The sequence below is a fragment of the Rhinolophus sinicus genome, linkage group LG14 (assembly GCF_036562045.2).
Source record: "Rhinolophus sinicus isolate RSC01 linkage group LG14, ASM3656204v1, whole genome shotgun sequence".
In the NCBI taxonomy this organism is placed as follows: domain Eukaryota; kingdom Metazoa; phylum Chordata; class Mammalia; order Chiroptera; family Rhinolophidae; genus Rhinolophus; species Rhinolophus sinicus.
The window spans coordinates 10,247,806-10,391,984 of NC_133763.1; positions in this window are offsets into that span (position 1 = coordinate 10,247,806).

Sequence of the window (144,179 nt, forward strand, 5' to 3'; positions counted from 1 at the left end):
CCAGGAAACCAAACAGGTATCGGCAGGTTTTGATGCGTATACACCATCGCTTCTTAACATTTCACCTTATTGTGCCAGATGACATCGATTCCTTGGTTGATTTTTCCTATATATACAGAGGGTGCCAAAAAAAATGTATACATATTTTAGGAAAGAAAAAATGGTATTAAAATTACGCTGATGGTGACCACTTTGAGCACCTCTTGTCATTGCAGAAGTGAAACGTGACTAGTATTCATCTTCTGTTCTTGGGGTATATTGAGTATTACAATGTTAATATAGCTTTTCCCTTTTTTAAAATGCATATACATGTTTTTGGCACCCTGTGTACATAGTCCAAAGTTCTGATTCTCAGAAGGCAATGCTTTTCTGCAACTCCACAGCCACCTCTGGGCTCATGCCCTTACAATGGTACCAATGATAGTCATATGATAAGCCTCCTCCCCGAGGGTGAGGGAGCGTTTTTAACTATGTCACTGCGTCAGCAGCACTAGAGTACTTCAATGGGTATCGACAACTACACATTTGTATAGTAGGAGCGAAGGAAAACAGAGTATCTGGGTTACAGGTGCAGACTGATCAGATCACTAATTGATTGATTTCACAGGATCCCCAACAGCAGATGTCCCTAAATATGGTGATGAAGAGATATCCACAGCAGCAACCACATAAGGAAGCTCAAGCTCTTCACAAACCATCCGCCCTTGGCTAGTAACACCTGTCTTTACCACACTCTGCTCAGAGAAATCAGAGCAAGGACGCAGTTATCATGCTTCCTAGAGCACATTCAGGAGATGGTCACATGAGCACTCTGGCTGGAAACCATGTCTGGAGCTTAAAATTAGCTATGATATTGGAAAGATCACAGGGAACTTTGCACATGCCTGGATATTGGGTCAAAAAAAAAAAAAAACACCAAAAAAAAAAAAAAAAAAAGGCAGACACCTCCTTACCTGTAAGAATGAACCAAAGGGCTATGGTTAAGAAGCCCTACACATTATATTAGGTTGGTGCAAAAGTAATTGCTGTTTAAAAGGTTAAAAATAATTGCAAAAACTGCAATTACTTAAGCACCAACCTAATAGAACTACTCTAGAAGACAAACCTGTCAATCCTGAGAAGTGCTTCAAAACAACTAGACTTAAAGGACCCTGAAATAGATAATCATATTGACCAAGAAGATTCTTCCTTTGTTTGTGGCTTTCTTTCTTTCTTTTTGGTTTGGAACCTCTGAAGGCACGCGTCTCTACATCTGATCTCCAGTTAGATTCATCATTCCCATTAAAGCTTGTACATTCTTCTACGTAGCACATGACAGAACTATAGTTTGTAGTGAAGCTGACAATTAGAATGCAAACCCATGAAGGCAAGGACATCCTGTTTGCCAGCATAGCCCCACGGCCCAATTGCCTGCTCAGAGTTGGGCTCTCAACAGAAATGTGTCAAAGGAGTATGTGCATGTAATGGACACTGGCTACTTACCATGCGTTGGGAACGTGCTAAGTGCAGAAGTCATCAGAGCCCTGCTTGCTGAATCAATGACTAGCGACATCTACAGACTTGATTAAAAAGCTGAAAACTCCGAGACAAACAAGAGCTCATTCTGGATGCCCATTTTCCCTTCTCCCCCTCCCAAGTCACAATTTCCTACCACAGAGTTTTGCCAATTCAGTGGAGGTCACGAGGACCCAGGTGGTGTGAAGGGCAGAGAGCAGTGGGTAAGGTGTGAGGTTGCTGTGTGAGGTTGCACAGGAGAGTTGCTTTCAGGCTACTACTGAACGGGCACCAGGTCACATTAACACTTTCTTTACTGCCATCAAGTGTTGGCTTTTTAGCCTGCCTCCACTCCTCCCCCCTCCCAGGATCCATCACAGCCCCAAAGCAAAGAGTATAGTACAGGAACAGGGAAGCTCACCTGTGTTCAGGGCCTACTGGGTGGGCACAAAACATATCTTCCCAGAGACTGAACCTGGTTGGGTAGAAGGTGGCTGTCTCCTAAGGAGGTGTGGTTTGGAGACTGCCTGCATCCTCTGTGGTGGTGTTAAAAACAAATGTTCAGGCTCCCTCCGAGGCCTACAGAACGAGACTACTGAGAAAATGCATCAATCTGCATTTTTCATAATGCTCTCATTTGTGCATACACTCACGTTTGAGTCTCACAGTCTCTACTGGTTTTGTATAGGACCAGCCCAGAGAAGTTTCTCTAGCAATAAGGGGCTGTGTTATAGAGGGTCTGCACGTCCCTTTTTGTGTGTGTTACTTTGGGCTGAGAAACATAACTCTCTGCAAAAGCCTGGAAGGAAATAAGAAGCTGGGGAGTGAGGGTGAAGGGAAGGGGGGTAGGGTATTTTCACCCAGCAATTAAACAGTGAAAAGAAGCACAAGCCAATAGAAGGGAAAAGGTCAGGCCGTGTAATTAAAATATATCTAGCACTTCATGACTTAGGCTTCTGGTAGTTCCCCAGCACTTTTCAGTTTAAATCCTGTACTAATGATTTCAGTACGACCGATCATCTTAGCCCTCGTCGAGGCCCCCAAATTAAAACTCTGACAATATCCAGCTCTCACCAGGCCACGGAGAATTGGGCACTCCCATATACCTTCAGGGGGAATCAAAATGGCAGCAGCCTTTTTTGAGAGGAGTTTGCTAAGAATTATCAAGGAAAAATGCACTTTCCCATTGACTCAGTAATTTCACTAAGACTTAACCCTGCAGACATACTATATCTGCCAATCCATGCCAATATTACATGTACCACCAAAATAAGGATCTCTGCTAAGAAACTCTTCACCGATACGGTGCCAGATGGAGACTAGACTTTGGATGCTGAGCACACAATGGAATATGTACAGATGCTGTATTATAACACCTGAAACTTATGTTCTTAACGGATGTTACCCCAATGAATTTAATTTTTTTTACTTCTTTTTTTCTTTTTTTCAAGAAATTTAACTTTAAAAAAAGAAACTGTTGCATTCACCTAACTTACTTGATTTTTGTTTTTTATAAAGATAATGTGCTGATAACATTAAATAACAACTTATCTTACTAATATAAAGTTATCTGATACCCCTAGCATCGAGAAGGCAATGAGCACTTCTTGAGTCCCTACTGTGTGCCAAGCACTGTGTTGGTGCTTTCGTGTAACCTCTTCAACAAGCCTGCAACTGGAATATGATTTTCCCCATTTTTCAGATCAGAATATTGAGGCTCAGAGGTTATGTAACTGGGCCAGGGTCATGGCTGACAAGTGCAGAATCCAACTCCAAGATTCTCCCTCAAAACCAGTTCTCTTTAAAACTATACCACCAGGAAAAGGAACGTCCGAGACTATTAACACTTCTAGAAACATCAGCACTGTCGAGTTTCTGAATACATTTACCTTGCTTCAACATCACACTTTTAAAAATCAAGAAAGAACAGGAACCATTATGTTGACAGGTTATGTATGGCAGGAGGAGGCATTTCAAGGAAAAATCACTTGCAATATTTTAAGCCCATTTTAATGACTTGAAGCAGAGGAAAAACATTCACGATGATATTTCTAGCCTCTTTCAGCTGCTTTCCTCTTGGCTCACAAAACTTCCACCGCTGTCTTACAGCAGTGGAAGAATTATTTTCATCCCACAGAGGACTTGAAAGTTTCTAATAGCTCTGTTCAGTGCTTGAGTAAATAGAAATAATTCCACTACTTCTTTAAAACTCTGTCCCTCATATGTATTCTAAAGGATGCTGGGGGATGTGTAGAAATGTGTGGCTGAGTTCAGATTCACTGCCTGGGGTTCCAAGGCTCCACGCCAAGTTTTCACCTATATGGAATCATTCAGCAGGCTTAACCACTCTGCCTCTACCCGAAGGAAAACACTAACATGATTTAACTGCAGTTAAGAATTCCAGTAGGTACTTACTAAATGTGGCATAATCTTTTCCATGCGTGGAGAGAAGGAAATCATTCTGTTAATCTACGCCTCACTCCAAACAATCACATTGCAGAGCTTCGTCCTCCATAAAAGTTGGAATTCAATGAACTTTAAATTTATTTGGTATAAAAGGTGTAATTATGGGAACTACAGCGAATTCATGGATACAAGAGCTTAGAGAAAAGGCTTACATGGTTAAAATACATCAAAAATACTCAATGGTTTTCTTTGATAAATCATTTTCACACTTTGCTCATAACTTCTCTTTCACTTCATAATTGAAGATAATTTCAATGACATGATATGGGTGAAGGGAAATAAATTAGTAATGTAGAGAAAAGGGCGAAATTCACTCTGCAGATGATAGGAGAGTGAACCTTCTAGAGAAGAGAGCTACATGAAAGGGGATAGGGTCTGGGAGAGAGTGTTTCTGGCCAGACCTGTGGGACTGCAGGCAGTGTGGTTATACCCGTTTGTAGTTTCTCTGTGATCTCTTGCCAAACGCAGATAACTTAGCAACGGTAAGAATAAAGGAATGATTTACCTTATAGCTGATGTGGCAGGAAAATCACTTTACAGTACTTTTCTTACAGGCAATAGGATAGTAAAGACAACAGCCCAGAGTCTGCAATGGAAAGGTAGCACCCTTTACAATGAAAAACTAGTTTAGAGAACTTCTAAGGAGCTAAGAGCACAAATTTGAAATGAAGAAAATCAAGGCTAAGAAACCAGGTCCGTGTCAAAATGTGTTAATGTAGAAATTCACAGGCAAATGTTTCAGATAAAAAGACAAACTTAATTGTCGCCACTGTTACCAGAGTGGCTTAGCACATTGTGACTTCAAAGAGAGCTGTGTGTTTCTATAGCATCAGCCTTTCAAACTGGGGTGGGGGTGGGGCAACAGGTGGCTGCCATCAATTTGACTGCCTCTTTGGGAGGATGGTGTAAGCCATGTTGTAAGCTAAAGAGTAAACCATATGAGTAGTTTTAAGGAGGTGTTTAATGCTCAAGGTCGTTAGATGGATGTTGTACTGTAGAAATGGGTTTAAATATAAATGGCCCTAGTGATGGAAAGTGCTTCAAATGTAGCTGTGGATAGACAAAACTGAAGAGTTTACTGTGAGACCTCCCCCCCTCCCCCCATAGACCCATGTTCTGCAATGGGGACGGACAGAAGAAAGGACAAATGGAAAAATTCTTGTTGGGATTTTAGGCGTTGACTCTCTTCCATGACGTGTTTTTCTAACTGGGACACTGAGATACTGTTTATGACAGATGAGGGATATGCAGAGCCGCCAACCTCTCTACAAAAGCCAATCCTTGCTCCCCTTCTTCCCTTCCAGTAAAAGCCCGTTTTTTCAGGGTTGCAATGTGTTCAGTGATGAAGAATGAAAGAAACTGCTGCACTTCCCAGCCTCCTTTGTGGTTAGGGGTGGTCACGAGCTAGAGTGCAGGACGTGATATATAAGCAGAAGGGACAGGACAGGCCTTCCGAAACTCTGTAAAGGTTACTGATGCAACTGGGACGTGTTCCCTTTGACCTTTGACCTTTGACCTTTTGCTTCTTCCCCTGATATGTGCACAGGTTGGCTTGGGCTCCAGATACTATTTTGGGAGTATGAGGACAAGAGATACACCCTGAAGAGGGCAAAGTAGGACCCCAGGTCCTTGATTCATCATGACATCGCCATGCCTGTCCGGAACTACCTACCTCCATTCTGCCTTTACATGCGATAAACATAACCTGCAATTTATTTAAGCCCCTGGGGTTTCTGAGGGGGAGAGGGCGGGGTAGGGGATCCCTATTTCTCACAGCAAATGTAACTCCTCACTTGCACGGAGTACAGGGTACCTCTCTGATAATTCCTTTACCATTCCTACTGCTAGAGATCCACTCCTTTGGTTTCCCAAGTTCACATGTTTAAAATGTAAAATTCCGTGGCAGGATCATGTTAAATAGAGTATCTAGAAGTAAATACTACATGTGATCCCTTTTCTCCCAAAGCTAACCATTTATCCAATGGAAGGAAATGAGAATATTAATTTTCAGAGCACTGTGTCGCTCATTCCCTGGTGAGCACAGGTAGAGGTGAGGTGTCATGCGGGAGGCAAGCACGTGGCTTACCACCACTCAGAAAGTTCTACCAATATCAAAAAGTCACACAATGTCTTAGGGAAATCAAGTAATTAGGAATCTAAATCTTTCTACTATTTCTACCTTTCTTATAATCACATCCAGAAAAAAATTGAAATTATATATATATTTTTTAAATCTGTGGATACACAAACCTGAAGAGTTCACTGTTAGAGCTGCCAACCCCGTAAAACCGTGCTCTATAACAGGGATAGAGAGGAGAAAAGACAAATAGACAAAATTCTTGTTGGGGTTTTAGGAGTATTTTAAAGCTTCAAGTATTTTCGTGAAAACGTTGTATAAAATGAGAAATTAAAGGGAAAACAGAAGTGATTATAATGTGATTAAATAATTTTCTTTTAATTCCCTAAGAATCCATTCGGAGGATGGAATGTATCTCTAGAAAGAAGGAAGACAGAGGCAGTTCCAATTCATGGCTCCAGGTATCTCAGAGGGTCTGTGGATTCAAAATGAGATTACTCTCCTCTGGCTGAATCTCCTCTACGTAGTTACTATAGCCAACAACAGGTGTAGGAAGACTTTTCAATTCAAAATAGACCAAGATGAAGAGGGAAAGACGTGCTGGGTGGAAAAGCAGCACACTCACCGCCTGGCTCCTCCTCTTCCCAGCCCCACCATTTTTAAAAGCCCTTTATCAGCCTTGACACCAAAAAGCTCATGTAACTCTTTAATGGGAATCATGATGGTGAGACGCAGCGGCTCTTTCTTGGCCCAGCATGGACTGTGCTCAGTGTTTGACATGAATAAACTATTTTGGCCCCCACAACAACAAGGGAACCTAACTCTCCCCACTCTGAGACCTAGAGAGTAAGTGGACAGTTATAGTGACAGGTGGAGATTTTCCAAGCAGCGCGTCAGCCTCCAGAACCCACGCTCCATATCCGTCCATCCTACAACCACTTCATGCCCACGGTGTTTCTTATGGATGCGATTTCTATTTCAAAGTGTGGAACAAAAGGGGGAAAAAGGAAGGGAAGCAAACAGTACCAAACAGCTATGGGGAGCAGTGATTGACATGCAGGTGAGAGGGAGAGTGACTTTGAAGCAAGTTTGGCACATACCCTGAGCCTGAATTCCCGACCTCTGATTAATTGAGGGTGGAGGTGGTGGGGGCACGCCGATGGCCCAATGATTCACTTCCCAGGAAGACACAAATTCCTTGAGAGAATGGCTTGCAAGAAATTGAAAACAAACCAAACACCAGTTACTCTGAAAGAAACATGCTCCAGAATTTCCAGAAAAGCCTCCTGGTTGGGGGCCGAGGTGTGTAGAGTTTGTATTCTAAATACACAGTTTTACTTTAGGCTTTGTTAGCTTGATAAACCTAAGATTGCTAAAGATGAGTCCATGACCAGTTTTTTATAAGATTGAGAGAAATCATATTGTATTATAAGTATCATAATCATATATCTTATAAGAGAAACAGTAATTATCCATGTCAAAAATACAGTCTTTTTTTTTTACTGCTACTGTTGTTGTTGTATAAATAACTTGGGGCCAGCAGGAGAGTTTTGAGGGGCCTAATGGTGTTTCCACTGGGAAGGAGCAAGCCCGTGCTGCCTTGGAAGACACATAAAAACATATAATGCTGTGTGAGAAAGGATTCTGCCCCAAACGACCTCAGCCAAAGTAGCCTCTGGCGCAGAGTTGGGACAAAGGCCACTAAGACGAGATGTTGAGGTGGACACTGATCTCACAGCGCCCCAGAGAACACACCAGCTAGACAAAGAGAAAGGGGGCTCCCCCAGACCCTGGCAGGGACCCAGGCCCAGGAGGCCAGTGACTCCACTGTGGGGATTCAGACCAGCCAGCCGTGATGGTTGGTGTCATCGCCCGGGGCAGGCTGCTGTGAACATTAGGGAAGTGAGTGTTGGTTACACGCTAGATTTTAAAGATGATTTCCTGATTTCTGTACCAGAGGATTTTTTTTTCTTTTTTTCCACATGACTTTTTTGTCCTGACGGTCAAACTTTCCATCAGCTTCTATCCGAGAAACCACAAATGAGACTTACATATTTGGGTTTGGAGTTGCTCGTGTGGGCAAAACCCAGCACTTGTACAAGCAAAAGTGTACGCAAGGAATGCGTCCTCGTCCCACTTAGCTGTGGAAAAACCCAGCCCACGCCGTCAGCATCCTCACCGCGGTTGACATGCTGGCAGGGAAGGGGCAGGTTCTGTCACCCGGGCCACCAGCCAAGAGCAGGTGTCGTTTCCTTCAAAAGCCTCCGAGTGCATTCTGTGGCCAGAATCGGGCCCTCCCGCAAAGTCTTGCAGGCAACAGGGGTATTTCTCAAACTTCAGGTTTGTGGGCAGGAGCTACAAACTGGGCTACACTGACCCCAGCACAAGTGGGCTGCTAAAAATCACGAAAACCACGATGTGATATCATAGGAAAAAGAAGACTCCAACTGCCCCAAAGTACTTTTCTCTCCAAGAGGAAATAATCCTGTGCAAGGAAACCTTTCCGCTGTGTGTTGGCCTGACGTTATCCTTCTTCTATATCCCTATGCTAATTATCTTGTTGTCAATTAAAAACTAGGCTGCTTTCAACATCTGTAGACAATCTGTGAAACACTTATGATTCACGGACCTCAATTTTTAAAGCCAATTTCAAGACGATACTCCCTGCAATTTTGCTTGCTCCGTGGGACCACGGGAGTTTCTCCACAAAAATCCTTGATTGGTTTCCAGAACTTATCTCATGATTTCTGACATCTCTGGGAAGTGGTGTCCTTCTAACGGGATCTCAGTGAACTGTTAGATCAGCCTGTTCAGTCCAATTCCCAAGCCAGGAAAGAGCTCTTAGCGACTTTCAGTCTCTGTCTGGAGCCTTTGAAACGTATATTTTAAAGGTAAAGACAAATATTTCTCTAGCGAAAGAAGAATTTCTATATTGTCAAAGGACGCTTTTTTTTCCCTGCATGTGAACATTTTTCTAGAAGTAAAAGAACCCAAGCTTACCACAAGTGTATCTTTAGAAAGATGGATTCACTGTAATTACACATGACATAAAACGCATTAGGCAACTGTGTGTGAAAGTAGAGAGAGGATTCTCAGCTGGGTGACTCACTGAATTGCATGATGAAGGTTACACAGTTCCAAATAGGTAGTAAGCACTCTGCAGAGAACAAAACAAAAGAACAGAATTCTATTGTCGTATTAACTGGGTGAACCTCAGATCTGTGAGAGAAATGGGGGCTTTTCAAAAACAATGGCAAAACTGCTGTTTCAGTTACGTTCACTTATGTCAAAGTGGCTTGTAGCCCTTTTTGAAAGAAGAATGTTCTCAAAGGCTTTTAGCCTACTTCCTCGTCATTAGAAACGATTTATTATGCCCTGAAACTTCAGGATTCCCACGCAAGACGATGACATCTATTGTAGCCCTCTTTCCCAATCAGCATTTAAACAGATGCATGCATGTATACATGCACATGCATGGGCATACACATATGTATATATGAATATGTACATGTGTGATACATGCACTCTCATAAACATGCTTGTATATATACAGAGGTACCATTTTCCACTCTGAGGAAAGATCTCTCTTCTGTCACAGGATAAATAAAAAATTGTCAGGGCTATAATCATAGATAGGACAGACCTTTTCTCACATAGATCCACTCTTATTTTGGGTTAAAGGAGAGTCATTTGTATTGTTAGGAAAATGGCTCTCCTTCCAAAATTCTTACGGATTTTGATGTACTGTCAGGTATTTTCTCATGGGCCATTTTCTCATCCTTATCGCAGAGCCTATACTTGTGTTGTCTTTTAAACCAGTGGTTCTCAACAGCAGTGATTTTGTCTCCCCCCCCCCCCCCAGGACATGTGGCAATGTATGCAGACATTTTTAGTTGTCACAATCGGTGGGGGAGGGAGCGCTGCTGGCATCTAGTGGGTGGAGACCAGGGAATGCCGCTAAACATCCTACAATGCACAGAACAGCTTCCTGCATTTAAAAAGGATCAGGCCCAACATCTCAGCACTGAGGTCGAAAAATTCTGTTTACACTAAAATAACCCCTCTCATTCAACATTACCGCTGTCCTTCCATCTTTCAAAACCGAGCTAACTCTAATTACCTAGAAGACGCCCCTCAGTTATCAACCAAAATATATTGGCATGCTGACAACTATTCACCCTTCAATGTTGGCCTCACGCACAGCATAGCCATCTAATTCTGCAAATATGCCTGTCTTCTGTAAGATGCAACATCATTTAAATCTAGTTAATGTGTCTACTGGGAAATGGTATATGATAAAACTATAGGACAAAAAAAAGAATATGTGTACTAGTTTCCTAGGGCTGTCACAATGAGTTACTATTAACTAGGTGGCTTAAAGCAACAAAAATGTGTTCTGTTAAAGTTCTGGTATCAGCAGGGCCGTGCTCCATCTGAAGTCACTAGGGGCCAATGCTTCCTGACTCTTCCTGCTTCTGATGGCTCCAGAAGGTCTCTGGCCTGTGGCTGCATCACTCCAATCTCTGGCTTTGTCATCACATGGCCGTCTGCCCTTCTTTGTCTCCTCTTCTGTCTCTGATAAGACACTTGTCATTGGAAGTAGGGCCCATCGGATAATCCAGGATGATCTCATCGCAAAATCAATTACATCTGCAAAAACCATATTCCTAAATAAAGTCACATTCACAGGTTCCAGGTAGACATATCTTTTAAGAGGCCATCTTTCAACCCACTGTAGTGTGTGTGAGAGTGTGTGTGTGTGTGTGTGTGTGTGTGTGTGTGTAAGGCCAGGCTAAAATAAGCAAAACACTTTATCAAAGCGTAAGTAAGGTATAGCCTACTTTTTCTTGGATTAATAGTCTCACTACCCTTCTGACTGTTGAATTCAAAAATCCATCATCTCTACCTACAAACTGTTTAAAATAAAGACCAGGTACCAGAAAACATTCTGGCTAGATGAACTTCAGAGAGAAATTAGCAGGCCTACTTCCGTGTAAATAGTGTGTTAGTCAAGACAGGAAAGGTTTTAAAGGTCCCTTCCACAGTCCTTCTAGATAGTTCTCAAGTGTTTCATTGTTTTATCGGAGGAAGGCAAAAAAGATCATGGAGCTCAAACAAACCTCTAAGAACAGGAAAACAAAAATCTTGAAAAATAGTTCTGTTAAAATATCTTAATTTTAGAAATTAGGAAACTAAGATCCCAAAGGTTTTTATCTTTCATGACTTGCCCAAGGCCACACAGAGAGATGACTGAGTCAAGATTAGAAGCTCAATACCATTATTCTAGATCAATGCTCCTTCTCCACATGCTACATTACGTCTCACCTGCTTTCCTCCTCCTACAAAGTAAACCCGTTCTCCTGAAAGGAGGCAACCATACGTAGAATGCATTCCTTTCTTACACCCTATATTAGCACAGGCAGCCACAACAAAATATGATAGACTGTCTCAAACAACAGAAATGTCTTTTTTCACCGTTCTGGAAGCTGGAAGACTGAGATCAGGGCGCCAGTGTGGTTGGGTTCTCATGCAAGCCCTATTCCTGTCTTGCAGGGCACCATCTGGCTGTGTCCTCACATGGCTTTTCCTCGGTGTGTGCACAGAGAGAGAGAGAGAAAGCGATCTCGGTTACTCTTCTTCTAAGGCCACCAATCCTATGGGATTAGGACCCCACCCTTACAAACTTATTTCACCTTAATTATCTTCTCAAAGCCCTATCTCCAAATATAGTCACAATGGGCGTTAGGGCTTCAACACATGAATTTGGGAGAGGACATAATTCAATCCATAACATATCCCCTATCATCTTACATCAATAAAGCATATTATACTTTTCAAATATTATATATGTATGTATGTATGTATGTGTATGCATACATACATACGTACATCATTGAACCCCTATAATTTCGTGATTTTTCTCCATTAACAAATAGAGGTACTGAAGCTCAGAGAAAATTGCCTGGCCCAGGTCATACAGCAAGTGAGGTGCAAGCTGGAACTCAACACATGCCTTTTATTCAGATTCTGGAGCTCTTTCCCAGTGTCTAAGGTGACCTTTCATACTGGTCACCTTTTAATAGCTTTTCTTATAAAGAATCCACAGACACTGTGAAAACACATAGCTCCTAACGAGGTCCATAGAGAGGACCATTTATTAAAGTCTAACATCGTAATTCTTATACTTGACCATCTAACACATTAGTGACCCAAACCCCACAGAATGGAAACAGTTTAATATGTCGTCTGTTCTCATGTGCCCCAGGAGCATAGCTTAAGAGGGGATTCAGCTGTTCTCACAGTAAGCCATCAAGTCCTATAAAAAAAATCATAAAGGAATAAATGATTATTCACGGTGCCAAAAGCACATGTATTCTGAACAAGAAAACATTATGTTAAAGAATGTGAGAGGAAAAACTGACACAGATTCATTCAATGAGCTTTTCAGCTTTTCAAGGAAACCTCTACGATGGAACACAAGAAATGTCTTATTCCCTAATGTGGTATCAAGGTTTTACCAAAAATAAAGAGCCAGAGTATTATCAGTTAACAATGATATAAATTTCTAGACAATTCTGGGTGTCAATTCTAAAACATAACATGTACAATATTTTCACTGTTACATTAAGTTTAAAAACATACCACTGGTGTTCATTAGTCAGAATTATTCATTTTTATAGTTTGCAATGACACTAGTGCTATTTTTGAAGAAGAATTATTTTACAGATACACACAGAAGTAAACATCTAGGAATGGAATGACATAGGTCTAGAACTAACTTTCAAATACTTCAAAAAATGAAGCAAATACATATTAAATCTCAGTCACAGGTGTGTGGTAGTTCATTACACGCTTCTCCATACTTTTATCTCTAAAGATACTGTGTCTAAAGGTATATCTAAAAATTCATAATAAAAATAATAGGATATGTTATGAAGTTACCAAACCTTGGAAGTAAAATATCAAGAGTGCATTATTCAATAGGATATGACTACTAAGCAGTACATGAGTGGCCCATTTAAGGAGAAACAGAGAAAAGACATGCACATATCTGCTTACAGAAAAACATGTCATTTTTTTTTCCCATTTCTGCTGCTAGCATACAGGGAACAGTAGACTTGGAGCAACTGTAACTCTCCTTATTTTTAGAATTGGAAAAGAAAATAAGAATGCCACATTGAGTAGGATGGTCAGTTTGATTTTTTGACATACAAAAGCTACATAATTTATGTATACAACTTGATGATTTTGGAATTCCACTTCTACCCATGAAACTATCAGCACAATCTATTCCATAAACCTAGCCACCTCCCCCCAAAATGTTCTTCCCACCCTCAAATTTATGATTATTTTGTGATAAGAGCACAACCTAAGATCTACCCTCTCAGCAGATATTTAAGTATATAACACCACATTGTTATACAAGGTGCTATGCTGGGCAGTAGGCAGTCTGATTTTAACAGCCAGCATTATGCATCTTGTGATAAGTGAAAAGATGGATCTTCAGGAGAATTTAGTCCACATGCAACCGACACTGAAGGCAGAATTTGTGTAAAAAGCACATGAGACCATGCACGCATTCTCTTTTAAGCTTCAATTTGAAAGACTTTCTGAAAGGTTAGGAGCCTTCCCCCTGAGGGTATTCAAAAAGCCAGTAGTTTTTTTGTCACTTGCTCTGAAATTTTTTTTTCCCCAAGATGAAATACAGGAAGCCAATTCAGAGTAGCTAGTAAATTCAGTCATTTTAAGGGCCCCATGCTTCCCCCTTTCCTTCCCCTCATGCACAATTCTTGCCCCTACCCAGAAGTACAGCGGCCAAATAGAGGACAAATATGACCTTGGGTTTAAGTGGAGTCTCTAGCCTACCTGAGGGACTTTAATTCAAATAAAGCTTCCCATTCTGCCTCTCACGTGAATGGTGTGAGTGTGCGTCAGAGCAGGAGGTAAATATGCCAAGAAAACAAATCAGGTCACATACTTGGTTTTTCTTCACTCCAGTCTCTTTGGAGAATACCATCTTGCCTCTGGAAGCTATTAGTCACTATCATCTCCCAGTGTGCAGATATCACAACAAATTCATTATTTTATTTGACAAATAACTCTGCAATTGACCTCACAAGATTAGAGAGAATTTGGAAACATGGTGGGTTAGCAAAGATGCTAAACCAAGTTACAGGAAAGAAGACTAAATCTCACCTCACAGGAGGCAGACAAATGAGGTGTGCAGAAGGGCAAAGACACATCTGTAAGCGCTCTCACAAATTAGCCCTGTGAGTTTTGAGGAATCAATGCTATACCTCAAATAGAGAGTGACTGGAGACAAAGAAGCAGTGTGATCAACTGACCATCTCACGATTTTAGGAAAAGTTGAAATTGTATACAGAATCTTTTTCTAGCAACAAAGAAATAATTGTTTCTTTCAAAACAAAAAAATTCACCACTAATCCCATCCCCAGGAAATGGTGCAGTACTAGCGCCTTGATCCAGACTTCCAGATGCTCAGAGAGGTTTTCCCTGACAAATCTAACTAAAAAATGACCCAATCCATCACTATCTTCCCCAATGTGGAAACTGTGGGTGGCAAAGGTCAGAAAACCCAAATCAGACTGGCTTAAGCAGGAAGGGATATTAATCCAGAGGCTCAAACGATGTGTCTCTCTGCCTCTCAGATCTGCTGCCCTTCATGATGGCTTCATTTGCAAGCATCCTGTGATGAAAAGATGGCCACCAGTAGCAAGAAATTATATCCTCCCAGATTTCAGTCCCTGAGGAAATAAGCTTTTCTTCCTACCAGTTGCTTGTGCAAAAAGACCAGGGACTGGTTCCAGTTGGATTGTGTGGTCATCCCTGAACTAATTACTTTGGCCAGGGGAACACAATAAACTCAGGAAGACGAAATTCCTGGAAATGGGGAAGGGAGGAAGAAGGCATTTTTGGTCTCGAAGGGGGCGTACTCATGCAGTGCTGCTTATGCTGCAGTGTCACAGGCTATGAGTAGAAAAGTTCTTTCAACTTGTACTCAGACTCCATAAATATACCAGGCCTTTCTCAGAATTGTCACCCTGCCTTCCCAACTAATGGTCAAGCTTTGTGACTGAGGAGTATCTTGCTTGGTTCCTTCTTCCCTCAGGCCACTGGTTCTCCTGGGTGACTTATTGGTCCCTTGGGGTTTGGACAGCTGGCATCTAAATCCAGTTGACGTTTAGGCTAGAATCTCCCACTCTGCGCTCTCTCTCTCTCTCTCTCTCTCTCTCTCTCTCTCTCTCTCTCTCCTGTTTAGAACTAAACTCTTCCTCTTTAGCATTCTCCAATGTGATGTCAATTCAGAGGGCTTTTTTGAAAGACGGCATTTGGTTGGCTTTCAGATCATTGTTTTACATGTGCAGTGGGGGACAACAAACTGAAGGAAGGTAAATTTGGTTCTCCCTGGAATATACATAATGACATAAGAGAGCACATGGTACTGGGAACTGAGGGTGAGACTGGAACTTCACTCTGTCCTCTGACTGCCTCCTCTGGGTGCCAGCTCTGGGGAAAGGTAGGAGTCAACCAGTTTCTAAAGCAATGTTTGAAGGCCTGCATGTCATAATGGCCACTGTGATGGCAGGGTCACTTCTGTCTCTATGGAGATAAAAATGGAGGAATCAAGGAAGGCAGTTATGTATGAAGAGCACAGACTCTAAAGTCAGTTTGCTTGGGTTTCACTCCACAACTCTGCAACTTACTAGTTATGAGGTGCGACAATTAAGTTCACGAACTCATCCTACAAAAAGTGCTCCATACCTCATTGCTAAATATCACTACGGATACCTTCGAAGTACTCCCCGTGGGAAGGTACGCACCAACCCCAGTGCCTAGTCCACCTTCAAAGCAATTTTGAACTCTTTTTCTGGAATGGCCATCAGAGCTGTTGTCGTATTAACCTTGATGGCCTGAATGTCATCAAAATGTCTTCCTTTCAATATTTCTTTATCTTTGGGTAAAGAAAGAAGCCATTGGGGGCCAGATCAGGTGAGTAGGGAGGGTGTTCCAATACAGTTATTTGTTTACTGGCTAAAAACTCCCTCACAGACAGTGCCGTGTGAGCTGGTACATTGTCGTGATGCAAGAGCCATGAAATGTTGGTGAAAAGTTCAGGTTGTGTTTTTCATGCAGCCTTTTCAACACTTCCAAATAATAAACTTGGTTAACAGTTAGTACAAATTCATAATGAATAATTCCTCTGATATCAAAAAAGTTTAACCACATCGTCACAACAAGTTCTCGAACTTGTCAGACCTCGTTTGTAACCTTGGATGAGATCACTGTAAATGAATGCAACCTTTGCCTCTCTGTGCTTTATTTTCCTTGTATATAAAAAGGAGGTATATTCAAACTACCTACCTCGTGGGATGGTGAGGATTGAACAGGATAACACATACCGAGGACTTATCATAATGCCTGATGCATGAGCCCGCCGCAAATGTCCACTGCTATGATGAGTGTCTCTAGACTTTGGGGGCAAAAAACTAGCGTTTTCTGAAGAAATCTTGCAGCCACATGTAACAAGTCATGGAAAGGATGGTTTAAATACTCTCCATGGCCCCAGCTATCCTAGTTTTTTCCAAGACGTATTTGAAGGATGATACAATTCCCCCCTTCAGAGGTAGAGACACTGGAAACCTGAATCATTTCATAAGACAACAAAGCATAGAGGAGGCAAGGACTGTCTCAAAATAATGGGATGAGCCTAACCCAGAGAAATCTTCAACTTATTAGCTGAACAAGTTTCCCAAGTTTTCATCTAGGGAGAGAACTCCCAAAGGAAATTTGGGGCACTCTCTTCCTGAAGCACGTTTAAAATTCAAGCAGACTAAACAATGGAGACCAGAGGGAACAGTTCTCCCCTTGCCAGGTAAAACGGTCCGAGGGCTACACTGGGGTTTTCCAGCTCTAATTTCTGTGATAAGTGATCCCAGTTACCTGGGCTGCTGGGCTGGGGGGTTGGAGGCAGAGTGAGCTGGTTGTTCACACGGACTTTCAGTTCGAATATGAGCGAGTTCAATCAGTTCCTCGGTAAGGCCCTCCTTTCAAGACTCTGGAAACATCTCAAGGGAGAAAATAACACTAAGAAACACTGAAATCGTTTCTCTTCTCTGCAGGCGTTTGTCACAGCGCCAGTTCCTAAGTGCACAAACTTTTGGCAGCCCAAATCACTTTGATATACTTTTCCCAGGGTTTAAAAAGAAAAGATAAACAAAGAACTTGTGACTTCAGGGGGAGCAAAGGTAGCCGGGAGTTTATGAGGTAGCTCATCTTCCTTACATGTCTGGCAAAGGGGAAGGGAGTGTCAGTGCAAAGAAATCACCTTGTTAGTGGTTTCTGAGACTGCAGGTTTGGTGCCTGAGGGCATTTCCTGAGCTGGCTCACAGCAGTTTGGGGCTCTTTTCCACAGGTAAAGCAGAGCGCAGTTTCTGTATGCAAAGGTTGACAAGCCAAGGTTGTTTGGTTTGGCGTTTGTTTGTTTGTTCGTTTGTTCTTTTTTTTTTTTTTTTTAATTAGTTTCAGGTGCACAAGACAAAGCAAAACTTAAGGATTACTCACTTAACACTGGTGCTCAAAAGGTATATGGATTTTCTTTAACAATATTTCTCCACAAATTAAATGAAACAGGAAAGTCAAAAATCGATTTATTTTTTTTTAGATCAAGAACAAACAGGATATATCTAATTAAACATTTTTATTATCTGGGCCCTTAACAACTTGGGTGGTTAGTTTCTTTTTTGTAGCATAAGAGTTTGTATAACCACATTAAAATGCAAAGACAGTTTTTAAACACACACACTGGCTACTTTTTGATAGCATCCTTCTCCGGATATTTGTCAAACATTTGAGATGTAAGAAATAAAAGTTCACCTTCGGCTTTTAATGGAATTGGATCAGGGCCAAGAAAATATGTCTAGAACGAATGCAGGGTCTTCCCCGATGACGTTGTGCCAATGACATCATAACTGGAGCTGAGAGGAGGAAACCTCACAGGTTGTTGTACTTGCTGATTCCATAGTCAACCTAAGTACTCTCTTTGCACTCTCTGCCAATTAATGAAGGAGAATGTTGCCTCGCCTAACAGGATCGTGGTGATACGTGTCTCTGTAGATAGAAGGTGGAAGAAAGAGAGGCTTGACTTCCTTGCTCTTCTAGCCCCTCGCGGTAGATGAGCAGCTTGAAGAGTGATGCCAGCTGGCCCAGAGTGACCTTCTTTGACTGCATCTTGAAAATCCTGAAAAGGTCCACTGCAGCCCACGGTAGGTCCAGCTCTGCAATGTTTTCTCTGTTTGTTTGTTTGTTTGTTTGTTATTGTTGTTTTCTGTCAACCCAGGGCAATCAGCTTCTAGAGACTGCCATGAGAGTGATTCAAAACACCAATTTATTAATTCACAAAGATAAACATAATTCCCAAAGGCACAGTGGCTCTTGAGTGTGATAAGATCATTCTTTCCTTTAGAGGAAATGTTACATGGGAATCGAAATTACATCTAAAAGGCAGCTTGGTGAGTGCAGTATCAACTCAACACTAATGGGGAGAACCATCCAGGGGTGATAACCGGTGGTATCCAACTCCATTTCCAGGAATAGTTCTCGAAAAGGACAGATGGGACCATCTTTTGGTCACTGCTGACATTCTGATACATTAGCCTCTCAATCTTTCTTTAGAAATGACCACCACCCCTAAATGTTAAGGCAATAATCCCTTTGAACACGCAATCTATATGTATTAAGTAGATTCTTTCTCTGACAAAACAGAATATAACAAAACACCTTGATGACTTTGACAGGACTCAGGGGGTAAGTCCACCTGAATCTGTAAGACACCCTGCTTTTCCTATATGAGCATTTGGAAACACAATAGCTTCCGGGGCAACACACAAGTTAGATTCCAATCAGAGGGGTTACCTATGCAGGTCAGCAGATGATGAGTTCGTCCGTAATGGTTTCTCTTCTTCTCTTCACCTTGAAAAGTGATGTTTTCTCACATTGCTTCCAGCTCTGGCACTGTATTCTGGGGATCCTGACTGCTGTATCAGAGTGGTACCCCATGATATCAGCCAAGTGGCAGAGGCAAGATAGTCTGTAGCCACCAATGCTTCTTGTGCTCACGGAATATCTTTCCCATTGAAATAACTTTGGTTCAACTATAAAATGAAGGGGCTGCTAGAAGATTGTCCATGTCCAGCAAAGTAGAAGAGGCGTTCTAGCCTAGCATCTACTCAAGGAGTGGTATAAAAGGAGTTAAAACCGTTAGTCAACATATTGAGAATCATAAATAAGATTCTCATTTAAGGAATAATTCATAAAAGTCACATGTGTAACTGTGGAAATCCTTTCACTTCCCTCACAGTCTTTCCCAGTGTCTGAAAGACACTAGAGGATTCTAACAAATACGAAATTATTTTTCTTTTTTCCCTGAGTGAATAAATTTGTTCATGGGCAATTTTTTTCTTTTCAATAATAATGATACCAACAACTAATATTTATTGATCCCTGAATGTTTCCCCCAGATATTGTACCAGAAATAAAAATAAATCATCACATTATAACTCAAATCTTCCTTTTATAACTCAAGCTATAATTAATCATTAGGATGAGAAAGTTGGGCAAGTTGCTTAACTTCTGTATGCCTCAAGCTCACATAGATTGTAAGTGACAGGGCTATCGCTTAAGCCCAGGGAATCTGACCACAGAGCTTGCCTTCTTAGCTACTAAGCAATGAGCCTCATCAAAATTTCAAACTATAAGCACTTGCAAAATCTGGTCTAACCCATTGTATCCATTACTATATTAACTTGATTATGACACTGAAGCTGTCTCTTATTCTTTTTTCCTTCATGAGAAATCAGGCGACTGTAAAATTAGAATATCCTCCTGTTCTATTTGTCAGAGAATGACTTTATTATCATCTCAGCCAATACTGAAATCCCCATTTGAGAAAAAAAATCCCCACCACCCACATTACCTTCATTGTTAATATTTATAACATGTGGTGAAAGGGCTTAGAACTCAACTTCATTGTTCCAACAAAAATTCACAATCTTCCAAATTGGCTAATGGGTCCTGCTTCTAACAGAGCTACACCTCAAATATAGGCCTCTGGCCAATATGTCTGACAAAGTGAGTCTCAAATTTTGAAAGTTATCAGAGCATCTTTTGGCAGGTTAGAGAAAGTTCCAAGTGTCAAATGGCCTCCTAGAACTGTGTCTCCAAAAAGTATAATTCCTTCACATTTGTATATAAAAATTTAACCAGATGTTCCTTATGAGGAAAAACAGCCAATTTAACTAAGCAAGGACCTATTTATACTCTACTATGAAAATTACCAAGTTTAAGATAATTCAGAGGAACTCAATTTACTTTTAGAACTATTTAGCAGTAATTCTCCAACATTAGTACTTAACTTTCTGAAGATGGACCCCCAAACTTTATTTTTTTGGTTTAAAAAGTATGGAAGTCTTTTCTTTCCACCTTTTTAATTTTTCTACGATGTTTCATGACACTGAAAATGCATCAATGTCACAGGGGATTAATCATTGTCCAATCACCGCATTACTGTAGGAACTAGTGTAATCAGTTAGAATCCTTTTCTGATCTTATTTCTCTTAGTATCTCAAAGGAAAACATCAAAGAGGGTTCTGTTTCAGGCATAAAGGTCCCCTTCATTTTCCCATTAATCTCTTGGTGCCTAGATGCCCAGGAAACATGGACTTTCTTCTTCCCTCCAATTTCCAAAATCACACACAAGAGAACTGAGCTTTTCTGAAACATAATCTCATAAGACAATCCTATCTTGATACCTTCTTGCTCAGTGTTTATTTATTCCCTCTTGTCTCCCATTTTCCCATCTTATTAATTTGTGTTTATCTTCATATTTTTAATCAATGACCCTATACTTCAAATATCTTCCATCCATTTCAACTTTAATCCTGGAGGGATTTTAGAACAGACAGAAAGGGAGTACATGTAACTATTTCCCAGAAGTAATTCCAAGATATTGGGCTAACAAATGTGATACCAAACATTTACCTAATTAGTACATTAGAGATTAAAATCTATTCTCCTCTAGATTGCCTATCTTTGTTTCTTAAATATTTCCTATTTGTTAGACAGGGATGTTGTTAAGATTATCATTGAAGTCTAAAGCAGAAAAATCTTTCTTCTTCTACTCGTATTATTTAAAGAATAAAAAACAAGTCAAATACTTTACTCACCCAAATAAAACATGAATTCCTGTTGAGGAAAACCTGATTGATGCAATTATAACAATTTGTCTAGTCAGTCTCTTTGTAGGCCAAGTATTTCAACTTTAGCAACACTGATAGAGCGTTCTTAATTTAGATTATTGGCAACCTCCCCATCAAAAAAATAAGGACTCTAAGCAGAATGACTTAACTCTTCATTTCAAGTGAACAAAAAAGTATAAGGATATGGGTGCTGATGTCACCAATTATAACAATGAACTATTTCCTAAAATCCCCATGGGACATTCCAAATCCAAAGCATCAACCACAACGGCATCAGTAATTAGTAATGAAAATGTCACCTTGATACAGATACCAGAGCCTTTGTCTTTGGGTACTGACAGGCCCGTGGTCCTCTTCACTACCATCACCAATAGAATTTGAAGAAGAAGAAGAAGAAGAAGAAGAAGAAGAAGAAGAAGAAGAAGAAGAAGAAGAAGAAGAAGAAGGGAAGGAGGAAGAGGAGGAAGAGGAAGAAGAGGAGGAGGAGGAGGGGGAAAGAAGTCTGTGGGAGGAAAATAATAACAGCAGGAACATGAAAAAAAAAAAAAAGAATATGAGGAGAATGAAGTTCTCACAAAGTAGGTGAAGGTAAAGGCCAAACTATTCGATTGAAATTGTAATTGGGATCCCATTTTTTTACCTTCAGACTGATATGGACCGAGAAATACGTTGACCCTTTTTTCAGTTATTGATCATTGTGTAACAAACCACCCTGGTACTTAGTGGCATAAAATACCAACTGTTTTGTTAGTTCTTGTGATTCTGTGGGTTGACTGGGCTCAGTTGGGTGGTTCTTCCGCTCTATGGGATGCTGACTGGGCTGCAATTATCTGGGGCTCGACTGGGCTGCAATGCCCAAGATGGTTCACTCTCATGGCCAATAGTTGGTATTGGTTCTTGGCCAGCCGTTAGCTAAGACTATTGAACAAAATGCTTGAATGCAGCCTCTCCAGGTGATCTAGGCTACTTGCCAGCATGGCAGTTGGGTTTCAAGAGGGAGCAACCCCAGAGCTAGTGTTATAAAGAGAGGAGAAGTATAAGCAGCCAGTCCTTTCACAGGGGTGGTCATCTTTTCTCTGCATATGCTCTCCTTTGATTTCAGGAGAGGGTAAAACAGCCGACCGAGAACTGGGTCATTACCACAAACAACGGGATGGGACGAGGCCGGTGCAGGTGAGGCAAGGGGATCAACCAGAAACCCGCTGGCTATGGCTGCTCCCCGGGCTTCCTGCATCGGCCTTACACTCTGTGTTTCAGAATCTGTCCGAACTCCTGCATGTAGCATACCTTCTCCATTTCTCTACGTTGCACTGCTGAAAGGGAAACACCTCTGTCTGGTCAGGAAACCACAAATCCTTTTTATCTGTTTCATTTTGTGCTTGATGTTTTATACTCCCCAGCGGCAGGGCCAGAGGAAATGGACATGTGCGGCCCTCGGAAGAATCACTGACTCCACATCAGATTCACCTGGGGGAGGGTTTTTGTACATCCCTGCCTGTACTCCAGATCTAGTGAATCAGTGTCTCTGGCACACACACACACACACACACACACACACACACACACACACACACTCTCCAAGTGACTCAGATAGTGACCATTTTGTTGGGAACCACTTGTACAATGGTTGCTGTTTAAAAGTTAATTTGGTGTTTTAAAATTCTTTGGCAGAAGCCTAATATATACGTAGAAAACTAATACATATTTAAAGTAATTTTCCTTAAGACAAATCGAGTCATTCAATTTCCCTGGTCCTCCCTATGCCCTTCTGATTAAAATGAACTATAACCCATTCCAAAGGTGTTACTTTGCCACAGTCTACTTTCAGTACCATTGGACTAGTGGTAACAGACCCCCAAGTCACAGGCGAAGCAGGCGGTGTGCCGCTGAGATGGGTCTGCCAATGCCAGGGTGTGGTCGGACTGTGTACTCTGCAGAGCCCTGGGCTGCTTGGGGCACTTACCCAGGACGTAATCACCATGCAGTGGGGCCGGTCCCAGCATGAGAATGCTGCTAACAGCATCCCATTGCGCCGTCTATGGAATCCTCACTCACATGGCTGCTGAACCCAGGCTCAGTGCCTGTGGACTGGCCAGGCAGCCATGAAGCAGGCAGGCACCCAGCCAGCACTGTGTGTGTCAGAAGAAAGGAGGCAGAGGCCCAGGAGAGAAAGACAAACCCCCTTCCCTAAAGACTGTCTGGCAAGCCTAGCTGAACGGAACTACCTGGCATAACGAAGGTTGAGCTGTCTCCAGAATCCTGCCTTCTAAGGGCCCCTGAGATCACAGCCTTTCTGTGCCCCGCTTTGCTCTGGAGCAATGTCATCTTTGAGTCTTTGATTCCTCCTGGGGAGGCTGAGAGGATCGGTGGGACACTGCCTATAAAATCCAGTGCGGGCAGCTGCTCAGAGAGCATATGATAAGGTGTATCCTTAAGACCCATGCAGAGCAGAACAACTGATGAATTTTAAAGCCTTGCTCCAACTTACATGAAGGTTTTGAAGGAACACACATAAGCTAGCCTAACTCTACATGCCCAAGTCTAAACAGCAAGCGAACTCTTAATGCTGACAAATCCGTTAAAACAAAACAAAACACCCCAATCATGTCTGATAATCGGAGCCTGCACTTACTGGCCAATCTATGTTTTCTCTGACAGAAAGGCAGTTGCCAGCAAGGTTTCTTCCCCAGGCTGACAGCCGTTTCTATAAAGCCATGTGTTTTTTTCAGAGCAGCCTACAGTGACATAGCAACCCAGACATATGGTGTCATTATTCAGCCTACACAAATTTGACACTTAAGTGAATTTATTATATTTTGCTTTGCTCCTGGTGCCTGAAAGGCTTTGCCACTGTCTCTTCATAGAGCTTGTCACAGATGTTGATGTATTTTCCTCCTCCATGGCCAGGTTTTACTGTGGAAACTGATACAACTTCACGATAGAATTTCTAGATGAATTATTCACGCATTGCATGCTTTCTGCACACAGGGGCTTGGAAGAAATCCATACTATTCAATAAATGGTCTCTCTAATCCTCTTTAACAGAGCATTCTCTCCTAGTTTAAACTGTTTCTATTATCGCCTTTGTAATCATAATGTTTTGGATAAAGTATTTCATAGTTGATAGCTTGGTTAGAACATTCACAATATGTCACATTAATGTGCAACAAAATTGCCCAGGCACTGACGTGAAACTGATGCATTCTAGCAACAATCAGGCATATGGGCCAAATTCTCATCAGTTCAACTTCTACTCACTTTAAACACACACACACACACACACACACACACACACAACTGAAACGCTTTAGTCAATTTTACTTTCGATGATTTATAGAGCAAATCCTGAAATATCTCAATATTTGTTATTTTAGACAGAATAGGCCACTCCTAATGCTAATACCATCTGTAGAGATGAGTTTTTAATTGAAAAGAATTTTCAACTTGATGGAAAAGAGTCAGATGAACTCATCACTGGCCTTTGAGAAAAGATTAATGAAACAAAAACATATCAAGCTTCTTTAATACCTGGAGAAGCCATAAGGATAATTCAAGCGACATTATAGGCTATGGTATATGGGAGTGAATAACCTTAACATGACACAGTAAGCCCGTTGAAGAATTAAGAGCTATAATTACAGTTTTTAAAGTATACTGACCTGTTGACCTTTAAGATTTAAGACTTTGCCTCAGGGTCATTTCTTGACCTAGTTTTCGTTTTGTTTTATTTTGCTTCATTGTTTTGTTTTGTTTTTTTATTATTCCCAATTGAAATAATTTTTCAACATTATTCTATAAAATCCCAAGTGGTTGAAAAGTTGTTCCTTATCTTTGTCTTATTTTTTAATTGAATTAAATGCTTGGAAAGTACATGTTCTGAAATTTAAAAATCTCGTCTTTTAGAATTTGCTTTCCATTCAAAGAACGTTGACATCCTGAATTGTTCCTAGAACAGATGGCAAAAGAATTGCACAAAAGCACAAAGGAAGATGAAATTCTAGCTAATGATTATTATTATTTGAGCAAATGCAGGCTAAGTGCAGTAGATTTCATTTACCAAGCTTTGAGGTCCATCCATGCATAACTTTCTCATTTGTTGTCTATGGCACCACACTTTTCCCAGCCTCTCAAAACCTCCACGTGAGTCATATTTGGCTGCAACTAGTCACATTCCCATATCCACCCCCCAAGTTCTAACAGCTCTTTCTTTCTTTGAAATATGTCTTCTCTTCAAACCTATTAGTTTTTCTCTACCTACTCCAAGCCCCCACTGTCTTTTTCCAAATAACCATGAACTCTCTCCCATCTCATCTTCAAGCCTCCAGAAATTTCCCTCATTTGCATCTGCCCTGTACATCATCACCGGGATAATCTTCCTCATACATTATTTTATTTGATCACCTCCTGCTTAAGAATCCATAATAGTTTTCTACTACTTAGTGAATATTTTTACTACATATATATTACATTATATATATATATACATATATATACACACATATGTATGTGTATATGTGTGTGTGTATATAGATATATAGATATAGATATAGATATAGATATAGATAGATATAGATATAGATATAGATATAGATATAGATATAGATATAGATATAGATATAGATATAGATATAGATATAGATATAGATATAGATATAGATATAGATGTGTGTGTGTGTGTGTGTGTATGTTATGACTGGGCCATATATATTATGAATGTGCTAGGCTTGTTCTAAGCACTTAAAAATATCGAATCATTTAATCCTCACAACAACCCTGGGAAGTAAGAACTATTACTTTCCCCCTTTTAATAGATGAGACCACTAAGATGCAGAGAGGATAAATAATTTGCCCAAGGTCACAGAGCCAGAGAGTGATGGTGTCATGATTCAAACCCAGCCTGTGCATTTAACAAATACACTATGCTGTCTTGCCCAATGATAACAAGCAGCCACAAAATGCTTTGTATTCCTTAAACAGCTTTCATTTCTCATTTAACCCAACCCTTCAGTCAGATGCTGTTCACCCCTAAATTGATCTAATCGGGTCTCTCCTTAATAAAAGGACCCCCCATTTCAGTACAGTGCTCCCCTCATGTGTACATATTTCCACCTCTTGCTACTTTGCCTGCGATGATTTTCTTGCAGGGGCTCCTTCCCTTTTTTCTCTCCTTGAAATATATATATCAAATAATATACATTGTAAATATTTATCATTGTGACATATAAACTTCTCCAAGATGTAACTCGGTTCTCAAAGGAAACTTTCTTTCTTTCTTTCTCTTTCTTTCCTTCCTTCCTTCCTTTCTTTCTCTCATTATTAGTTTCAGGTGTACAAAATGATGTGACATTTGTACCCTCCAAGGAGGCTTTCTGAGCTCACAGGAATCTCTTCTTCGTCACCCTCTCTCAGTGTATGCGTACACACAACCCAATGTGCTTACACTTTCTTTCAAGAACTTCCTCAAACTTCCCTTCTTCTCTGAAGCCTCCCCTGGATCTCACAGGCAGAACCTGTAGTTGTGTCAACATTGTTCTCACGAAAACTCAGGTCGCTGGCTCATCCCCGATCACCCCACGTGTCGACCTCCCCTAACACACACCAGCAGATTATGAGCTCGTCAAAGGCAGTGCTACAAAACCTCTGTCTATATCATAGCATCGTGGGGGGTCAAGGTGTGCTTTTTAATACATTAATATGCAGTACCAGTTTGCTTTCTACTTAATGTACACACACATGCGTGTATTTATTTTCTAACAGTATTGCAAATCCAATAAAGATCCAGATCTTCCTTCCACTTTCCTTGCATTTCTCATCAAATCAAGTACAGGGCTATAACATCAACCTTCACTAACTGCTTGCTGTATGAATGGGTGAGTTACTAAAATTACCCCAGGAAATGAAGACCTTTGGCTTGAATTTCCAAGTGTTAAACATGGCACCACTCAAAAACATATAGTCAACCACACATTAAAAAGTACTAAGAATAACTCAATATTTCTTGTATGGAACAGTTGCATTTTCTTCTGAGAATCCATATGTTAAAGTCTCTCTCTCTGTATTTCCCACAAGAGCACTTAAATCCAGAACTCACAGAGTACCTGGCTTCCAACCAAGTACATTAGTTATTTTGGAATTGCAGAATTAATAGTTCTTCTCCCACTTGCAGATCTACCTCAAATAAAATTGTATTTCATTTGGATTAAGAGTTATAACTCATAAACTCAGCTACAGCAAGCTGCAGCAACACAGATCTTTAGCTCTTTTCCCATCGCCATGCTTCAGAAAAATACTAGCAAATATGATGATTGGTATAAATGAAGAAGAAAAATCCATTCTCTCACTGCAGAGAATGTGGATACAGAAATACACATTTCACTTCTACTAAAAACCAAAATTGTGTGGCAATAGCGTGAGTATAGGCCAAAGGCCAGAACCACGTACAAAGTCAGGAAAGTACTTTGGCCATTCAGAGGTAATGTCCAGGTACGTGAAAACAGAGATGTGATCATAGAGTGATCAAATGTGTCATAACAGTTAAAAACAGAACCAAACACTGGACCCATTCGAAAATATTTTAAATATGTCTAGAAATGAATAGGTACATTTCTATTATCTTAAAAATGAAAAAAACGAGAGGAGGAACCAACATTTCAAGGACTCGGAGGCTCAGCCTTAAGCAAAGTGGCACAACAACAAATGGAAAACTACAGATGCTGAGACCAGCATGCTGGACAGGAGGGGGAAAGAGAAGACATGCACATTTCAAGTAGTCTTATCAGTTAAGTTAGGAATAAAAATGAAAAGACAAATAGCAACAGTCCTTTCACATAGTAGCTATAGATGAGACGCAACTAAATAATGTCACGTTCATACAACACAGAGAGAACTTCATTTTTTTTTCAGTTACTCCAGACACACAAGAGTGTGAGAGTCTCCCAATGCCTCCTACAATGGCAAGAGTCAGTAGAAACGGGCATATGTAATATTCCAGTAATGTGGGCATACTGAAGGCCTGGATTTAATTTCTATGGTTCCCACTTTATAAGCGCTGTCATATTTTATTTAAATCAAAGCTAACGAACAGCTCTTAGTGATTTCAAATTAGTACAAAGCTGGTCTGGGCATTTAACAATACTTATTTCATATGCAAATGAGTATATTTCCACAGAGGAATGAATTGTCATTTAAAAAGGACTCTGAAGACCGGTCATTCACACACATGTTTATTGAGCACCTATTATGCAGCGGAGGAAGTGATGTGGGTGCAGAGAAAAATGGGGTCCTTGTCTTCAAGGCGCTCGCAGGCCCATGGGGAAAACAGACGAACCAAATCAATTCTAAAATAACACAAGAAGTGCCTCAAATTCCGTCTGTACAGAACACAGGAAGACTACATCTAACCCAAAGTGAGAAGCCTGGAAGGGCTTCCTGGAAAAGTTGACATTTGGTCCAGGCCTTGCAAGACGAGATGATGATGTCATTTCTTACAAGGCCACTTTGGAGGTCAAATGAAATGGATGCAGAGGAGGTGGTTTTAGAACATAAGCCTTAGCAGGAACTAAGGTCCGGGTTAGTTTAAGTCTGTATTTCAATACAAAAACAATCTTACAGTTGTCTACTCTGCTTACAGTTGTCTACACTGGGGCACTGCAGAAAGCGCAAACACAGAATAAGTGATGGTGTTTGCTTTGGGGGAGTCTACAGTTTAATTAGACAGTAAAATTATACACGTGACAGCTACATAAAGAGATAGATAGGGCAGTGTTTGGGTCTGTGCTAGGATCTCTAGCTTTTCCAAACCATCAATTACTTTCTATTCTTACCCAGTCTTCTTTCCCACAACTTTTCCTGTCCATGATGTGTTTGCACAAGAGACGATACCCATGTATAATTCTTATAAAGTTTTGCCATTTGTTTGTATATAGATAAATATTATCACCAATAAAAAACAGTGATTATCCTGATCGATGGACATAGCAAGAAACCAAACTTGGGTTCACATTTCTCCAGATTTAGGGTAAATCCTGTGCAGTCTCGCTTCATAAAGAAGCAAACCTCAGTAAGAGGCCATGTTCTTTCTCAAGACCAAGAAGTCGTAACTTTTACACAAAGTTAGATTGGAGGCTGAAGCAAGGGAATAAACCACAACTTGAAGCTTTGCCAAATTGGAGAATTAGATGTATGATTTCTTTACGTGGCTGTTCCTCCACTGACTCAAATTTGCTATATGTGAGAAAACACCATTGTACACTCCACCACTTAATCAGGCAATGTCACTAAAAAGTAAACCGCTAATGCTTAACCTCTTTTTCCCCTACCCACAACGGGATGCAGGATTTGCTCTAAGACAACACTTTACAGGTCATTCGTTGCAGGAAGAGAGGCATCTGGACCTGAATTAAGATCCTAACACTCCTTGCGGTCCACTTCAGCAATTTGTGTAACTCCTGTGAACCTCAGTTTTGCCATCTATCAGATGGGCCTGAAGATATCTACTGACTCATTAAAGGGAGTTGCAGATTAGAGGGTAGGGAAGACACACATCCACACTGGGGGTGGCGTAAGTCTCTGATTCGAAAAGTGCTCTTTGTAGAAGTGAGGTAGCCACGCAGAGCAGAAATGCATGCACAGAAGGGACATGGCTGCCTGAAATATCATCCGTACCAAGCAGGGCCTCCCTCGACAGCTTTGAGAATCTCGGCTGTTCCTGCACCCCCACCCTTTCAGACTTGGGCTCATGTCAGCCTTTCGGGAGAAACTACACTAACAGTCTGTACACTTCCATTTAAGGGAATGTTGATAGAGCCCTAGCACTTAATGGCCATTCCATAAGTAGTGACAGTGATGGTCTTTATTACCAAAACACGACTTCTTGGATTTTATGTTCAGAAATTATAAAACAGAGGATCCCCTTTCCCAGAAGCTACATGTGCTGGGAGGGGTACAAGTCACAAAACACTGTCCCTTCTTCAGTTTCACACTCTCCCTTTCCCCCAGTTTGATTTCCCACCTACCAGTCTGGGAGTCCCTGCTGGGCTCACAGTCCAGACTCCCCCCAGTTCTCACATGGCATCCTTCCTAGGACAACTGCCCCCACTCCTGGGATGAGTGACACCTCCTACTTCTCTGACTGGTTTCACATTGAGACTTCTCCACCGGGATCTGACACAATTCCCAAGAAAAATACCTAAGAGCGCACAGAAGACAAACAAGAGCCACACACACAAAAGCTGCCCCCCGCCCCCACCCCCTTGAACCCCCCACCCCCGTTCATATAGGCCTTTGTTCCTCTACCTCTTCCCTACTTTAGGATGAGTCACTGCTTCTCAGGAGACTTCTTGGACTTTTTTCAAATAGTTCCCAGACAAGCGCATGACAAACCTTTCAGATGTGCTGGGATCTCAGAGCGTATGTAGCTAGGGTTCACGCTGAGGCCCTTGCTGTAGTCATAAGCTAAAGATTTATAACTTACGGTTTCTTGATAAATTACTTTAATATGGAACACAGTGTTTGGGAATGGAAGAGTATTTTGTTTTCCTAAAACTCTATTTATTCCTTCTCTCCACATCTAGAAAGTACACACACACCTAAATTGGGCCATCTTCTGCTTTCATCCTCACCAAAATTGAAATGGATGACATTGACCTAAGCCCTTTGTCTCAGAAATTCCATTATTCGATAAATGTGCTCCAGCCTAGAGAATTTTTGCTTACATTCCTCCATGAACAAAGCTTCCCATTGATTAGTTGATAAAATATGCTGGTTGTATTTATTTGTGTGAATAACATAATCCACGGAGGAAAGTTATTAATACTTGCCAATTTATTTGAGTTATTAACCTTAAGGATAAATTTTGACAATGCATTACATTATTCTTTATATGACCGTGGAACTTTCATACTTCAAAAGGTTGTTGGCGAGACATAAGAAACGAGGTCAGAATCTTGCAATGGTGAGAAACTCTATTTCAATATTTTTGCAAAGTCTAATAAAAAATTTTATTTCTAAATTAGTAATTTAAAGTGTAAGTAATGTTACACTGTATTTCCCTGTGTACACAAAGCACAAAAGAGAGAAGCACTCATAAAAGTATTTAAGAATATGCTTCAACAATTTCAGTTGGTTTCAAGGAGTGTGTTCATTAATCATTACTTCGCTCGGGTAATTTATTTTTCATGCTGCTCCAGCAAATTCTCCAGTTGTCTTTAATCTTTCCCAGCATCTTCCACAATTGCTCAAACTGGTCCCTATCTCTGAGGCTGTTTGGTTTCTCTTCCCATCAGACACAAAGTAGCACAGCAACTGAGTGATCTCAACAGCTGAAAAGAACTACCTGGCCAGAGCACAATATCAGGCAAAATTAGAAATAACTCTCCAAAACAATGGAGAAATTCTCTTTTGAGAGATTTAACATGCTTGCTGTAAGCTTAAGTATACTTGGAACAGATAGAAATCTATATATATGGCGTGTGTGTGTGAGAAAGATTTCAAATAAACGACCCAAGGGGCATAAGACATATTCTGCTATAGCTTTAACAATATTTTCCAATTTGACTCATTCCCAGTGAGTTTTGCCATGAATTTTAATGAATGTTTTCAACTCACATTTTGCAGCTTTTCTTTTCACACATAGCTAATAGCCCTGGAATCAGATAGTTAAATTTTGTTTAACTTTAAGTCAGTTTTTAAGTAATTATATCTTTCAGGTCTACTAGAGTGCATTTTACTGTCAAAGGATATAATTTAAGTAAAGGCCAACACTGTTTATAAATTTTATCTTTTTATATACCATTGTATATTAAAGAAAAGAATCAAAGATGCTTTTGGCATCTCATAATTAGATGCTTTATTGCGAGACATTGATACTGAGAAACAAGGAAAAATGATTATCCAAGAGAGGGAAAAGCTATGAAAAGAGCTTACGTAATAGCTAAATTGAATTGTCAAAAGAAGCAAAAGGTCTTAAGTTTATACATGCACATATAAGTGACCTAAAGTGAATAGCAATTCTTTGCTGAAACTGTAAGTCTTCATGTTTTGAAGATGAAATAACACACCTTTCCTTGATATCTGGTTCTCTGGAATATTGAAAATGCCCAGCACTCCTGATCCATATTTCAGGCACCACTTTTCTTAACACACAAGGGTTTTTGCAAGTCTGGCCAAGACTTAAGGTCTTCTAGTCTTGTGTAAAGACCTTGTAGACAGGTGTGACTATTTTACGGTATTCGTTCCAAAGTCTGATTACAAAGAAGGACCTGTCATTTCTCCTACTTTTCACCCAGAATTGGACATTTTCAAACGTAGCTCTCCAGACCACCTTTCAAAGTGTGGGGTGGCTGGTACCAGTACGTCTTAGATTCTCCAGTTTCCTTTGACCAGAAGAGAAACAAGACATGCTTTGCCTTCTTCTGCACTATTACCTGGGACCTGCGCCTGACCTTCCATTCAAACGCAGTGTCAGGGCACTGGGAGACCATGAATTGGTGCAGGATCCCAGTCTGACTGCTTTCTCTCTGATCCTGAGCTCCATACACCATGAAGCCACCCATCTCTCAAGAGTGCCAATATTTGGAGCCTCAAAGATGGGTTTTCTGCACCAATGGCTGCTCTGAAGCAGGTAGAAATGTTGGGGCGGGAGGAGGCGGGGTGCAGAGAAACTTTGTCAAAGTTGCTTCTTAGTCCAACAAATGGTTTGGTTGAGTTCAGCCCTCAACATAAAAGGAAAAGAAGCCTGTTTAATCAGCAGAGTGACCAAGGAAGGAAGCAGTGGCATAACTATAATTGCCTTGAATGGGGCCCCCAGGAGCCCCATTTGTCATATCCCCCCACCACAAAGAACCTGGAATTGAGACTTGATCCCCAAATGAAGCTATCCATACAGTCACTGCACTGTGTGGGTAAACGGTGAATTTGTTAAATGCACACATTTAAAATATACTAAAAGCTTTTTGTAACCCTGTTTGGATGTTTAATATGCTAGAAGTAAAAAAAAATAAACAGCACTTACTACCTGCCAAGAACCATTCTAAGCACTTTTGTGTATTAAATCATTTCCTCTCTACAGCCATCCTGAGGTAGGAACTATTATTATCCCCATTTCACAGATGAGTAAACTGAAGCACAGAGAAGTTAAGTAACTCATCCAAGGTCACACAGCTAGTAAGGGGTAGCAACCAGTTTCTAACTTGAACTGTCTGGCTCTAGAGCCCATGCTCTAAACCCCTATATCTCTTCTGTCTCCCATGGAAATGACTCTGAGAGGCCCTAACAATGACCTGTTGTCTGACGCTTTACCCTGGCCCCAAGGCAAGGTATTCTTATGGTCCCTCATTGGATGTGGCTGTGGTCCATGTGATGTTAATGACCCCACCGAACCATGATGTCATTATCACTGGGTCCTATTTCTGGATTCTAGAGTAAGCTGGTCTCAAAGTATCATCTGAGCAAGCAAGATGGCAGCACACACAGCAGTCACAGCTTGACTCTGAGGTTCCATTCTCTCTCCCTGAGTCCCTCTCTGCCCGTGTCACTCCACACTGTGACGTGAGATGTAGGCAGGTAATCCTCACGGGCTTATTTTCTCCTCAGACCCAGAGACGTCAGAGTATAATCAGCATTTGTCAATTGTTTTATCTTATTTAGAGAGAGACAGTACAGTAAAATACAGGGAATTAAAAATATGCTTGATCGATATTGTTTAAAAAGGAAAAGAGGCCTGTTTAATCACCGTGGTGACCAAGGAAGGAAGCCGTGGCATAACCATCAGGGTTTTGTATTATCTAACTTATCTCTGATTTATCATGTTTTAAGCTAAAACACTGTCTCAGCCTGACCATACTCTTTTACGTCTTCTTTCCCGAGGTGTGAAATTTGTAACTTATTCTTTAGAAAACTCCCCAGACATAGGCTGACACTTGGTCTCCTTTTTCCTCATTTCCTCCAGGCAAAATAATTACAAACAGAACTTGAAGAAATTTTGTTCGCATCAGGAACTTGGTCTTTCTTTGGGGATCAGCTTATTCAGAGGCCATTCCCTTGGAGGAAAGCTAGCGGTTCTCCTGAGACCAGCCCCTCCAAACTTTTTCCTTTACGGACTCTGACATTGTCATTGAATATAGTTTTGGACCACCATGTAAGCGAGTCATTTTAAACAGTTTTTAACATATCCTGTGACTGATGAGGAGTCAAACTTCATATATCAAGCAACATTAAAATTATAGCTATTTCCAGTTGACATGTATCAGGAGATTTTTCTATGTTCATACCCTTTGACCAAGTAATTCCACTTTGGGGACTGTATCATAGGGAAATAACCTGAAATAACAGAAAAAAACCTTCTGCACAAAGACAGTAACTCAACTACCTAAACGTCCTCCAAATACGGGAATGGCTAATAAACTGTCCGCTTCAAGGAGTATTCCATACCCGTGAAATATAGTCACGAAAATTTTATAACATGAAATATTTTTCTCATGTTATATATATATATATATATATTAAATGGAAAGGTAAGACAAAAAATATATATACACGTTAATCACTCTTCTGTAAAAATCAGGAACTCTGCAGAGAAAAAAAAATATAATAATAATGGAACAAAACACACCAACACTTGACAGAGAAAGGGATTTAGAGCCTACTCTTAGAACTGGCAGGACTCAACCAAAATGGAAAATAATAAGAGCACACTAGTCCCAGGCCACGGGCTTTACAAAAGCCTGTGGCCTTTCACGCTCATATAGAAGGTGGGTCTCAATAAATACTTGTTAAACTGATGAATAAGGAGCACATAGGCATTTGTCGTTGCCTATATGTTGCAGTATATGACATCGTTAATATGGAACCACGTTGACCAAAACAACCAGCAATTTCATACGGTTCAACCAAATCGAGTTGAGGAGCCTCTACCACTCGCTGCCCAAGATCAGGACGAAACACTCTGTATCTCCCAGCATCACTCCCTCCTTCTCTGTCCCTCTCTGTCCCTTCTTTCCGCCCCATGATGGTCAAATAACCAGCCTGAAGAAAAGCCAAGTAGACATTTGACACAATATTGCAAAGACACAAACCATTTTAAAGATCAGTCGCTAAAGACTTTTTCTCCATGTGGCAGTCATCATGGAGACGTACTTCAGCACTTAAGCAGGAGAAACTCACGATTTTTACACACTCTTTGTACATCTTCTTGGGATAATAGACTAGATAATAATAAGTCTTGTTTCCTACACTTAACCACCTAAAGAGAAAATTACCCCCCAAAATTTAAAAGGTAAGTGGATTTTTCTATTAGAATCAGTCAGTGATTCCTCTTCAATCTCCTGAGCTCACTCATGTGGTCTTCCGATTTATTTCCTTTCATATCAGTAAAATGGGAAATACTGAATGGAAGTGTCCTAGTTTGCAAAGGAAGCACTTTTATTTCTATCCCTTTCCCTCGTCACAATCCCCTTCCCCATCCGAGGCAATTAACAGACAATAAACACCATCGGTGACCTGAGGGTGACAGGGTGGTGACCAGTCATCTTAAGGAGGCTTGAAAGCAATTCGGAACAGTCAAGGGGTATTTCCAGTATCTCAGGCAGCTCCTCGGCAACACGTTTTGCTGACAAACATTTTTTTGGCAAATAATCTACGTTTTCACTTATCTTTTTCCTTTTTTAGTTCCTTGACTACAACGAATAAATATATAGCTGTGTCTAATCATCTTTGTAAAATCCACACTTCCATCTCAGCACTTGATGGAGCGACAGCTTGTTCAAATTAGCACCCAAAAAAGGGGTACTTGTCTCATTCACTTTGTAAAATAAGAAGGGTGCTAGGACACTTATTCATTCAATTAATAGAAGTTTCTCTCAGTTTGGTTAAGATTCTACAATGAAAAGAACGTAACAAATATAGAAGATGATTAAAGAAATCAGTTGATTATGATTCACGGTGAGGTCTCAGCAATAAGGTTACAGTACATTCTGTCCTGCTTGTTACTGAGTTGACAAAAGTTAAGTGGTAAGTTGTTCTGATCTGATAGCATTTTGTTAGGGGAGCTCAGAGAAAAAACAAAAAAGTTTCAAAAGTAATTCACTTCCAGGAAAAAGCAGATAGGTATATAATCTGGACTTTTAAATACATACTTGCTTTCAGTACTTATGTAAGCAAGACAATCTGAAATCTTTTTTTGTGAAAATAAATAAATCTAACTTTTATCAGCATTCAATGTACATCTACATGTTCCTCATGTGCAAAGACAGATGTGAGCTTTAATTCAGTTTATCCATATAAGGAGTCAAATTGAGCTTCCAATCTATCCAGGAACTTACTTCATTTGTTTGTTATTTATTCCAGTGACTTTGTTTGAATTTAATACTCAAGACAAAATGAAAAGTAAATAAAGCACATTAAGATGATTGCAATCATCTAAAGATTAGTCACTGTATAGTCACCTTATGTTCCAACTCCAAACGTCTCAACTTCATAACTCATCTTATAGCAAAGGAATTCTCATATCTTGCCCATTGTTTTCTTTGAGACCTCATTCAAACTTAATGTGAGGCATTTTCTGAATTAGCAGTTAGGTATCTATACTTTTTATCATTAATTTAGTAATAACATAAATAATAAATAAAACACAAGCAATACATAAAATTTAGTCATGTGTGACTTATAAAGTCACAGGGAAGTTGTTGGAACTAGGAGACGTGGTTTCTGAGAGCTACTTTCATGCTCCACCACGGTGAATCTCTAGCCTGCCAGATAGATAAAATGAAAGCATTTTGTTAGATGATTATTAAGTTTGCTTCTGCTTTTTCCTGTAGTCCCTTAACCTCTTTGGACTCCTGTTCCCTAATCAGTACAGTAGAAATTATAACAAAACCAAACGAATTCTAAGTTGACTTCCAATAATATTATTATAAGTACATTTTCATTCATGGGTATGTTGAGGCTTAGAGAGAGCTACAAGCTCCAAAGGATAGGACACAGTGTCAGAGGTTAAGAATAGACTCAGAAAGTCACCTTCTGGAATTGACACTAAAATACGGTGAAACAGATATGATTTATCATCTATCTAGTAACTCATGTTATGAGGTGGTTTTCAAATGTGGTGTTCCCTTGGTTATCTGTACTACAGCTAATGTAAAGAAAGATGTAATCGCACCGGATAGTTTCAGAAAATTACAAATCAGCATAAAGTTGAACTATCTGGTGGCTAGAAAAATCCAGAATTACTATGTTTACAGTACTATCCAAGGAAGACGATGCCCCAATTTTGAAAGCCAGTGACAAATGTTTAGAAAGGTAAATTTGGATTCCACTAACACTTGTTGATACCAGTGTACCATCAATTGTGATTGGATCTTTCATGTGTTAACTGACTTGGTCCTCACAAAACCCTATGAGATAATATTATCCCAATGTTACAGAAGAGGTGCAACTCCAGGGATTGTCCCCAGTTACCTGCCTAGAATGTAACCCCTTTGTTCTCTGATCCCCCAAATTCCAAAATGTTTTTCCATTCTATTATGTTTACTCTTCAGTGAATGGGGGGGAAAATAACAAGTTTTTCTAATTACCCTAGACATGGAAAAAAGTTATTGACTGCCCTTTGTTATAAGTTTATGCTTCTAAACAACTTAATTTTTTCTTCAGTGTTGAAACAATTGCAAATGACACTCCCACATACATACCTATATTTTTCAAACTTCTGCCTTTATGGTTTTATATTATTTTGTCCATACAGATTACATGATTTGAAAGGTTTTTGATGACCAAACAAGTGATGTAAGTAATGTGTGCTTGGTTATAAAATCTAAGTTTTACCCAAAGAAGCAAAATCAGCAAGTGCTCACAGTAATATGAAATTTAAAAAATCACTAATATGGCTATGATGCTAATAAGCAATTAAGTTAAATAAGGATTTAGACACTTAATCACTACTACTGCTATTGGGCCTTACCACACTATGTCTTGTCAAGTGATGGATGTGATGTGTTGTTCAGTTCAGAAACCATTTGGTATGTGGCTGTGCCAAAAGGATATGCTATAGAAGAAACTGTGCCTTAAAATTCCTGTCTTCACATCACAATGCCTGAACAACACAAGATAATTTATAAGTTTGTCCAAAGAACATGAAACTCATTCTGCTTGTTAACTTCTTGCCTTAATTCAAGAACACGTAAGATCAGCTAGGTTTGCAGAAATATTTGACACAACTTCTGGACCTCCTTTTACTATTTTGTTAGACTCCTAGATGCCAAGTAGAGAACCACTGGGCTAGCAAACCTATTGTTTTAAAGTTAATATATTGGTATTCTGTTCAAAAGGCATCATTCTGGTTTATAAATCAGTCATGTGCATTTAATTAGCATATTGGTTCTTCAAGATAGACGTTGATGGTTTAACTTTGAGAGGGTCTCTCTGGATGATTCTTTGTGGGCAATAATAGCAACTGAATGTTTCAATATCTCCATATCAAAACCATTTACCATATTTTATGGCTCAGCAATTTCACTTTCAAGAATTTAAGTGGTAAGTGGAAGCACTGAGACTAATGAAAAGCTATTTAGTTGCCACACAATGAGGAATCGTTTAAAACATAGTTCTCTGTTCAACAAACAGTTGGGGGCTACTAAGTGGTAGTTGAGAAAGAAGGCGTGTTGAACAAGACAGGGTCACTACATTCATGGAGTTGGAAAGATGTATGTTCCAGTGACTATTGTTCCATCACAAACGCCTCCAAAATATATGGCTAAACATAGCAAGCATTTTATTCTGCTTCCAGATTCTGTGGCTCAGGAATTTGGAACAGGCATGCAAGAATGGTTTGTCTCTTCTCCACAATGTCTAGGACCTCACCTGAGAAGACTTGAAAGCTGGAGGTGGCTCGACAACAGGAAGCTGGAATCACCTGCAGGATCCTTCCATCACGGGTCTGGGTGGGGATGATACAAACACTAGGACGGTCAACCAAAACACCTCCATGTAGCTTCTCCATGCAACATGGCTTCCTCCCAACATGGCGGCCTCAGAGTCATCCAACCTCTTACATGTCATCTCAGGACGACAAGCGTGAGTATCCCAGCAAGTAGCATCACTTTTTATGACCAATTGGAAGTCCCACTGTAACCTATGGGTCAAAGCAGTCATGGGCCTACTCGCTTTTAAGGAAAGAAGATGAGACTCTCCTCTTGATGTGGGGAGTAGCAGCTCACAGTGTGAGAGGGGAAGTATCGTCATCTTTGGAAAACACAAGCTGCTGCAGTGCAGTCGTGTTAGGAGTGGTATTTCTATATGTAGTGTTTTCCAAACTGACCAGATCAGAAGACTCGTCTGACATACTTGTTAAAAACACAGATTTGGGTGGTGAACACACAATGTGATGCCTAGATTTTGTATTACAGTATTGCACACCTGAAACCTATGTGACTTTACTAACAATTTTCACCCCAATAAACTTTAATTTAAAAAAAAAATACAGATTTGAGACCTGACCCTAGACCTCCTGGCTCAGAATCTTCAGGGAAGGGGCCTGGTGAATTGTGTTTTTAGCAAACACTTGCCAAGTAAAGTCACGAATCACTACTACGTGTATCATATTTGAGTTCTCTCCACTCTTTTGCTTTTCTTTTCCCGTCTCTTTGCTGCAGCTGTCAGAAACCACTCAAATAAAAGAAACCACTCAACCGTATAACTAGTGATGTTATGTAATAAGGAAGCACTTGCCTCTTAAAGGCTGGTAAACATTTGATTTTAAAGGATTCCTGGCAGCCCTAAAATACAATTTAGCATCTTAGAGTTGTAGTGACTTCAGCTGTGTATTCAGATGAGCCAGGATACCTGCAAGTGTTGTCATTTTTGGAAAATACAATGTAGCAGTGAGAATAGACTGCACTAGGCAGATATTAGTAACCTGTACAGGTCAAAGGAAGCAAATATTTATTATGTATTTATTACATTAAAAAAAACTTTAAGCAGACCCAATATCCAGTTATGATGAAAAAACTCAATTAGAAATGTGAATTAGTTGTGTACTTTCCAAACATTTTATAATATCTATTTTTATCTTGAAACATAAAAATCTATAACATTTTACTCAGATTGGGAGGGGAAATTGTGAGACTGACTCAACTGCCACTCAAGGATATCATTTATCTTAAAATTGTCTTATTTGGAACAAACATTTGTACATCCGTCACTAAATAGCCTCAATTCAAAATAATTTTAATACCATCTAATATAGGAGGCTTTACTACATGCCAAGTGCTGGGAATGGCCTCATTCAGTTTTCACAACACTCTGAGGAGCTGTCCTCACTGTTTCACAAATGAGGACACTGGGCTCAGACTAGTTCAGTCATTTACCCAAAGTTTCACATCTAAAACATGTCAGAGCTGGAATTTGAACCAAGTACAGCATTAAATCACTAAATGATGTTATACTGACCTTTATACTAGTGAAAGCCATGCATTCATTATGTTCTGCACATGCACTTATCAAATATTTAATGGCATGGAATTTAAGGTCAAAATATATTTTACTCAAGTAGGTAGCTATTGTACGTATGGACAGGGAGTGAGCATCATTATTAAAACCCACTATATAAACAACGTTATTTAAAAATTGCACAGAAGATCAACTGCATAGGAACATGGAATATATAGTAAGTGTTTGTCTGAAAGGCACCAGCAAATTTTACACAAGTGATTTAATTCAACGAACAGTTATTGTACAACCAGTATATATAGTATTTAGTCCCCATTTTTTAGAATATACAATTTAGTTTGGAAGGGCAAGACACACACAAATACCCATATAACTAGAATAAGAGAAGAATTTATTCCTCTTTATTTAGCGAACACCATCAAAGGGAAGAAACTGCTATTTTATCGAGAAAGTAGGTAAAGCCTTAATATTAGCCCATGACTATAACATTCTTCATTAAATTACAGAAACTGGGATTTCAGCCAGAGAGGGTCAAGATTTTACCTATAAGGTTATTCTAAAGCATGAGCCTCAAAAACCTTTTTAAAAAATGATATAATGAGGCTTCAATATATTTAGAATCCAAACTCATTAAAACATCACTTAAGAATCATTAAAATATCTGCTTTAGTTCTCTTCCCCTCCACCTCTTTACAAAAGGTTTCGATACCGAAAAATCCTTCTTTGTTTCTACTACGCATTTCCATGTGGTTCCCCATGGAAATGCGTAGTAGATTTTCAAGTAGACTGATAATTCTATCATCAAATTGCCAACCATGGAAAAATGAAGCACCAGCTTAGTCTGGGGCCTGACCAACCAAACGCTGCAGGTGCAAGTTTTTAAAGCTTTGTCTTTCAAACGTCCCGAGACCACACTGAGAAGCTTCTGTGGAGACAGTACTAGAAAGAGCACGGTGAAGACCACTTTCGCTACATTTTCAAGCATTCTCTTGGGTGCTGGTGTCCTCAACTTTGAACTGAGGCTATCACCTGCCTACTCAGCTCTCAGGGTAGCGGTGAGACTCCCACAACACGGCAAATATGAGATAATGCACAGTGAACTTACCTCTCTACAGGGAGGTAAGAGATTACAACTGGATTCTGGAAACGAAATCCTTCACCTCCCCACCAAACGTCTAGGAAACCCAAGCTAGTTCACCCATATTTTTTCATCAGTGTATCAAGACTACATCGCTACTCAAGATGCCGGGCTTGCAGTCTGTCCTGCCAACATTTTTAAGTCTGCAGAACAAATTAAATGGATACATGGAGGGGTTCCTGGCCTCAGTCCTACACAAATACAAACGCATTCTCTTCATGATGATTTATACATAACCAAAACGTCCCACACATTTCCTTATAAGAAGGGTTAATCGTAGGCTATTAAAGATACACAGCGGTCAAGAAGCTTGTATCATTCTACCAGGAGGTTGCAGAAAGCTCTACCCAGTCACATTTGGCAATGCTGATTTAACACCTCATAAAAAATGCAGCTCTTTAGAAGAGCACTCTGGTTGTCAGGCTGGGGACATAGTGGGAAGAGCTTTAAATAGGTCAATTAGCCAACATTTTTTTTTTTTTTAATCTAAAAGTTTGTCCAGAACACGATACAACAGACTTCTAAATGTTCAAAGAGAACTGTGAGTGCTTTGTCAGTCCACCAAGACGACTAGTGATTTTTCCAAGCAAACTACAGTTTAGTTCCACATTCTTTTATATGTTTTACAGAGGAATCGGGTGATGTTTTCAATTGCAGGGTTTCCTTAAATAAAAAATTTCAAATATACCAACCCTGAAAGTAGAATCATAATTTTGGAATTGCTGTCTTTGTTCTATTGGCAATACTGTATTTTTGAAATCGTTTTCTATTATTGATTAAATAAGGCGACTCTGAGATATCATTTATGTCCAGAGAGCTTCTGAAACACAGCATTATGTTAAGAAATTATGCTTTCTACTTTGGATTACACATTTTGGCCAACCAGAAAACTGAGAGTTGCATTACATTAATAAGAAAATAAAACCCACACTCAATACAATTGGTAATCTGAAAATTTGCCCAAAATTAATTTCCCTGAGTACACTTCTAAAGATCATATGAACAGAAAAATAGCTGAGATGTTTGTCCCATTTAATCTTGTACCTGGTTCTTTAGGAATAAAAGCTATAGTAAATATGTCAAAATAACTGAATATTTTACATTAGAAACCTGATTTTCCTTAAAGAAATGTTTTTGTGTTTCCCAGTTCTTGGAATTGAAGATCAAATCACACCCTGGCCCCTGGAACCATAAGTATTTGTTCCTCCTGCCGTAGAACAGCTTATCTGGTGACCTAGAGACCAAAGGGAAGGCACCAGATCTGGTGGGAAGGATTATGTAAGAAGGAGCCTAGTCAGCTGGCCACAGGCCTGTGGATTAATGTAAATCGTAAAGGTCATGGTCTCCCAGAGATAAGGTTGACTCTTTAATACTGTCATAAATCCTCCTAATTCCTCCTCCTGCCTCCTGTCTCTGTCTCTGTCTCTGTCTCTGTCTCTGTCTCTCTCTCTCTCCCTCCCTCCCTCCCTCTCTCAACTCTTGAATATATCCTTAGCCTCTGCAAACAGAAAGAGGTCTAGTCCCAACTTTATGAATTGTTAGCTGTGTAATATTAGGTATGTTAACACTCCTGATTCTTAGATACTTTGTCTTTAAAAAGGCAGAACAAATTATTCCCATCTCTGATATCTATAGCTCTCTCAGGGAGCTCCAAATCCAAGAACTACCATGTTTCCCAGAAAATAAGACCTAGCAGGACCATCAGCTCTAATGTGTCTTTTGGAGCAAAAATTAATATAAGACCCGGTGTTATATAATATAAGACCTGGTATGATATGATATGATATGATATGATATGATATGATATGATATGATAATATATTATATTATATTATATTACCCGATCTTATATTAAAATAAGACTAGGTCTTATGTTAATTTTTGCTCCAAAAGACGCATTAGAAGTGATGGTCCAACTAGGTCTTATTTTCAGGGAAACACGGTGCTTACGTGAGATCTTCTAAATGGTGCTTTGTTGAGACCTTCCCCCTCCAAAAAATATATTCATGTCATAGAGAGAAAAATATTAAACATTTAACAATCTCTACTGGAATAGAAAAGCAAAGCAACCAAGTAAGAATAAAGAACATTGATGACTGAGCCATACAGATGACCTCTCCTTCATTACTTTAAGAACCATAATACACACTCAATTCTACTGGTCCCAATAACTTTTTTTAAAAAAAAAGGTAACAAATTTCTTAGGTTGAGGTATATAAAATTGCCAATATATTGCCCATTTTGACATACAATAATAATTTTAATAACTTAAGGCCCCCCGACACAAGACTATTTGGATTAAATATGAAATTTTGAGCCAATAAACTACTTTTCCACCACTAAGTAAATTAAGTTCTTGAAAGTTTTTAAAATAAACAGTAGTGTTAAACCCTTTTTCAATATTGTCATACATTTCTTGCATTTCTGGTTCTAGGAAGGGCCACGGTGATAGTTTTGAGTGGTGCTTTTATGACAGAATTTCCTGTATTTTACTGTCAGTGAAATGAAATCACAGGGCACCTCTAAATTTCACATAGGTCACGTAGCACAGAAGAGGCAGACTTTCATAACACTCAAATTATCACTGCCAGAAGGAAGAGGCAGATCACACTTAGAATAATAGATTTGAAAAACACTCTCAGCTGGTGGTGAAACAAGTTAACAAAACACTGCTTTTGTAATTGATGTTTATTTGGTGCTCAGAAAAATGTCGCTTGGTGTGTACAGGCAAACACTTCCAATGGTTTGATTATCCAAATCCATTCCCTGTGCCAATAGCATATTGTTCTCCCACCTGTGCATTCCAGGACACGCTATGAACACTTTCCTCCATTGTAACACTTGTCACACTAGTAACTTGTTTCTTTTGTCCCCTCCCTTGCACTGGAGGGCTTCTAAGGCAGGAATGAAGCTTGATCTACCTTTGCATTTCTAGCCCAATGCCTGACACATAATAGGTGCTCAGTAATATTGCATGAAGTGTCTCAATTATTACCAGAGAATTAGAACTGGAAAACAGACCTGATTCCAAAAAGATTTTAGAAATGGAATCAACAAGATTTGGCCAACCCTTGGAAGTTGGGAATAAAGGACAGGGAAAAGCTAAAGATAACTCAAGAGTTCCATCTTGGGAAGGCACAAATCTGAGCCTAGTCTGGAGGCAGGGACATAGTTTGCATGCACTGAGTTTGAAATACTGGCAGACCAACCAGAAGAAAAATATCTAGAAAGGAGATGGAAAAATAGTTCTGGTGCTCGAAAGAGAAGTCAAGACTACAAAGATTAGAATTTTGGCCTCTCCCACTGTCAAGTGAATGGATGAAAATGAAATCACACAGGGTGAGAGCAGAGGATGAGGAAAAGAGACAGTTAAGGACAAGAATTTAAGGCAATATCTGTGTTTGAGCGAGGCTGACTGAGTAAATGAAACAGACAGGAGAGATAGGAGAAATTGAGACGGCACAATGAATGTGAGCGCTAGGCTGGGGAGTGAGATCAAACATGATGGAGAGAGTGGGCAAAGCAAAAGGACCCACAGAAGATGGTTAGAGTTAACTTAACATAAGAGAACTGATAATATTCGAGGGACTTGTCTCGGTAGAATGGGGCAGGAAGGCACATGGCAATGGATTAAGGAATGAGAGCGATTTTCAGAATTCAAGCTTAAAAGCAAGGACCTTCGGATGTGAACGCTCTGTCAGAAAGCTGGGGACAACAGGAGACTTTTTCCCACAAGGGAGACTTGGATTTGTTTGTGGGGCTGATGGGAAGAAGGCAGCAGAGGGAAGCCCACGCCTTCTGCTTTGATTTTGAACGTCTAATTCAATTTTATGCAGTAGCTTATGTGGTGCTTTATTGGATGGATAATAAAGGTAGCTTTTAATCTAGGAAGCTTTTTTAAAAAAACACCCAAAGAATATTTGCAAAGAAAAATTCAGGCACACATTTTTAGTTTAAGGTGTCACAAGTGTTGAAAGAATGGAAATTTCATAGTCTAATTTTAGTTGATTTGTGAACTTGGTGGTCCAGCCATAGAGTCAAAATAATCAAACCATTGTGTGGCTACCGTTCATCAGTGAACCAAGAGTTCATCCTTCCATCGCTCTCATCTATTTGACAGCTGACTGACAAGCTGACCATTTCCTCTCTAGGCAGTGCCTACTTTGAATGGAGTGGTTACTACAAAGAGCTGTGGAATCAGCCGCCAGTGGGACGTTGAGGCCAGTTGATTAAGGTCTCTATGCCTTCGTTTCCTTATGAATAAAATAAGGCTATTGAAAGTACCTACTTCATATGAAGATTAAGTGAGCCAATACATATTTAAAAAGCTTAGAACAATAGTAGACAGATGGGAAATGCTCAATAAAAATGAGCTATTGTTTTCCATACATCCCATTACACACAGAGAAATGTGATTTTCATTGTTGATAATCTCGGGGTCCACTCTCTCCCATTTGTTGAAGGCCACCTTAAAGACAATGATGTTTATTGGCAGAGGCGACACTACTGAATTGTCATCATAGGACGTGAGGTTTCCTTTTCCAGGCGTCATAAAGGATCTTCTCTGAGCCCTGCGCTCTTGAGAGTGGTCCTCCTTCCGAACCATGGCTATTGTTGGCAAATCGAGAAGCTCGGCTGTGCTAGAGATACAGCCTGTGGCTATGGAACAGTTTTTCTACTTCAAAACAACCTAGGCCATATGGGAACTGAAACTTGGCCTCATTAATGCCATGTTTCCAACCAATTTGGTTAACGAAACCAGGCATATAGCACCTTGCAGATTTTGAACTCACTGAAAAATGTCAACTTGTCAAATCCCTGAGAAAGGGTGTTAAGAACTCCTGAACGTAATTATTATTTCCATGAGTCCCAGAATTAGATCAAGGCAGGTACTGAGACATCTCATCTTAACCTAAAACTTTATCTTAGATTTATCCTGGCACATGGTTGGCATTTAGTACCTACACTCTGAGTTGACTGATCACTGTGGCTAAATTCCTCAGAGCATATAATAAAAATAGTAACCTGCCTAAAGATCAAAATAACAGTAAGTAGAAAGTATGTCAGTATTTTATATGACTTTGCCTGGCCAGTTAAGAACCAGGTGTTCAAAGCTTTAAGTATTACTATACATACGGCTCAGGACAGATTTTTATATGCGCTTCCCTGAAGGTAAAGTACTTAGCCTTCTGAGTCAATTTTATAGCCCCTTTCTGCTTTCACCTTAATGGATAACATCCGTCCACAAATTTGTAACATCGGTGAGTTCTAATAATGACCGGTGAGAATTCCAGTCCTATTCGAAGGTTAAGACATTTTAAACTTCATTTCAGAGTGTGGCTGCATCTAAAAGTTAATCAACCTCAACCTTAGAGATTTAACAAAAGCATAAAAGAATAGCTCTGAGACCAACCTGTGTTCCACTAACGACTCCTAGGGAAAGTGAAGAGATTGATCTCTTTATTGGATCCAGCATGGAGAGGCAGCGACTCAACCCCCCAACTGTTGAGAACCTGCACCAGCGAGGAAAAGTTTCTCAGGCAGTCTGTGGTGTGGCTCTTGAAGGAATAAAGACCGTAATCCTGAACAGTTTGGTCTTCACAACACCTGTAGATCAATTCTTTCAGTAAATCCCAAAATCAAGAACTCGATTTCCTTAGTGTTCCAATATAGGCTCTTTTTCCTGCTTTGTCTCCTGAATAAGGATGACAGTAAATCATTTCCAAGGATTCCACTAAAATTCCACACTCAGGGCTTTTAACCAATCAAATCCTTCCTTATTTGTCCCCATCTACAAAATACCTGTTAACAGCACCTGGAGGTATAGACCGTTATTCACAAAAAGAAAAGGAAAGTATTTCGCACTTGGATTTTATGTAGAAAAGAATTATATTCTCATTTTCAGAAAGTGGCTGCAGAGGAAAAGCATTGTGTAGCCTCACCAAAATAATCTGGGTATTCAACAAACTTGAAACCAACCAGCTAGTACTGAGCAGTGAAACGGCAGCTACTGAGCTCCTTCCGGTGGCACAGAAGTACGAGGTGGAATCACAGATCTGAATGATAATTAGCTTTTTCTCTGCCTTTTAGTTCTGAAACGATGTGATAGGGCTATTTAATTTTATCTTGGGTGTATATCCTCCAGTGGGTATGTTTTGACTGGAAAACACGATTGGAAACTTAGAAATACATTTTCCAAGAAAGTGTTTTAGGATGAACTTTTCCAACCTAAATTTCATTCATAAAAGGGCTGATTTGTGTCATCTTTTACAATTTCTTTCATCCACAAAATTATCTTTTCCCCTCTTCTTAGCCCATTGCCTGATAAATACTTTCCTGTTCCTGCTAATTTGGGCTGATTTTTACACCTTTTCAGGGCTGCTCAAACACTAATTACTTGCTGTGTGCCAGGCCTTGTGCCAGAGCTGAGAAATCAAATATTTCCTGCCATGATCTCTGCCTTCATGAAACTCATTTCCTACTCCTCAGACAATGTGTTACCCCCATTATTTATAACCTGGGTTACTCCACTTAACTTTCTTTACATCTTTGGAAGCTCCCACAGACTCTCCATTAGGTATCTATTTCAGAACTTATTTCTCTCTGCCAAAAATTCTTTGACCCTCACACAATTTTTAGGGGAGATATCCTGTGTCTGTGTTATACCACATCTCCCTCTTGGAAGAGCCATTTCTCTCCAAATTGTGAAATCTGAGTATCAGCCTCTTTTTCCAATCCTTTACATTCCTTGGTAATCTTATAAAGGTCATCTTTATAACTATGTTCTAGAACACTTGAGCTTCCATTTTTGTGTTCTCATGCTTTGCTGGTTTTTCCCTTTGTTCTTGGCTCTTCTTGCTTGCTTCCCATGCTCTCTGCCATCCTTTCACTCCTAATTACCCCTCACTGCTTCTGGATACAACAAATGGACATGAGACTTTAACTTTGATCTCGGTAACTTACCCAACACATGAGGATCCGAGAAATAAAGCCAATTACAATTTCCAATACTTACAAAGCAAAGTAAATTTTTACAAAAACTACCAACTTGAGACTTCTCAAACCTGAAAGGCCCATTTAGTTCTTACCTTTAATATCATGATCATGCATCCACCCAACCCAAAACAAACCATGCTGCAGAGAGGCTTTTGGAGAAGAAGTTCAAGGGCTTCCATTGTTTGACTGACTGGTCTCCATTACCAAGAGGCAGTGAGTTTGATTCAGTGCCAAGTCAAGGCAGACATACCTGTTCATCTAAGTGGCCTTCCCATTAGCCCTACCTTGGGAGTATTGGACCACACCAAGTTACCCTAAATTCCAGAGGATACCCTAGAGTGTCTCTCTCAGTTCTGATCCTTTAAGAATGTAAGGTATCATTTGGTACTTCAGAGCTAGCTGCTAAACTAACATACCCCTTTGAGTTGCAACTGTTCTCTGAACATTGCAGAGCCTGCCTTCTGGATTATTACCTGCTGGGATGAGCAACAGGTTCTCTCTGTGTTCCTCCTTGTCCATCACTCCCTCCACCCCACCCCCACAGTTTCAATCATCAATCCCTCCCACTGCTTTACCCCCGAACCTCCTCAGAGATGGTGAACTTGACTGCCAGCATCTGAATCCAAGGAATTCAAACAATAAACAAAACAGCGCCGCAGGTGCAATCAATTCACTGCTGTGAACTGGTTAGCAATTCAAAATGTTGACACTGGAAGATATACCATTTAGATGTGTTTAGCTAAAATGCACGCATAAATGAATGATCTCCTCCACACATTTCCCATTGTTCCTGCACACGTCATAGAAGCCGTAGAAGGAATACCCTCCTCCATACCATTCATTCTTCGTGCTGACCATTCTTCCTGCCTGGCATCCACCTAAGCTGAAATGCCAAAATTCCACAAAAGCACTGACTGAAAGGCATGCATAAGGCCACACAAATTACAATGACAGTTTGCAAATTTAGTTATTTCAACATAATCCTAGGCCCAGAGTACATTTACAATACACAGTTGTTAAATAACTATAAAACTCTCCTAGAATTGTCCAACTAAGTATTAAGTGGCCCCATTAAGTAAAAACTGGAACTTTAGGAGTTTAACAGATAGGCGATTTTTTAAAGGAAACTGAGACCTGTTAAAACTGGCATTGCAAACTTTATATCTACACCCATATTTAATTTTCAGGACTTTCCTAGCCAATGGTTGTACGACCAGAAAACAAACAGCGCATGACCAATGAACACTGGGGCATTTAATAGACTTTGGATTTCAACCTTCCCCCAAATTCCCTCTTTAATTGTTAATGCCGTTATGAAAAATATTGCTACTGGTGGAAATGACCTTCCATAAATTATTGGAGGCTTGACTAATTGAAATATATGGCCAGGGTATCATATCCGTAGTGTACTTGATTCAAGAGGGGTAGGTGTGTTTTGTATCAAACTGGATTTGGCAGGGCACGTAGGGCTTACAAATCTCTGGTGTCAGGCTTGCACTAAAGCGCCATTTGTTTGGGGAAGATTTGAAGAACATGAGCGAGGAGCAAAGAGTGGGTCCAGATGTTCGCCTAAACCCAGGTGTGGCTCAGTTGGCCTGTTTTGTGATGAGGGATTTTCCAGAGCACAGGAAACAGCACCTGTATGAGATTACACACAGATTTAAACTCTTTACCAAGTTGACTGCCTTCTGTCTGATCTCTTTCTAATTGCAGTGACTTAGACCTCAGGTGGAATTGGCCAAACATACCGACTTTTTTGCTACTACTTAAATTGATTGAAAATATAAAAAGAGCTCAGTTGCAGTTTGATCTTCTTCAATAAGGAAGATCACCTGCCAATACCGTGGAATCAAAGTTCAGAGCCCTGGAAAGAGTGAAGCTCACCAAATCAATAATTAACCCAGGCCTTTTTATTGTTATTATGTCCCTTCCCTCAAAAAAAAAAAAAAGATAAACATTATTTCCTATACAAATTCAGTATCAAACTAGGAGCATACTGGAAAAAAAAAAAAAATGGGTTGCTAAACATCCATGATGCTGTGTTAGTATTCAACAGGTTTGGGCTGTAAATTGGTTTGGTGTGTGTAGATGACTTTTGGCTGCCTTATTAAAGGAAAATTCTTCTAGTAAAAATACATAACACCTTTTTTTATATAGCAAACAGATGTCGCCCTTTCATGGGTAAGTATTTTTGATTCAGTAGATGTCAAATATTACTTTAACAGACAATTCCTGTCTACAAAGAATACTTAACGTTTGTAAGATAAAACAGTGACTCAAAAGTTTGGGGTTTTTTTGGTTTGTTTTTTAACAGCTAATGAGGCACCATTTTGAAAAACGGCTTTGAAAAATTGTATTAGCACTTTAAAGATGATCTCTCTATATTAAAATTTCTCTGGTGTGTGATTTGGCAGTGATAAAAACCTTGGGGTTCAATGTGTTTATCCAACAAAGCCACCCTCCCAGAAGTCTGCTGGGCTTTCATAAACTGCTGCTTTCTCCTTTGGTGCTACAGACTGTAGGTGCTGAATGACAGAAAGTGCCGATAACCAAACCAACACAGTTTTCTGTATGGGGGGCTGTTTCTGAGGCCAAAAGTGTGTGTCACGGACTGCAAAGGAAAGTCTTTTCATTATCTAACATCTTGCCATGAGATGGTTTCTGATAGAGTACATTTCTATGAACATTGTTTACGAAGAAATCCTCCTAACTCAAAGTTAGTTGCTTCTTGACTGAAAGTGTTTAATTCAAGTCCTATGATACAAACCTGGATGGTTTCGTGGACTCAAAAGCAACTTTGTAGCATACCCCCCCCCCCCGCCCAAAAGTGAACCACTTTGCAAACAGTGTTAAAAAATTTTACAAGTATAATATTTGTAAATATTTGCTATAACTTACAGCTCTTGAGTAGTTTAATATTTCCTCGGGGCAGGCTATTTAGGGGATATGATTGTAGTGCATTGAATAGTGGTCCCCAAAAAGATATGCGTTCACATCCTGACCCCTGAAAATTATGAATGTGACCTTATTTGGAAAAAGGGTCTTTGAAGACATAATTAAGAACTTTGAGATGAGATCATCCTGGATTACCTAGATGAGCCCTAAATGCAATGACAAGTGTCCTTACGAGAGACAGAAGAAGACGCAGACACAGAAAAGAGACAGCCACCTGAAGACAAAGGCAAACACCAGAGATGCAGCCACAAGCCGAGGAGGGCCTGACGTCACTAGAAGCTGGAAGAGGCAGGAAGGATTTTCCCTAGAGTCACTGGAGGGAGTGGGGCCCTTTGATTTCAGACTTCTGGCCTCCAGGACTGGGAGAGAATACATTTCTGTAGTTATCAGCCAACCAGTTTGTGGCAGTTTGTTACAGCAGCCACAGGAAACTAATGCAATGATATTACAGTACGTTAGAGTTGTAAAATGTAAATGAAATTAAGTGCTCTGTGAATTGTTATTTCAACCAAGAACATGTTGAGGCTTCTTTCAGAAAAGGTTCTAGATAAATCCCAAGGAGACGAGATGCTTTTTCTCATTATGCCTGGAAGATGAACTCAAATTGTGCTGCTAACGGACTCGTGAAAACTCCAGAATTACCGGGAGCCCAAATTGACAACAAAGCTTTCCTGGCATGAGGGAGAATGGGTAAGAGACGGTGGGCATGGCGGGGTGGGGTGGGGTGGTCAGGGCAGGTCCACCTCCAGTCTTGTAAAATCATGTCAAACTCAGTCTAACTCAGGGTGGGAGAAGCACCTCCAATCTGACTATACACACAGGCAGCGGACTCTTATGAAGCATAAAACACCATTAAAGTCTTTCTCTTAATCACGAGATAGCTGAACTTGAAGAACATACCAGAGTCAATAGATACAGACTGGAGAATCGTGATCTGGTCCCTCAGAATATTCGAGGGTCTGAAAGCCCTGAAGCAGTGACATTTAGGTACTTCTGCCCCCGTGGCAATCCCGCTGTGTTCCCCACTGGGGGGGTTATGCGGGAAGCCCACGCCACACTCTCACACTGCCCAGCCTCTTCCAAACACTATCAGATCACGAGAGGGGACAGGAGCGCATGCACCCTAGAAGCTAAAGGCACCTGATATAAGGTCCTCTTATATCCACTGCCCTTCATGTCCCCTGCTCATGCTGTCCAGCTCTGCCACAATGATCCCGTGGCTCTTCAGAGACTCCACTCTGGTCGGTACCCTCCGTTTTCATTCATGCTCTCACCTCCGTCTTCTGACACCTTCCCACACAAAGTGAGGGTGCCCTCCTTCTCCTCACCACCTAGTCACCTTCTCATTTTTCAAAGACCAGCTTACGTGCTGCTCCAACTACTCACACTTCAGCCTTCCGCCATTTCCTGACAACACACACTTAGGACAAGGAGCATCTCACACCGGCACCCCTCGCTTTCTCCCAAAGAGGAGAGTGAGATTGGATGCAAGCAGAGACTAGAATAAAATTGGTTCATGTTATTAAGGGATGGACGTTCAGTGGCAGGAATCTAGTAAGACCACATTGGGATAAGCGCCATCTTTTTCTCCTGTGAAATTTTTCAGTCTTTCCTTAGGTTTATCTTCTCACCATCAGTACATGCTTAGATAGCTCAGGATAGAGGTTACACACCCAGATTTGGAATGTTGACTCCTCGAGCCCTAACCATAGCTTCCCTGTGCCCCACTTTCTTCACCTGAACCTTGGGGAAATGTACTTAGCTCAAAGGGGAGTTTTGTGCAGATGACATGAGGAAACACAGATTAAGATCTTCGTACAGTGCCTGGCACACAGTGAAAGTTAGCTGTTAGTACAGGATCTAAAGAGCTGAATTAAGGGGAAGCGTTGAGTAGGTCATTCAGCCTGTTTTTAGGGTAACTCTTAGGTCACAGATACAAAAACGGTGTTTGCGATTCACCCAGGGTTCATCTCAGCTGATCGCAGCTAGAATTTCAACAAGAGTTTGGAGCCAAAGCCTTACGGCAGCAAGCAGTGTACTTCTCCACATTCACGGACCTTCCTTGGGTGCCTGTAGTGGCAGGATACCCCTGATAAAGATTAGAAGCCTCCAGCAGTTTCTTCCTCTCTGCCCAGCCTCCTGCCCAAGGCTTTGCCCTCCCTCCTTTTTCCATTCCCCATCCCTCTCCACGTCTGTCTCTCTATCCACCTCTTCGATGTGTCTCTTCCTCAGATACGACTCACTGTACAACTTGTACCAGGCTTCAAAATCCTTGAGGGCAGTACAGAAACCTTAGCAAGTCAGCGGCAGCCCCTCTCAGCCCCCACCACAGTGCTGAGTGCATGCAGAGCAGCCGCACAAGTAAATACTTGATGCAATTTCTTATTGTTAGTTAAGAATGTTTTTGTTCTCTTTACACAATAGCCACTGTAAAACGGGGACAGGGAGGGCAGGGCTCCTTGAAAGCAACACAAGTTATGTGAAAACGCAACCCAAGTTTTGTACGAAGCTAACAAAAACCCTTCAAGATATGAAAAATATACTGCCTACCTGTGAAGTGTGTAATTAAAAAAAAAAAAAAAAACAGATTTTTATCTGATAAAGTATAGTCCAAATTAATGCTGGGCATTTTCATAAGAGTTGTCGGCAAACTTAGTTCTCCCCACAATGCTGGTTATATGTTTAAAACTCCCATGAGGAGGCATGCCGACCAAGTTTGTTTGTTTGGTTGGTTGGTTGGGTTTTTGTTTTGTTTTGTTTTGTTTTCCTTCAGCAAAAAAGGATTTATTCAGGAAAAAGAAAGGATCACAATCCAGAATGTGAAACCATGGATGGCCAGCCACATGGAGGTTTCTGTCCAGAGGAAAATGGAAGAAATACTTCATCCAAGTTAATTTTTTTCTGTGCCCTATTTCTCTTCCAGTGTTTCAGTTAAAGGACAAAAAAAAAAAAAAAAAAAAAAAAAAATCCCATATAAATTATTTCTTATAACAGACATAACAGCAGTTTAAGCTGATGCCACTTCCTCAATTTACACAGTGAAATTCAGTCTTTATATCAACCAAGTTAAACTTCATGCTTAACGTATCATCTCGTGAAAAATTCAAGTGTAACTTTCCCTGAAGTCCCCCAAATATAATCTGGCTGTATGAATAGAATGAAATAATCAAGACTTTTTCCTCTGAGCACGTTTTAAGATTTTTTTTTTTTTTTGTCTTTTTCTGATTATACCAATAATAAAATTCCAAAGTGTTCGAACATATGAGAATAAATGAAAGCTGAAGCCTGAGTGATGCCTTGCGAACACCACAGGGTAGGGTCTGTCACTGTGTGTGTATAAGCATTGCCAAGCTCCCATTGTTTCTGGGGGAAACGGTGGTGCCAAAATTATGCCCCTGCACTTGGGGAATGAAAAAGCACATCAACTGTCTCCTGTAAATCATATTTTGCTCATCTAAGTGGATCGGATGAGGGAGAAGGAACAGGGCCTCTCCATGGCACGGAGCTTTGATCATTTTGATCAAACACAGACCACCTCTCAGCCCTCCCAGTGCCACCATGCGTCATACACATTTTCAATATCGTGTCATAATAGCTACCAGTCATTGTCGTGGAGATAAAAAAGGGATTGTAATTAAACATATGATTGGATCCAGACATTTTAATCATGCCCTCTATCTAGGTTGCAAAGCAGGCCTGCTGTGTTTTCGGCAGTCCCCGGGAATAGCCCCTAGGATGACAATTTGCATGCTAACTGAATTCACGTACCATGCAGATTGCACGAGGACATCTGTTGCTAATTGTTTTGGTCCTCGGCTTTTTAGACCCAAATATGAAAATGCAGAAAGTAAAAGGCAAATTATGGAGCCTGGGGCAAGAGAACAGACTGATTCGTCTTTCTCTTTTGCCATCCCTCTAGAGGAGACTTACAGAAACTAAAACATCCCGACTTTGCAGCCCTCTGAGCGTTACAATACAATCAGTGCCCATGAAATGACAGTTTCCCAGCTGCTTCTTGTCTTAGTCTTAGTCACGTCGGCCAGAAAGAGACCCCATTCCCAGCTTGAAGGTCTCCAAATACAAGACAGTAGGAGAGAGGGAGGGGACCCCTGACCCCATAACGCGGATGTAAGACAGAGACAGGGCTGAAACATCCTCTGCTGCATAGAGAAGCTGATCGACCGGCTTGTCCAACATTGTCCCCAGCCCAGGAAAGGCCGGGGAATGTGACATACCCACAAGCATGGGAACTGTGTCATGTAAACAAGTAAGGGATCACAGATAGGCTTCTTCCAAAGGGCCCATGTGAACGAGCCTTGCAAAGGTGGCCAGCAAAGGAGTAGAGTCCCCTGGCTTTTTTCAAGGCGAAGGCTAGGTATAGAATTGAGATTCAGAAAATATTCATCATGTGCCATCATGTGCCTGGCACCAATAGAAATGTTTTCACCTGCATTTTTCTCCAATCCCCAACACTGAGAGGTAGAGAATGATGCCCCTTTTGGAAATGAAGAGCCTCCAGTTCCAAAAGATTCAATGATTTGCTAAGGTTACCCAGCTAGGAAGTCACAGACCAGGGTTGACTCAAATCCAGGTCTTTTCCCTCTGAGCAAATGACACTCTTCGTCACGCCACACTGTCCCCACTTGTCGTGGGCTACATTAATCGATCCCTTTTTCCATCCTCTACACAGCACAGAATTTGTAACTTGGAGAAAGCCCATCCCTTTTTTCTTTTGTGGGATGTACTTAGCTTTTGCCTCCACAGAAGACAGGCAAAATATTTGCTTTATTGTTCACATGAGTCAAAGTTGAGAATTTATTTTCCAAGTAAGCTCAGGCTGCCCAGATACAGGAATGGAACGTTCCAACCACAGCAGTGGCCTGAGTGGGCCAGGATCACCACACACGTGAAGGGAACGGCTGCCCACTGTCACTCTTCTGCTCCATCCACTCAGCTCCCCATTTAAATCCAAGCTCGAGTACTACTGACTCAGTACAGACTATATGCCGGGCACACACGCTTACAGGAATTTGCTTTGTAGCATCGAAGCAACCCCATGAGAGAAGTGGCAACAGCCCCACTATCGCCTAAGCCCAAGGAAGCGAGGCTCAGGGTAAGGAAACGGATTGCTGGAGCCTACTCGGCTGTTAGTAACTGAGACGAGATTCAAACAGGGTCCTGACTCTAGCCCATTTCCCAGCCCCACAACTGTCCCATCATCCCAGCGCTGAATCATTCTTTTTCTTCCCACCAGAATCCCATCTCTCATACTGTAGACTAGCTCCAAGTCTCATCCGCATACCATCTTCTCCCCCAACCTCACAGCTCCCTCACTTCACCAATCCACCTCCAACTTTTTGGTGTCCCTGCAGCAATAGTTCCCAAACTTTACGGTGCTTCAAACTGCCCGGAAGAGCTTGTTCAGTGTTTCCTATTCCCATCCCCAGATATTCTGATGCAATAGGTCAGGATGAGGCCTGAGACCTCGCCTCTCTGACAAGCTCTGCTGGTCTGGGGGTCACCCTTTGAAAACCACTGCCCTCTCCACTACTTTCCGACGGCTGGAGGCCTTCCCTCTCAGCGGCCTGAGTCATCTGGGTCGTCTCACCTTGCCCTCAGGCTGACCAGCACTGCCAGGCAGCGGGTGCTGACATCCTATGCCTCGCTTGGCTTCAGTGGCTAAACCTCCATGCTCACTGGCTTCTTTCTCACTCTAGAAAGATGCACAGAGTAACCCTGCTCAAGAGAGCTCTTCCTCACTTAGCATGGCAAAAGTTCCCAGGCTTTGAGAGTCAGCTTTCCACTCACAGATTGTATGACCTCTCATGCCTCTGACACATCACCCTCAAAAGTGGCTTTAAATTATTTACCTTCTAAGATACAGTGGCCACCAAAAGGGAGAGCATAGTACCCTTACCTCGCGGGACTCCCGGTACAATGCCTGATCCAGAGAAGACGTCCAATACATATTCATTCTCTCACTCCCCCTTCCTTCTCCAGGACTGTGTATAGTTCACTGTCTGCCTCCAAAGGCCCAGCAGTGGTTCAGGAAACAGACGGGAACTGCCAAGCCAGGGAAATATGGCAGCACACTCCAGGCATTTTCAGAGACTGTGAGTATGACTTCCTCCTGACTGCTTTATCACGTGTGTGTGAAGTGGCAGGAATTTGACTGTCACACCATTGGCTGGACATTTTTAGAGGGACACAGGAGCCAGGACCCTCGATGTAAGGTGAGGCCAGACACTTGCCCTGCACCCTTGAACCTCTTCCCTGAGGACATGCTGGGGACCCCAAGCTGACGAGGGTGCCCCAGTCTAGTCCCTGAAAAAGACCACTGAACCCAAGAATGCTTCAGGCCTTTTCGTTTTCTCCTTAGCCTCTTAAATTTCGTAAATCTTTGCATTCTCATAGTACATTTTTTTATTCTTTTAATCTTTTAATTTCAGGTTTATACTATTTTCTGGAATGTTCATTATTCTCTGCTTTCTTTGCCATTCTTGCAGTTTTTACCATTTAGTCTAATTTAATGCTCTTTTTGCTTCTAAACATTGTCTACCTGTTTTAATTTCATGTTTTTCATGGGCAGTTTTTCTTCTAATTTTTAAATTACATATACAGTATAGGATAATTTCAGGGAAATCACATATTACAAACAAGCAAAATGAATTTTTTTAAAAAAATCATACTCAATCCCACCCAAAGTTAATCACACATAATACCTAGTGGTACACACTTTCAGGCTCTCATCCTGGCAAAAGAATCTAAATTTCCTCTTAATTTGGCTACCTTTATCCTTTTCAACAATACACATTTTTATTTTGTTTTGTTGTTTTTCTAATTCTCTGGTTTAGCTTCCTCGCCTGTGACCTCTTTTTTTATTGTCTACATTGTGTTTTGGTTTCCTTAGCCTTTTACCCCTCTATTAGTTGTCTTATACTATTTATGTTCATTCTAGCTTTTAAAGATAGTCCTTGCTATTATTTTGATTAAGCTGTTCATTTATTTTGTTTGTTAATGCCTAGGAGGTTTTACTTTTTAATACTTTGCGTTCTGAGTTCATGAATGACCCATAGATACTCCCCAAACAGGGATGGCTGATGACTCGCTCCACCGCCGTCCTTCAAGCTCCTTGCAATAGGGAGTGATTCAATGCTTAATCAGCTAATGTTGACTTGGAACAAGTAAGAAAACCCATAGGTTGAATTCCCTCCCAGGATTATACTAATTTTACCCGGGCAGGCAGCATTCTTCGGTCATTGGGACCCTATGGATTTCTTTCACCACACATCCCCCAATCCCACATAATGGGAGTTATATGGCACATGTAATCGTGGGCATTTGGAGAGAATCGGTTGCTACACAACCAGATGTGAAGGGGAGGAGGAGAGTCCACTCAGCGAGGACTCTCAGGATAAAGCCTCTCAGATTTTCACAAGATGCCTGAGGAAATGGAAACTTCCAGTGACACTCCATGGACAGGGCAATTATTACCGGCTCCACAACCAAGTTTTTGGAACCCTACATCCACATGTCACCAGTCTATTATCACCCATCTGACTCACCATTCATTTAGGCGAGATTGCAGACACCCTTCTTAGTGTTTGACTCTCCACAACTCTGCCCCTTATTAACAAGTTCAAAGACGAGTTAACATGGAAGTGAGTGTTCCTTGCAAGGAGTAGGGCTGCAGCAATGGCTGCTTCCATTATTTTTATTTTTTTAATCATGAATCGCGTTTTACCCCAAAAGCCCTCCAGTTACAGAGAGAAGTAAATGAAACGTGTTCTTACCATAGAGCTAGATGCCTATTGGATTAGCTTGAGTCCTGAAAAATAATCTGGTTAACCTAGTCTGATTCCCCTGATTTACTGTTTCTTCCACTCTCTACATACCACATATGTACCCCCGCTGGAGGCCTATTCAAGGAAGAAATTAACTCTTTTAGGTGGAATTTTCTTACTGACATTCCCATCCACCAACCAAATATCCACCCCCTAGTACTCTCCTCCCGCCCTTTGTCCTGCTAAGGGCTTGGGTTCCTGAGTCAGTCTCTTTCCTTTCCAGTTTACATTAACTATCCTTAGCCATTTAACGCTTCACTAAGTGTTGCCTTTATGTTAATAGTTGGTTCAAAAGGCCTGAAAACTCTCATATCAAAAAGAACATAACCATTCCAGACTGTTCATAACCATTAGACCGCTCATTTCGGGTCAAATCATGTAACCAACGACCTCTAATATGTGTCATCCCAAACTCAACCAGATTCTCTGGGAAGTCCTTTCTTATGAATAACACTACTCTTGTGGAATGTGGCTGAAAAAAATTCTAAAGGTAAATATCCCAAACCAACCACTTTTTATCTGGAGGGTAGCAAGGATGCTACCTTGACAGTTGAAAGGAGGGTTTTCATGGAGATGAGACAGGCTGGCCTTCTAATGTCAGGCCCTCTTAGGGGGCTGACACTGAGCTCCTAGACTCAATGAGTGAGGAACTTTTCCTTCTCGTCTTGATTTTTCTCTCTAATAAGATGTACAGAATATGTCTTGATGTTCGTACTCAATTGGAAGTCAAGAATCCTCACTTGTTTATTTGAAAACTCCTCAGATTTTCCAATGCCAGATGTAGATAAGAATTTTTCCTGGAGTTCATGAAATCATAAACCATAACATCTACTTTAGAAATCATCTAGTTGAGTCCTTTTGTTTCACAGACGAGGAAACTCAGGCCCAGAAAAGTTAAATGAATTCTCCAACACCATAGAGTTAAAGGCAGAATGAAGTCAAGAATTCACGCCTCAGTAATTCCAGGTCAGAGACGTTTTCCACTGTAGACACAATTCCCACATTCAGTGAGCATTTACCACCTGCCTACCGTGGCCAGACAGAATACCAGGTACCGGTAGCCTGAATGTTGCTAAATGCCACCTCAGTCCCTCACCAGTTTACTTGGATGAAGCATCACAACTGCTTGTGCAGTTCAAGGTGGGCTGCCTTCTGTGCAGATTTAGAAATAGCGACCTATTTCCTATTAATAACACATTGTTTGTGGGAAACGAGTAAACTCATCATATCGCCTCTAGTTGGAACCGGCAAAAATTTTGCAAAGTAAATAAATAGAGACCTCTTTTTAAACTAAAACACTGAAAGTTTCATAGAAAAATATCAAATAGATCGAAAGATATGAATATTTTACGGAAAGTCTAATTTTGGCGAGAAAATGTCAAAAAAGCCCCGCGTTACGACGCGATTTGCCGGGAAAATGCCCGCTTACAAAAAAGAAAGGTGACAACACAGAAATAAGATTCTCCCAGGCGATTGCACTTGTTTCTACCTGCATCTGGTAAAGAGCTGCTTAAAAGTTTATCTCCCAACTAAATTGTAAGCCTCTGGAAGGCAGCACCTCTGTCTTCATGTACCATTACGTGTCTTTCCATGTTAGTCATCGTTACATCCCCCACACCAAACATTGCCTCACACATTATTAAAATAATGACCATGTGTCCTTTATGTCCTTTCTCGATACGGAGGCAAATGAGCTGTTAATAAATCTCTGTGTGTGGCCAGATGTTTTGTCCCTGAGAACTGGGACACTGGAGGCCACTGGCCACCTGTCTCCCAGAGCAGCAGCACCTTCCAGGCTCTTTTGCGGATGGCACAGAAACCGTTCACTATCTGATTGTACCGCCATGCTGCCAACCACTCTTCTATAGCTTCCATCCGTGTGCCTTAAGCCAGTTCCTGTGGGACAGCATGCTCCTTTCCAGGATAACCCCAGTCAACATGAATGCCCCCCCCAGCCTCCCCTGCACCTCCTCCCTCCCCAAGTGCTGTGTTCCCCTCTGCAATGTATTGTGCTCTCCACCCATGATGCCCTTTCTCATCGTCGTCTGGTAAATCAGTCATACTTCAAAAGCATGTTTAAATACCTTCTCCTCCAGACAGCTCGTGCTCCCTTCTCTGCGTTCCCCAAAGGTTTTGTAATAGCATTGTTTCCAAGTGTTGTCTCTGAAGAAATACCTCTGAGGACATTAATTCTTGGGAAGGTCAGAGGCCTCATGAACTAGTTATCATAACAAGTCTGTGGGTCCTCTGATGTGCAACTTTGACGTATTTACCTCACTCACTTTAGGTGAAGCTGATAACGCTATTCTCCCTGACTACGTGTTCAGTTTATACAGAGGAGACGTACACATTCATTCACTCCACCTGTATGTATCAGGCACCTCCCATGTGCTCCACACCAGTCCAGGTGCTGGGGATACGGCCCGTAAGCCAGAGCCGGTGGCCTAATGTGGAAAATAGCAAAGGGGCTTCACAGGTGAGTCTCCTTGGCCAAACACTGGCAAGGGTTAGTTAGGTCTTAGGTCCATTCCTTTATCAGAGAATTTGTGGAAAAGTGACTTGGAAATAAGCTTTGCATTAAAAAAGAAAAAAGACACAATGGGATTTATAGATGATGTAATACAGAATTGTACACCTGAAATCTATGTAATTTTACTAACAATTGTCACCCCAATAAATTTAAAAAAAAGAAAAAAAGAAAGAAAAAAGAAAAAAAAAAAAAAAAAAACGAAACTAATTTTAGCCAGGAAAATACTGCACTCTCACTGTCTGCCTCCGCTCCCCTTGGTTAAAGACATGTGTCACACTTACGGTTGAATGAGGAATTGTTGAAGAATTGGTCACTGTTTCACGAGATTTCTTTTTTTTCTCTCCCTGCTCTTTTCTTTGTGGGCAATCGCCTTTGAAGCTTCCTGCTGCTAGAGCTTTATGTTATACAGGAGAGTCTCAGGCCATGACTTCTAAAGCCAGGAGGAAAACACCAAGAGTTTTATGGCATTTCTGAGCATTGATTCCCTTAATGACCCGAAAATAAGCCTTGTGTGAAAGAGATCTCACTCAAAACACACCAATGCTTTTCGAAGCACCAGACAGGGCTGGAGTGTGATGGACTCACTAACTTGAAAATTGTTGAAAGGGTTCGCTTTGAAGTATATTGCTGAGCACAGCACGTGGATGCCAAATGTCATCTCCTCACAGCTTGCAGAGCTGGTGCCAAAGGGAGACCTTCCCCCAAGCAGCCCATCGCCTGTGACAGCCTAACGCAGTCCTAATGGGAGAAGCCGTCTCCTGCTGCCCAGGGAGGAGCTTCATGTACCAAATGCAAACAAGTTGCCATTTGGAGAGGCCTCGGAGCGACACCTGTCCAACCAGAGGGCTCACCAAGGGCTTCCCTCCAGTGTGAATTTCTGCAGCTTAGGTGATGGGGACACACAGAACTGCAGGTTGTCACTCATTTCCCAGAGCATGAGTTTCAGCATTTTCACTTTTCTAGCACTTTCAGTGGTTATAAAGCTTCGCCCAATTTCATATGTAAAGGCGAGTATGTTCTTTTTTTTTATTGCAAGTACAACATCGATAAGCAAGAATAAAAAGGAAGACTGTCTAAAACAGAAGTGACCTATGGAATGCAAATGGTTTCGCTTTTTTTTAAAGACCATCTCACGTAAATTTACTCAGAGGTACAATACACAGACTTAGAAAGCTCAATCTGTAAGCTGTCAGTAGAGGGACAGAGTATACAGAGGAGAAAAATTATACCAATAAATACAACTTGAACTGTTTTTTTCAAAAAGCCAAAAACCTACCACCACTTTAGCCCTTATTTTAAACATTAAATTGAATTAAGATCATTTAAAACAAACTCTTACCGTGTATGATGGGCCCATTTCTCATAGTCTGTAAACTATCGTCAACCACAATCTCCTTGGTATTTATGATCACTGACACAGCCTCGCAGGACGTGACAGCACTCACCACATTTACTGAAATGACAAGGAATTCCTTACATGGCATCTCAATGGCTTGAAAACAGTAGCGGAATTTCTCTTGGAAACCTCATAATAGTCAATATTCAATATCTATGTTTCCTCAAACATCAGAGGTCCTCTGCTTGGTATTTTCACTTATGTGTATATATTCGATAATTAACTATGGAAACCCAAACTAATCCAACTTTTTAAAGCCGATCTCAAGTATTCTCTGAACACCAACTCAGAAATTGCTGAGCGTCTGCTTATATTTGGAACACTTGGAACCACAGAACAGAATAAACGGTTGATAATGTTTTAAAGTTTATCTAGAATGTGCTTCTTCTATTTTGCAACATTAACAATATCACAATGCCACACATGCGCTTAGCGCTTCACAATTTACAGAGCATTTCATTTCCGTAATCTCTTCCACTAGGCTGTGAGCTCCAGCCCTGTGGGATCAATTTATCTTATTCAGGGCTGTATCCCTCCTGCCTGGTGCAGTGAAATGCTAACCAACTCTATTTTTTTATAAGGAGTGATTTCATTCAAGTAGGCACGCGAGGTATAAACATCCTCATTCTACAGATGAGGAAACTGAGGCTCAGAAAAGCTAAATGATACGTACACAGAAGTAAAATAAGTGGTCAAGATGATACCAGAGCCAGGCCTTCTGAACCCAAACCCACGTCTCTTTCCTCTGATTCACCAGACCATCGTGCATAATTGATTTTTTTTAAGTCGCTGTTAATCTACAATCTTACGGTGTCATTTGATCCATGTGACAACCTTGTGAGAAGCGTATGAGATAAAGCATTCCCATTTTGCTGAGATGAAAACTGACTCAATAGGGTGCCAAACCATCCTACTAATAAGTGGCAGGGCTAGAGCTAGCAGAGATCCTCAGAGTATGGGCAAGTGCCCTTCTCTCTGCTATTTCTCCTTACTTTTCCTAACCCGCCAACAGGCAGCTGTCTCATTTCTGCCTCTAATTCTGCATGTAAGTCTGCAGCGTGCCAGGCTCTCTGGGGGATACACAGGACCCATGGCACGGCCTCCATCTTCCAGGGACCCCTCTTCCTGTGGCAGCTTCAGACACATGCACATCTGACAGTAGAACAGAGCCAGTCATGATCAACACAAAAAAGGGATCCAAAAAGTCAGGGGGTTCTGTCAGTCTAACAAGAAACTAAGATACTGAGGGCCACAAAATGTGGTCCTAATTCTGGCTCCCATCTACTCTCTCTAATCATGGATAGGACACCTACTTTTGATTTCTTAGCCTGTCAAATAGGGGAAAAATGAAGTGTTTATGGTGACAGGAGGTTGTGTTTTATATAATCCAGTCTTTTTTTTTTTTTTCAGACTCTATCCTTTCCAGTTTAAATGTAAATAAATTAAAAGTTAATTTTTTGATGGGGGTTAACTAAAGTTACTGTGGTGATCACTTCGCAATATATACAAATATGGACTCATTATGCTGTACAGCTGAAACTAGTGTAACGGTCTATGTCAATTAGACCTCAATAAAAAGCAGTTGTTTTCCAACTTTTAATCAGACCTGTGTTCTTGTCGCACAAGCATTTACACCTGTCCCTTACTGCTAGACCCACCATCTCGCTCATAGGCTATATGCCCCATTCACTGTATGGCTCCTGTTTGTCTAGCTGACGGGTCTCTGTAGCGGTGCATTAGAATCACTTCACTGTTTTTAAAAAATACTGATGTTTTATCCCCTCTCAGATCAATTATATTGAAAGTTCTGCCCCCTTTTTTTGTCAACAGAATGAGACAGCTGGATTCAAATCATTTAATAATGATAAATAATTTTATCTCTATTCCTTCCTTATGTTGAATTAAGGCAGTTCAATGTTCTCTCGCTAGAGTTAATAAATAATTGTCTACAATGAATTTCTAATTTAATATGAAATAACCTGAAATGTTCTCACAACTTTTTAGGTGAATAAACTGTACCAAATTCAGTGAACACAAAAAATAAAATCGACCTCACCTTTTTCCTGGATGAATTAGCAAAAAAAAAAAAAAAAGAAGAAAGAGAATTTGGTTCACTTTTTAAAATAATTATTTTTAATTGGAGAAAAGGAGACAATATTTTAGTGTGAACTGAAATGCTTATTAGCAGCTACAAATATAAACTACTGCAGTGACACATGTATTTTGTAAAATATATAATGGGGAATAAATGCAGTGACTATTTTTAAAACGTGTTTTTGTTAGGTTATGGTGCTACTTCCTAAAAGGAAGAAACACTGGAGTTTGAAACTGACCACTTTGTCACTAAATTACTTTGACAGTTTCAATGGTCTGAATTTGAATGACATGAAACAGCTACGACAAGAACAAAATTGTCTGATTCTTGTTACTTTGTGGTTGCTCTGTATTTCAGTTTCTAGAAGTCCCTTAGAATCATGTATGAACGCATTGAGTTTTTTGTTTTGTTTTGTTTTTTCCAGAAAGAACAGATCAAAAGGACTCCCGGAAGCCATGTCTGTCCTCGATTTCTGTTAGTATAATTACTAATCTATTTGGTGAAATACTGGTATTTTACTTTTTCTAGGCTCATGATTATATCACTTTTTAAACACCTTTGCTGTCTAACATGCCAACAGTAGCCTAGCACAGCTCAGTGACTTTGGTCAGAATAAAATGTTAAAATTAAGAGTGACATACAGATCTCAAGGTACGGTAGAAACCAAAAAAATGGATTAGGAGGTAGCTCACTAACTTATGAGCCAGAGCAAGCTGCAAGCAACTTCACTGGGCTGCGGTTTCTGTAAACAACGAGATTTTAAAAAAAGGTGATCATTGGAAGAAATCCTTACAATTAAAAAAAATTTTTCTCACTCTGATACCAATTTAATGCAATCTATTTTATCAGAATTCTGCTGATGTATCACTATTCTTCATTTTCATGTGTTCTTACTAAACTTTAGGCACTCCCCATGAAGGAAAAAAAAGGGGGGGAAAGCAGGAGGGAAAAGTTTCACCGATAGCGACATTCATAGTATTATTACATGTGTGAATGCTGATGGATCTTCTCAATTCCACACAAGTGATGCCCAGTGGTAAGCTGTCTGTTGCTCAAAATACCTACATGTGAGTCCCTTGGGTGCTGGTTAAACATGCAAATTCCTGAGCTCCTCTCCACACTAAGGGAATCGCAGTGTCTGCAAGTAGAGCCCAGGAACCTTAATACACGCTCCAGGCAATTCTTACTCACAAGAAAATTTGAGGACCAGTGAACTCAAAATACACCCAAAGTTATTCATACTGTCTCTATTCCTTTCAAGAAAACTAAGGTGCTTGCATCTGACTCTGACCCCCAGGACCTTCTTCGTTATTGTTGATGAAGCTTGATAGGGAAATATTCATTTCCCATTTCAGAGAGAAAAATGCATGGAGTGGATGCAGGGTGGCAAACCATCAGCACCAAGGGAGGCTTACAGGCAGAGTCCCTGCCCTCCTCCAGGCAGCTGAAGTCATTACTGCTAGTCGCTCAGAGAGGAAGCACATCCACCAGAGAGCTCGCTAAATGCCTGCAGGTCTTCAGGGGTCCCTCAACTGAGACATGTTTCAGATAAAAATTGGATAATTAGAGAGTGCATGTTCAATTAAATTTGAGGATCTATGAGGTACTAAGAAATATACAGGGTGCTAAAAGGCTGTGTATAGAAACATTTGTTATTGCTAACTATGAGAAAAAGAGCTCTTTTGAAGTCTGCAGTCTGGAGTGTAGCTTTAATGCTACTCCGTTGAAGGTAGCATCTTGGATTTGGTGACTTGTTTAATCTGGCAATGTTTTTATTGAAAATAACTTCATTACAGATCATGTAGGCTCTTAACAGGAATTTCCTGTTGGGGTGGCGGTTGGGACTATTGCTCTCCAAATGACCTAAAATCTATTTCCTAAATTCTACTTTTAGCAACGGTCCCATCCAGCCCCCATTCTCCAATGCACACATTCAGAGGTAACAACAGTGAAATAATGGGACACTGTACCCAGTTCAAATGCTGTTCATGATGCTGGAGACAACTCTATTTCGTCTTCTCATTTAAATCAGGGTATGTAGAAGCAGTGCATTATATTAACTGAATAAAAATTACCAGGTAATTCAACTCTGCTTAACTAATTAAAGTAATATAGATATCAAACTGTCAAGTCCTACTAATTTTTTCTTGAACTTGAAACAAAGATTGTCTAAATAACAGGTAGCCCATATACTTCATACCTTCATTTCATTTCACATGTGAAATGAAAAACTCCAGCCTATTTCCACAACTTGTATAAACATTCTTTAATTTCTTCCCAGGAGAATACATAAAGAGGCATCCTAGCTATGACATGATTTTTGTAACACTCCAGGTCGTTTTAGGATAAATTCTAGGAGATACGAAAGCAAGTAAAGTAATTCATGTACTGATTTTTTTTTTTTTACATGACTACTACATTTTTCGGTGCCGTTTTCTACACATGTGACATACTTCAGTGAACAACAAAAAATGACGAAAATGATGCCTCCATTCTGCTTGGGAGAAACAATAAATATAATGCAAAGTAAACCATACAGTATATAAGACGATGATTAGTGCTGTGGAAGAAACTGAGCAGAGAAAGAGGAACTGGGGGTGCAGGGGCGAGGAGGCAGGTTGCCGTGGCAATACGACTCTCAGGATAGTTCCAAATAAGAAGGTGAAGATTTGAGCACAGACCTGAAGGAGGTGACAAAGTAGATGTTTATGAGAAAATGTGTTCCACACAGAGAATGGCCAGTAAAGGTAGGAGCAAGCCTGGATGGTGCAAGGAATTATACAGAGGGTAATGCAGACATGGAGGAAGGTGAGGGGAGTCGTAGGATGTTAGATCAAAGAGCAATGGGGAGGCTTGAGCCAAGGCAGGTGGTCTGCACAGTAAATTTAAAAAAAAAGAAAAGAGGGAGAGAGAGAAAGTAATGGGGAGCGAGTGGCAGATCACTTAGGGCCTTACAGTCCATTGCAAAGACTCGGGTTATCCTTTGAGAGAGCTGGGAGGCCAAAGGAGTTTTGAACGGATATAATAGAAATGTACATAATGACAGTCCCAGGATCCCAAAGCAGAGCAGTCTAGAGTTTAGAAACACGACCTTTAGAATCAAACAGACTTGGGTTTAGATTTTCGCTCCATCCCTTACCAGTTGTATAATGCTTATTCAATTTTCTCATCTATAGAAAGGGGTAACCCTTGCTTCAGAGGGTGGTTATAAGTATTTACTGAGGTACTGTTTAAGCTGCCTATCCCAGAGATTGTGTTTTTCAAGATGGTAGCAAACAGATATTTCTATCCTTTCTTCCTTTAAAAATCACAGCCAAGTAACACAACAAATAAGAGAAATCTGTACCACAACATAAAGACTAAAAATTGATGGACAAATAGTAAATGACTAAGAAGGAGGAAGCAGACGAGACCTGCGAATCTGTAAAGGGACATTGTTCCCACTTTCATGATAGCCCACAGCCTATTACAGCCTCCTCCTGTTTCCACTTCTAGGTATTAAGAAATAAATATTAATGTAAAAAAATCCTTGATCATTCTTACTATAACCATCACGGTAGTTAACAGTAGGTTTCCTCTGTATTTATTTTTTGAATTGACATTTATATATGTTACCAAATATGCCTGGACTAACTTTCTTTCACTCACTCTTCTGTGGCAATCTAGCCAAATATACCACCCTCTTCTTATTTTCCTAAAACCCAGCCTTTGACCATCTCCATGACCATCTCTTAGTCAAATATATTTTTTAATTATTATTATTAGTTTCAGGTGTATAAAACAACATAATGATTAGACACTTACATCTGTCACAAAGTGATAACCCCAACAAGTCTACTACCCCTCTGACATCATATACAGCTATTACAATACCATTGACTCTATTCCCTATGTGTACTTTACATGCTGTGACTATATACATATTTTTTTAAAATTATAGTTGACATGCAATATGATTTTATATTAGTTTCAGGTGTACAGCACAGTGGTTAGGCAGTTACATAATTTATGAAGTGATCTTCCCCCCAAGTCTAGTATTTGACACCATCCATGATTTTTACATTATTGACTATACTCCCCATAGTGTATTTCACATCTCTGTGACAATTTTATGACTACAAATTTGTATTTCCTAATCCCTTCACCTTTCTCACCTTGCCCCCCAAATCCCTTTCATCTATCAACCATCATTTTGTTCTCTTTATCTGAGTCTATTTCTGTTTTGTTTGTTTATTCTCTTCTTTAGATTCCAAATATAAGTGAGCTCTTATATTATCTGTCTTTTCTCAGTCTGACTTATTTCACTTAGCAAAATATCCTCTAGGTCCACCCATGTTGTTATAAACAGTAAGATTTCACTCTTTTTATGGCAGAGTAATATTCTATTGTATACGTGTACCACAATTTCTTTATCCAATTGTCTATTGATAGGCATTTGATTGTTTCCACATTTTGGCTATTACAAATAGTGCTGTAGTAAACATAGGGATGCATATGTTTTTTCAAGTTAGTGTTTTGGATTTCTTTGGATAAATACCCAGGAATGGAATTGCTGGGTCATAATGTAGTTCTGTTTTTTTAATTTTTTTGAGGAACTTCCATACTGTTTTCCACTGTGGCTGTACCAATTTACAATACCACCATGAGGGTTCCCTTTTCTCCACATTCTTGCCAACACTTGTTGTTTGATGATTTATTGATGATAGCCTTTCTGACAGGAGTAAGGTAGTATCTCTCTGTGGTTTTAATTTGCATTTCTCTGATGATTAGTGATATTGAACAGAAAACATACAAGCAGGAAAAGAGTAGAGAGAAATATTTAACATGTTAAAACAAGCCACAACATAAAATTCTATACCCACCCAAAGTATCCATCAATAGTGAATGAGAAATGAAGAAATTTGAAATAAATAAATTTTGCTTTCTCAGATAAGCAAAAATTGAAGGACTTCATCAGCAGCAGACCTGCCCTCTAAGAACTACTAAAAAGAATTCCTTCAGGGAGAAGAAAATTATATAGGTCAGAAACTCATATATGCCAGAAAATTATATAGGATCTACATACATAAAGAAAGGAAGGCCATCAGAAAAAGATGGATGAAGTTAAAATCTTTAATTTCCTTATTCCTAATTGATCTAAAATATAACTGCATAAAGTAATAATGGTGACAATGTTTTGGGTGGTTATAGCATATGGATAAATGAAATGAATGACAGTATTGTCAAAGGGATGGAAGGGAGGAATTGGGACTACTCAGCTATAAGGTACCTGCACTACATGTGACGTGGTATAATGTTATTTGGAGACGGACTTAGATTAATTAAAAATGATGATTAAAAATAAAAATAATCATTTGCCTAAGGTTTTTGAAATACAATTTAATTTTTAAGAGGGAAAGGTGGGAAGTAAACTATATAATCCAGAAAAGAGAAGGCCTGTGTGTACATATGTGTGAGACTGGGGAGTGTAGAGCACCATGATGAAGGAGAATTCTCAAATACTTGGAGATGTCTTGTCAGAGGAGAATCAGGCACATTCTTCTTTGCTCCTGAGGGCAAAAGGGTGCCAATAATTAAGAGCTAAAGAGAAGTAAATTTAGATTAATCAAAAGATACATTTTCCCAGTATTAGAGCGTTCAAATACAGGATGGACTATTTTGGAGGTAGTGATCTCTCCAATAGTAGAATTTTCCAAGCACAGGCTGGGAGATGACTGGAAATTATATTGTAAAGTACATCCTGCAATGGTCCAATGAAGAAGGAGGGTAAAAAAAAAAAAAGTGTCCTTTGAAATCACTTGGAATTTTACAATTCTATGATCCTACCTCTTGAGTACACTTCAGTGTTAGAATTCTCCTTGACTGGAAAAATCCTGTCTTGGATAAATCCTGTGAAACTTGGAGTTTTTCATCATCAGTACAGTTAACACAGCAGTGAAGCAACTGAATTTTCAATACATTTTAATATATTTAGGGTTTGGACTCCTTGACTGCAGACATCTAAATATGACTCTGGCTATGGTAGGGCATTTTTGGAAGAACATCAGGGGAATCTCAGACTTGAGTGAATGCTACAAAACCAGGCCTGGCACGAGAAGTCCTCAAGGGAGCTCCAGAGGGCTAGGAAAGAGCAACCTTGGCTACAGCTCCACAACAAAAAGAGTCAAGTCAGTTTTCCCCTGCTATGATAAATGTGCTCCAACTATTATTTATTTTCCGCTTTCTCAAGATCCAAAGGAAGGAGGAGAACCTGGGCTCTGAGGCTTCTGACTTCTTTTGGGAGGAAGGCATGGCTCTATCTCTACCTCAGTCGGGGCATTTACCATCCCAGGGCTGCCAGAGCAAAGGGAAGGGGTTGAGTTATCAGAATCTGGAAGTTAGGAGAAACCCTGCGTTACTGAAATCCAGCCTCTAGGAAAGAGAGCAGAGTCCAGCTGCTGTTGGTGTCTTAGGAGCTCAAAGGAAGGGCCTGCAAATCTGGAGTCAGACCTCTGAGGAGGGGTGCTCTGCCAGGCTCCTGCTGGTCTGCTGAAGCCTGGTTCTGGAAGTGCAATAAGAAATGGGACACTGACACTAGAATGAACTGCAGTACAGGAGTGAAACACCACTGCGGGTCGTTGAAGGCAGGAACCTCAGGTAAAGAGGAAGGAGCAAATTCCCTGTTCCTCCTGCGTTCTGGTCTCCATCTTGTAAACAGGAAGTCGGCTGGCAAAGAAGAAATATTAATTTGCATAATCCCTGCCCCAATATCGCAAAGCCAGGGAGGGTGGAGTGAGTGAGAGCCCAGAGACAATTGCTTAATCACTGGCACATCACTCCACCAAGACCAACACAATGACTCTTCAGTAATTGTCCAGAGGAAAAGGTGAATGGTTGCTAGGTGATCAAAAGGAAAATGGGAACTCCAGAAGATGAGGGATACCTCCAAAGTTTCTAGTAGAGGATAGATAGATACCTCTCACGATTTCTAAAATGCTAGCAAAAATATTTTGATTTTTGAATGTCAGAAGTGTTTGCTCAGTTATGGCTTTTGGGGGAAGTTAAAAAATAATGTAATGCTTTACCCACTCAATGTATAGCTCAAAGTATATGAAATAGATCAAGACAACAAGCATAAAGTTGCAGAATTAAATGCTGATTTGAGATTGTTCTTTACTACTGTGTTTCCCTGAAAATAAGACCTAGCTGGACAATCAGCTCTAAAGCATCTTTTGGAGCAAAAATTAATATAAGACCCGGTATTATATTATTATATTATATTATATTATATTATATTATATTATATTATATTACCTGGTTTTATAGTAAAATAAGACCACGTCTTATATTAATTTTTGCTCCAAAAGACTCATTAGAGCTGATTGTCCGGCTAGGTCTTATTTTGGGGGAAACGTGGTAACTAATGACAGGCATTTTGCAAGGCACAGAGGAAGAAAACCAAATCTCCTTAGAAATAGTCATTGAAGTTCTACTTAACGAAAATCTAGCTTTAGAGCAGTTACAGACTGAGGTACCAAGAAGGCTCTGGAAAGAACACTGGAAATGCAGGGCAGACAGTGAAAGGAGAGCTGGGGGCCAATGCAGAAGCCAACAGGCAACAAAGAACCAAAACTCTAAGGAGGACAGAGGTGTCTCCTTTACACCAGGTTAAGCATTCATAATAGGGGAGGAATTCAAAGTTAATGTCAAAACCCCATTGTCTATTACTAAGAGTTGTTAATATTTGTTTAAATTAGCTATATAGTGGTGACTTGACAGATGTGATTTTAGGATATGTGTATAGTTCTGAGAGGTGCTCCATAAAAGAGAAAGTGTCTCCTTGGAGCTTCAGGATTCACGTTAAAGGACCTAAGAGTCTTGCTGTAAAGAGAAATGCTTAACTTTAACCCAGTGTTTCCTCAGTTGATTTAAACCAAGCAACCTGGTTTCAATAAGCATCTCCCTGCATGAGTTTTTTTCAAAACACATTTGCAATACATCACTATATATTGTTTGTAAATAGCATATAATTCCCCATTTCATAGAATAAATTCATTTTCTTTTCATTCCTCGTTGTCTTAATAAAATCAAAATGTAAAACCCATCTAGATGTCATTTTATAAAAATGTCCAGATCTGTGGGTTCAAACTATGACTTGCAGGCAAGATTCTGGGGCGAAGAACCAGCCATCTAAGCAACACTCCAGAGAGCACACTGCCTCGTTGGGCTTTAGACACTCCTGGCTGGACCCACAACCCATGTGGATTACGTCCCTGTGGTAAGACACAACAGAATTGCTCTTAGGCAGCTCTACCGCTCTTCTGGGTAGATATTACTCTTCCTTATTTTCTCAACATTCCCAAATTGGTAACGATCAGGTGGAAAAACAAAAACAAAACACAACACTTTAGGGGAAAATTAGGATTTTCTAAATCAGGATTTCTTGTCCCTAAATATAATTTGGCTAAAATCAGTAATGGACTTCTAAGAAGATGAAATACATGAAATACCTAATGTTTCATTAGATAAACTCATCTCTCGCCAATGGCAATTTTAACATATTCCAAGATAATTTTACCTCAGTGGATTATGCCAGAAAGAGGCTATCTTTACATTCATTTTGAAAGCAAACTATACAATGACCCCAAGTTTCTGAAACTTCCCAGATGGCACTTTGTAAATGCATAAAATACATGTGTTTTCTCTCTCCCTCCCTCCTTCTCTCTCTTCCTCTCCTCTCCTCTCCTCTCCTCTCCTCTCCCCTCCCCTCCCCTCCCCTCCCCTCCCCTCTCCTCTCCCCCTAAACTTCCTGATGTATAGGTCTCACAGAATTTTTCTCTTGGCGATTACCACTTTCTGTTAAAGGGTTGGAAAGCAAACTTGCAATGGGAAATGGAACGCAGTTTCATAGAATTCAACAAAAGTGGAAAACTTTTAGGAAATATTAAATGGCAGAATAACATCTCAGAAATTTTGAAAGCCCAAATGGTTAAGAAATATAACTCTGCTTTCATAAAATGCAGGCAAGTTCAATTTCATTTCAAAAACAGATAAATTCAGAGTTATCACTTTGTGAGGTACATAAATGCCTAATCACTTTGTTGTTTTCTATACCTGAAATGAATGTAATATTGTATGTCAACGGTAATTAAAAAATAATTTTTTAAAAATTAAAAGAAGGTATAAATTCTTTCCTTTTTGAAGGATTATATGAAAATAAATGAATTCCAGTTCCATTTAAAATTTCCACCTCAAGCTTCAGACATCTTTGGAAGGCTGATTCCCCCATGTTTTCTTGTCATGGGATAAGTCCTATGTGATGAAAGATTTTATATCAGAAATAACAAGATCTCCGCTATAAGACATGTGTAAAGGAGAGTTATTAAAATTAGAGTTACTATCATTAATATAGCAATACACAGTTTATAAAATATTTTCAGTGGTATATTTCACTTGATTATCCAAATACCCCATGACAGAGACTAAGAAAGTACTATTATTATGTTCTGTTTTTCACTGGAGAACATAGGGACTGAGAGGAGTTGCATGGCTTGTCCTGGAACACACGGGATAAGAGGCAAAGATGACTTAAATTCAGGATAGCTAACTCCAGAATCTGTGTTCTTTTCTCATTCGTTCACTATCCCACCTGAGAGTCTGCTATGGCTCAGATTTACAGGCAACAACTACCATCAGCTTAGCAAGTGACGTCTTAACTAGACATTTGGAAGAAGAAGTCATGTCACTTTTAAGACTTAAGAATCGTAAAATAGCATTTCTATAATGAAACTTTTTGGTAAAGAAATTTCTTACATTAAAAATGTTAAAAGCATTACAAACTGTGAAGTTAAATATATTCACTAAGTTAGTTTATCTTTAAAAAAGAGTAAAGAATATAAATTACGTCTCAATAAGTTAATTTTTAAAAAAGAGCAAACACTAATTTTAGATAACTTTACACATATATGTATACACATATATACATACATATGTATATATGTAAACACACACACACATATATATCATATAATTTATGTAAATAATTTGGGGAGTCCCATGCTTTCTTCTTGTGCTCTGCTACTGCTATGAACATATCAGTTTCCATATCAAATGTTCAAAATTCTGGCTGTTAGCTGTTGTCCAAAAATATGTATCAATTGTTTGTCATTTTCAACACTACTGATATGAGATTTTAACAATCCTCAATAGGGAAAAGTCACCAAGCATGCAACAAAACTCATTCCAAAAATCATAGTCTATTAATTCTCTAAGCTTACAGATATTATCAGATACAAAACTCCATGAAACATTGGCATAAGCTTGCATTGTCAGAGAGAGAGAGAGAGAGAGAGAGAGAGAGAGAGAGAATAGATGGTTCTTTAATTATCTCTGCCTATTTAAGAATATGTAATTCATTCATCCCTTCGTTTGGCAAATATTTAACGTGTGGACTGTTAAAGATGATAGTGAAAAACAGAAGGTTTTAAGTGATACAATGTAAATACATGTTTACTGAACAAGTTTTATGTGTGGCACTAAAAATATGTGAGTAAAACTGTTCCTTTCTTTACGGAGATGGCAGTCTGCCACAGACAAAATAACTGTCATATAAATTTAGATATGGAAACTACTTAAGATAAGTTTAAAACTCAGTTCAGGTATCAATGTTTAGAGACCATTAAAAGAACATGTAAGTCATGCCTAGAGCAGGTGTTGAAACCCAGGCCAACACAGGCATATTCAAGATTTGTATCTGAAATTCAACAAGTCAGTAGCCAATACAGTCTATGAACCATAAGGCAAGATCAAGTACAAAAATATTGTGGGCAACAAACTAGGAATAGAAGGAAACTACGGTATAATATGAGCCATACACAGAGGGTGCCAAAAATATATATATACATTTTTTTAAGAAAGGAAAAACTCTTAAAACTGTAATACTCAATATATGCCAATAACAAGAGATGAATACAAGTCACGTTTGACGTCTGCAATTACAAGAGATGCTCAAAGTGGTTGCCATCAGCATCCAGACACTTCTCATTACGGCCAACTACTGCTTGAGCAACGTTGATCAAAGTGTCCACTTGTATACATTTTTTGGCACCCCCCACCCAGTATAAAAAGTCCACAGCTAACATCACACTCAGTGAAAGACTGAAAGCTTTGTCCTCTAAGATCAGGAACAAGGTAAGGATGCCCATTTTTAGCACTACAATTCAGCATGCTGCGGAAAACCCTAGCCAGAGCAATTAGACAAGCAAAAGAAATAAAAGCCATCCAAATGACAAAAGAAAAAGTGAAATTATCTCTGTTCATAGATGACATGATCTTACACATGGAAATCCCGAAAGATTCTACCACAAAACAGTTAGAACTAATAAATGATTGCAGCAAATATTCAGGATACAAAATCAACACGCAAAAATCAGCTGTTTCTAACAGATTCATAGATACAGAGAACAAACTGATGGTTGCCAGATGGGAGTGTGGTTGGGAGGCTGAATGAAAAAGGTGAAGAGATTAAGGAGTACAAATTGGCATTTACCAAACTTTACAGGGATATAAAGTACAGCATAGGGAATATAGTCAATAACATTATAATAACTATATATGGTGCCAGGTGGGTACAACACTTATCAAGGGGATCACTTCATAAGTTATATAAATGTCTAACCACTGTTAGGTATACCTGAAACTAACATAATATTGAATGTCAACTGTAATTGAATAATAGTAATAATAATAATAATTTTATTGAGGTATAACACACAGAGTAAACCGCAAGTATTCAACCTGGAAAAAAAATCAGATGTTTCTATACACTAAAAATGACCAATCGGAAAAAGAAATTAAGGCTATAATCTTATTTACTGCAGCTTCAAAAAGATTAAAATATTTAAGAATAAACTTAGCCAAGGAGGTGAAAGACTTTTATACTTGAAGCTACAAAATATTTGTAGTATTTCTTGCTATTTTAAAGAAATAAGAGAAAATATAAATAAATGAAAGACATCTTGTGCCTATGGATTGGAAGACTTAAGACTGGTAAAGTGTTCTTACCACCCAAAGTGATCTAGAAATTCAATGTAATCCCTTTCAAAATCCGAATTGCATTTTTTTCAAAAATAGGGGGAAAAAAATCCTAAAATTCACATGGCATCTCAAGGAATCCCAAATAGCCAAAACAATCTGGAGAATAAAAGAACAGAGTTAAAGGCCTCACATTTCCTGATTTCAAAACATACTACAAATTAACCGTAAATAAAATGGTGAGGTATTGGCATAAAGATAGATATACAGACCAATGGAACAGAATAGAGAGTCCAGAAATAAACCCTGCGTGATGAACACACAATGGGATTTATAGATGATGTAATACAGAATTGTACACCTGAAATCTATGTAATTTTACTAACAATTGTCACCCCAATAAATTTAATTAAATTAATTAATTAATTAATTAATATAAATTAATTTAAAAAAAAGAAATAAACCCTTGCATATATGGACAAGTGATTTTCAACAATGATGCCAAGATACAATGGGAAAAGTTTGTTTGGGATTTCATCTCACACCAATCAAACATATTAAAATGTTCTCACATCCCCAGATTCAGTATCATTTTGCTTTGAAAACTCATAAGGCTTCTTATAATTAATTTTGCTTTTGAAAACGTATCTGTAAATAACACATTTAATTTCGTGTTAGTTTATACCTTCTCCACAATCATTGCGAATCCTTGGAAAATTTTGAGACACAAGAAAAATCTAACCTGTACGTAATTTTCACGTGTAACAAAGTGGTTGTGGATTTTCAATTTAGTAACTAATGAAGACGATAGGGTCTACCCTTTACAAGTCTTTCATTAAAGCTGTTATTAATTTCGGTTTTGCAGTTTTCTTATTTTAAACCAATTAATCTATTTTCAAGTTCTCAACTTTTTCATAAGCTCTGAAGTCCATGGTTAAATCTCCCTGTGTCTCAGGCCCAATGGACAGAACCGTCTGCCTGGCAAACCAGTAATTCTGAGGAGTGGGAATGTGCGAGCCAACACTAAGGGCACATCTTAGTCTGTTCCAGCTGCCATGAAAAAAGCCACCAACCGGGCGGCATAAACAACAGAAATTTATTTTCTCACAGTTGTGAAGGCAGGTGTCGGCATGTTCTGTTCCTGATGAGAAACGTCTTCCTGGTTGGCAGACAGGTGCCTGGGCACTGCAGCCTTACATGGAGGAGCGAGAGCGAGATTTGGTCTCTCTTCCCCTCCTTTTAAGGACAGTAATCCTACTGGGTTAGGACCACACCTTGAGTTACCTCATTAGGTAATGACCTTACGTACATACCTCCTAAAGGCCCTGTCTCCCAATAGTTACATTAGGAGTTAGGGCTTCAACATAAGAATTTTGGCGGAGCACCATTCAGGCCAAAGTAGGACGAGATCATTTTTTTATTAATTTACATTTTGCCCTTTCTCTTTTTTCCCCTTTTCCCATTTAAGAAACAAGCGGGGCGTTTGGGCACCTCCTTCTTCAGGTGTCTGTGTTCCTGCACAGACAGCAGAAACTACTTAGAGCTCAACACCTTTCCCAGCATTTGTTTCACAGAGTCTTTGTTTACAAAACTATTGGAGGTGATTGGGTTAGAAGGGAAGGGAGAAAGCAAGTAGCTTCAAGGGAAATATGAGAGATTTCACAGGACAGGGAAGATTATCAGACCCCATAGGACAGTGGCAAGATTTCAGGGGTGACGGCTGAGAGGACAGGCCAGTTCCCCTGGGCCAGCCCCCAACCCCAAACCTGCAGGCAGCCAAGATGCCTGCCTCTGAGGCAGCACGTAGGGGGGTGAATGATTTTAAGAGCCGTGACCGCTGTGATGGACTAAAGATTAGAGGTCCTCCCATTTCTCCAGACACCTACCACAAGACTTCTAGACTCTTGGCACATCCAGGAAAAGGAAGGCAGCCCCCATAGTGACTGAGTTTTAATGTCCTACACAAGCAGGGCAGGATAGCAACTTAGAAAATAGAGGTGATTTCATAAATATAGTATATAAAGTGATATTTCTACATGCCAACATTTGTAGCATAAGCTGCTCTTTGTCTGAAGATAAAGGTTTTTGTTGCCAATGTGATTGTTATTCAGGCCCCATGGCCTTCATCCTAGAGGGGTGACCTGCTGAGGCAGGGGTTACATTCGCTTCAATTTAAGTACCAAGGAGTCCATTCATTGATTTAACCAACATTTACAAAGCACCTACTATGTGCAGGAAACTGTGTTTGTGCTGGGCACAATGCCAGTCTGCACGGCCTCTACCAGGAAAGACAAACATTAAAGGAGAAATTACAGTAAATGTGATTCATTAAGTGATGACACAAGAACTCAGAGTGTTATGAAAGCATAAGGAGACCTCAAGTATCAGTTACAGAGGGTCCCCCACAGGAAGTGGTCGATACCAAAAGAATGAACTGGAAGCATTTAGACAACAAGGAGGAGGGAAGACTAATCCAGAAAAGGGCAAAGAATTCTATTTACCAAGTCTTGAAGAATGAGTCACTGAAGCCCTTTGGGGTCATCTAATTCAACTCTGCACTCAGCATAGGAAACCTCTTCAGAGCATTACTGACATACTGTGGTCCAAATTTTGCTGAAAAAATATGGCCCCTGTCTGACTCACAGGTATGGTGTTCAGCCCTTCATATCTGAGGATTTAAACTAGAAGAGTGATGGTGGCCCTTGGATGCAGCTACAATGGATGACAAATAAGCAAAGCTGATAACCTGACGTGAGGGCTGTCATGGGGGGACAGGATTGTATTGACACAAAGTTTCAATAATAAGTCCTAAGTGATTCCAAGGAAGTGAAAATACCCTTTAGGAAATATTTTCTTAAAAATAATTAAAATGTAAATGTTTGGATGCCACCACATATTTAAAATACTTCCCTCCTAATAAGGCCAGATACTACAGTCATTTTTATACATAGCCATTCAAAAATATGAAAAGGGAGAAAGAAGAAAGTGGGACACTAGCTTCCATCAAAAAAGATGAACTTACAAAAGACAGTGGCTATGTGGCTGTCTTGGTTCTCAGCCGCATCTCGGTCAAATCCCAAGTACCCCAAAGGGAGAAAAGGCCCACGCCCACTTTTTCCTTTTAATTCAGTCCACAGCTCGTTGGTCAGAACTTAGCCCATTTGTTCTGACTTTTCCAGGGAATTCATCCTGAAAAGAGAAAATCATTTTGATCTACATTCAGCACACTTTCCTCTTTAATCAGTGTGGCTGGTTTTATTACGTCGTTTGAACTGTGCTTATCTGTTGCTCCTGCTACTATCACACTGTCAAAAAAATTAAAACATTTTTAAGTGGATATAAATTACTAGCTTTACTGTGAGCTGATTTTATACTTTTTTCACTTCGCTAATTCTTGTTTTAGAAGCTTAATTTTACAAGTTTATTTTACACATTTTCACCACGTAACTCTTCTTATTGGAAGTTAAACTTCTGGCTTGCCCAAAGGAATATTATCATAAACTGCTGCTCAATGCCAAAAATAAGCAGCCGTATGAAATCATACTCTTAAGTCCTGGCTTTACATCTTTTCAGTCTTGACCTCTGGCTATGAAAATATGTGTAACGTAGTAGCACCTCAGCCTCTGACATGTGGTGCAGTACAAATCCCAGATTCCCAATTAATACAGAAAGCAAGGGAGAGGAAGGAGAGTGAAACAGAGACAAGGGGCATCCTTCCTTTCCATTGCTTCTATAATTAGCGACGTGTGTGACTTTCCAAAGATCACGCACATTGAATCACACACACAGAGGACGTTTGTCCCTTAGACTTCAGGCCATAGCCTGAGTGGTATTTATGAAATCAGTCTCTTGTTAAGACTTGGCCATTTCACAATGTAGAGATCATAGTGTAAATACTCCAAATAAGTCCCCATTTCTCCTCCTTGAATAAACTGTTGCCTGGCAGTCATAGCTCTCCAGGATTATTTTGAATTTCAAGTCATCCTAGTAGCATTTCTTCCACCGGCCCTTGTTTATCTCCAGCTCATCCTTTCAGTTCAAACTTCCAAATCAAGCCAACTTCACCTGTAAGGGCTGCAGTACTACTGAAGACAAGCATTGATTATCTGTTCACCTTCTTCTACTTCCTGGCTCGAGGTTCCACTGTACTATACCGGGGGTGCCACACAAAAAAAATGTATACACATTTTATGAGAAGTTATCTATGCTCAAGCAGTGGTTTACTGTAATCAGAAGTATCTGGACGCTGATGGTAACCGCTTTGAGCACCCTTGTAATTGCAGAAGTCACACGGGACTTGTATTCATCTTTTGTTATCGGTGTATATTATTACAATTCATACAGCTTTCTCCTTTCTTAAAATGAGTATACATTTTTTTGGTACCCTCTGTATTGACTATAGAATCCTAGTTATCCTTCTCAGCAACTGCAGCAGAGAGAGAGAGAGGGAGAGCACCTCTTTTCAGATGTACACAGCAATGTCATGGAAAGGCTCCCACTGGTCAGGCGTGGGTGTCTGTCTCTGTTCTGTGGCCAGAGGGAAGCAGGGCTTTGGTGAATGAATCTAGGTTGTGTAGGCAGATCTACAGAAATGCAAATGCATGGAGTGAAAATGCACTGTTACGCAAAAGGAAAATCTGGGTGTTATTTGCAGAAGGAGACATAGACGCTAGGCCAGCAAAAACAGTTTTTATCTACTATAGCTCCTAAACAACTCTTTTTATCCCAAGATGTAATTAAAACTATATATGATTTATTGTATCTCTTGAAACTACATATTTATTTATCCTTAACTGGTCACATAAATAAATAAGAAAAAGATAACCTAGTAGAAAAAAGGGCAAAGTATATCAACATACAGTTTAGAGTGAAAAACACAAACACCCACTAAATAGAGGACAAGCTGGCCTTACTCATAACAAAACCAAAAGGAGGAAGAGATAATGTTCTTCACTTAGCAAACACATAAATCACAAGATGCCGTTTTTTTCATCTTAAAAATGCTTATCATTGGAGGATGCCCATTGCCTGCAATGGCCTAGGGAGCACCATTTAGTAGACGTGTTAAATTCGTATAAATTGGTAGAGAAGATCTATCAAATAACTATCAAAACTAAAATGTGTGACTCAGCAACCCTACTGCTAGGAATTTACCTTATTGATGTACTTGAAAAATTCTCTAAGACATATGTACAGGGATATTAAATGAAGCATAATTAAATTGCAAACAAACTAAAACTGAAACTAACCCAGTGGCCATCAACAGATAACAGGATAAATAAACTATGATAAATCTCTGTGATGGAATAGTAGGAGGGATTAAAGAGAACTAAATAGATCTACTATATGTGGAAAAGCTCCCAGATAAAGAAGTGGCAAAAAATAAAGGCTGAACAGTGTGCGTTGTATGATATCTTATGAGTGAAAAGGAAGAAGGTAGATGCACATATGCGGGAATATGTATATTTTTCTGGAAATAATCAGGTGGTAAATAGGGATCACCACGCAAAAAGGGGAGAGATTCCCACATGCTGTATTTTACACTTCTCTCCTAGTTGATGTTTCTAACTTTATAAATGTGTTATTTTGCTTTTTACAAAAGTCAACAAGGATTATTTGAGTGGGAAGAACACAAATCAGTTTTGTATTTTCTTCTTTGTACTTTTCTGATTTATAAAAAAGATTAATGCGTGTGACACATTTTAAAGTATATACTTAAAAGATGAATAACTTGATGGTATATTGGTATCACTTGATGGTTCATAAGAAAACGTAATAAAACACAACATAATTACTGGGAGTTTACTATATAATGGGCAATATACTAAGCACTTTATAGATGTATTAACTCATTTGATCCTCTAAACAACATTATGAGATGAGTGCTTTTATTATCACCATTTTCCAAATGAGGAACTTACTTAGAGAAGCTAAGTAACTTGCCTAAGATTCCTCCTTGAGTGACAGAACCCAGAGTTAAACCCAGCCATTCTGATTCTGGATCTAGCATAGCACCAAGATGCAATTTATACTAAAAATGTAAATATTGCCATAGAAACTGTCTTTCCAGGGGGCTAGAAGAACTGTAGAAGAATATGCATTACCCTGTATGTTACTGAGTCTTTAAATGTTAATGCACCTTTTCAGTTCCCTGCCCTAAACTGAATTCATAGAATTGAGGTGTTAATAAATTCTGCCTTCCCCAAAAGTGGAGAAAATCAAATGAGAAGATTAAATACACAACATCCTTTTAAAAATCATACACACTCCTCACATATAAGGTATTGTTAGTATATAATCAGCCTCCCAAAGGACTGAGGGCTGACAGTTAGTAATTGTGCACATCTGACCTGGGAGAGGGCCTCCCACACCAGAGAACGAGCCTAATTTTAGCAGTCTTCACCCGGGGATCACACTGGGCTTCAGCTCTGTATTGAGTCTTGAGCCCAGACTATGAGGTAATAGTCTTATCCTCATTTTGAAACACATAAAACCCAAGGAGGTTAACTAATTTCCCTAAGGTCACACAGAAGTCACTGGTGACATTGGCATTGAAACAGAAGTTTCTTAATTCCCAGCCACTGCAGTGCTCCCAAGACACAACTCATGTTGAATAAATTACACATTGACACAAGGGCACTTTACAATTCCAGGGAGAAGAGTCCCCAGAAGCAAAATATTTCATTTTAAATTGAAAAATCTCAGACTTACAAAAGACTGATGTCTTTTCCAGCCTGCAAAGTATGTATCTCAAAGAATCTCTCGGGAAGCTCTCCTAAGTATTCTGCAGAGTTCATCTTGCTCTAGCAACTTACCTGAAAGACTGGTAAAAAACACACAGCGCTGCTATCTGGCTTGCAAAGGATTTGTGTAAGGATTTGTGTGAGAGAAGGTTTCTCCCTGAAAGCATCGATTCAGTATGTGACTGTCAATGACCTGTCCATTTGCGTAGAGCCACAGAAGGAACCCCCACAACTCTCATTCAATTGAAGTGAACCTGAGGGTAGAGTCTAGAAAAGTCTGCTCTAGGTTAGCAGTACTTCCTAAGGACCACTCTTCTCAGATCCTTAAACAATGTGACCACTTTACAAATAATTCAAATAATTGCTTTAATGGGAAACGATGCAAGGGAATTTAACATGAGTCCACCTCAGAAAATCCACGTCAAGCAGAGATAATGCTGACTAAAACACAGACATCGGCAGGGCCATCTTTGGCAGACATGCCAGTGGAACAGGAAGGGAAGAAACTGTGACACACCTGTGTGGCTCCTGTGGGGAGAGAAGACAGGGAGACCCCTTCTCATCCCTAACCCCCGCCTTCCAAAAAACTGGAGAACTGCGAGGCTCCTCTCCTCTGGTGTAAACAGCGTATCTCCGCCTATGCTTGCTGGGAGGGAGACTTAAGGGCTCTGGGTTGTCCAAATGTAATCCCAACACGGCTGGGCAGGCTGCCCTGCTCTCACCCAGGACCATTTTTTGCAAAAAGAAAATACCAACCTCACTGCAAAAGCATAGAAAGTCTGTGGATGTTTCCCAAGGTTGTGGAGAAGCAAAGGAGATGGTTACCTCAAACTTAGCTCTTAAAACATCTATTTCTTCCCCCAAATTTCCACTTTCCACAACAGTTGCTACAACTCTTTCCCTGAAGAAAGGCCTCCAGCCAAACTCTCCTTCACTCATGTGGGCTCTTTTTCCAGCTTCTTTTCTTGCTTTGATTCTTCGCGCCATTTGCATTCCCACCCCTTTGCCTCACCGGACTTTCCCACATCTCTGGATCCTATGAGTCAGCCGGGGAAGAGAGGAGAAAGGGGGCCAAGATCCAAATCCCTAGGACCAACAGACCCTCGTGAACTGGAAGGGCTTAGAGCTGACGCAGGGCTCACCTGCTCACCCAACAGGATGGAAATCTACCCACAGAGCTAGTACTTGGGCCTCCTGTCCGCCATTTTCCTGGAATGAAATTATAATAGTTTAATGGAATCACATAGTAATAGTATAAACAAAATTACCCGATGAGTAAAGTACTTAGCGCACAGCCCAGCACTTAGTGAGTACTAGGTTGGTGCTTGCTGTTATCATTATTCCCTTACACCCTGGCTCCACTCTGTGTCAGGGTCGAGGGTAGTTGGGGAAGGAAAACGCTGCAGAGTATCAGTATGCGCAATGCTTCTCACCTGGTGGCGAAGGACCCACTTTATTTTTAATTTCCGGTCTGTCCTGGTCCTGCTTGTTGGGTGTGTCTAGAATGAAGTTTATGCCACATGCCAACTTGCCACGTGAATCTGACAAGTGAACAAGATAAACCCCGTTGAATGAAATGAGTTCACCACTCATGAATACATCGCCCTTGGGTGTCACAACAATGTCATATTGTGAAAAATGGTTCTAAATGCTTGGTCTCAGTTCCTGTCAGACTGCAGTGGCGGTTACTGACAAGAGCTCGCAAGCAGAGTCCCACAGGCTAGATAACCCTGAGTTCCAGCCATCTTTGGAAATGTACTCCGCCTTAGAGACAACGAACACACCTCTACCTAGTTCTTCAAGGAACCAGAGGTGTACTGACCAACCAAAATGCCACAAGCCTGTCTCCTGCCCAGACCTTCAGCTAAACAATCTGTGAAGCTCCAGAGTTTCCTTGGGCACCATGCTTCTTTCGGTGCCTATTCCCTCTATCTGCCCATTCTTTCTCCCCAATCTAGTCTGGCATAGAGTTGCAATAAGTAAATAAAGCCCACTCGCACAAGAAACTAATTCATGCTATCTGTTAGGGATTTGATAGGGAAAGGCAAGGAGAGGGCATAAGAAATGAATCTGAATTGCAAAATAGTAGTAAAGGAAGATGCTTAATTTTACAAAGAAAAAAAACTTTAGACAGACAATTGCAAGTACTGGTGAGAATGAGAAGTTGGAGCCCTCACAGATTGCTGGTGGGAAAGTAAAATGGCGTAGCTTTTGGAAAACAGTCTGGCACTTCCTCAAACTGTTAGGCACAGAATTCCCATATGACCTAGAAATTCTATTTTTAAGTGTCTACCCAAGAAAAATGAAAACATATGTCCACACAAAAAAAACTATACATGAATATCTAAAGCAGCATTATTCATAAGAGCCAAAGAACAGAAGTTGAACGTCCAATTACTGATGAATGGAAAAATAAAATGTGGTATGACCATACAATGGAATATTATTCAGCAATAAAAAGAAATGAGGTGCTGATACATGCCACAAAATGGATGAAACTTGAAAACATGCTAAGTAAGAAAAGACAGTCACAGAAGACCACATATTTTGTGATCCCATTTATATGACATTTCCAGAATAGGCAAATTTATAGAGATTGAAAGTAGATTAATGGTTGCCTATGGTTGTGGGTGAAGTATGGTGGAGAGGAATGAGGAGGGACTACTAATGGGTATGAGTGTTTGCTTTTTGCTTTTTTTATTGAGTCAAAAAAATTTTTTTTATTGAGAGTCAAAAATTATTTTTATTGAGAGTCAAAAAATGATCTGAAATTAGATTGTGATAATAGTTACATTACCCTGTGTATATAGTTAAAAAAAAAAGTATTGAATTACACACTCTAAATGAATGAATTATATGTTTGTTATATTTCAAGGGAGCTTTCAAATAAGTAAAAATGTTAGCATTTAAAAGAGAAAGAAAGTTGACAATGAGATTTCATGCTTCAGGTGGGGGACAGGTTTGGGAGAATGGTGGACACGCTTGAGAAGCATCACACCACGTGGGGATAACCCTTATGTAAAACAGACATAAGTAAAATTTTACAACTTCATAGACAAAAGACGAATAATTTCCCTTACAATGTGAAGAGTATGCCTTTGTTTTGTGAACGTAAAGATTTTTTTCCCTCAAACAAACAAACTCTGCTTTATTTAAAATATTCCCTTTACGTTTTTCCCCCTTACAATAGAAATGTGTGATCCAAAAACATATAGGAAAGTGTTCCATTTACATGACCCTGATCTATCCACACACGTTGACCTGTGTTGACATGAAAATCTAACTCTTGAAATTGTTGAAGACACATTGGTTTTAACAGGCAGGGACTGCGTTCTCTTCCTTCCAGAGGTTGCTAATGAGTCATAAGCCACAGGGGCTGGGCACTGAGGGGGTCCTACAGGAAGAAAACCCCCCACGGAGCTCCAAAGACCCCGTATGGGAGCCAGGGCAGGGCTGCCTATTGACTTCTTCCAGAGACAGTGTGTACTGATGGTTGCATTTATAATTCTAGGTCCACTTAACCTGCCAAGGGAGAGACATGGAGGGAGCATTCATTCGGGACTCGTTTTGGGGGTGGCCTTTGAAGTATCTGCCCTGGCAGAGAGAGCTTCTGCTGGAGGTTTTGTGTTTGTTTGCTTGTTCATGGCACTTCTCTCTCTTCCAAAACTCACTTCTCTCATCTTCTATAAATACAGTGTCCTCAAACAAATGACAAATTTCAGGTACACATAACTGCTTTGCTATTTACAGAGCATTTGCAATGTAAATACGATGAGCTCAAGAGTATTCTTGTGTAAAGTGCTAACAAATATTTGTTCTGCTAAGGGGAGGCCCAGCACCGCCGGCCTGGGACGCTGGCGGTGCAGACTGGCCAAGCATGTGGGTGAGGCCGCCGGCCTCCTGCTCTGTGCTCCTCTCACACTTCGGCAGCCACAGCCGCTGACCTCCTAACTTGGTGAAATTAAGAAAACACTTAGTCACAAATGGATATTTAAACAGCTTCATTTCTTTGGCTTCTCTTGGAGTCTGTGTTTCTAAAACAGAGCTTAGCTCAGAAATACACTAAGTTCCTTCATGTTCCTGCCAGGTCAGAGCAGCCTACACCTGAAGCCTTCGCAGGGTTGTGGGGGCCACTGTTTCCTAAGCCCCCCAGACCATCTTCTGAACCCACAGTGCTGAAGGCATCCTGGGGTAGAGGTGCCATGAAAAGCCACAATGAAATCTCACGATGAAAGAAAATGACAGAGGTGATTTCCTGAATGACATCATCCTGGGTACAGAGAGAAAGAGAGAGAGGGAGGAAAGAGGCAGGAAAGGGAAGGCAGAGAAGGGAAGAGCTTCATCACAAGACAGAGGTCAAAGTATCACAACCCTTCCCTTTGGGGCCTCTCATCGCTCTCTAAAGACAATGACAAAGCTTGCAGTCCTCTAAGACCATGCCATCCGTCCCTGATATCACTCCATCTTGTGCACTTCTTTCTCTCTTGCTCTCTAGGCTCCAGTCACCCTCCTCACCCACCCGCTCCCAGACCAGGTCTTGCTGTCTTCTACCTGCTCCTCATTTTCCCTGTCTTCTCTGCCTACATGATGCCATTTCATCCTTCAGATCTCAGCTCAAGTTAGTTCCTCAGGAAACGCTTCCAGGATGCCCCTTTCTCATTCAAATCTGCCTAAGGACAGGCTCTCAGGGTGTCCTGCACCCCTCCTAGCTACACTTGTCACTGTTATAATTTTGCAGCTGTGTGGGTATTTGAGGGTCTCTCTCCCTTGACAAAACTGTCAGCCCTTGAGGGCAAGAGCTGGAAATATTTTCATTCACCATCACGCCTTCAACAGTGTTTGGGGCACAAGACGCATTTAATAAGTATTGAACAACTGAGTGAATGAGGCTAGGACTCAACTCAAAAGTGTGTTTTCTTAATCGAAAATTCGTTGGAAAGAGAAAAGCCCAGTCATATAAAGAATTAGGATAAGAGCACTCAAGATGTAGGGAGTCCCAAGTTCACAGACTTTGTGTCTAAGGAACCGAAAAGCGGCTGGTGGAGTAGAATGAGCCGGGGGGCTGCGGTCAGAGGTCACGGAGCCTGGTAGGCTCTGCTCCTTTCTAGCTGTGTGACCCTAACCTCTCAAAGCCTCATCTGAAAGTGAGGATGACGCCTACTTAATAGCATCATTATAAAAACTTAAAATAAAATGATCCATGAAAGTACTTAGTCTGGCACATAGTAAAAGTAACTACAACTAATTTCTTGAGGGATCTGAGACCTCCAAAATACACAGACCTTTATCTAAAAGAGATTTCCTCTCTCTCTCTGAGTCTCATCGCCTCCCAACCTACTGAAGTATATTTGTAAATACGCTGGTTGTGACCTTCCCATTAAGCCCATTCCCCACTCTACCACATCCCCCAACACACACACACACACACACACACACACACACACACACACCCCGTGTGGCAATGTGACCCCCGTAAATTCCAGGTTCCTGTGCTGCTGAGGTGATCACTACTTTAAAATAAATCTTAAAGACATAAAGAAACACACGAAATCCTCATTTAATTTTGCAGAGGTGTTTTTAACTTTTATCATCAAAAATCTAGGATTTCAAAGTTTCTCCGTACATCCAGTTAAGAAAAAAGGCAAACTAACAAGAAAACGTCAATTAAAAAAACACAGAGTTTATCTGGCAATGATGCAGAAATATGCTGCCTAAGGCTACTAGTTGCATGAAAATACACTAAAAAGAGAACCCAGGAAAAGCCTTTAACTACCAGGCAAAGGGGTATAAAAGTCTTGTTTTTTGCAAATTTGTAAATATTCAGGGAAAGTATTTTTTAATTAGAATATGATGGAGACATCCCAGCCTACACATGTTTCAAGGGCATTCTAGAAACACTCTTGACAATTCTAAGGACAGATTGTCAATATTTCATATCAGTTTTCTTCATTTAAATACTTGGTGGCAGCAGAAAACTCCAGTTTAAAGCCCACGGATTTTCCTATTTGCTGCTCTAAGAGCCCATAAACATATGTATCTTTGGAACACTATCATGTGTTTTCAACTTCCTGAAGAATTCTTGTAAAATATAACTGAACCACATTACCCTTTGTCCTGAGCTTTTATTCCACTAATGGACAAATTGGGAGGAGGCTGAGAACAAATGTGCGATTAATTACCCAGATGGCTTTTTAATAGAACCTTGGATTAGTCTTCAGCCACTAAACATTGTCCAGAAATTTCTTAATAATGCTGGTGTGCGAGGCATTCCTTCCAGGAGAATAAAGCTCTCATTGACCGGCAGTCTCATTTATGTCAGGTTAGTTTGGGAGACGGTAGACAAAGAGTGGGTATTGTATAGACCAGAGAGAATGACATGCCATATCTGAGCTGCCCAGTCTCCCCAGCAATGACAGATTTTCTAATTCACTGCAGATTCTCACAGAACTGGGTGGTCAGCGTTGGAGGGAACCAACAGTGGGCCTATTGATTCTGGGTGGGAGCAGCGTAATTCTGAATTAACCTGAATTGATTCAATACAACAGAGGGTCTTGGTATCGGATTAAAATTAGGATTAATACATTAAATGTTAGGTCAGAATGTTAAGTCCCACTGCTGAAAGACCTACATGAAGCAAGTCAAAGCTAATACACGCTGGTATTTTAGCCAGAAGACCATCTATACCTTTAGACTCTAGAAATATATCACTCAAAATTCCCTTGCATAGATAGATGAAGCCTTTTATGATACTAGGTGTTGTGTTATGGCTTTTGCTGCTTAGATCATAAACAGTCATATGTGACTCTTTTCTTAAATTTTATATATATATATATATATATATATATATATATATATATATATATATAGAGAGAGAGAGAGAGAGAGAGAGAGAGAGAGAGAGAGGCTTTCATCTGACACAATAATGGCTGAGAGACAGCCTGGCTCATTATTTGTTCCCGCTTTTGTAAAATTATCTTGCCAAGGGCAAAATCTGCTGCTTCGAGCTTTCCAAGTAGACAGCAATTAACTTTCACTGTGCTCTTAGCAGACACATGCTTCTATGAAATCGTGAAGGATGCAAACTACCATTTTGAATATGTTTTCCCAACAGCTAGATGAACGTATTTATATTTAGGAAAATAAGAAGAGAACTAAATACCTTACCGTTTCCTAGAGTAATGATTTTAACATAAAAATTTTAAGCACTCTTGATTGTCAAACCATGTAAAAAAATATCCAAATAGCTTTTGGATACAGAAAAGAATATGAACATTTGTTGCAAAATAGTCCTGGTACAACCAAGCAAAATAGTTCATAAATGAGCTGAGGTAAAAATAAAATATTTGGAAGTAATAAAACTGAATGTGACATTTTGTTGGAGAATGTATTTTCTTAAATATTTAACACCACTTGGATATTTTCCCCTTACTGCATAGTTTGTCTTGCCTAACAGAATGAGGAGATAAAGGATTAAAACAGCCTTTAACAATTATCTAACATATCACAAACTACTTTTTTCATTTTAAAAAATGAGATGTTCGTACTATTTAAATCTTGATAATTTATTTAAAAAAAAACACCTCGTGGTTTTCCTCTTTCTTTTGAGCTTTCTCTGTTCTCCATGTCATATGATCACCCTCAAGTGTAATCAATAAGGAATTTTTAATGAATTTGAGAAGACCGTTGTCAGTATCTTTCTGTGTACTGTGACCTAGTCACATTGTCCTTTAAAAACATCACTTTGTCACAATCGTAATGGTAGATACATTCTGCCTTCATCTAGGCAGGATATATTTTCATATCTTCAGATGGACGGAATCATAAGTAACTTCTGATTTATAGTTTCAGTTTGGAATTTAACCTGCCAGGGGCTCTTTGCCAAGTCTTAGTAACTGAAATACAGTTTCCATTTCCATTTTCCATTTTGGTCCAAGTTGGTTTTCCCAATGCTGCCTCATGCCTAGATTTCTAGTACCCGCACACTGACCCCTGGTGGCGGAAACTAGACCCAGCAAAGCCTTTTGAACTTCGAATTACACCCCTCTTTTAGCTGAAAAGTTCCCTTCCTGAACTATTCCATTTTAAAATCCATCCATTCTCAGAGTCCTGCTAAGTAATTAGTTAACTAATTTAAAATAAATTGTGAATGTGGATTTCCATCCCTCCCCTCAGTATTGCAATGTTTTACATCAAAGGAGTTTCTCATACCCAGCTGGACAGAGGACAAATGTTTGAGCAGGGAATCTTCTCTGGCAAATCATATCACAGATGTCTTCTAGTCAACATACTCCACGACCAGTCTGAACCAGTGACACTTCCTAGAGTCATATTATAAGAAGAACACAGGCTTTACAACCAGGTCTCAGTGTAGTCCTGTTTTCTTAGTTTAGTAGATGTGTGGTCTTGAATAAGCTTGCTGAGTTCTCTGTTAACCTATTTGTAAAATGAGGATAGTGACATTTTACTCTGAAGGATTATTGTAGGGAAGATGCATTCAGAGTGCCTCATACTGAGTGTCTCATATTGAGAAATAGTAAGTTCTCATATAAATGTTTGACATTATTATTTCCAAGGGAAAGATGGGGCACTTGTACTTATAACGATCATATTTTTTTGTTTCAAAAACTATGCATTTTGGAACATAAAACGTTTAAAATGACATAGGGGGACAAAAGGACAAAAATCTCTGAGGTCAAGATTGTCCCCTCCAAATCTGGGTCCTATAGGCAACATATCTGTAGTGTCTGCTATACACACTTGGAAACGTGCTACTTGGAATGAGAGTATCTCTTGGACAGACTCGATGCGAGCACTACATATAAAATGCCTGTTTTTCAGTTACAATAAGTCCGTGGGCTGCTGGGTGTAACTTCCAAAAGAATGCTAGTTAACACCAAATCAGATTTCCAAATAAGCCTGGAGAACAGGCAAGTCTGACAAATGGAGAAGTGTTCAGAGATGTTTGTTTACACAGCCATCTTCTAACACCGTAAATAAGATCATCAGAATACACCCTCCTTTGCAGCAATCATAAAAGCTAGAAGGGAGTTAGGTAGTGTCTAGACGCCTTTGATCAAAAAAACAGGGATTAGTGGCTGCTGAATTTACTAACACAATTTTCTTTTCTCCAATTATTTCTATTTTCTGCCTTCACTTTCAGGATTTAGTTACAGCATCTTGCCCTGCTTAGTCAGTAGACATGTGCCATTTGGGGGCTGCCATGATCCCCTTTTTCAAAATTAAATTTTGAAGCCAGAAGTGTCAAGTTTCATTTCTCATTTAATGTAATTCTATGAGATTTTACTCTGCATTACAAGGCCAAGTCATTACCCACCGATCATCATATGTTTTCAGGCTTTAAGCAGACACTGACTTATGCCCAAGGTCTTGCTACTAATTATTTTCCCATGCACTATCGACTACATGCCTTTATCGATTAAGTAAATACTCGAAACATGGAAAGATACAGGCTAAGATTCAGGATGAACATAGAGTTTAGGGAGAGAGATTCAAAATATGCAAATTAACAATGATAAAGTATAATAGCATACATTAGACCAAAACATCACTGTAACACTTTTTAATCAAAGGTTCCTTAAGCATACAATCTGTACCAAATGCCGCGCAGGCAGGTATTTCCTCTTACTGCATTGTTTGTCTTACCTAATGTTGTATTCCCTACAGGTCGGGGTTTAATAACAGACCATCCATCGTAGGTGGCCTGCATTTGCTATTTTCTGCAGTATCAGAGAACCTCTTTCATTACAAGACAGGCTCAACTGTAAGACTGCCTGAAAACATGGACCCACGGGGCAATTTTATAGAGAAAGACTGCTGTGTATATGCATGTATGCCAGGGGGATGGGATACAAAGGGGCCACCTAATCCCCCACTTCTGAAGCTCGTGGTAAGTGAACATTCTGATTTGTGTCTTCTCTCCTCAAACTCTTCCTTACTTGCCACAGCTAACTGGTCACCCTTTTACAGAGAGGTGGCTGTTAGGCAGAGACTTAACTGCTGCTGAAAGAAAGGAAATTCTTCATTCAGCCTTAGCTGCTATAGGATGTAAACTGAGACTCATGGGGAAAAGGGACCATACAAAAGATGAAGAGTGGTATTCGAGAGATGATCCATAGCCGTGGTGAATTTTCTTTGCCTAGAGTAAGAACTGGGATCTCAGATAAGAACCCCCTACTTTCATTTATTCTTCTTCCTGGGTAGTTTTTCCTCTCACAACTTTATATCTTTAATATTCTTTTTTTTATTATTATTATTAGTTTCAGGTGCACAAGACAAAGCAAAACTTAGACGTTTCTCATTTTAATATTCTTTTTTAAAAAGCTATTTGTTTGTTTGACTCAGACTTTCCCTGTGTTTGGCAAAATTCTTGGTTCTCTAGAACAACCCAGTTGTTTTTCTCCTAGGCTAGGAAATTATATTTTACATTGTGAGCTGGGATATCATTTGCTTATAAACACAGATGTATTCTCTTTTTAACACTTCTATAACAGCTCCTTCCTTAGATGAAAATCTGGTTTGGGTGCAGCTCTCTAAGATGAAATACAACTACCTTGGGGGAAAAATAATTCTCTCATTCTCTGAGAAGTACACGTTTGCCTGAGTTTGTATGGAAGATGAACTTGAACATTCTTCACAAGACAAAGACACATAGAAACATGTTGGTTTTATGAATTATTTGAAGTTTAGATAATTATGAAATATTTTTATTCATTCTTTTCAGAAAATACTCAGATGTACAAGCCTGAATTCTTAACAAAAGTCCTGAGGTGTACTACTTAACAAGAAATTTAACCATAGTATAACTTTACTAAAAATATTTTTTCTACTATGGCAAAAAATAAAAATCTGAAGATATTATTCACTACAGTAACAAGATTTCCAAGTTTTAAAATTACACTTGAATTTAATGTGCCATTTCCATAGTTCCCAATTTCTGAAAATTTTCATAAGTCTTTATCTGGAAATAAGGTACCCAAATCTCTAAACTCCCAGCCCAGGTTTTTAACAATGGAGCTTTGCTTAGAATTTCTTTCCCTAAGGTCTGTTGATCATATGGGAAAGAGAAGAAGAAAGCAGATTTTAGTAAAGAAAGACCTATTACCTTTCATTGCCATTTAAAAGAAAAAATTCTTTTGGCAGTTGGCAATGGTTTTTAACTTATTTGAGTTTGGTATTACTTTGTATGTAGCCAAACATTTACCTTTTTAAAAAACTGTCTTCAAAAAAAAAAATCTTGTCCCCATTTTCCCTTAATTTTTAATCAAAATGTATTTTCAAGGAAAATGAAATCCATATGCTCCTCGTTTATTCCTCTTAATTCTTCAACATTTTGTTATGGAAGATCATCTGGCAGCTAAAAAGCCTTAATCCATTTCCAGATTTTGTCATTTAATTATTAAATTGTATTTGACCAACAATTGTTAAATCATGAGTTTGGAAAAACAAGTATTTATTACAATCCTGAACATTTTAGCTCTTAAAGAAACACTTGAATGAGTGAATGACAAGGAGGGGACAACTCAAAACCATCAGATAATACTTAAATATGTTTTTTTAATTGGCATATAATTGACATACAATATATTATATGTTTTGAGTATATGGCATAGTGATTTGATATTTATATGCAATATGAAATGTGCCCTACAATTAGTACCCATCTGTCACCATACAAAGTCATTACAATATTATTGACTATATTCTTTATGCTGTACATTACATCCCCAGGACTTATTTATTTTATAATTGGAAGTCTGTATCTCTTAATCCCCTTCACCTATTTCACCACCCCACCCCCCAACAACAACTCCCCACTCTGGTAACCACCAGTTTATTTCCTGTATCCATGAGTCTGTTTCTGTTTTGTTTGTTCATTTGTTTTGTTTTTAGATTCCACATATAAGTGAAATCTTTCTCTGTCTTAGTTATTTCACTTAACATAATAGTCTAGGTCCATCCATGTTGCAAATGGCAAGACGTCATTCTTTTCTATGACTGAATATTATTCCATTGTGTATATATGACGTATGACAATTAAGTTAGCGAACTTGTTCAATGTTGTTGCTAACCTTTTTCTGATATCAGAGGGATTATTCATTATGAATTTGTACCAACTGAACAAACAGTTAACCAAGTTTGCTATTTGGAAGGGCTGAAAAGGCTGCATGAAAAAGTTAGCTGACCTGAACTTTTCACCAACAATTCACGACTCTTGCATCACAACAATGCACCAGCTCACACGGCACTGTCTGTGAGGGAGTTTTTAGCCAGTAAACAAATAACTGTATGGGACACCCTCCCTACATTGGGGGTCACCTGATCTGGCCCCCAATGACTTCTTTCTTTACCCAAAGATAAAGGAAATATTGAAAGGAAGACATTTTGATGACATTCAGGACATCAAGGGTAATACGATGACAGCTCTGATGGCCATCCCAAAAAAAGAGTTGCAAAATTGCTTTAAAGGGTGGACTAGGTGCCGGTGTTGGTGCGTAACTTCCCAAGAGGAGTACTTCAAAGGTGACCATAGTGATATTCAGCAATGAGATATGTAGCACTTTTCCTAGAATGAGTTCGTGAACTTAATTGCCTGATCTCGTATATCACATCTTCTTTATCCATTCATCTACCAAGGGACCCTCCGATTGCTTCCATATCTTCAATGAACATTATATATATATATATATATATATATATATATATATATATATATATATATATATATCTTCAAATTAGTGTTTTTTGTTTTCTTCGCATAAATACCCAGAAGTGGAATTGCTAGGTAGCATAATACTATTTTTAATTTTTTGAGGAATCTTCATCACGTTTTCCACAGAGGCTGCACCAATTTACATTCCCACCAACAGTGTACACGCATTCCCCTTTCTCCACATCCTTGCCAACACTTACTTCTTGTAATAGCCATTCTGACTTAGGTGTGAGGTGATATCTCACTGTGATTTGATTTACATTTCCATGATGATTAATGATGTTAAATATCTTTTCATATGCTTGTTGGCCATCTGTATGTCTTCTTTAGAAAAATGTCTATTCAAGTACTCAAGTGCTTTTTTTAAAATCAGGTTGTTTGGTTTTTTGATACTATGTTGTGTAAGTTCTTTGTATATTTTGGATATTAACCCTTTAACAGATGTATAATTTGTGAATATCTTCTCCCGCTCAGCAGGTTGCCTTTTCATTTTGTTGATGAGTTCCTTCACTGTGCAAAAACTTTGTAGTTTGATGTAATCTCATTTGTTTATTTTTGCTTTTGCTGCCCTTGTCTGAGGAGACTGGTCTGAAAAAGTATTGCTAAGATCTATGTCAAAGAACTTACTGCCTATGTTTTCTTCGAAAAGTTTTATGGTTTCACGTTTTACATTCAAGTCTTTAATCCATTTAGAATCTATTTTTGTATAGGGTGTTAGATAGTGGTCCAGTTTCATTTTCTTGCCAGGTACCTGTCCAATTTTCCCAACACCATTTACTGAAGAGGCTGTCATTCCCCCCACTGTATATTCTTGCCTCCTTTGTCATAGACTAATTGACCAGACATGCGTGGGTTTATTTCTGGACTCTGTATTCTAGTCCATTGATCTATGTGTCTTTTTTCATGCTGGTACCATACTGTCTTGATTACTATAGCTTTGTAGCATAGTTTGAAATCAAGGAACATGATACCTCCAGTTTTGTTCTTCTTTCTCAAGATAGCTTTGCTATTCAGGGTCTTTTGTGGTTCCATACAAATTTAGTATTCTTTGTTCTAGTTCTGTGAAAAATGCCATTGATATTTTGGTGGGGATTGCATTGAATCTGTAGATTGCTTTTGGTAGTATGAACATTGTAACATCAGTTCTTCCAATCAATGAGCATGGTATACTTTTCCATTTATTTGTGCTGTGCTTAATTTCTTTAAATAGGTTTTTAACTCTATCAGTAAGTAATGATTGGAAAGCTTTATTTCCAATGCCAGAGAGAGTCTTTCCTTCTTTCAAGGATTAATTTGGCCACCATAAATACAAATTTCATACATTTTCTAGACAATATTGTAAATTCCTATATGCTGTATATAAATCATTTTTGAAATGTAAATCTCTCCAACACTTTGCAACAATGCACATCTTTACTAAAAGTATGGAAAAGATTGACAAAATGAAACCTCCCATTTAAAATGGGAATAAAACAGAAAAAGTAGGTAAGACTTGCGAGGCTGGCCACAGGATGTGATACTAGACTGCTAACAACAGTTCCCATCTACTAAGAGTTTATTATGTGCCAGGCACTGTGCTTTCTGCACCATATATCTTATTCCAATTGATCCTCATGAAAACCCTAAGAGGTCAGTGGTACTTTTTGCAGCTGTGAAAACTGAAGTTTAGAAAGATTGAATAACTGATCTCTGGTGACACAGTTGGTAAGTTGAGCCCTGGTTTAAATCTCAGGATGGTGTGTGTGCGAAGCTCGCACCCTGGAACATTCCTACATAAACTGCATTGGGGAAGGCCTTTAAAATCATGCAACGCAGCTATGACTACAACAGTCACTTGCCCCTTATAGGATTTTTCCCAACCCACTCTGCCTCTTGGACTATCGCTCCCTCCCCTGCCTGTGGGCTGTTTTCAGGTTACCAAGGAAGGTAAGTAAGAGATTAATGTCAAGGCTCCTGTAAAATATACGCTATAAAGCTACTTCTAGTCAGAATGCAGATATTATCCGAGCCCATCACAGAAATGTTCCTGGGGAACCACAAAAGTCAAACATAGTTAGCAAGTATGATCACTTTTTAACTAGCTGCGAGGTGATGTGTTTCTAGGATACAAGGAAGCATCTTGTATCTCTATTACCCTCGGATGAGAATGATCCTACTGTTATAGCAAAAACTTCCTTAAAACACTTTCTTACCTTACACAGAGACGAGGCAAAGTTATAAATAGAAACATAACTGTTCAATAAGCACATTACCCAACTGGAAAAAGTAAAACCCTTTCCAATGACAAAATCATCATCTGAGAGCCTTGGATATATGGTTCCTTATCTAGGTGGAAGTTAGAGACTTTGGAGGAGAACATCATTCCTTTCTCAACAAATACATAGATTGTTATTTCTAGCCCACAGCTTTGCACTTTTATTTCTTCAGATTGCCCTTCCAAGAAAAAACAAAGTGAATACCTAATAATTGCGACCTGAAAGCACCCAAATCATGGAACCAAAGTGTCTACTGGTTTTGCAGTTAGATAATTTATCAAAGGGAGATTCATACCCCTGAGTCCAGAGAGATGGAGAACACTACCTTTCATCAGTGGTAACCTTTATAATTACTCCCATGACTTACACAAGAAGAATTTAGAAATTTTAAGACCATTATGAGAGCCACTGCCACATCTAGTTTTAAGATCTCAGACACTCAAGTTCCAAAAAAATCTCCGTTCCTTCACCTGTGGTTCCTTAGCAGTAAACCCTCCTCCTCCGATTCAATTAGCCACAATTTCCAACCCAGATTTCAGTTCTTTGTTTCCTAAGGAAATTCATTCCCCTCTTCAGACTTGCTGTCTCCGTTGGCGCGCTCTGGAGTGATTGTAACCTGCTATGTGTTTTCTTTTCAGTTTTGTTGAAACCATAAGCCTGCTCAGAACCAAACTCCACAGCCAAACTCAGTAGCCTAATTCAAAACCATGTCTTACCAGGAGATAAGCCTCGTCTTCTCTCTAGATACAAATCCTACATACGTTTTACTTTTTTTAATTTATTGGGATGACATTGGTTAGTAAAATTATATAGGTTTCAAGAGTACAACTCTATAATACATCATCTATATATCACATTGTATGTTCACTACCCAGAGTCAGTTCTCCTTCCATCAACATGTATTTGACCCCCTTTACCCTCTTCTATCACCCCCCTCAACCCCATTACCCTCTGGTAACCACTAAACTGTTGTCTGTGTCTATGAGTTTTTGTTGGTTTGTTTGTCTTGTTCGTTTGTTGCTTTCAGTTTTATATCCCACAGATGAGTGAAGTCACATGGTTCTCGAATCCTACATAGCTTTACAAACACCTCGTGTCCCTCTTTTCCTGCGAAAGCGTTCTCTGGTCATCCTCACAGGGAGTGCTTGCTTCTTTCTGTGACTCTCGCCCTCTGTCGCACCCAGATGGCATAATCATGCATTTCCTGACACAGTGAATAATCTTTTTATGTCACAAGACCATAATTTCACTTAAATGACCAGTTCCTCCAGTGAAGAAACTAACACACAGCAAAATCAACCTGAATCTTCCCTAAATGGCAGCTGTGTCAGCATTCAGATGGTTCTTCCACAAGGTAGTTGCTCAATACATCAGAGCCTGAGTTCTCCACACTCAGTGACCAGCTTTTGGTGCCGGAATCACTAGGCTTAAGGTTGACGGTCTTTAAAATGCAACCTGCAGAATCTAGATAAACAGTGAAATCTCAGACAGTCCAGCTGCTAAGATTTGGGGGGCTCTGGTGAACTGGCTTAAGATTGGTCGCTCTTCTCTCCCCCATAGAATGTCTCATAGTCAGATTGTTATACAATTGTTTTTCTTTTACACAAGTAAGATTATGTTTACAAAATAGATTTATATGCACCAATTTTGCTATCTTTTTTCCCTGAGCAAACGCTTTCAAGATCCGCTTGCATTGGGCTTTTGCTCAGCATAGTTAACTCCAGGCTCTGGGCTCATCTTTAGGTTTGACTTGGGTAACATTTTTGAAGTTAGAAAATAATGAAGCTGGTGGTTGCTGAAAAAAGTTAGAAGTTCCATATGACTCCACAATTCTACTCTTAGGAATATACCCAACAGAATTGAAACAAAGTACACAAATACTTGTACACGGATGTTCATAACAGTAGTTCAAAAGGTCAAACACCTAAATGTCAGTCAATGGATGAATACATAACAATATGTGTTAAATCTACAATGGAATATTACTCAGCCATAAAAAAGGAACCACTGACACATGCTACAACATGGATGAACCTCAAAAGGATTATGCTATGTGAAAGAGTCCAGACACAAAAGGTCACATATAGTGTGATTCCATTTATATGAAATATCCAGAATAGTAAATCCCTAGAGACATAATGCAGATTGGTGGTTGCTAGAGACTGATGGGAGTTTTATGTTGAGGTGATGAAAAGATTTTAAATCTTTACAGAGGTGGTGGTTGTGCAACACTGGGAATGCACTAAATACCACAGAATTGTTACTTTAAAATTGCTAATTTTATTTAAAAAATGATAACAAAGCTTGTCTGGCACCTATAGCTCCTTTAGCCCACGGGGCTACAGAAGCAGAGAGGAGGGGAGCCCAACTCAGGCAGGAAAAACTTTCTGGAGAGGATGACCTCTAAGCCAAGACCTGAAGGACAGCAAGATTTAAATTAAGCGGGGAAGGTAGAAGTGGAAGGAGAAGAGAAAAATGCCCAGGAAGATGCTGCAAACGTGATGATTTAGTAATAGAATGCTGACATAAAATTACTTCTCCTCTCCCACAAAATCAAATTAATTAACATGAATTAATCATCTACTATTTGGGGAGAATCGTCCTAGGTCCTGGTATAAACATAGGCCCAAAAAGGCATCATCTTACAAGAGAAAGAAATAAAGCAGTATTTATGAGCCCCTTCTATATGATGGATATTTTACATATATTACCTCAATTGCTTATTTAAACAGACCAAAGATAGGAGTGTAAGTAATCCTATGAAATTAAAGTAACTTGCCCAATATTGCACAGCTTGCAAATAAAAAAGATAAGATTCAAATCTGTGTCCCACACTCTTGCCACGACAGCCGCCTGCCAGGTATAAAGGATATAATTCTAGCTACTGGAAATTGAAAAACGCGTTGAGACATCAGTGGAGAGATGTCACAAAGCCGCGTGCAATGCTCCCTGTTTGTGGTGAAGGACAGGGAAAGAACTGGGACCAGATCTGGAGAGAAACAGATGCCTCAGATCCAGATCCCAGGGCCAGAGGTAGAGAGAGCTAAGGAAGGAAAGACTAGCATGTCACCAGCTCCTGAAACTCTTCCCTGATCCCATTATACCGTCCTGGGATCCCCCTCTTTGCAGCCCGTACTTGTCCATCAGAGCACTCCACAAACTCAATGTTTGGTGTTGCATTTTCACTCACATCTCAGTTCCGTCACTTATGAGCTTTGGGTAGATTACAGAAAGGTGTGTGACTCTGTGCCTCAGTTTATACACCTGGAAAACTAGAACAAGAGTAATAATAATTCTGAATTAAATAAATTAATACCTATGTAAATGGCTTAAGTCTCTACAATACAGCAAGGGCTCGATAAATGCTGTTTTTGTTGTTGATGTTGTTATGCTGCTATTTCCTTTACCAGGAATCTTCAGCTTCCTAAAAGCAAAGTCTGTCTATCTATCTATCTATCTATCTATCTATCTATCTATCTATCTATCTATCATCTTTTTATCTAACACCAGCCTCTAGCACAAAGCCTAGAACATAATTATAAATATAATATTTTGAGTCAAGGTGACGGTGAACCTACTACTCTATTGATTATTGGGGTTTTCAGGACTGAGGCCAGAACATCCACTAAAATATCACTCTTGTTGTAAACCCCTTGACAACTACAGAGGGTGCCAAAAAAATGTACACACATTTTAAGAAAGGAAAAAACTGTATTAAAATTGTAATACTCGATATATACCGATAACGAAAGAAGTCATGTTTGACTTCTGCAATGACAAGAGGTGCTCAAAGTGGTTACCATCAGCATCCAGACACTTCTGATGATGGCGAACTACTGCTTGAGCAACGTTGACCAAAAGTGTTAACATCTCTTAAAAGGTGTATACATTTTTTTGGCACCTCCGGTATAAAATAGAGATTGCCAACCCTCGAATATTTATTGAACACCTACTATCTGGCATGCCCAGCAGTGGGGATACAGGGTTCTCTAATTTGCCAGGGCTGAATTTAGTCCCAATGGTTGATTTACCATTCAGTTTAGACAGGGAAATAAATAAGAATGCACACATTTGTATAGCCTCAAGAGAAATACCTGTGCAGTGTCAAAAGTTTTGGCTATCATTACAAAGAAAACATTGCTACTCATGTACAAAACAAACTAGGATCCATTAACTCAGCACAGAAGTCCTTTTTGGCTCCAAAAAAGCTGGCACCCAAACAAGTTTTGTACTCACACTGCCAAAAAATACCTGGCTGATACATTTTAACATCCTTCCTTGTTTTCTTTCGGACATATTTCAGTAATTGCCTGTCTGCAGGTACAAGATGCTTACAGGAAGTGATTAATCTTTCATGAGACTATTCTACTATTCCTTAATGCAGTACAATAAAAGCTTGAAGGGACAGGCACCCTCACGTCAGTGCTTGCTTCAAGGAAAGGAAGTTTTAATGGGAGATAAATCTGATCACATGATAGCAGCCCATGATGAAATCTCCTTCTTAAAAGAAAGCAACCCAACAGGACAAAACCACTCCCTGAAAAAAGAAGCCCACCTCTAAACCTAAAACCTCTTTTTTTTCTGGTAGGAGGCCAGATGGGATCCTCAGACATCGAGAAACACTACAGCTGGAAACTGAATGGCTCATCTATACCCCAACCCCCCACACATAGATACTGGAGATGAGAAAGGCTCTTGTTTGCTGTCTGAAGCAGGTGTGGTTGGACTAAATGGGGAGAAGATGTCCAGCTGGAAGCGCCCATCGACCAGCTGCCCAGGGCTGTGCGCTTAGATAAATACCACCTGTTACTCAGCAGCCAGAGAAAAATTAGTCATATCCCAGGAACCTGCTGATTCTGTCTATTGTGCTGAGGCTTTTGTGTCTTGTGACGTCCCAGATCCCACGTGTGTCTCAGCGTGATGGTCATATTCACTGTGCTTCATTTGATTCTGGACAATGATAGAGGCTTTGGGACATTAGGTTAAAGGATTGTCTGGGGGCTGGAAGCACATCCATGACAGAATAATAAGTAACACATGGCAAGAAGCGGGCAATGACTCCAAAAGTTACCTTTTAACTCAGTGCCCTACGAGCCTGGCCACCTTGAAGGCTGGGGCATGGCCTCAACTTCTGTACCCTGTTCCGTCTCTCTCAGTACTCCCCAGCTGAACCAGTCCTCTGAGTGTGACTAAATACACACACATGCACACACACACACACACACACACACACACACACACACACACACATTGACATTACAGACATTCACTCCTTTGCTCATGCTGTTCCCGTATCTGGAATGTCTTATCCTAAGTGTTCCAAATTCCACTCGTCAAGACCCAAATCAAATCCTGTTTCTCCTGGAGTCTTCCCTAAAAAATGTTAACCCGAAATGATTTTCTCTGAACAGCTACAGCAATGAAAACCCACACTGTACGTTTTGTCACTTCACCCTGTTGCTTTCTACTCTGGTCCCACGTAAATCTCATCTCTCCAACAAGACTCCTTGAGGGTAAAGCCCATCCTTCTGAGGCCTGACCCACCATCCAGCACAAAGTGAGAACTGACCCACCATCCAACTCAAAATGAGGCAACACAGCAACTCAAGAAATGTGTTCTAAACTGAACTAATGCTGACCTCAAAAGTGATTTCAGGATGACAGAAAGACAAAATGCTACCTTGAAAGTAGAGCTCCTACTGGAAAAGGCCTTTCCTGATTTTTGCCTCAAGATAACTACAAGTCAATGTGTTGGAAGCCCTGGGCATGTAGCCAGAAGGGTTGGGACTGAATACTGGCTTTTCTAGTTATTAACTTTGTGTTATTAATTATTTGAGCAGACTCCATTTCCTCATCTGTAAAGCTGAACTCACAATGTCAAAGTCAAGTGACTATTGGGAAGCTCCAATAGGGCAATTTATGACTATAATGTTCATATGCATTACCAAAATCAGACAGTAATGGTTCTTTAGTAATTGCACAATTCCTTCAATATCAAACTGTTTAGAACAAAATAACCTCTTATTCTACACTGACTTTTTTAGGCTTCCCAAACGTGCCTAACTATCAGAATCACTTGGAGACCCTGTTAAATTACAGATCTCTGGACCCCAATTTGGAGATCTGGCTCAAGAGGTCTAGATAGGCCCAAGCAAATCCAATAATTAGTCAGGTTTAGGAACTACTGGATAAAATCATTTTTGTCCGTATTTGTTTTGCCTGGTATCTGACTAATGTATAGTTACTGCTATCACTGGCTTTTAGAAATATACTTTAAACTAATAAAACACATTGATGACATTTGTTGCTATTCACCTTAAAATAGGTTTTACCTCCTAAACCTTTCTTATAATTAAAACCTATATAGTCAAATATACACACTTAGGCAGGAGGTTAATGTGTGTGTGTGTGTGTGTGTGTGTGTGTGTGTGTGTGTGTGAATTTCCTGGAGGTATGTGCTGTAATTACCCAGTATTCCGGAACGTCTCAGGTATCAATTTATCTCTGTAATCTGATCATTTGCTGCAGTCAGGGTATGTCCCATTTCTAGTCCTCCACAAAGTTCACTCATGTTTGTAAAACAATTACTCCCCCTAAGAAATAAGACAGTACATTTCAAAAAAGAAAAGTGACATATGAAGAAAAAACACAAAATCCTAGCGCATGGGACGTTTTCAAGAAGCAATTTAGGCCACTTTTCTACCTTAAAATCGGCCTGGATCAGGCAGCCCAGCGCTGAGAATACAGGCACTGCTAAGAAAGCCCTCAATTCAGGGCATTTTGTCCCTCAGCTAAGTTGGGGTCAGGGCAGTCAACAGTAGTTTAGACTCCACAGGAAGAAAACCAGCTCAATTAATGTGACAGACATGGGAATGGTCATCCCATTTAGAAACAACAAAAGTTGGAAAAGAATTTAGTTCCTGATAGTCAGCTAATAGACGTGGACAAATAATTGTATCTCCCATCCCTTTCCAATATATCTGGTAAATTCACAAGATTTAGAATAACTGCATTGCACGTTAAGTTCCCCACAGAGAAGTCATGAAAATCAGCTCTATCTCTTTTTTAAAATTATCCCAGACACGGCTTCTGGTCCAGAGGAAACTCAACATCCCTTTGCCTGGGCCCCCCAGCGTAAGGAAAGTCACTAACTCTTTCACAGGAGCAGATTGTTTCAACTTAATTGAATGAAGTAAACTTGGGGAAATACCTGACATTGCCAACTTGACCTCTGCTAAGCCTTTTGAACTTCAATCACTGTCCTCCAACACAAAGCCTTCTATTAGGCTTTCAGCTATTTCCCCTGATTACACAGGTAGCTTATCTTAAGGATTCCATGGTTTCAGTTATCATTTCTGACCTGATTGTGAGACAAGTATTATTTCCGTGCTGGGTTTTGTGACTAAGCCTGCAGAGGTATTTGCTGGTTTGATTGAGTCAAGAGCATCTCATTTCAGTTTCTTATCCACCAAGATCCGATGACTAATTTTAAAGAAGAAAAAAATAGTTTTGCTTTATGAGAACCCAAGTGAAAAGGCTTCAAATAAGTTAGCATTACTCAAAAACCATCCCAAATCATAATCTTTGGTGTTTCAGATAGATGTCAAAATTAAAAATACGATTTGTAATATGGGGCCATAAAGATGAAAATGGTTCTCAATAACAAAGTGCAGATGGGAGAAACAAAACAAAACAGCTTGAATTGCTCAAACAAGCAGAATTAATAGCAGAAACTGAGGTTAATGCTGGAAACATTTTGAATTAATTCCTCATCCTGGCAAATAAAAGGTGCTTGGAATATAAGGTTAAAGATGTGAATAGTAGTTATTTTAAGTGCCATCTAATTCTAAGTAAGCATCTATTTTTCTCCATCTTGACTCCAGACTACGTATTATATTTAGACTATGGATCATTTAGAAATCTACCAGAAAATTTTAATATATGAAAACATTTAGAATCATCAAGTTCTTTACTGCAAAATAAAATAAAATATAATTTGCCCTCAGCACATTGTCAGTGATTAAAAAGACTGCCAACCTCCAGTGCCAGCAAACATGGAAAATATACAAATACAAACACAAATATGTGGGGAAAATATACAAACTGTGTGGAAAGTAATTTGGTTGGCAATATCTATTGAAATTGAAATGTGCATACCTCACAAGGCTGTTCGTTGAAAAGTTGTTTATAATAGCAAAAAAATGGGAAAAATAAATAGGAGAAATATCAAAATAAAAATTAAAATAGTCATTAGGGGAATGGTTCAAAAGTAACAACAGACAGCCATTAAAAAGTTTAAAAGTCCTACATGAAATGACCTAGGAAAATGTCCATACTATATTTTTAGTAAATAAAACTGATGCTGGATAAATATATGCAATTGTAGTCTAATTTGGGGTATAAAATGTATATATGCATATAAAGTACAAGTCTAGGAAAGAGGAAGGATATACATCAAATAGCCAGCCAATCGTTTTTAACCCTGGAAGGAGAAAATCTATGGATAGAAGGGGTCTTCAGCTTTTTATTTTATAAAATCCAAACATAAGTGGAGGGATGACAAATGAAGTTTATTTATTTTTATTTTTAGTATATATTTTAAAACAATTTTAAACTAGAAAAGCATTTAGAAACGAGAAACCTATATTTAAATAAATATTAATGAAGTAAATATTTGTTATCATCTGCAGAATAAAACATCTATGAAATAATTGACCTCGATTTAAGGAGAACTACATTCGTTAAAACAAGTCCCATCAACTTATCCTTTGCTCTCTCTTATAATTGGTATCCAGTCTTTCTAACTCAAATAAACACAAATATTTTATTTCTTTTTTGTATATTTGAAATGCAAATTTGTTGAAGGAATACACACACTGCTTGTGTTATAAGCTTACATGATAATTGCAAGAGTTGCCTGAAGAAACTTTATTATGTTGTTTGGTCCAGTGAATGGAAATTATCTCCTTTTAAGTGGATCTGTGGAGGACTAAGGGATGGAAGTAAGTGTTTTGACTATGAGTTGTTTACGATTTTGCTTTACAAAAATAAAACATCGTATTTATTGATCCATAGCCTACTGAAGTAAAATAGATTATCACACAATAGGTTTTTGTTCGTATCTTCCAAGGCTACATACCTTATGCCTGAAGCTGCCCAAATTTCTTATCAAACCAAAAATGTGAACATTAGCCAACGAAACTAGTCTCCAGAACCTCGTAAGTGTCATAGGGGGATGTTAGTATTGGCAAGAAAAGTGCATGAAATCTATTTCTTCTGCCACAAGTGCCTGGAAGTTCCTGGCACTCCATTTCATCAGAATATCAGTTTAACAGTATAGCTCAACAATGCCTAAGCAGTCAAAAGTCTTAGGAGTTAATATTTATTATAAAATTCATACAATTAAAGCAATATATAACTCTAATGTTTTTTACACAACAGAAATATTTAAATTAATGTTTATCAAATTTTCCTTCCCCCATTTCTTTCCTTTTCCCCATCACTTTTTTGAACAATACAACTTATGTGGCCTTGAGAAATTTAACTTTTCTATTGTGTATATATATCACATCTTCTTTACCCATTCATCTATTGAAGGACACTTTGGTTGTTTCCATGTCTTGGCCACTGTAAATAAAGCTGCAATGAACATAGGAGCACATATGTCTTTACGGATAAATACTTTCAGATTTTTTGGGTAGATACCCAGGAGAGGGATTGCTGGGTCACATGGTAATTCTATTCGTAATTTTTTGAGGTACCTCCACACTGTCTTCCATAGCGGCTGCACCAGTCTGCATTCCCACCAACAGTGTATGAGGGTTCCTTTTTCTCCACAGGCTCTCCAACACTTGTTACTATTTGTCTTGTTGATGGTAGCCATTCTGACTGGGGTGAGGTGATATCTCATTGTGGTTTTGATTTGCATGTCTCTGATGATTAGTGATGTTGAGTATTTTTCATATGTCTATTGGCCATTTGTATGTCTTCTTTGGAGAAATGACTCTTCAGGTCTTCTGCCCATTTTTAAATTGGATTGTTTGTTTTTGTTGTTGTTGAGTTGTATGAGTTCCTTGTATATTTTGGACATTAGCCCCTTATCGGAGATGTTGTTTGCAAAAATCTTCTCCCATTCCGTTGATTGCCTCTTTATTTTGTCGATAGTTTCTTTTGCTGTGCAGAAGCTTTTTAGTTTGATATAGTCCCATTCATTTATTTTAGCTTTTACTTCCCTTGCCTTTGAAGTCAAATTCATAAAATCCTCTTCGAACCCAAGGTCCATTAGTTTAGTACTTATGTTTTCTTCTATGTAGTTTATTGTTTCAGGTCTTATATTTGGGTTTTTTATCCATTTTGAGTTAATTTTGGTACATGGTGACAGATAGCAGTCTAGTTTCATTCTCTTGCACATTCCTTTCCAATTCTCCCAGTACCACTTGTTGAAGAGGCTGCCTTTACTCCATTGTATGTTTTTGGCTTCTTTGTCAAAAATTATCTGTCCATATTTATGTGGGTTTATTTCTGGGTTTTCAATTCTACTCCATTGGTCCATGTGTCTGTTTTTCTGCCAATACCATAGTGTTCTGATTACTGTTTCCCTGTAGTACAAGCTGAAGTCAGGGAGTGTGATATCTCCAGAATTCTTTTTTTCTTAGGATTGCTTTGGATATTTGGGGTATTTTGTGGTTCCATACAAATCTGATGATTTTTTGTTCTATTTCTGTAAAAAATGCCATTGGGATTTTGATGGGGATTGCATGGAATACTATTCTGCCATAAGAAAAGATGAAATAATGGCATTTGTGACAACATGGATGGATCTTGAGATTATTATGCTAAGCGAAATAAGTCAGACAGAAAAAGTAGAGAACTGTATGATTTCACTGATATGTGGGATATAAAACTGAAAACAACAAAGGAATAAGACAAACAAATTAAGAAACAAAAACTCACAGACACAAATAGTGGTTACCAGAGGAGAAGGGGTAAGAGGGTGGTAGATGAGGGTAAATGGGGTCAAACATATGGTGATGGAAGGAGAACTGACTCTGGGTGGTGAACACACAATGTGATATATGGATGATGTATCACAGAATTGTACACCTGAAACCTATGTAACTTTATTAATAATTGTCACCCCAATAAACTTTAATTTAAAAACTTTTCTGAGTCTTGGTTTCTCTCTCATCTGCAAAACGAGAGTAATGTTATCACCATAAAGATTTCCTGTGAAAATCAGGTGAATTCATTGCTTAGAACAGTACATAACTCATAATGTGCTCCAAAAATGGTAGTGCTTATTATAATTAATAGATAGATGTTAGTGGTAGCAATACCGAAATTAAGAGCAGTACTTTGCTGTGGATATAGGGCAGCCAATCCCAATTTCTAGAGAGTTAAAAAATCAAATCTGAACTGTCAAAATGAAAACTTGTGGGCCCCACCCACCAAAGATTCAGTCTGGAATTAAGCACAGGAATTTTCATTTTTCACAAGCTCCTTCACATGAGTCTGAGGAGAAGCAGTGATACAGGAGGAAAAATAGAGGACCTCAAAGGAAGAATGAGGCCTCAAACACATGCCCCTGCTCCCTAAATGTCTTCACTCATTACCAATGTGAACTGTGTTCTCCTGATTCTGAGACCAAGATATCTTTTTCTAAATCTAACATATTTATAGTAGGGCAGGAAAAAACAAGAATCAGAATGGTTCTTCCTCTCCACCTCCCCCAACGCTGACCACATTTGCTTCCATATTTAACAACATATTCCTCCATGCCCTAATGCCCCCATGCCCCATTATTTGTTCCTTTGGATTTCCACTTGACACCTGGTGCAGGATGGGAAAAAGTAGGATGACTGCTGTAGACCTACACATTTGTGTCCTATGTACTGATCCCCTGTCTAAAATCATCCAGAGCTCCATCAGACCCTGGGAATCCCATCAGCCCCTATGTCTTCCATGTCAGACAACGGAGGAAACTCTCATTGGCCCACTGCCCCCTCACAGTACAATGTCCTAATGAATATCTTGCTCCAGGTAGAAGGTGGACCTAGGTTTTATGGGGCCTGAAGACTATTCCTTTTGGGGGGGTATGGTGTGGGTAAGGGTACTCTTAGAGTCAAAGAATATAAAAATAACTAACTTTTCACAGAAAAACATATGGCCATGTGAATTCAAGGTTAAGGCCCCTTTCAGAGCCGTACAAGTGGTTATAAACTGTTTTATGTCACCCTCCCCCAACTCATATGTTTAACCCGAATCCCCAGTGTGACTATATTTGGAAACACAGCCTTCCATGAGGTAATTAAGGTTTAATGAGGTCATAAGGGTGGGGCCCTGATCTAATATTTCTGATGTTCTTATAAGAAAAGAGACCCCAGGGGTGCATGAGCACAGAGAAAGGGCCATGTGAGGACACGGTGAGAAGGTGGTCATCTACAAGCCAAAGAGAGAAGCCCAAAGAGACAGCAGACTTACCAGCACCTTCATCTTGGATTTCCAACCTCCTGAACTGTGAGAAAATAAATTTCTGTTGTTTAAGCCACCCAGTCTGTGGTGTTCTGTGAGGGCAGCCCTCGTAGGCTACTGCAGAAGTGGTCCGTGCAATTGCGAGGCACTGGAGCTGGTGTCTGTCATCAGCTTGTTCCTCTGTCCGCCTCTCTGACCACGCCAGCTGAATTTCATATCGCCATCACAGCAACTCCAACTCTGGCCCTAGACCGGTGGTTCTCCAGGTTTGCTGAATATCCCCGGAGAAGTCCAGCTCAAATACTATACTCTATGGACTCCTCTCTAATTTCCCTAAATGAAATATATTTGTCCTATTCCATCTCCTATCCCACGGGCTTCTGCACGTCTATTGTTAGCTTTACGTAATTCTGTCTTATATAGACATCAGTCATTATTCATATCATACCATCATATTCACGTCCTCGTTCATATTCATTGATATTTAAATTAATTCATAATGACAATATTCATATTCTAGTCATCTAAATGCCTTGTGGGAAGAAATTATGTCTCCTTCCATGCTTCACACAATAATTTGCACATAGGAAGCCATCAGCAAATGTTTGTGGAATTAATTGACTGACATTTATAAAAAGCCTGAGGTCTTCAGTGAATAAAACTTAGTTCGTTACCTATCTACTTAGCTGCCTATTGAACACATACATAAAATCAAAGAATTTTATAGCTATAAAGCTCTTAGTGACCATTTATTACCACTGTCTTATTTTATCTACTTAGCGAGCATCACCACGGAGTTAATAACAGATCCAGGATTAAATCCTAGGCTTCATTCCACCGAGCAACTTGGCCAGTCAAAACTTGATGAAAAATTAAGGATGGACACATCCAGCGACTTTAGAATCACCTACAGAACACTGTGCCAACCTCAAAGCCACCTTCCAACTATGACCTCCTTCCACTGGAGGTCTTCCTGTAGGTGTAGAACTCACAGATCTCATCAACATGAGCCTCCTACTTACAATTATACTCCTCATTGTGGTTACATAAATTGGCATTCAAAGTTTATTTAACTTAAAGCAGATTGCAAACTCCTTGGAAATAGTTCAACTACTGTGAATATTTACTGTGGAATTTCTCTCACTCCTAATTCAAAATAGCAAAGTCTGCTTCTCAGAGTAATTAGCAGACGTCCAGCTACACTTGGAACTGACTGACTCAGGTCAAAGTGAGTACCTGATTTAGCCTCTGTCTTCAAACACTTCACTTCTTCACCTGACAGGTCAAAAAGGCTCTGATGGTGATGCCATTTGGAATACGAACTACAATATTCTGAACCGCACCCCGCCCGTCAGTTCCACCCACGCTGGTCTCTGACTAAGCCACCACGACAATTATTAGATAGATGCTGTTAAAAATGCTGATGAGTGAGAAGATTTATATCCCATTACCAACCCCCTGAGCTGAGCTATGAACCTTTAACTAGACGTTTTATCATATTGGTCACCGCTCTCTGAATTGTGTCTAATTTGTCTCTTTTTCAACATGTGGTATCCCAAACGAAAAGCAGTTGAAATACATTCAGGCAACACTAGTGCCAAGTTGCTGGAAATAATTTTTTTTTCTGGTTTAGAACATAATGCTTCCATTAACACAGACTGATATCACTTTGAAGGGATTTAAGGGATCTTTCTTTTTTAACAAACCATGCTGTTTCGTTGACCTTAATAGCTCTCAAAACTGGCTAAGGCGTAGAGTGGCCGCCTCTGGCCCAAATACCGATGTGACAGACAACTTTGAGAGAGACAAATTAAGGTGCCCTTGGAAGCCATGACGTCCTCCCATGAGACTCCTCCGTCCCAACCCTTCTTAGGTGGCTCTTCGTCGTCCTTGCCCACAATTCAGCCAGCCCGTCTCATCCCTACACCACCTAACCGTAACTAGAGAGTCAAAAGTTAAAGTCTTGGTAGACAGAGGCTTACACAGACTAACTTTAGAGCCTGACCAGCTTGGCAGGAGGGATACGCTGGCCATTCAAGACTAAGTTCAGGGAAGTATGACCATGGCCAGTGGTGTGGATATAATGTGGGGACACAGACCAAGGAAGAGCCCCCAGATGTTAAGGTGACAGCGATTCTAGCTATCAACTAAAGTGTAGGTGGTAGGTCACAGAATCGCTTTCCTGAAAAGTGATTTAAAAAATGTTATATCAGGCACGTTTCTCATTTGTACATATATCATGACCTTAAAAATAAACCATATTTTAAGCCTTTTTTACATTTTGCAACAGGTATCTTCATCCTGTGGGGTGTGCTTCAGCATGCCCCCAAGGATGTGGCAAGGCCACAGAGTCAAATGCCAAAATGTCCTAAGTAAAAACTTGGAAGTCAGATTTCGATTTAAGCCCTGGGAGGAAATGAAAATACAAGAATGAGATGAAAGGCCAAATCTGGACTCAAGTCATTCCAGGGAGATGGAAGGAAGAACCAGATACCAGGGCCCTGGGGAAATGGGGGAAATGGGGAACTAGGTACAACAGACCCAGAGGACCCAACACCTACATACAGCACCCAACAGACGACAGATGTGTATTAATGATCAGGAAATCTAGAGCTCCAGGCTCAGATGGGTCCTGGCCCTCAGCTCCGTCTTACTGAGATAAGTGGGAAATAGAAGACCATTTCCAGCCCATTCTGCTTCTAAAGAGCAGAGAGGATTTCCCATGAACCACCAGATCCAGCACCCACTGGCCCATGACGTAAGCCAGAGGTACAGACTTCATCACAGGCAGTCAAGATAGAGACAAGCTGACAAACGAATGGTATATGCCTATGGACAAGACAAGACACGCCATCTCACTGCCCTCAACTCCTGGTTTTATTGCCCGGCACCCAAAGAGATTCCTCGCCCAGCGGAAGTCAGTCAACAGCACCTTCCTCTCTCCTCCACTAGCTCGTTAGCCCCTATTTCTGTGACATAGCACTCCCAGCTACTTTCTACTTCTCACCCCTAGTCTGGGCAAGTATCCTGTGCCCCCCACACCCTGTTTGCAGCATACTATCAAATAATCTCGGCTCAGAACCTCCTACCTGTTTCAGACCAAATCCCTTGTATGTATATAAGCAATATACCCATTAAAGTGAAGTCCTGAAAGTTCTTATCACTTTCGTAAACCCACACACTTAATGGCAAGCTTAGTTGTCAAACCCAGCCATCCCAGCTCTCCTGACTCCTAGCCTGATGGTGTGGTCATGCTGCCTTCCAGCAGTTGTCCTAACCTTTTCTCAATACATTTCCAAAGGCACTGTCCCCCTTTATCTTCAAAAGTTGGTATGGCAGCCATCCATCATCATACCAAAGAGAAGGAAATTGAGCTTCAAATAGTAAGTTGCTTGTACATATTTTGTCTCTGTGATTACTAAACAATAAGATTGGTTGAAATAAATGGTACCCTTCACGTCACACTCTGGGTCCTCCTTGAAGTGAATTACGTGAAATACATATATTTACCAAACTGTGTTCTAAGGAAAACTCTCATCCTTGGACATCTCAGTAGATGTTTCAAGAGAGAAGTGTTCAGTGATTAGATCTGTTTGGGAAAAGTTGGGTTAAAAAAAGAAAAACTTTTTTTTTAATTCTCAGAGCATTTAATATGTACATGAGCATAATGAATCTACAAGAAGTTTGGTTAAAGGTATGTGGAATATTTTTCCAGTGAAACAATCACTACCATCTTGAAGACATTAGTGTTCCATAGAACAAAGTTTGGAAAACACTGTCATAAGGTTTAGAAACACCAATCATAATTTAATGTGTAAGAAAGTGTAAAATCAGTATTATGTAATTTACATAGACTGATATAAAATCAGTCTGTGAAATTAGTGCCTGCAACCGTCTTCTTACCTATTTCAGAAATTCCTACCATTTTTTTCATTTACCTTTCTGTTCTAAATGTTTCTTTCTTTCATCATTCCTGTGCCCTATCTTAGTTTTTTCCTACATATTCAATAATGAGTATTTCTTTATTATCACAATAGCCTCCTCTGCACCTCTTTTGCACACTGCTTTTCCTTCTCTCATCTCTTAGCTTACCACCTCTTCCCGAGTTGGTCCTGTCCGTCCCTTTTTCTCAAACATCACTTAATATCCATTAGGCGCTCATCATGCATCCACTACATGCATAAGTCAGGCTTCTACTGCAGTAAAGTTTCTTCTATTATCCTAACTCTCTCTCTTTTTTTAATGTTAAAAATTTATCACATCAAGAACAAGGATTATGTACGTTGCCAGATGGGTACTAGATTGATCGGGGTGATCACTTCATAAGTTTTATAAATATCTATGTTGTACACCTGAAAGTAATATAACATTGTATGTCAACTGTAATTGAAAGAAAAAATTATTAAAAGAGAAAAAGAATAAACCACTGTAAAAAAAAAATAAAAAAAAAAAAACAAGGATTGATTTCATGAAAACATTACACATGCAAATAGTAATAGCCACACAAGCAAGAGCTTCCATTGTTTATTTCCAGAGTTAAAGTTCCATTCTATCATCTTGGAAGTAAAGTATTCTAATTGCTTCTTGTATGGACACAGGAAACCTTACCCCTCCTACCTTGACCACTGCCTTTCCTACTTCATCCTGTCACTCATTTATCCATCCATCTGTTCTTTATTCAAAACATACTTATCGAGACCCTCAATATGCTACTGAGGCTCCTTTGTCAGGCATGGAGGATACTAAGATCAACAAGACGTGGTGTCTCTTCTTGAGGAGCATTTATTCTAGTCATAGGAGATTGACACACAAACAGAAGACTACATGCGTCCTCATGAGTGCTATAAAAAGTGCAAAAAGAATCCTGCTGGAAAACCCAAGAACCTTATGAACTTGAGTAACCTTCACAGGGAATGCAACTGAAAGCACAGGAGAGACACAGAACGGTATCGCAAGGTAACAATGTCATATAGGTTATAGGTGCAGGAAGCAGAGAGCATTTTCTTAACAACTACCCCTGAAAGCTGATTTGGACAGAAAACCTGAGGTTAAATTTTGATATTCCTGGCTTGGGGAGCCGATAACCAAGTTCAGTTTCTTTATTCCTCTGATGGTCAGTGACTCGTTTTAGAGCCAGCAGCGAGGGGAGTGGCCCTGTAGAGTAGGACATTTTATTCAGCACCATTTGCTCAGGTGCATAGGGAACTGGGGGAAATGTAAGTCCTTATATGGAGATATTTCAGTCCTTTGTTCCTCTTTTCATCCTGGGTCTTCAAGTGAACGTCTAAGAGTTCAGTAAGTCCCCACAGAAGACATCCCTGAGGTGGCCTCAAGGTAGAGAAACTTTGTTCAGAGTCTGAAAAAAAGACCAGTATGTAGACATGTGTGTAGGAGTTTGCCAAGTGGAGAAAGGACAGAAGCAGAATCCAGGTAGAGGTGCAGCGTGAACAAAGGCACAGAAAAGTGATGGTTTCAGCGTGGTTGGGAAGTACTGAGTTCTCTCAGGAAGCCTCGGTGCTACGGAGGGAGATGAGGCCACATGAAAGGTAAGAGCTAGACCAGGAAGGAGCTTGTACACAAGGTCAGAGATTCACATTTTTACCCTACGGATAATAGGGGAGCCAGAAAAGGATTGCAGCAAGAGGCTCACATGGTCAAATCTGAATTTTAAGAAGTAAATCTGGTCGTGTTTTATAAGATGAACTGAACTCAGAACAGTCAGGTAGCTGAAAACAGGATAAGAAGCTTTGTTACAATGGTCTTGGGAGGATGGGGTTGAGGAGAGATGAAAGTCTGAACTAAGGCAATGAAAAATGAAGACGAGAAAAGAAGCCAGTCGGTATTTGTGAGGGGGAAAGCGGGGCATGATGGAGACCTCTTGCTCCGGCTTGCAAGAGTCAATAGTTACACATTCGGAAATTTTGTGACTTGGTTGTTAAACCCTTGGTTGCTTGGAATCAGCAATGGAAATTGGCCACAGAAAATAGCAAATGCTATAAATCAGGGCTTTTTGTTTTTCAAGAGCCAGTTTACCAGAATCCCACTGGATGGAATTCACAGGATTTGGTGACAAGATATAAGGGAACAAGCAGGAGAGATCAGGTTTTGTGGGGCCTGAAGCTTTTATAATTCAGGGGGTCCTCCTTAAGAAAAATAATATATAACTATGAATTCAGAATTAGACATAAATAATGGACAGAGGGAGTATTCCTGGAAACCAGCAATAACTTAAAACGGAAGTGACTGCCAACCACATAAAAATATCCCACTAAACCCAAACTAAATGTGTCCCCAACTCAGCTTCCCCTTAGCCAGACACTAAAAGTGCCCACAACTATCCAACACCACATCACATGATGGGAAGTATGTCAGAGGAGAAGTCAAAGTGGAAAGAAACAGCACTGTGGTTAAAATGTCTTAGTTTTGCACATTTTGCAATGTGTAACCCTGTGAACCCCTTGTCAGGGCAACTCTCAGAACCTGGCCCATGCAACTGCAAGCATTTGAAGCTGGAGGGCTTCATGGTGAATTTCCTCTGAGAGTAAGAGGGGTATCCAGGGTAACATGAAGTTTCGGGAGACTGGCGATGGCTCACTGATTTACTTACAGGTTTAAGAGGGCTGTTTGAACGGCAAGGGCCAGGTATCCCCGTGAGATCACAGAGCTCTCTCCCTTATTTGTGGAGGAAGCAAGCACTGTTCATATGTGTGTCAATTCGTATCAAGAACCAAGTTCAACTGATAACCTTGTCAGCCCAACATCCCAGAGTCATTTTCAAAAGCATACTGGCTGCTTCCTTCTGCGGACCCTCGTAGAGAGCCAGCTGCCTGGTCTTCGACAGCCATGCTCCTCGGAGGACGTCACAGCGCGGAAAGGTGAAATGTGTCTAGCGCAAGGCAGAATAATCCATTCCAGACGCATGTGTAATGCAGGGGAAACAGGTGCAAACAATTGAACCAGCTGTCAGCAGGCTGCAGGGATCGCTTTTGATATCTTAATAGTGCGTTGATCCATGAGCCACGTTGCCAGCCTCACTGTCTTAGCTGACTGCACATCTGTAAACCTTTTGGGGTCTCTTCTGATGTCCGTGTGAGTCCGTGGAAAGCCTGACATCACGGGAGACTTAAATTGAGCATGATTGCTGCCGTTTCCGTTTTCCTGCCACAGAACCGGAGAGTTGACAAATGCCGATAATTGCTAATTTTTCACTACTGTTTGTCATGTGCCACACAAGGCAAGAGCAGAGAGAGCTCCTGCTGCTCCTGAAAGCACCCCGTCCTTGTTGGTTGGAAGGACGGCATATCCTTTCTCTGTCAGATGAAGAAGTTATCTGCCCAGTAGCCAGGTGAGGGAGTGTTCTGATGTGTTTATCTCGGCCTGTTCGTCCCATCCACAAGAATAATACCCCATGGGGGTGGGAGATGAGGGTAAGGGGGATCAAATATATGATGATGGAAGGAGAATAGACTCTGGGTGGTGAACACACAATGGGATTTATAGATGATGTAATACAGAATTGTACACCTGAAATCTATGTAATTTTACTAACAATTGTCACCCTCAATAAATTAAAAAAAAAAGAAGAAGAAGAATACCCCATGATTAGCTGGGAAAAGATTTTAAATTGATGACGCCTACACGGATAAAATGTCTTTGTTCTCCTTTCTATCCAAGAAAAAATGTCACCACTATAATTAGTCCAATAAGTCATTACCGTGGAAAAGGGGATTGGAAATCAGTGACCTTATCTGTAGTGACCCATTCTCTAAGAGATTTATATAAAAATCTTTTCATATAAATATGATTAACTGAACACATTAGAAAAGAACACTGTTTATTGGATTCTTCGATTTCTGCTTAACATTTAAAACGGTATGTATCATGGTAACATTTTTAGAATTTTAATGGGGGGGATACAACATATTTGAATGGACACTCCGAGAGAACTAAGTAAACTTTCCCACTCAGTTTGTGACGTTGGGCAAGCATGAGTTTCTGCAGCAATAAAATAGAAATAATAATAGTATTATTATGTATGTATAATACATAGTATGTTGGGAAGGCCTGTCGTGAGAATATATTGAAAGGGCTTGGTCAGTGCCTGAGGCACAGTAGAGGGTCAATAAATGTTAGCCAAGGAAAGCATGTAGAAAATGCTTATTTCACTTCTTCTAGTGAAGTTAAATATTTTTTCTTGCTTGTTTTATTTCAAAATAATGGAAACAATTACTCAGAAATGTAGACAGGTTACTAGGAAAATGTCACAATCACGTCCTAACAATTTGAGATAGGTGAGTGCAAAAATTTCCCTTGAGTATCTACCTCTTACACATTCTTTACCCTGAACTGTTTTCTTTTGAAAACCGGTGAACTCACTTAATTCCACATCATTATTTTTGGTGTTTTATCAAAAAAGAAGATGTCATATTTCATACCCACTCTCCAAGAAAAATCTCTAACTGGTCAAGCTTAACAAACTTCATTTTTGTGTTAATGCCAAAAAATTTTTTAAAAATCTGGTAAGTAGTGCTTGATTTTTCAGGTTATTTTTCATGACTGAACCAAAAAAAGATCTTTAAAAAGTTAATACAGGAACATAATTTATTGTAAATATACTTTTAAGGTAGAATTTCTATTTTCACTCTTCAGTAAGTCTCATTCTTCACAATATTTTGAGACAAAATTTTATCATTAATGTAATATCCACTTTCACAATGAAATTCCACTCTTAGGTACTCTGATGAATATAACTCCATTGGTGAATAATACATTCCTAAAAATAGGTGGTATGGAAGAATTATTATCATTTTTAAATTTTACCAAACTATAGATAATCCTTATAGCCATTCTCTTTAAAACACCTGCAGCGGCCATAAAGCAGAGTTGTTGCCACAGGCATTATACGCAGTGTTGCTTATATCAGCAGAGATTTTATAAGTAACTATATCAAGACCTTCCAGGAAGGAAATCATGCCCATGACATAGATAACGATAAGAGATTATATATCTTCAAGCTCTCCTGAATAAATCTTAATACCTGTGCAGCATTTGAACAATTCTGACAACCCTAGGCAAAACTACAAAGGAAGAAAATTTTATCTTAAATGATCTCAACACTTTTCACTTTATCACGTGCCCTTTGTCGACCCTGGTGCCCCTTCCTAGGTGCTAGATGCTGTCGTGGTCACGGGGCACGCTGTGGACACACTGCAGACAGTTGGGTTCCTTGCCCTCATGGAGCAGGCAGCCCCAGGAGGGAGACAGCTGGGAATCAAATAATCACAAGAACAAATCATGGCGATACGGGCTGAGAAATACAAAAAAGAGAATAGTTCCCTGAGGAAGTAAAGGGAAAGATGAGGAGGAATTAACCAGAGCATGTGTGAGCTTCGCTGCCCAGTCAACAACGCGCGGCTCTGAAATACCCGAGAGCGTATCCCTGACACCACTGGATAGTCCACCAGGCGTGACATTCAATATTATCTCTCCTTCATTTCTGTTTCCACCTTCCCCCAATCAAATCACTCATTGCTATAATGTCTTGCCCTTGGCAGGCAAACAGAACTGTTATTAATAGAACAAATGCAAAAACCATTCACCCTAGCCTATGTATAACCAATAACAGGGTGAGAAGCTATCACTTATGGAGCTTCCATGCCAGGCCTGGAACTCTGCTGAATGCTTTCACAGGTTAGCTCACTTAATCTTCACAAAAAACTTCTGTGAGATATATATTGTTATTTTCTTGTTCACCAGATGAAGAAACAGAGGCTCCGAGGAGTTAAGGAACATACCCAAAGGAGGACAGATTGTAAACAGCCCCAGTCCTTCTTACTATAGCAGCCACGCTTCCACTGTAAAGATCCTATGATCTGTTTGGATACTGGCTCTTAAATACCACTAGTTTTATTACAACCAAATGACCAAATCTGAGATCGGTGTTGTTCCCTTTACAGGAGCTCTGTCAGACCCCTTGGCTCAGCCTGAGGACAACTGAGTTGCTCCCCAGTTGCATTCACCATCTTATCGGCCAGCCCAGGAACTAGACGTTATGTATTCCTCAATCTCTGCCTTGGTTCCCACATCCAGGTCCTCTGTATCTGAGGACTTCATTTCCTCCAAGTCCTTCCAAGGACAGGATCCCTCCTGCTTACATATAGTCTCTCACCTATGTTCCCCGCCTTCTTTGGACCTCCCTGATACAGTCTGTCTGCTACCTGCACCCACCTTTGTTGGTTTCCCACTATAGTGGCCTCCCCCGGTCTCTGGAGTCTCTATCTTCTGTCTTCCAACCCTGGTCATTCCTTGTCCAATCTGCATTCCGTGTTTCCCTGAAAATAAGACCTAGCCAGACGATCAGCTGTAATGCATCTTTGCGTGCAAAAATTAATATAAGACCCTGTCTTATATTATATTATGTTAGATAAGACCCAGTCTTATATTAAAATAAGACCAGGCCTTATATTAATTTTTGTTCCAAAAGATGCATTAGAGTTGGTGGTCTGGCTAGGTCTTATTTTCGGGGAAACAGGGTAGCTGCTTGGTGAGGACAAACCATGGCTATACCCAAAGAAAAAAATACCCAAAGATAAAATGTGAAGCAATTGAGTAGACTTGTAGAAGATTTGGAAGCGGGAGGACTTTATCACTGTCCCTCAAAGCTTGCCACACAGATGGCCACTGATTCGACCTACATTTATGGCAAGCTCTCCATGTAACTCCTTATACCACAATTGGTAACTAATATTTATGGAGCACTTACAATGTACCTGGCTTTGCTCTAACTATGTTGCATGGATTATCTCACATAATCCTTATCATAAGCCCTGAGGTAGATACTAGCTAGTATTATCCTCATGGTGGGAGGAAGGTGAGGAAAGAAGCTTGCAGAGATATATATTATAACTTGCTCAACATCACACCATTTACGAATCTATAAAACTGGTATTTGAATCTAAGCAATCTGGCTTAAAAGTCTACATGCTTAACTGCTACCCTTCTAAAGATGATGACAATCCATGTTTATAAGACACCAGCATTTGGAGAAAGTTGAAGAGATTCAACCATGGCATTTATTAATTCTTTGAATAAATAGTTATAAAACCAGGAACTATACTATTCTAGGAACTAGACACAGAAGTTAACAAGATAGACAAGCAACCTGACCTCCTATATCCTATATTCTATCCAGGTGACATAGATCATAAGCAAATAACAAATAAGGTCATTTCAAATAACAAAAAGTGATATAAAGAAAATGTGGTGAAAAGAAGAAAACTACCTTCAGTAGGATGATTAGAAAAAGTGTTTCAGAAAAGGTGTTATTTGAACTGAAAACGCATGTGTATGCTGTTATGGGGGGGGTCCTATCTCAGATCTCTTGTGCAGAATGCTACCATTTGGAATACTGTAGCTGAAGAAAATTTCTATTGCAGGTTGAGGCAACATAGCCAAGAGGTCATTCATTGACCTTAATGGTTTCACTCAGAGAATAAAGAGCTGGAAAGAGCATAACTCTCATCCTTAGAACAAGAAAAAATATGGACAAATTGAAAAGGAATTACGTATTTGTCTTGAACCTGTCAGAGAACCAAGATCACAGAACAACTTGAGAGAGAGAGAGAGATGAAACTACAGGAAGAAACAGGACCTTAGCATTTGCTTAGCTGGAGTAGATGCAGGCAAACATCATACAAGCAAGTATGGCTTCCATAACAAAATGCTCTAGACATAGTGGCTTAAACAACAGAGATATATTTTCTCACAGTTCTAGAGGCTGGACATCTAAGGTCAAGGTGCCAGCATGCTGGGTTCTAGTGAAAGGCTCTCTTCCTGGCTTGTAGATGACCACTTTCTCATTGCATCCTCATATGACAGAGAAAAAGATCAGGCTCTCCAATGTCTCTTCTTACAAGGGCACTAATCCGTTATGAGGACCCAACCTTACCTTCCAAATACTACTAAACTGGGGCTTAGGGCTTCAACATATGAATTTTTGCAGGGACACAATTCAGTCCATAGCAGCCATTCAAATGAGTAAGCGAGAAATTTTTAACAAATTTCTGAAGGCTAAGTGTGGGCTACTGCTACTGGGGACCACTGACAAGACAAGGATTTGCACCTTCTTGTAGACATTTCCTCCAGAAATGCTTCAGGTACTCACAGAGAAGATCAGGGAGAATCCTGAGAAATCTCCCTCCATGGTGCTCTCTGGAGGAAGGGAAGAGTTGCCACTCGCAAAACTCCATTCAGTCCTCGCTCCCTGATCTTGCCTATGGAACAAAAGCTTCCAACTTCAGGGGTAAGAGCTCTCTAGCCTGAGAGCACTGCTAGAAACCCACTGCATCTCAGGGACAGGACAGGGATGGGAGAAGCTCTATCCCTAGGGCAGGGAAAGGGTTAGGTCCAGAATCACATCTACAGAAGAAGCAAGAACACTTGTGCGGGCCAGGACTGAGACCAGGTTCACAGTCCTGCCTACGACTGAGGCTTAATCAGAACTTCAGAGAATGTCCCACTACATATCTCTTCCCACGTGTCTGCGTGAAAATAACAATGGGATATAGGTGAGAGCTTCAAAAAGACACTCCCTAGGGAACAGTACAAGGGAAGACATAAAGTCAAGCAAAGAGACCAACATGACCTTGATTTCAAGACTGAATATTTCAAGGAGAGAAAAGTCACAGGCCAATCTCATTCACGAACATAGATGCAAAAAGTCTAAATATATATAAACATTATGTTATACAAGATCTGACAATTAAGTTCACAAACTTGTTGTAACGATGTGGCTAACCTTTTTTTATATCAGAGGGGCTATTTATTATGAGGTTTGTACCAATTGGACAAACAGTTAACCAAGTTTACTATTTGGAAATGCTGAAAAGCCTGCCTGAAAAAGTAAGACGGCCTGAACTTTTCGCCAACAATTCATGGCTCTTGCATCACGACAATGCACCAGCTCACACGGCACTGTCTGTGAGGGAGTTTTTAGCCAGTAAACAAATAACCGTATGGGAACACCCTCCCTACTCACCTGATCTAGCCCCCAGTGACTTCTTTCTTTTCCCAAAGATAAAGGAAATCTTGAAAGGAAGACATTTTGATGACATTCAGGACATCAAGGGTAATACGATGACAGCTCTGATGGCCATTCCAGAAAGAGTTCCAAATTTGCTCTGAAGGGTGGACTAGGTACTGGAATCGATGCATAGCTTCCCAGGGGGAGTACTTTGAAGGTGACCGTAGTGATATTCAGCAATGAGGTATGCAGCACTTTTTCTAGGATGAGTTCACAAACTTAATTGTCATACCTGGTATATGTGACATATAGACATAACTTGGCATGTTATGTCTATAACTAAGTTAGATGAATAAGGGAAATGTTGAAAATTATTTAATCCCAAGAAAAACAAACCTATATGAGGAAATAAGTGATGATGGTCAGCGCATTTCCTTAACAATCAGGTAATTTGGGCTTTGTGGTCGGCATAACTCTAAAGCTGTCCCCCAAAGTGCCCATCCCCTCATTATTCAATCCAATGCTAATCTAGATACTGCTGCGAAAAGACACTGCAGATGTAATTATGGTTAATAATCATTGACTTTCATAGAGGAAGATTATCCTGGATTAAAGAGGTAGGCACAATATAATTGCATGCGCCCTTGAAAGCAAAAGAGGAAAGCAGAGAGTCAGCAGAGACGTAACAGAAGATGTAACAGATGAAGAAAGAGAGCCACAGTCCAAAGAGGATGGGTGGCTTCTAGAAGCTGAGGCCAGCCTCCGGCTGACAGCCAGCAAGGAAACATCCGTCCTACAGCCATACGGAACTGAGTTCTGCCAACAATTTGCATGAACCTAAAGGCCGGTTCTTTCCTAAAGCTTCTCGATACGAGCCCGAGCCTGCTGACAGTTTTACTTAGGCTTTGTGAGACTAAACAGAGAAGCCAGCTGAGCCATCCAGACTTCTGATTTACAGAACGGTGAGAGAGTAAACTTGTGTTGTTCTAAGCTTTGAGATTTGTGGCACTGTACCACAGCAGTAAAAGAAAACTGGTAGACTCTCATTTCCTATTCTGCCACCAGTTTGCAGGGTGTCTCTGAACAAATTATTTCACATTTCTGTGTTTTAGTTTGGTATCGGCTTCTACTAATAAAGAGCTTGAAAATAAGCAAATTAAATAAAAATAACTACTTGACAGAACTTAATTATTTTTAAGAATTCAGAATAATCTTGAAAATCTAATTGAAGCTCCTCATTTTATAGGCTAGAAAACTGGCCTATAAAACATCCCGTTAGTAGGAAAGCTGAGATTTGGGGCCAGAGAGATTTTGGTTGCAAAACCCCTAGCCTAATACCCCTTCCACAACAACACGTGACTGCAGCACTCACAGATGACTTGAGGCTATACTAGAGAAGCATCTGGGATGGTAGGGAGGCCTGCAGCTGGTGGTGAGAAACTGGAAATGTGTTCTTGCTCCCTGACTTAGTAGTTATGCAAACCCTGAGGGAGTCATTCATTGCCTCAGGGCCTCAGTTCTCTTGCCTGTACAATGGAAAACAAGATTACCTGCCTTGCTTTCTTTACAGGCATCAAGTCAATGAGTATTTATTGAGCACCTACTACATATCAAGCATTGCTCTAAGTGCTATGATATAAAAGTAAAACTGGGTTCCTGATCTCAAATAATTTACTTTTAAACAGATTATTTCAATGTCATGTGATGCACGTTATGCAAAGGTAAACAAATGGGCTATGAGAACACAGGGGAGGGCCATCTAATCCAGGCATTTTACCCAGAGATGAAGACAGAGAAGGTAAAAAATACTCCTGCATCTTGAAAGACAAGTAGACATTTGCTAGCAGCTAAAGGTTTTCCAGACAGGGAAATACAGACAACGGCATACAGACAACAAATAATAGCACACTGTGAGCTGAAAATAGCCCATTTCGCTGAGAATCAAGAGTGGGAGGAGATGAGTTCATAGGCAGAAGCCAGAGAATAGAAACCACTGTCTGACTTGCCAGGGAGGATGAATTTTGTCGTGAAGGCAATGGAGACCATTGGAAGGTTTGAAACAAGGTGAGAAGCAGAAGACTGATTGCTGAAAGCCTGGACTGCAAACGTAAGTAGAGGCTATTACCACAGTGTAGGTGCAAGCAAACGAAGACTGAAAGAGGAAAGTGGTGGGGATTTGGAAAAAAAGAAAGATTCAATAAATCTTCAGAACTGCGATTCTGGTCCCGAAAAGCCCTCCTGCATCAGAATCTCCAGGGGCAAGGTCAGGCACCATTCTAAAAGTCATGGAGGATTCTGGTGACCTCGGTTTCTGAGCTATTCCAAGCACAGGGGTTAGCCAACTACAGCCGCAGATCAAATCTGAACCACTGACTGTTTTATTGCAGCCCTGAGCTAAGAATGGTTTTTACATTTTTAAATGATTGGGGATGGAGGGGCAGCCAGTTAGCTCAGTTGGTTAGAGCGTGATGCTGGTAACACCAGGGTTGCTGGTTCAATCCCCACATGGGCCACTGTGAGCTGTGCCCCCCCACAACTAGATTGAAACAACTACTTGACATGGAGCTGATGGGTCCTGGAAAAACACACTTAAAATAAATAAAACTTTTTTTAAAAAATGGGTAGTTGCACTTAAAAAAAAAAGACTTCAGTCATGAAAGTTAAAGATAAAAAATAATGACTGGGAAAAAAATCAAGAAGACTGTTCCATGTCACGTGAAAATTATTTGAAATTCAAATATCAGTGTCCATAAATAAAGTTTTATTGTCACACCGTCATATTCATTTGTTTACATAGTGTCTGTCTGCGACTGCTTTCCTACTACAATGGCAGAACGCAGTCATGGCAACGAGAACCATATGGCCACAAAGCCTAACGTATTTACTCTCTAGTCCCTTCCAGGGAAAGTTGCCAACTCCTGATCTAGAGCAATGGTTTTCATTCTGGGCTGCACGTTGCAATCATCTGCATTTCCCAAGTTGGATCTCCAGGAGCAGAATCCAGGCAGGCCTCAGTGTTCTTTAAAGCTCGCTGGTGAGCTTTCACCTATGCAGCCAATGCTGAGAAACACCCAGTTAGAGGGTTATAGTGAAAGAACTGAGTGATTGATTAGATGTGATTGGTGAAGGAAAAAAGATTATTTGGATTTAAAAACACATTTTTGAAGACTGTAGTTGTTATTATGAGCTCCTGAAAGGCAAAGAATGAAATCTCCTTTCTCTACCCCTAGCATCCAGCATTGTATCTGATGCAGCAGAGGTACTCAGGATTAGTTTACTGGTGAATGCACAAATCAATTAATTAGTCTTCACTGAAATAGTCTCCATCCAAGGTACTGAGGACAGAGTTTACATTCATTTCAACACTACAGAAAACTTTTGAAAAATGGATCTTGTCCACTTACACAAAAAATACAGGTTTGACTTGAATAAGACCTCCAGAGGTTAGTAGTGCTCCAAAGAATTAATAGAAAATTATGCATAAGATTACAAGACAAACATCCTAAAAAGGCAATTTTCAGTTACTCAATTTTCTGAAACAATAATTTCCTTTGAACTTTGGCACACATTATTTTTATAACTATTTTTAGCATTTAAACAAATTCAAATAGTCAAATCAGATCAGGTTCTATCAGAATACTGTTGTTTTTGGCCAGCAGTCTTTGCAAAGCTTACAAAACAAAGCACAAATATGATGATCTTTTATCTTTAAATAGAAGATCGAGATCAAGACAGAATAAAGTTAGAGGTCATGTTTGAGTAGAAGAAAAAGTAACAACCTTTCAAAAAATCACTATTGTGGTGTCTAAAGTAGGTGTAGCTATCAATCCTAGACAGTTACCCATTTCTATATTGTGCAAGAATTGATAATAGTTAAATCATGTCTCTGTCTCAGCTCTGTTATGCTCATCAATATTGTCTACCTTTCTTCAATGTACACATGCTGTTTTGGAGAGACGAAGAGAAAGAAAATGTGAGAGGGCAGGAGGGGTTCTGAATATATGGCTACATCAAGCTATAGAAAGCATGTTGTCCTGGCAGTGGGTATGGTGTCAGTGCCGACTGTCATAAAAGCATCTCTGACTTTTAAAACCGCTACGTAAAAAAGAAAGTGCAATCTATCCTATCACTATTAACCGTTTCTAATGGCACAAACTTTTATACAAGACAGCGTAATAACAATGTTTTGAGCAAATAGCTAAGATTACCAACTCCTTGAGAAAATATTTATTAGTCCACAGAGGTTGGGCGAGATGAAACAGTCCACGGAATTTCCAACAGAATCCTTATAGGTCTCCAACACACAGAGCATAGTTATAAAACATGATTTTCATGGGAAATGGTGACAAAACGACATTAGCACGTTTCACATTTCCATTTTAAGTGGAAAAGGCAAAGCTGTAAGACAGACAAGAAGAGATCATTGTCTGCTGAGGCTGGAAATGGGGAAAGGGCTGACTACCAAGGAGCAGGAAAGGAATTTGGTGGGTGATAGAACCATATCCTAGTGGTGGTTGTAGTTACACAAACTACGCATTTGTCACAATTCACAGAACTGTGCACCAAAAAGAGTGAATTTTATTGTATACAAATTCTAAAATAAAAATGCTAAATATCATATACATAGAAGTCTAATTATCTTGGAAAATCTTGTATACATTCATTAGAGAAAGGGAAACATCACTTAGATAGACAGCAACATGAAAAAGCATTTCCATGAAAGGAACACATGAATTCTCCCCATATCTCTTAAGCCAACGTTTTAGAATGAACACAGGAAGGACAGAAAACTTCTTCTCTACTCCCTTCCTAAATTTACCATTCAAGCTGAAAGGTAAATAACTTATGTAGATAAGTGTTACGTTTTTGCCAATGGCTTATATGGTCAGTATTCACTATAGCCACCAAGTAGATGCTGCAGTCTCCTCAGGTTAGCAAGTGGAACATAGTACCTTGGCCTTGAGAATACATCCAATTAACGGCCCTTCTTCTAGCCCTAAAACCAAAAGGGCCACAGGCATGGACAGATGCTAATGTGTTGTATTGTTTTCTCCCCACTTTGCTTTGTCACCCTGCATAGGCTACTCTATAAAGTTTAATAATGTGCTAAACTCAAGTCTGGGAGTCATGTATCTAGTTCTTTCTATTCCAAAATTAGACTTAGACATGTAAGATATGTATGAAAAATCTATTTAAGGCTACATGAGCCCCCTATGCTAAAATGTTGGCGTTTCTTTTTAATTCACCATGTTTGCATTAGCTGCCAGTGGTAAAGAATGTGGACTTAATCATAAAGAAACCAATGGAAGATTTGGGGAAATTTATTTAAAATGTGGGTAGAGTGGGGTTGGGGAGGAATTAACTTTTCTAACTAAACACAAATCCCAAGCAGTTATTAGAAAAAGGAACACAGTGGTCAATAAGTTATGAAAGAATGCTCAGCCTCAACCATTATATTAATAAAATGCAATGTAAATCAAAATAACATACTTTTTTCACTTATCAGATGGCAAATATTTTTAAGTTCACAGTCAAACATGGTTGTGGAGAAATGGGCATTCTCACATTCATGGAGGTGTATGTACGTATCCTCTGAAGTGTGATTCCACAACTCACAGCCCCACTCACAAAAATGTCAAGATGTATGTATGAAAATGTTGTCTCAGCTTTGTTAATAGCAACTTATTATATAAGCTAGGACATGTCCATATAATGTAGTACTCTGTCATCTGAAAATGAACAGAGCAAATCTGTATGTCTAGATTTGAAAGCATCTCCAAGATGTATTATTGATTTTTTTTTAAGCAAAGTTGATACTTTCAGCCAAAATGGAGTAAGCCTACTTTAGCCCCTCTCTCCCACTATTGCACCTGAAAACTCTCACCAAATTAAAAGGCAACTACATGGGAAGTGTGAAAAATTAATAACTGGAACCAAATTGTACAAGGTAGCCAAAACTTAAGCTTAAAGAATGATCTAAAATAAGACTGAAATTTGCAGTTTTATTTCCTCCCTTATCATCCAGCTTTGACCCAGGGGTGACCTCGGTGCAAAACTTAGCAATGGATTAGGCAGCAAAACCTCTGAGAAAACCCTGCCTTTCTGGCAAGAGAACCTAGAGAAAGGGATCCCAGTGAGCTGAAGAGTAGGGGAGGACACACACTTTGTCTTCTTTGTTTTCTCTTGTTTTATGTCCATAAAGTCCCCAAAGGACAGAAGATACTGATCCAGTAAGAAATATTTACATAAATTTATTGAAAGTCATAAATTTAGAGATTCATGAAGCTCAGGAAACCCCCAACAGGATCAACTCAAAGAAAAGCATGCACAGACACATGACAATCAAATTGCTATACAACATAGATAAATGTTTTTAAATCTTGAGAGCAGCCACAAAACAAATGACATTTTACATGTAGGAGAACACAATTTTGACATCGAATTCTCATCAGAAAATGTAGAAGCCAGAAGAGAGTGGGACATCTTTAAAGTGTTGGAAGAAAAGAACTGTTGAGTTCCATAGCCAGTGAAAATATCCTTCATGAATGATGACAAAATAAGGACATTCTCAAATGGAGAAAAAATAAGATAATTTAAAACAATAATAAGTTTAAAAGAATAGAAATCTTACCAAATATGTTCTTGGACCATAAAGAAACTAAACTAAATATTAGTAACAGAAATATATCTGCAAAATCCCCAAATATTTGAAATGTTGAGAACACACTTCTAAATAAACCATGAGTCAAAGAAGAAGTATCAGGGGAAATTAGAAAATATTTTGCTGAATGAAATGAAAGTACGTGATATCAAAATTAGCAGGATGCAGCTAAAGAGTTCTTAAAGGGAAATTTATAGCATTAAATGCTTATGTTAGAAAAGAAAGATCTCAAAAATGATAGTAAGTAGAAAAGAAAGAGCAAAGTGAACCCAAACCAAATAGAAAGAAGGAAAAGACAAATCTAAGAAATCAATAAAATTTTTTAAAGAAATTAGATGAAACCAAAAGCTGGTTCTTTAAAAACATCAATAATATTTGTAAGCTCCTAGACAGACTGACCAAGAGAAAAGAGAAGACATAACTTACCAATATCAGGAATGAGAGACCCTACAGACATTAAAAGCATAATAAGAAAATACTACAAATAACTCTACAACTGCAATAACTCAGATCAAACGGGCCAGTGCCTCAAAAGACAGAAGTTAACAAAACTCACTCAAAAAGAAGTAGATTATATTTCTAATAGAAATAGATTAATTAATAGATTAGAGATAATAGATATTTCTAATTGATATAGATTATTCTTGTATCTATTAAAGAAATTAAAAACCTTCCCATAAAGAAAATTCAGATGGTTTCACTGGAAACTTCTATTAAACATGTCAGGAAGAAATAATATCAATTCTATGCTAGCTCTTCCAGAAAATGAAGTTGAGAAAACACTTCCCAACTCATTTTATGAGTCAATATCGTGCTGATACCAAAACCAGAAATAAGACAGAATTTAAAAAAAAAAAAAAAAAAAAGGAAAGAAAAGAAAAAGGGCAGCCAGATGGCTCAGCTGGTTAGAGTGTTAGCTCTGAACAACAAGGTCGCCAGTTCGATTGTCACATGGGCCAGTGAGCTGCCCCCTCCACAACTAGATTGAAGACAATGAGCTGCCACTGAGCTTCCAGAAGGGGGTCTGGATGGTTCAGTTGGTTAGAGCGTGGGCCCTCAACAACAAGGTGGCCAGTTCAATTTCCACATGGGATGGTGGGCTGTGCCCCCTGCAACTAAAGATTGAAAATGGTGACTGGACTTGGAGCTGAGCTGCGCCCTCCACAACTAGATTGAAGGAGGATGACTTGGAGCTGATGGGCCCTGGAGACACACAGTGTCCCCCAGTATTCCCAAATAAAATTTAAAAAATTAAAAATTAAAAAACAGAATTTCAATGCTCCCCAGTGGATTTCAAAAAATGAAACTTGTCAATCTGAATCTAAGGTTTATACAAAAGAAAAATTGTGGGAGATTGGCTAAAAAAAATTAAAAGGAAAAAAAAAACTATAGACCAATGTCTTTATGATCATAGATGCATAAATCCTCAGCAAAAAATTTGCAAATTGTATCCAGTAACATATAAAAACGTGATACACTATGAGCAAACTGTGGTTTATCCAAGGAATGTAAAGCTGATTCAATATTTGAAAATCAATTGATGTCATTCACCATTAGGAAATTTTTAAAAATCATAGATTATCTCAATTGATGAAGAAAAAAGGCCTTTGACAAAAATCAATATCCATTCATGATAAAAGTTCTGCAAAGTAGGAATACAATGTCCTCAACCTGATAAAAGGCATCTACAAAAAAATCTATAGCTACTGTAATAATATTGATATTATAGATATTTGGATAATACTTATTATCTAAGCCTTAATCATCTAATCTGTAAAATGAGGATAGAAATATGTGCCTCTTGGATTTGTTATGAAAATTAAAGTTGTTAGCATAACGGTAGACACATTAAAAGTGGTGAAAATTGTAACTGTTATTATATATGCAATAATAAAATTTATACTTATCATACATCAGTACTGCATTATTGGTTGAAATAGCCCAGATCTTAAAATGTCTCCAGTATTACAAAAAAAAAAAAAGTACAAGTTGATTTAAAAAAAAAAAAAGGGAAATGAAACTTGGAAAGAGAAATAATATCCTATGGTTACTCCTTATAGTAATGAGCATTAGCGGTCCCTTCCTAAAATCCACTCCATTGAAAAAGAAAATGGAAACCATTGCAATGGATTTGAGAAGAAACTTGATCACAAAACTGTCCCTGTAAGAGAATCCAATGCAGGACTCATAGATTCAGACTCACGTAATCAGGGTTTCCTATGGAAGGTGGTTTTTCCTATATAAGAGTTCTCATTCATGAATGTTTCAACCAGTCTTCTAGGATTTGTGTCAGTTATTCTTTCTTTTAGGGAGGTTATGTAGTGAGGTTGTCCATATTTATTCAAAGTTGAGATTTTTATTGATATAAGCTAGGGACCATCTTTCATTTTAATAATAGAGAGGATAAACCAGGAGCCAAATCTAAATGAAAGTCAAGGGAGAAAAAGGGTGTTTGCCCACCTATCCACTTCCTAAGAATAAATCTTCTGATAGAGAAAACTTTGTGAGGTTTCTGCTTCCTGCATCCAAGACTTAATAGAGTCGTCATTGATTCTAAAAGTCCAGGTAGTACGAATGCTTCTGATACTTTATGCTTTTATTTCAGAGTATGGAATTCATACCACTCTAAGAATATTACCTTTACATTTTGTTGTAATTATTTCTGTGTTAAATATTTTCAGGTGTTTGTGTGCCTATTATGTTCCACTTAAGGCCTCCTGAGTTTTTCTTTCCCTGCATTTATGGTTTATTGATATACTAGAAATCTAGCTCAGTTTCTACCACCCCCAGTAAGAGTTTTTCAAATTAAAATTAAACAATGGTTTGGTTTTCTTTTAATCTTGACTATCTCATACTATGACAAGAGCTAGTCTAACTAAAGAGTTTTAGTCTTTGGAATGTAGAAACTCATGCAGAAATAAATTATGGAAGGGTGGTTAGCAATATAATGAAACTTCATTGAGTAACTCCATATATATTCTTAAATGGAGTATACTGATCTTGCATTCTCATGGAAAGTTATATTTTTAAGTTTCATACTGTTACCCTGATGCAGAATCCCATATGAGTCTGTTGGCAGATGTTAACTATTTTTGAACACTCAGAAATCCATTAGATTAAGTACAACCATCCAGCTGGAGTAAAGTTTAATTTTCAAATGAAAAATAATTTGTTATATAATTTACACAACTTTATGATGCCTCTTCTCCGAGGAGACAGGCAGTATTAAAAATCCTTTGTGAAGAGGACACAAAATACATATCCTGCTCTATAAAAGTTGATTTTACATCAATATCAAGGGATTTTGATGCCATAAGAATATGTGTCTTCACACCACGGCAAGCCATATGGCCAAATAGCACAAAGCAATTTTTCTGCTATAAATGGAAACATTCTCCACTTAAGGATTTCACAGTCCTGAAAATCCTGGTTGTAAACCATGGTCTCACAAAGAGACTAATGAGCAAACCCAAATGTGTAAGATGGGGAAAAATTTGTGCACTCGGGTGAGAGAGACGCAGCCAATGGGAAACCCTCTGCTGTGATATAAGGCAGAGGATAAACAGGACCTTTCTAGACACAAGATATTGCTAAAAGAAATGTAATTGACATCTGTATTCGTGTCTTCTCTTTCTAGTAACAGACGCCTGATTTTCCTTATTCTCGGTGCATGTGGTTTTGGTGATACACTAACCCAGCTCAAAGGATGAGCCTGTGGCTAAATATAGACCAACCACAGTCAATAAAACTCAAGTCTTATATTTTGGATGGAACTATTGGGAAAAAAGCATGCTCTTCCATTTGAATTGTTGGCAAAATAGGACATACATCTAGAACTACTGACAGCCATTTTCTCATCATAGGGAAGAGCCTGTTCAAAAATGGAGCCAATACAGATAAAAGCAGAGCCGAGAAAACCTCTACCTAGTGATGTCATTTGAGTCCCTGGATTAGACTCATGTCTGAAGCCATAGGCTTTTCAGATATGGAGTCAACACATTCTTTTTTTCTTAAGCTAGTTATCAGCTAAAAGAACGTCCTCCCTAGAAGTGAGATCCTAAAGGATTAGTCTAAGATACATTCGTGATTCACACTTTTATTTAACTACTTGAGAAGAACAAGTACTACATTTACATAGCTCATGTTTTAATCTTAAAAGATCCTTCTGTTTGCAAAAGGGAGAGTCTATAGCAAGACTTCTGCTTTTGTGTTAGGATCTTATTGTTTATTTCTTAACTTGAGTATATTTCTACTTATTATAATACATATATAGTTGAGTATTCCAGGCTTTTCTCATTCATAGGGATTTCTATTAGAGAGTACATTTCTTCATAAATAGAGAGAAATGTACATATTAAGAGAAATATCTGGATAGCCCATTATAAATCTTCATAGGTTGTTTACTGAAGTATATATCATAATAAGGAAGAAATTAAAGAAAAAACATGAGACTAGTTATCTTTTTATCCTCATCACCTAGCTCAGTATCTGGAACTTAACATATATGTTAAGTGAATAAACACATGAATGAATACAGAGATGAATAAATAAATGGAAAAACTTAATGGAAAATCATTACCTAACATCTGACTCTTGGATTTTTCCTGTATCACATTATTTCTTTGTTGATTCAGTTTCTCTACAAGTGAAGTGTGAGGTATGAATTGCCACCTGGAATCACTGCATGTTATTAGTACACATCTGGGGACAACACAAACACTTTACAGATAGTCCACTCTTGAGGTTGAAGAAAATACCATGCTTTTAGATGATTTTGCAAATGACATACTTCTCATTGCCAGTAGAGAAAGAAACAGTTTCCTCCTTTCTTTCCTATTCTTTTCTTTCATTAGCAAGGCTTTTAGCAAAGAAACGTGTGATAAAATCTCATGGCCCAAATTCCACTTGGAACATTTTAGTAAATGTGAGCTTCTAATTTATTTTGATCTCTTCACAGTCTTGGAAAAATATGCACTATCCACATAGTTGCCATAGAAATAAAACTTTCTCAGATTCGTCTATCATTCTGAATCTCCACAATAACCTGATGATGTAAACACGACGATCACAAAAAGGAATAAATCGAGAATCAAAATAGACGACCGATCCTCACACAGCAAATTACCAGGCCTGGAACGCAAAGCACCTGGCTTCCATATTTTATGAGACCACACAATCGTGGCTGCCATTTCAAACCACAAAGACAAGAAACAATGCAAATAGAACAGGCTTTTAGAGAACGCTCTTCCCTCTGGCCATATCTGGGCGGGGGTCAATCTGATTCTTTCCTGTGCTACAATATATGTGACCAGACTCTCTCAGACACTGGCACACAGGCCCTTGTAAACTCAGTCACTAATACCAGTGCCATGAAATTGTATTCATATTATGAACCTACTGGGAAGGTTCTATTTACTCCATAGAACCTGACACATTTGTGGCATCTGATCAGTGCAAAATATTAACAAAAATTACCACAGCTGTTTGGAAGGAAAGAAGATGAGATCTTATCATTTTCTGTAGGACCTCCATATCTTGGAAAATATACGAGTTAATACTCATGATGATCTTGCAGAAGAGATTGGCATGGTTTTCCTTATTGAAAGAGTAAAACAATCCAAGTTACTGTGCCTGAATCACAGAATTTAGAATTCAAAGAAACTCTAAAAATTAGCAGTCTGAGTTTCCTCATTTATATCATATATTGTTTTCATGTCCACTATGTACCAAGCGCTACTATATGCTAGGAGTGGAGGATAAAACAAGAGAGACATAAAAAGTGAGAACCAGTGAGATTACATGACTACCTAAGACTACTCAGCTACTTTGAGGCAGACATGGTCCCCTTCTCAGACCAGTGCCCCTATTTCCAGACCAGCCTCGCCCAAGGTAATACAGTGAGATCAGGAAAGGTTGTGAATTTCTCCTACCTAAGACCTACTCTGTCCCACCTAACATGCTGAGCTATTACCAGTACTTCTAATCTGATATGCAAAACTGATCACTCTTACAATATAGTGTTTAGGCTTTTATTATCAAATCATACATTAATCTGCAATGTGTAAGAAAGGGTGTCAAATATTTTCTTTGGAGACAGCAAGATAGAGTGGAAAGAATGAAGATTCAAGGTCAAGATGGATCTATTTGTCAGCCTATGGAAACTCATTGAAGTTCCATACCTGGTTTCTTTGTTGTTGTTGTTTTTTAAGTGTACAACAGAAATAATAATACCCACATCAAGGTTGTTGTGAGGTTAAAAATAATGAATGACAAGTAATTCCTACTTAGCTGCGTCCAATAAACAGTAACTATTATTCTTATTTCTTTAAGTATCACACTCCAGTTCTACAAGGGAATTGTTCTATTTTTGGAATGCAAAATTTATTTCCATTATTCCCTTGGTCTGAGACAAGGATATGCTACAACCCATCTTTAAGTGACTCTTTCTAATAGACTGTGCTCCCAAGTTCAGCGGAAATTCCTCTAGCCAGCTAACTGGCTCATCCCCTAATTGCCTGGCCACAACTCTACACATTATAATATATGTAACTCTCTGGTGAAAATTCCTCTGCACCCACAATCACTTCCTTTCCCCATCCCAAAATTCTGGCTTTTCCCATTAACCTCTCAGTTTTTATTTTCAAGAAGATACAGCAGGAAATGACTAAGCATTTTGTAGGCAAGGCACATAACGGACAGAATACAGACTTCAGAGGCAGAATTCAGAGACAGGTTCCAATAGTAGCTCCACCCCCAGATGGGTGAACTTAGGCAAGTGCCTTAGTATCTTGAGTCTATTTTCCTTCTCTACAAAATGGAGATTGACAAGATATACCTTGTAATATTGTGAAGGTACTAAGAAACTCTCAAGAAATAGGAACTGTTATTTTGAAGGGTGCTTCACCTGTTCCTTCTAAAAGTGTAGGATCCTATACTTTGACCAGGTCAAGCTATATTATAGAGTAGAATAAGATCTTATTCTTTTCCGCACAGACAACCTCAATACTTTCCTTTACCCTGCATGTAAAACAAAGCATCTAACTAGCATCATTGATCTTACCGGACTTAGATTGCAGCCAACATTTTCTCACGCTCAATAACCCAAGGACCTACATCCAGACTCGAATTTTTAGAAACAAAGTCATGTGCACTGTGTAAGGTTCATGAACACCTCTCTTTCAGAAGCACAGGCCAGGTTTCAATATGAAAAATGCAAAGCGACTTTCTCAACTAAGACCATGAAGTACTCCAACCATAACAGATACGATATTGGTTTTATCAGCCACCCCTGCCCTACTCCATCACTTTAAACTCCTTCAAATTGGATGAAGATTTAAAAAAAAAAAAAAAAAAAATTGTAGTGAATCACCCTGGCTCACCTTCTCACATTACAAGTATAACTGCTAATTTATTTCATTTTTCTGTTGTTTAGTTTTGAGACAGTGAAATTCATAGCCTTGCACTGGAACTATTGGCTCCGTCTTCATAACACTAAGAAATAATTATTAAAATAAAAAATAGATTTAAAAAGAGCAAGCTTTATTAAGATGTTAAAGTCTTAAGTGGGACAGAATTTCAGTTGATCCTTGCTTTGGAAAGCATTTGACTTCCCTCTTTCCTTAAAAAAACAAACAAAACCAAAAAAAGCCAGAAGGACTTTTCATCAATACAAATGAAAGATTCTTTCTGTGTGCTGGTCCAAAAGACAAATTCTTCCTTGGGGAAAATTCTTCACTCCTTTAAGCAAACTCTTCTTACCAGCAAATAAACTCACAGGGGCCCTCGTCAGCCTCCCTTTTCCAGGTAATTTCAAAATCTGAATAAATATGAGGCAAGAGGCACTTTGATATATAACAACTGTCTTGTGAAAAATTAAACAGAAAATGTCAGGATGGCCCACTTTCGGATTAGAATTATCCGTAGGAGATATTACGTTTTCTAGCCTAGACGAAGGCCTCTTCAGACCAAAAAGGTTAAAGGAAGTCTGGTTGGATAGTCTTCAGTGAATTTTTGTTGAAAGTTTTGTGATAAAACATGGTGCCAGGGTTAAAACTCTAAGATGTGGAAAGGTTATTCCAGAGACCATCCACCCTGGTATCTAGAGACCCGATAAGGTTAATCCAAATTATCCGGGAGATTACCCTTGAGACAGCAAACGGTTCCATAAACATCATCATTGCTAGCCCAAGCAGAGAAAAGATATGCTTCACTTTTGTTAGCATTTTCAAGGAGACTAAACCTGAAAATGTCAGTGAAATGAAGACCTGGGTTTATAGGCAACGCTGTCACTGGAGCTCTGAGTTATGAGGCTAGACTTTCAGTAGCCGCCAAGTTATAGGTCAAGCGCTTCTAGGTCAACTTTCCCTTCTTTCATGAAACCCATGATGAAATTTCAGAGCCTTTCATGCGAAGTTTTGTTAACTTAGGTTAGTTTGTTAAATAAATAAATAAATAAATAAGGTAGGCAAAGCATCATGTGAAATTTCATTATCTAATATCTTTGTCCCTTGTTTTCTGCCTTCTCTGCTGCACTGCTTGTAGGATGATACATGGATAATCGATCATACTGGGCACACAGTGGGAAAGCAGGGTGAAGAGGCTAACAGGACTCTGAAAACATTTCAGATATTTGCCACACAGTGTTCAAGAACTAAAGTATTTAACTTTTTTTCCTCTTACACTGCAATACTTTTAACCTCTCAGCTGTTTAAAACTAAGCTGAAATAGTTTGATTTTTTTTCAGAATTACTGTGTTTCCGCGAAAATAAGACCCAGCTGGACCATCAGTTCTAATGCATCTTTATATATATAATACAATATATAACTAATATAATATAATATAATATAATATAATATAATATAATATAATATAATACCGGTTCTTATAGAATAGAATATAAGACCAGGTCTTATATTAATTTTTGCTCCAAAAAATGCATTAGAGCTGATGGTCCAGCTAGCTCTTATTTTCAGGGAAACACAGTAGCACATGTTATAAGATTATATGGGGGGTGGGGAATACAAAGTTATAGATCATTAACTAAAATCCTTTATTACCTGGCACACAGTAGGTACTCAGCAAATGTCTGTTGGCAAATTCTATTCAATTTCTATGTTAAAAACAAAGCCAAAGTGTAAGTTTTAACATGTGCAAATTGTTATTTCCATGCCCCAGTGACTGTCTATACATACAAATAAGCTGTTTGAAAAATGAAAAGTTTAAAATACATATCCAGATATGTGACCATGAAAACCCATTATTATGAGAAAAAGAATCAGTGTATTGGTATAATTTAGTGACTTTTATTTACCTTTCTGTCAAGTTACCTAATTCTAGCATCAGTAAGGGGACATTATTCTATAAAGGCCAAAGTTGTGGTTCTCTATATTTCATCCTAAACAAACAAAGGCTAAAACAATTCATTTGTTTCATTCTAGCTCCATTGTCATCACCCTGTGCGTGCTTCTAGCATCTCCTGTCAGGACTATGGCAATAGTCTCCTAACTGATCTCTCCAAATTCTCACTGGCCCCTTTAAAATCTAATCAATTTACATTAAGAATATTTTCTTTTCAATACACATGTCTGACTACATCATTTTCCCTTGCTTGTGACATTTCAATAGTTCCTTATTCAGAGCCTATCCTATCTGTGAAAAGCCACACATTTAAAGTTCGGCCGTCCCTCCAAATGAGGCTACATACACAGCCACAGAGACACACTGCCAAGGTTGAGAGAATATGTTCATCATACAACTTTAAACTGGTGTCCCATTACCCACCCATACAACTGATTTTTTTTTTGTAAATTCCATAATTATCTTGGGAATAGCATATTTATACTGAATTATATTTTTATATATCAAGGGTTAAGTTATAGCCTTAATTATTAGCCACCTTTTTCAGCATTTCTTCTTTTCCTTCTTTTCATATGCTAGAAGCTATGGCCTCAACTTCTCTCAACATCTGAGAGGTAATTTTCCAGCAAACTCGGGATAACACAAATGCTTAATTAACAGCCCATGAGACCCTGGTTGCTCTAGCTCCCACCTAATTCTGCAGTCTCATTATTTCCTCTCACTCCTTCTTGCTTCTGAACTCTGGCAACCCTGACCTTTCTGCTCTTCAGACAATCCCAACTCCCTCCTGCCACAGACCTTTGCTTACATGATGCCCCTGGCTGAAGGATTCTCCTTCCTTCACTTTCTGACGCCTCTGCAGTGTTACCTCCTGCTCGTCCTGCAGACTTCAGCTCACGGGCCAGGAAGCCTTCCTTGGCGTCTCTTAGATTTCTCCTGACATACATTCTCTCAGCACCATGTTCCTACCCCAGTTATAATTATTCTTTCATTTACACAATTCTTAGATTAATATGTCTCCCCATCAGATGTAAGTTACAAGAGAAGAAATATCTTTTCATCTGGGGTGTGAGAGGGCCGTGTGTGTCTGCGTACTTTCTCTTCACGCAGCACAGTGGGCTGACATTTATTAGAAGCTTAATAGATATTTGTTTAATGAATCAATGTTCTCTTTATCACACCATGCTGCCTCTAAGAAAAATCTGAGCAGATGTTAATTAAAATCTATGTTTTAAAGAGCAATTATATCCAAAGCCTACTCTGCACTGATCAAATTTATCTAAAACAAACAAACAAAACACTTTTCAAAAAATAGGTATCGTACAAATTATTGTGATTCAAAAACACACATATTTTGCTAGTGACTCTGAGTTTAAAATACAAAACGCTAACCTCAGGTGCACTAGTCAGCTAGGGGGGATAAAAGAAGCAGTGATTTAAGAAAATATGTGGGATTTTATGCCACCAACAAAATGGATTGAGCCAAAACATTTGGCTGACTCAGTTCTTCATGGCTCTTTAAGCATCTGAGTCACATGGGGGAAAGGAGAGGCATCCATCACCGCTGCCCAGACATCTAGACATCCTCCAATGAATCACATTAGTGACCTGCTTTGGTTCCCCTCTCATCTCCCTGGTCACATGGGTAGAGACTAAAGAGAATCAATCAATCCGATCAAAACAGTAGCATGGATATGTAAAAAACAAAATTATATACATAATGTAATTGTATAATAATATAATATAAGTATACACACATTACAAAAATTCAACTTGATATCTATAAAGGAAAAGAATATCTAAACAAGAGGAAATAAAAGCCATTTGGTTGTGGTCACGGGAAACCCGCCTGTGCTCATGGAAAGGCCCTTTACAGATCAGTAGTTGAATAGCTAACATGTATACAGCGCTTCGTAAGTGCAGGCCCTACTCCGAGTACTTTAACATATTTTAACTTACTGAATTCTCACAACAACCTTATGAAATAAGTATTTTAGTATCATCCCCACTTTGCAAGTGAAGAAACTGATGCACAGAGAGGTTAAGCAACTTGCCCAAGGTCATACAGCTAGAAAGTGTAAGAACTAGGAATCAAAACCCAGGCAGTCCCGCTCCAGATACCACGGTCTTCAAAACATTACACAGACGCTCGATTGTCAGTCTTGGATTCCATGATCCTAATTCATCATAACACTCTAAAACATCCAAAATTTTAGTTTTTTCGAAGAGACTCTAACAACTGTTTGAAGTTGCACATATCCATTGTTCTCAGCATTAGAGCAAATACTTAAGAAGTAGAAGAATGGCATCCAAGGAGAGGGAAGAAAATTAAAGTAGAGAAGGCCAGACTCAACCCCTCCAATTTGGCATCATAATCGCAATCATAGCCATAGTAACAGCTAACATTTTTTGAACACTGTGCTAAGTGCTTTATCAAATTGCCTCATGTAAACCACACACTAGCCCTATGAGGTAATACTACTTACTGCCATTTTAAAGAAACCTGGGGCTCAGGGTAGTTGAGCAACTTTCACTAGGTCACACTGCCAAGTCCAGAGCCCACAACAAAAGAACTATTTGGTCTTCGGAAGTTCTAGCTTCTGCAAAGCCCCTAGAATTCAGGTAATACATTTACGAATAGCAGAAGAAGAGTAAAAACAGGGCAGAATTCTGGGGGCCAGGAGAGCTTAAGTACCGTCTTTTGCCATATATAATGCATACTTTTTTGCTTAAATTTGTGAGGGAAAAAGAAGGATGTGCATTATACATGGGTAGTACCAATTCCGTATCTATATAAATGTTTTTAATTATTTTATTTATGTTTATGAGTTAAAGGTGTAACTCTAGAAATCAATAAGGATATCCATATGCAAAATAATACCCCGGAATAGGATACTTGGTTTTGTCTAACATACAATGGACTTGCAACCACAAAGAGTTCTTGGCCTTCTATGATGCGTAAATATTGTAAATTTGTTACCAGTACATAAAATTTCTTGTACCTTGTATCTGTTCTTGTGTTTTGTAATTATTTGTTACATAAAATTTCTTGTACACTAATATGATAAAAAGTAAATGCTAACATTCCTTTATAATACAAAAAAACAAATACCTAAATGTAAACAAATAAAAATTTGAATTAAAAATTAAAATGAAAGATTTTTTTCCCTGCAAGTTTGGGCCAAAAATGTGGGTGTGCATTATACACAGCAAAACATGATAACT